We start from the raw sequence: 136,821 nt of genomic DNA on the forward strand, positions 1-136,821 counted from the left end.
GTTTAGAAATAATGGAGGGGCACCTGGTGGCTCAATCCATTAAGTGTCTGACTTCGGCTCAGGTCATCTCATGGTTTGTGAATTCCAGCCTCATGTCAGGCTCTATGTTGACAGCTCAGCACCTGGAGCCTGCTTCTGATTCTATGTCTCCCTCTCTCTGTGTCCCTCCCCTGCTCACACACTCTCTCAAAAATAAATGTTAAAACAATTTTTTTTCAAGAAATAATGGGTAGTGGGGCCAGCTGAATGTGGGGGATAAAAGCAAGCATCTGGGGTCTAGGATAAAATTTGTTGCTTGAACAAAACTTGGGTAGACAATGAGGATGTCAATTACAGGATTACAGGAAAAGGAGCAGATGTAGGGATTCAAAGTGAGGACAGGTTCACACTCATAAAGTGCCTATCGAAGCAGTGAGTTGGAAATACTAATGTCAAGTTCAGCAGCAAGATGAAAGCTTGAGATCTGGAAGTGGATGACAACAAAGAATGGAGAGGGGATAGGCAGAGAGATGTAATCCAAGAAGACAGAAGGACAATCTAGGAGACCACAGGAGGACAACAAAAGAGCATCATGGAAGCTGAACGGGAGAAAGGAAAGGCAGTTATCAGTGAGGTTAAGTTAGAGGAGGACCGAAAAGAGGCTCACAGATGTGGTTACAGTTCACAATTTTTAAATGCTGAGCCTGGCTGGCTCAGTCGGTTAAGTGTCTGACTCTTGATTTCGGTTCAGGTCATGATCTCAACACGAGATCAAGCCCCGCATCGGGCTCTGCACTAACAGCAGGGAGCCTGCTTGAGATTCTCTCTCTCTCCCCTTCTCTCTCCCCTGCTCACAAGTGTGTGCTCTCTCTCTCTCTCTCTAAGTAAATAAATAAACCTTTAAAAAAAAAAAGGTCAAGGGAGAGAAAGGCCACTAAAATCATCAATTGGGGAGCACTGCTGACCTTTTTAGGAGCACCGTTTGCCAATGCCTGATACTGCTCTAACAGGACATGAGCCTTTCATTCTGTAATAAAAGACAAATGCTTAAAAGTGAAGTGCCTTCTTAGGTTAAAACAGTAATGGACACATTTTTTTCTAAAAGGATAATGAATCACAAGAAGTGCCTGGCTGGCTCAGTTGGTGGAGCACGCAACTCTTGATCTTGGGGTCATGAGTCTGAGCCCTGCGTTGGATGAAGTTTTACGGAAGGAAGGAAGGAAGGAAGGAAGGAAGGAAGGAAGGAACGAACAGAAAGAGAAAGAAAGAAAGAAAGAAAGAAAGAAAAGAAAGAAAGAAAGAAAGAAAGAAAGAAAGAAAGAAAAAGGAAGGAAGGAAGGAAGGAAGGAAGGAAGGAAGGAAAGAAAGAAAGAAAGAAAGAAAGAAAGAAAGAAAGAAAGAAAGAAAAGAAAGGAAGGAAGGAAGGAAGGAAGATGGAGAGAGGAGGGAAGGAGGAAAAAGGAAGAAAGAATAATGAATTACAGATTTTTAGAATTGGAAAGGTGCTTACTGATCACCTATCTAATCCATCCCCCTCATTTTAGGGTTGGGGAAACTCTGGTACAGGGTGAGTTTCGGGGAGCACTAGACCAGCCCCAGAACTCCTGCACAGTCCAGGCCACAGAACACACGAACCCCCAGTGGAAGGCGCCCCTGTACTCCACGGAGCAGACAGAAGTGCATGGCAAGGACTAAACATGACATCTGAGAGCAGAGGTTTTATTTACAATGATACTCAAACAGGATTTAGCAAAAGGTACCTCTCCCTCCCCCTCTTTTCAGCACAAGCTGCACTTCATCAACAAAAAAGAAATTTCCTGGGGGCAGGAAGTGAACGCTCTGCTCAAGTAACTTTCTGCTAAAGCCCACACAAGTTCCGCGCTCCCCAGCTCTGAGTAGGGTGGTTGGTGGACACTACATTAGCAGCTGGGACCAATTCCTGCATCCCCTCGGGAACGTGTCCAGGGAAGACGTGGACAGCGGCAGGGAGAACGTCAGGCTTTCACCTCACTCATGGCTTCCATGAGGCGAGCACTGTTTGTGACTGCCGTGGTCAGAAAAATGAACCTGTACCCTATGGAGTCAAAAGCACCGGCGTCCGTGACTAAGAGCAGGTCGCGGGCCCCCAGCACCAGCCACGTCAAGCCCTCGGGTCCACGGTCCCGGCTGGATCAGACACAGACGCATCGGCGCCCCGGTCCCGCACACGACGACTTGCAGCACTCGGTGGAAAGGGCGCCCTGCTATCCGCCCACAGCCAGACCGGCGAGCGGTGCCGGGGCCAGTCGAGGAGCCTTCCTGAGCCCTGCCCCTTGTCCCCCACATCCCACCTTCTGCTCCCTCTTACCTTTCTCTCTGCCCAGGAAGCGGAGGGCTGAGATCTCAGAGAACGTGCAGCCACCCAGGAACACCACCAAGATGAGGCGCAAGGACTCGCTGGAAGCCTTGTCTTCCTTGGTCACGTCTGCGAAGATCAGAGCAGACGCTCGCGTGCGGCGCGGTGCCCGCCCCCACCCGCTGTCGGCGCCCGCCCCGCCCGCACGGTCAATGCCACGCACCTGTGAACGCCAGCTCGCTGCAGTTGAGCAGCCTCAGCACCTCGTCCAGACCCTGCCAGCTCCGCCGCTCCAGCACCTGGGGGGGAGGGGGAGGGGGCACGGGCGCCGCTTTCAAGCCCGAGACAGTGTCAGGCCTGGGAAAGGAGGGAGGCGGCAGGCGACCGTCGCCTCTCTTGTTAGTTACGGGGGCGGCTAACAGTCGGGACAGGCCAGGCGGCCAGAGAAAGCAGAGCGCGGAGTATGAACGGGAGCGGGTCGCCTGTCCTCACCTGCTCAATGACTCGGCAGCTGAGGGGCACGTAAGCGCCACTGAAGACATACGCCATGTCCCGCGGCACTTTCAGGTCATACTCGCCATCCACACGTGGGATCTAAGGGGTAAAGGGGACTATGTGAGGCGTGTGACAACTCATCCCTCCAGCCCTTTATGCAGTCAGGGAAAAGTAGCATATCCCCCAAAACAGTTCTTATTTCAACTAAAGGCAAAACTGGCAAAATCCCTATTAAAAAAAAGAAAAAAGACTCCATAACCACAGATTAAAGCTTTTGTTCAGTATCCACTGATTCCCTTGAATGAGCTCTCCACGTTCCCTGTGAAGGGCTGAAAAGAAAGATGCCCCTTTGCTGATTTCTTGGTGACATGGGACAGGTCTGTCACTGACGTGGCACTCAGCCTATCCCCTGGCATTGGCGGGTGCTTGTTACATGTTTATTAAGTAAATGAATCTTTGTGTCTTGTCTCGTTACTTTTTAATTTTTTCAATGTTTATTTTTGAGATAAAGAGAAACACACACAGAGTGGGAGCGGGCGAAGGGCAGAGAGCGAGAGAGGGAGACACAGAATCTGAAGCAGGCTTCAGGCTCTGAGCTGTCAGTACACAGCCGGACACGGGGCTCGAACTCACGAACTGTGAGATCATGACCTGAGCTGAAGTCAGACGCTTAACCGACTGAGCCACCCCAGTGCCCTGTGCCTTGCTTGTCTCATTATTAAATTAAGCTCATGCTGTAACGCTACTGAACAGAAGGATCTTTGTAAGAACAAAACAACAGAGAGGTTTGTGTGAATTCAAAGCACTCCACAAAGGACCGGACCCACGGCTGCCCCGTCTGTCCTGATCCTACGTACCAAATTCAGCTTCTTACTGATGGCACGAAAATTGCTCCTCTTGGCCAGAGAACTGAAGGCATCAGTAATCTTCCCTGGGAAGGAAATCTGTGCTGGATTTCATTTAAGGTCTACAGGGTCATGACATCGCCACAGGTGAAAGCACTCAGGAAATGGCAAACGGCGGGACCGCTCACGTCTCAAGACTCTCCTCAAAGCCATTCACCTAGAATTCCCTAGACCCGATCAAGACATCACCACCCTTCTCCCCAGCACGGTCTCCCTCCTCCTACAGGGTGCCAACTATCTACTAAGCGCAATCCACAGGGTGAACCTCGCTTACTGGCTAAGTGTGTGGGCCTTGGAGTCAAACTGACCTGGGCTCAAATCTGAGTTACTGAGGGACGTTGAACAAGTCCCATAACCTCTCTAAGCCTGTTGCCTTATCTATAAAATGGAGATTATGAACTTACTTTGTGAGGATTGACAAACTGTTACCTAAAGGTCTTAGTACTCAGTAAGTGGACAATACATGGAGCCTGCTCGCGGCGGAAGCAGCGGTAATGACCGTGAGAGTGAAGAATCCCGTTCTCCTTCCCCAGCTCATTCTCTCCCTCCCGGGGTGCTCTGCCTGTTGTGAGAAGAGGGGACTCGGGCCAAGGAAGGGGCTGCCCGTGCCCTGTGCTCACCTGCAGCCTTGTCCGTCACCAGCTTGCTCACTTTACTCTCCACGGCCGTGAGGGTGTCCCCGGGGGCCTGCTCCGTCAGGAGCCCCGCTCGCCGCAGATTGGAGAAGGTTAGCAGGTGCTCGGGGCCATAGCTCTGAAGAAAATGCAATTCAGCCACTTACTGAGCACCCGCCACACCGTATCACATTGGGTGATATGGAGGTGAGGGACAGAAGGGTCATGTATTCTGTGCCCTGAAGAAATAACCAAACAGCAAACAAAAAAGAAAAAAAAAAGCACGGAACTGAGAGAGAACAGAGAAGGCCACTGATGTAAGGGTGGTGGGAAGGGCTTCACAGATGAGGTAAGACTGGAGAAAGACCTAGAAGTGAGGGAGAGTCCCAGGGGTGAGAACTCAGCTCTATGGCCCTAGTTCTCCCAGCACTGGCCATCCACCAAGAGAACCGAGAGTGGGAGGGTCTCCACGTGCTGAAAGGTGACCGTCCTGAGACGCTCTAAGAGGGAGGCGGACGGGGAACAAAATGGGGACACAGACAGGAAAGGGGCCATTTCTTCTGTGTCTTTTAGGAACGTCCCATGACCTCCCTCCACCAAGTTCCCCCGAGTGCATTCTCCTGGCCTTACCTGCAGATACTGTGTTTTCAGAGATCGGTAATCCTTGGGAATCAACCCTGGTAAGGAAGAGGAGACAGGCTCCTGCAAACACCAGCTGAAGTGTCCTGAAATCTACAGTCAGACCACCCACCCACCCACCCAACCATCCTCTTGCTGCCAAAAAAACCCTTAATCAGGAGGAAAGGAATCGGTAAATGTTAACCTTGCATCCTATCCAGCCGATTCTAAACTGACTCTTAAATTTAAGTTTGTTCAGTGAGAGACAGAGCCTGGATCTGAGAGTTCGAAGGCAGAGTCCTGCCTGAGCCACCAGGGCGCCGAGGGAGGGACACGGGGAAGCGGGCTGCTCCCAGCGGGGGTGTCGGAGGGATGCGGCAGGAGGGGGAGGGGCTCCTGCGCGTTTCTTCCTGCCCTTGGGCCAGCGCTACTGCGAATCACTTTACCGCTACCGAGGAATAGGACAGATGTTCAGATGAAGTCCAAAAGTGCAGCCTGCCATGCTTTCCTCCAGGGAGGTAGGGAGAATGGGCTTGCGACTCTGATAGTCAAAGGAGATGTAGAATAAGCCGACCACTCCTCGGGGCGGAAAGCAGCCTTGAAGACTAGTCCCCACCTGGACGGCTTCTGCCGTACACACGAGTTGCCGTAAAGGGTGACGGGAGTGGAAGGTGCCTCCGGCCGCGGATGAGTAAGTCACGGGGAAGAATGGCACAGCACGGGGAATAGTCACTGGCACTGTAACAGCGCTGTGTGGTGACAGGCGGTAGCTGCCCTTGTGGGGAGCCCAGCGTCACGCGCACGGTGCCGCACACCTGAAACTAACGTGACATCGTGTGCCAACTATACTTCCCGCTGAAAAAAAAGCAGGCGAAGAGGCTGCATAAGCAGGTTAAAAGGTCTGCCACAAAAGGTCGCAGGATCTGAGCTTTTGGAAATGTTTGTGCAATTCCAAAAGGCTGTCCCCTTTTCCTGGACTGTATCTTCATTAGGAAACCTCGTTGAAGGCAGGAGGCCAGATGGAATAAATGCCACTCTGCGCTAAGCCTCTGCGGTCCTACGATGTGATGGGGCCTGTGCTGGGGGCTTGGCTGTGGTCCTGCTTAGGGTCGGGATGATAAATTAGGACCTGGGGTGTCTCACTCAGAACAAAAACTGCTTTATTTTACGGGGGAAAGAATCCAAATTACTGGGAAACGTTCTGTCTGCTAGGACATTCGTCTCCGTCCTTCAAAATGATTTCTGCCATCCCTAAGGTACAGTTTTGCAATCTGGCGTCTTCGGTTCCAGGGGCTCACCATTCTCAGTGATGGACAAAAGGCACATGAGGCGAAGGCTCTCTATAGGCGACACCTACACGAGAAGAAAGAGTCAAAGACAGTTCAAGTTTCAGGACATACGTTCTCTCTCTTCCGCCCGCTGGAGGCCAACCCCACCGCGAAACACCGTTCCCAGAACCCCGGCCACCTGCTCACCTGCCGGTCTATGTGTTCTTCAATGTAGCTGGTGCTCTCCCGGATGTTGAAGCCCTCCAGCAGCGCTGTGAGTAAACACAGGGGAGCCTGTTACGGGGCTGGGGTGGGGGGGAAGGTAGCGGGGGGGGGGGGTTGCCACCTGTGCTAACAGGTGTCTATCTCCCCATCTTTCTCCATCCTTGGGGTGGGTTAAGGACCCCCGGGGACTTCTAGCAGGGAGCAGCACTCCCCACAGCCAGCATCGGCCGAAAGGAGCCAGAAGGCATCTCTGCTGGGTGGGACGGGGCTGGGAGCAAGGGAAGCCTCAGCAGGGGCAGGAGCCCAGCAGGACCGCCGCCGCTACCGTGCTCGGTCTTGATGAGCTCCTGGAAGTCCTGTTTGGTCTTCTTCTTCATGATGGATTCACAGGCCCCGATATCTACAGATAGGACAAAAAGCGAGCTGACGTACTCCTGGTTCTAAAAGGATGTGCCTTGGGGCACCTGGGTGGCTCAGTCGGTTGAGCCTCCGACTTTGGCTCAGGTCATGATCTCGCGGTCGTGAGTTCGAGCCCCGTGTCGGGCTCTGTGCTGACAGCTCAGAGCCTGGAGCCTGTTTCAGATTCTGTGTCTCCCTCTCTCTCTGCCCCTCCCCCGTTCATGCTCTGTCTCTCTCTGTCTCAAAAATAAATAAACGTTAAAAAAATTTAAAAAAAATAAAATAAAATAAAAATAAAAAAAATAAAAGGATGTGCCTTTATGTCCAGAAGAATAAAAACTTCTTACTGGCCATGTTGGAGACAGTTATGTGATTACGTGAGAGAGTGCGTATAAATTAGTTAGAATGATACCTGGCGCTTCAACTATGTAATAAAATTATCTAACGTTGTAATCGTTACTGCCGTTAAACCTATAGAAGTATACAAAACAAACGAACGAACAAACAAAACTTCTTAAGGCAAAATGCAGAAGCCCCTCTTCCCACGTCAGACCAAGCAAGATCACTGTGTGCTGGGTGAACAGAGAGCTCCTCTCTTGGGAGAGATCTCTGAGGCATCCCTTTGCCCTCCCCTCATGAAACCTACGGACGCTCAGCAGGCGGTGCTCCTGTTTCAGTCCCTTGAGCTCCTGGGACACGAAGTTCTTCATCTGCTTGATGTCCATGCCTCTCCGGCGCTGGCGGAAGATCCCCTAACGTCAGCCTCTCCCGGCCCTCAGACGTGAGCAGCCACCCCCCTCCCCCGGATCCCCCCGATGCAAGAGGAAAGACAGGGGGCTGTCGTCGTATCAGAAGGGAGCCGAAGGGCAGCAGCCTTGGGAAGCCACTGGGGAAACAGAACAGAGGACCCCCGGCCTAGAGCCTCACGTCATACTGAGCCTGTAAGTTCCGGGCCTTCTGGCTCAAAAAGCCAAAGACGTTGGAGAAGTGTTCATTACGAATCTCATTAAACACCTGCAAGGGGAACAAGACGGCAACGACTTACCAGAGAGACACCTAACCAGCGCCTCCTCCCTGAGCAGTGTGATGAGCGCACGAGAGCAGCGCCCAGCTGTTCTAGCAAGATCACGGAGAAAGCTGAGCTGATCTCCTAAGTGTGCGTCAAATACCAGCTCCGTGCTCGGGGTGTGCTCGCTCCCGGTGGGGAATCCGTCTCCCACAGGCTCAGCCTCCCCTCCCAGAGCCGGGGCCCACGCCCCGGGCAAGCCCACAGCCAGCTCCCATCCCCTCACCTTGTCCTCGGCATTGAGTAGCACCTTTAAGCTCCTGTCAGAGGATGTGACTTCTGGGCCAAAATCGACACTCCCTTTGAGAGCAGAGGGAGCAGCTATGAGGACCTCCGCTGAGGCCTTCTTTCTCCTACCCTTTCCTGAACTGCCATTAAAAGTCCCTGAACTATCTGGAAGCTAGCAGTCGGCTCTGAGTCTGGGGCTCTCCCACCAGCCCCGCCCCACGCAAGAGGCCCCGGCCGCCGAGCACCACCTCCATCTTGCCGGGACGCCGCTCACCACACTTGATGCGGAACGTGTCATCCACCAGGCCCTCGTAGACCACCTGGGAGCAAAGTGCCGTCACAAAGTCCACGTCTGAAATGAGATCCCCACCCATGAGGGTCCTCCCGGACCTATACGTCTACCCAGTTCACTCCGCGTCAGCTCCCGTGCCTCCAGAGGGCCCAAGTGCCACGCTCCCCATCAACGATGGCATTCACAACCCCAACCTGAGGATCCCATCTGGGCCGCCACGTTCGCCATATCCTCACGTCTCCGAGGGTCCAAAGACAACGGGAGTGCTGAGTATAACGTACCTCTGTCCAGTAGGAAGATGTGTCCAATTTCTGGCCTTCGGCCCTTGGTTTCGCCATCCTCCTCCTCTTCCAGTGTCCTCCACAATTCATACGACATCTGCCAGGGACCAGGAAATTCCCAGTCTTGTGTCCAGGTCCCTGTGACAGCCCGCACCTACTGAAGCCCTCTTTTCCACATGACACCTCTATTTGACCCCAGGAGGGAAACTGATTGTCAACAATACGAACTCCTGCACCCGCACCTGTTCCCACCCCTTGCCCCTCCCCATGCCCATAGAGGCGTGTCCTTGGCCCCAAAGAAGACATGTAGGAGTGTTACCCCTGAGGCCCTGGCCCTGGCCTTTCTGTTAGCCACACAAGTCCTCCTCTCTGAGGATCTATTCCAGAACAAGAAAAGCAAGCTAAAGAATATACCTCTTATCACACATGCCCATGGGCAGTCCTTGGTGGGTAGAGAACGGGTGGAATGGGGGCTATCGGGACAAGATTGCTGCCAGTGCCCACCTTGGCACATCTGCCAATTCCGTAGCAGTTAGGGAAGGGTCCGTACAGAGTGCTGAGGAGGTGTAAGGCCTGCGCCACGGTGTTGATCCAACGCTGATCTCCCTCCTGCAGGGGCCATATGGGCCACAAAGATATGGGCCAAGCCAGCAGACCCATCTGGAGAGGGGCTAGGGCAGGAAGGCAGGGTGTGGGGACTGCTTGAAAGCTTTCATTCTGATTGGCCCCAGAGCAAGTCCTGCGGACATCAACCAGTAGCATTTGATCTAGAAACCAGTATCTCGAGTTGGAGGAAGGTTCCATCAGTATTTCCGGCCCACTGTAGCCCACTGGACTCCATGTTTGTCCCCACCTGTCAATGCCAAGACCCAAGGACCCTGCACTTACCAGGAAGTAGTCCCTGAAAAATTCTGGGAGCTCCATGCTCAACAGATCCACATCAAGAGGTAGCAGAGAAAAGGCCCATTCATCACAGCTCACATCTGCGGGTACAGACGGCGTGAGTCTCCCTGCCGAAGGCACGGGGCTCCGCGCTGAGAAGGTCGGTCCCCAGTCGTGCCGAAATATCGGAGCACCTGCCACATGCCCAGCATGACACGAAGCACGGGACACCCAAAGATAAGTTTAAGACAGAGTCTGTGCCCTGAAGGAGTTCACGGTCCGATAACAAAAGGAGACCCGTACGCCACGGCCACGCCACGTGGTAAGGGGTGTGTGTGCGTTAGGGCACCAACAAAAGTGCTGAGGAAACCTCACTCCCTAGTGGACAAACACTGACAGGAAGCCACGCAGGCGCAGGCACTGGGGCACTGGGGGTACTGTGGTGAACGGAACGGACAAGCTCCCCATCTTCCGCGAGAGAACCTCAATCTAGCGGAAACGCACCAGACACATCTCATCACGGCTGTGCCCCACGGAGCTAGAAGAGGAATCCAGGAGCACAAACGTTCAGGGATCGAACCTCAACTATAGGGGGCATGGAAGAGTATAGGGGTGCCGGGGCAGAGGAAAGACAAGCGACATTCAAGCTTAGAATTTGAGTAAAATTTGGGTATGGAAAAAAAAAAAAGCTGAGGGTGGAGAATATTCTAGGCAACGGGAACAGCATGTGTGAAGTGCCCAAGGCAGGAGGAAAGGAGGGAGCAGCCTGCGCGGTGAGGGGGAGGGGGGAGGGAGGGAGCAACCACAGGAGGCCGAGGAGGCCCCCGGGTCCCGGCACAGGCGGAGTTCGGAGTTCCAGCCAGGAGCACGGGGAGCACTGTGCCGGATGCAGAGGCAAGCGGAATGGAGGGCGCGCTCTCCCTGTGGGAAGGAGTCTCGGAAGGTAGGAACGGCGGCACCTGGCATCCCCTTCGGCCCTCCCTTTAGGGCCCTCTCCGGCCCCCCCTCGTCGGGAGCCTCCCCTCCTCCCAGGCCCACAGGCAGACACGGGGAGCCAGCGATCATTCCCTTCTTCGTGCTCCCCGTTTCCACTCACAGTGGCCTTCTCTCACCTCCATAGACTCCCTCTTCCTCCAGCACCATCTCACACGCGTGAAACTGAAAGACAAGAGGCAGTGGCTGGTGACCGCCGCCTTCTCTGCGCTTCCGTCTCTGGAGCTCCACCGTCGCTGCTGAGGACAATACCTACTGAACCCAGCACCCACAAGGGAACGTGGACTCGGACGGCCAGGGAGGACCACTGGGACCGTCTGGCCCAGGGCTTTGTTTCCCTCTCATCCCCTTTATTTATGTATTCAGTCCAGTGCTCCTCTCTCCCCGAGAAACTGGAAAACTGCACCAAGGAGAAGGTATTTCAGCTGTCACCGAAGGGGGAGTCCCGAAGACAGACGTGCGAGGGAGGGCGCGACCGCGCCTCGGAGGAAAGGGGTGGTGGCATGGAGAGGCTGGTCAGCGCATGTCCAGGGGACCCCTGGAGTCACTGAGAGGGGTCTGGGGATCCAGCCCGGAGTCAACGGCACAGGGTGTTTAAAGTAAGTGGTGTGTACGAGAGAAGAGAACAGGGAGGGGCACGAGAGCTACGGGGAGGATTGTAGGGAACACCGAAATTAAAAGGGCGCACCGTGCGAGACCTGGAGAGAAGACAAGGATGGCATGGAGGGGGGAGCAGGGGACGCAGCACCTCTAAAGGCAGGACGGTCAGAGTCTCAGGAAGAATGGGCAACAGTGTCAGTGCTGGAGACATTAGGACGCGCGTGAACCAGGCATCACTGGATTTGACAACAGAGCCCTGGGAGGACTCGGCTTAAAGACCGAGGTGGGCGTGAGGGTGCGGGAGCAGCGGCGGCAAGACCTCTTCACAGAAGTATGGACGCAACAGGAGGCAGAGCCCCTGACAGGGAGAAGACACGAAACAGGGAGGATCATCTAGAAGACACAGACACGGGGGCGCCTGGGGGGCTCAGTCGGTGAAGCGTCCGACTTCGGCTAAGGTCGTGATCTGGCGGTCCGTGGGTTCGAGCCCCACGTCGGGCCCTGTGCTGACAGCTCGGAGCCTGGAGCCTGCTTCGGATTCTGTGTCTCCCTCTCTCTCTGCCCCTCCCCTGCTTGCACTTTGTCTCTCTCTCAAAAATAAACGCTAAAAAAAAGTAGAGAAAAAAAAAAAAAAAGAAAAAGTGGCAGACATGGTTGAAGACAGAGAAAGGTCTACCTAACAAAGCAAGAGGGTAGAGAAGGAGCATGGATGCAGGGCTAAGAACACAGGTGAACCAGCTGATCAGGGAGGGGAAGAGGCCAGAGTCACTTCCTCCTTTGAGACCAGTGGGAAGAAGGCAAAATAATTAGAGGCAACGAGGAGAACAGTGAAGCATATCATCTGATACTGACGATGATGGTACCAATGTACATTAAGCATTTTACACGTGCTAGGCATTGTCCTTAGCGTTTTATAAGGATTACCTCTCACAATCCTAGACTGACTCTACAAGATGTGGAAGATTAATGCTACGTGTTCCTTATTTTACTTTACACAGAAAAATCCTATTCATCCCTCACTTATTTCTTTTTCTTTTTTAAAAAAATGCTTATTTATTTTGAGAGAGAGCAGGGGAAGGACAGAGAGAGAAGAGAGAGAGTCCCAAGCAGGCTGCACAACGTCAGTGCAGAGACCGACGTGGGGCTCGAACTCACTTACTGCAAGACCGTGACCTGAACCAAAACCAAGAATTGGAGGCCTAACCGACAGAGCCACCCAGGTGTCCCTTTCTTTCTTTTTTTTTTTTTAAAGTAGGCTCTGGGGCACCTGGGTGGCTCAGTTGGTTAAACGACTGTTTTCGGCTCAAGTCATGATCTTGAAGCAGTTACTGAGTTTGAGCCCCGCGTGGGGCCCTGTGCTGATAGCTCAGAGCTTGGAGCCTACTTTGGATCCTGTGTCTCCTTTTCTCTCTGCCCCTCCCCCATTCTCGCCCCCTCTCTCTCTCTCTCAAAAATAAACATTAGAAAAAAATTTTTAAGAAAAATAAAAAATAAAGGAGGCTCTACACCCAATGTGGGGCTTGAACTCACAACCCCGAGATCAAGAGTCATGTGCTCTATGGACAGAGACAGCCAGGTGCCCCATCCCTCACTCATTTCTGTCAGTAAAACTGAAACTGTAGGCCTACTTTTAGGGCTGAGAGTTCCAGAGCCCAGATCGACAACTGCCAATCTTCATAATTAAGAAGAGGAGTCTCGGGAAGAGAGAGAGATAACCTCTTTGCTATGGCTACTGAGAAAGAGGTGGTTCAGTGACAGAAAATTCGGTCAAAGAACCTGATTAGTTAGGATGTGAGATGGAGAAGATTCACTGAAATACCGATTTTGTTTTCCTGTGTAAGAGGGAGGCTTGTAGGATTATTTGAAACTATTACCAACTTTACCCATTACCCAAACTATTACCAACTATCCCATTTAAACAAATCTGTCCTTGGAAGTACACTTTGAAAAAAGGGGTTTTGTAAGACTCCAAAAACTGGAATTTACTGCCACAGCTCCTTTAGTAACATTAAAAAGTAACCTGTAACTCCGAACAGTTATCATAGTCAATAATTTCTTGCCCTGGTAATGATGTTATACTTGAAATATTTGTATTTCTAAACAGAATAAACAGCCGTTAAGACTCTTCTACAAATTTTCAAATGATCTTCAATGGAAGATCATTGACTCTTTCTTCTTCTTCCTTTCACATAAGAAAACAATATAAGCCTGTGATTTCACAACAAAAGTTGAAAGCCATTTAAATCAAGCGAGGTAACTTACTTGCCATTTGCAATGACATGGATGGATCTAAAAAGTGTTAACGCTAAGAGAAATAAGTCGGTCAAAGAAAGACAAATATCTGATTTCAATCATATGTGGAATTTTTTTAAGTTTATTTATTTATTTTGAGAGAGAGAGAGAGAGAGAGAGCGAGCACCCGGGAGGGGCAGACAGAGACAGAGAGAGAATCCCAAGTAGGCTCCACACTGTCAGTGCAGAGCCCGATGTGGGGCTCAATCTCACAACCAGGGGATCAAGACCTGAGCTGAAATCAAGAGTCGGACGCTTACCCGACTGAGCCACCCAGGCGCCCCTCACTTGTGGAATTTAACAAACGAATGAGCAAAGGGAAAACAAAAGAGAGAGAGACATGAACCGAGAAACACTCTTAACTACAGACGACACGCTGATGGTCATCAGATGGGAGATGCGTGGGGGGATGGGGGGAACGGGTGATGGGGAGTAAGGAGGGCGCTTGCGACGAGCACAGGGTGATGTATGGAACTGGTGACTCACTGCCTTACACACCTAAAACTAATTACGCTGTATGTTAACTATACTGAAATTAAAATAACAAAAAGTGAAAATGCTCAGCCCTGTTATAAAAAAGAGAGGTAAGTATTACTATCAACTCCATCTCATAGATGAGAAAACTGGGACACAGAGCACTGAGGAACCCCATCCAAGATCACACAGTTAACCAGAGCTAAGCAAGGATTCACAGCCACTCTGGCTTTATTAGTCTTAGCTACCGCTTCCATTTTCTCTAGTTTTTTGGGGAAAATTGAAAAAGAATAAACCCCTGTCCTTTCAACCTTAATTTTCATCTGCTCTACATGCGACATGCACTATTTGGTTCAGCTTTATAGGCCTAGGGCAGGCAGTGCAAAGACCTGGTACATCATTCCTTCTCATCAGTAAGACGGAGGATGTACCCATGATGCACCTTGCTGACGTGGCGGTGAGAGCGGAGTTGGACGGACTCAGGGAACGGAGGAGCCACGGCAGGTCACCAAACACTACAAGTACTGAGCTAAAAAGGATGGAAGGGACCTAGCCTGGTCGTGCTAACTCCTGTGGGACCGTGGGCCTTACTTCCCTCTGCTGCTCAAAGCTGGGGTGGAGTTCAATGGTCTCTAAGGTTCCTTTCTCGTGTAAGAAAAGGCTTTTCCAAAGTATATCGGTATAGTTCTAGTAACCCGGAGGCAGCTGGCCACATGCCTTGGATGAGCATGACGGGGGGCGCGGGGGGGGGGGGGGGAGGGTAATGATTTATTGTATTTATTATTGAAGGGATAGAAGAAGAAAGTCACTGAAACCATAATACAGTGCACCTTACTGTACAGAAATTTGTGTGAGACGGGATACACAGCAGGTTCTACTTCACAAGAAGTCTACGTAGAGGCCACCTCTCACAATTCCACAGTCCTTAACTAGGGCAGTTTGATGACAGACCCTCCACTAAACGGTAAGGACGATGTCAATGACAAGACCAGGACAGGTATTTGTTCGGTCACATAGTTTCCTTCGCAGGAGATACGGCTATTGGGCCCCGGCCCTTCCCAGCCTTCCATCTCGATCTACCTTCTCCTATTCCCACCAGCACCCAGACTGACCTTCTGAGGGCTGAAGATCACTTTGTATTTCCGAGTTCGCCCAGCCAACTTGTCAGCATTGACGAGACCTACAGACACAAGGAACGCAATCCAGAAAGCCACGGGCCATTTGTTAGACTAGAAGCAAGGAAGCGGAAAGCCTCTACAAGTGGTACGGCCAACTCGAAACATCTTTTCTTTTTAAAGTGGGGTTTTTTTTAAGCTTATTTATTTAGACAGAGACAGAGAGAGACAGGGCAAGTGGGGGAGGGGCAAAGAGAGAGAGAGGGAGAGAGAATCCCAAGCAGGCTCCGCACTGTCAGCCCAAAGCCCGACATGGGGCTCAAACCCATGGAACACATGATCACCACCTGAGCTGAAGTCAGGCTTAACCGAATGCGCCACCCAGGCGCCCCTCGAACCATCTTTTCTTTTAAAAGGTCCTCACGGCCCAAGCCCTTAATCTCGGCCACTCCTTCCCAGGTCTTAGTTACACGCAGCACCATGGCACACTCACTGGCAACGTATCGCATGTTCTTGATGCGCGGTCTGACCAAGAAGCACAACCTGCGGGAGAGAAAGGGAAAAGAACCAGAAAGCCGCAGTGAAGGAAAGTCATGGAGGCGGTGATGGCAGCTTGGGAGAAACTGAAACGTGAACTCTCACCATCTGCTCGTCTTGCCGGGCCTACCGTTCTCAGCCGAGCCAAAGCTCGGCCAGGCTCCCCTGGCCTACTCCCTTCCGTACGACAGCTACACCGGCACTCGGGGTGGGGGTGGGGGGGCGCCAGGGGCTCCTGCTCTCCCATAATTTACAATCTACTGGGCAAAATGAGATGCACGTATGTATGGAGTATATCAATAATCAAGTGTTAAAAAATAACACAAGAAAGTATAGTGTTTTTCAAATTGGGGTATTTTCCTCTAAAGGAGGATAAATGTTACTTACGGGAGAAAAACAAACAAAATAAAAACCTAGGCCAGACAACAGGCTGCATGCGACCGAGTGCCAGGTGAACAGGACAGATACTAAACACCAGGGAAATGCGGAGGAGGAGAAAAGCCCCCAGGAGTGGAAGGGCGACCCAGAGCTTCATGGAGCAGGTGGCACCGGGCTCTGAAGGCTGGGTGGTTTTCGCAGGAGCAGTGAGGGCAGGAGAGAACTGCACGCGGTGAATGGAGTGGCCCGGGGCAGGGGGCAAAGGCATAGCTGGGTGGCATGTGTGCGTGTGTGCGTGTGTCAAGTAGAGGCTTGAGGGGACAAGTGACAGACGAGGCTGGAAAGGCAGCATGAGCCGCGCTGCAGACAGCCTTGGAATCTGTGATGGTCAATCTGCACTTCACTCGGTAAGTAAGGGGAGCCTTGGAGGTTCCTGTGAGGAGCGTAGTGGAAATATTTTTGGACGATTAATCAGTCTGGCTTAGCGACGGCAGACTGGATTAGAGAGAGACGAGAACAAGGGAGGGAGAAAGTGCCGAAAGGGAGACCAGTCACGAGGCCACGGCATGACCTAGGCGTGAGTTGGTAGAAGTGAAGGGAGATGAACCAGAGCGCAAACATGGCGCCAGGCTCCAGCCAAGGCCGGACCGGGGGCAGACGTGCGGGGCCCTCCTCCAGCCTGGGGCCCGGACGGACTCTCCCAGACACTCACTGTTCACTGGAGCTGACGGCTGGCTTGTTCTCCACCTTGTACAGCTTGTCTACTTCATGTTGCTACAGAGAGAAGCCAACAAGGCCAAGGAGGTAAGTGCTTGAAACCCAAAGCATGACACAAAGGGGACTGCAGCAAGGGCTCCTGTTCGTGGTACTTTCTAGGAATCAAACTGCCTCCCTGACAACCATCCCACCGAACTTTCCTCACGCTGGCAACAGAAAAAAATAACAAAAAACCGAGATCAAACAATTCAAAAACAATCCAAACAATAGCATCGATCCCCCTTCATCCACCCGATTCAGCTACCCTGTATTCACTAGTAGGGTAGTCACTCTTTGGTAATTTGTACTGCTCATCAAAAGCAAAACTGCTCAATGAGGAAAGAGGGGCCAGAGTCCACTGGGAAGAGGGGCAGGTACCTTCAAGATGGAGACATTGGCGATACGATCCAAAGGGCTCATGAGATCTGCCTCAATGAACAAGTCTTTTTTCCCCGGGAGCTGAAGGACACAGTATCTTGGGTCACTCACAGGTCCCACACGCTCCCTCAGCTGAGAGCCTGTCCAGTCATCCACTTAATAAAAGCACAGACCGAGTTGGGAGTGTGGGGGGCATCATATCATCTACTCCAGCACCTTATTCATTGTCTATATCCACACTGGACATTTCTTTATATATTCACCCCGTCTGTCTTCTCATTTCCTGTACCAGTGGAAAATTATTTCACCTTCTTTCCAAGGTTAAGGCCTGTCACTCAACACATATATATAAATATATACATTTATTAAGCACATGCCATTGCTTGATTCTTCACTACGGACTCATTGGAGACAGTGTTGAACAAAACAGATGTCCTCAAGGACCTTCTAATCTAGTGGGGAACATGGACATTAAACAAATAAATAAGCATGTAACCCATTACCACTATAGCAACAACCTTATTTTCCAAGTAAGACAAGATAAAAATCTCAAACTCAGCTTTGCTTCTCTCTCCGCCTTCATGAACAATCAGTAGATCTTTGAGTCTTCTTCCGCCCCGACTGAAAAACCATCACTTCCCTTCATTCCCACTGTCACCAATTTTGCCTCATCAATGGTCTCCCAGCTAGCGCTTCTCTTGTTGCCCATGTTACCCCACTCCACACATGGCTATGAGCCATCTTCAGGCATTGCTTCACGCAGTTAAGGGGGGAAAGAAAATCTTCAGTGGGTCCTAAAGCCTACTGCATAATTTCTGATTGCTCTCTTCCCTGTAAATGCCTGGTCCTTCCCTGATTCCTCAACTTTGCTCCTACCAACCAGTCTATCTGCCTGGAACACGCTCCTCCATTTCCAAGGAGAATAGGCTTATTCCTCACAATGCTAGAATCCTTGAAACTCCTGACCACTCCAACTAGAAATGGCTGCTCGTTCTGAATGCTTCTGACACTCTAGCTGTCACCCGTTTACCACGTGATATCACCTATGTGGTTAATTTGCGCTTCACAGGGCTCCTACTAGAGTAAATCCCTAACGACGAAGATGTCTTAACCATCTCTCCATCCCCGGTGATGCGGGGCACGACTGGTCTCCCTTGCCTCTAGGAAAAACGAGCGACTTTCATGAACTGTCCGTCAGGTCCCAAGCAGCTCTTACTGCCCTCTGGTTTTCCTCCCTAAATGCTTCATTTCTGGACCTGCTATAGAAACTCCAAGGACAATACCAAGGGCCTGGACCCAGACCAAGGGGACTCCGCAAGAAAGAACAACGCGCCCAGCGAGCGCTAAACTGTTGATGCGGAAAAGGCCCCAGGCGTGGCGGGCACTGACCTGCTCGAGCAGATAGATGAGCTGGTCTCGGGCCAGTCTCTTGAGCATGGAGAAGTCAGGTAGCTCTGGGGCGTCCAGCCGATGGGGAAAAGCCATGGCAGCGAAAACCGGAGCCGCAGGGTGGAAGGGGGACGCCCTCCGCTCGGAGAAAGTCGGCAGCAGCCCAGGCTAAGCGCAGGGCGGCGCTCCTTCGGGCTTGGGCACCGTTCGAAAGAGCCCCCCGAAGGGGCTCTCGCTCCTGCACTGGAATGAATGGCCACCTGTCGGTCAGACAGCCGCAGCGTCGGAGGACACTCGTCCAGATCAGCAGCCCCGGGACCGACCCGCCCCTCCCCGGTCCACTCCCCCAGTCCCAGGATGCCGGTCTACACCCGCAGGTTTCTTTCGCGGCGTGCGGGAAGAACCCCGCCTCCTGCCAGAGAGCGAAGCGACTTCCTAGACCTCCCGGAAGTCCCGTGCGCTCAAGCAGCGCTTAGCGTATCGGGAAGGGGACGGCGTCCTGGAAGGGACAGTTCAAAACGCGAGAGCAACGGGCCAACGTTCCAGTCTCATATCTGGCCAGAGGGGAGGGTTCCTATCATAAAAGGATGACATCTTAAACTAATTTTTAAGGGTACACCCAATTCTCCCAGTTCGCGCAAGCGAGGGTTGGACACTTGCTAGATTTTGAGAACTTCGTAAAATGGGCGAGGCCGACTCGGAGTCCGGAGGGCACTGATCTCTGGGGATCTTGGCTGTCAGTCAAATCTATTCCACAAACTTGGCTGCCAACTGGGAGCGCTCTGGCTTCCCAGCTGCAGGAGGCAAGACGCGGAGAGATGGGATGCGGCGGAGAAAAGAAGGGGAACGCGTTAGGATTCAATGGAAGCTAAGTCCCGCCCCCTGTGACCTTTGGCTACCGGAGTATGGATAAGTATCCTTCTTGGGAAAACGGATGAATAAGCTGTGGCATATTCATACAATAAAAATAACGGAATAAATGAAAGAACCCAGATACAGGGTGGCATCTGTATGATGCCATTAATATACAGTTCTAGAACAGGATAACATAATCAGTGGTGGAAAATTTTTCAGAAGAGTGATTGGCTTTGGGGTAAGAATTGCCTGGGAAGAGAAATTAGGGAATTTTCAGGGGTGATAGTAATCATCCATATCCGCCTTGTTTTTTTGTTTTGTTTTGTTTTTAAGCCATTGTAATGGACGGATCCGCTGAGAATACCTGCACTCACTAATCAATCATAACATCACATCCTCATCTCGTGGTGAGATACATAGAAGTACAAAGCATCACTCAATACCAAAAATTGAATCTGATCAAGTCTCAAGATCCAACTACCAGTTGATAGGAACTATAGAGAGTAGTAGGGACATGATAATAGACATCATAGGAATAAAATGAACTATATCCAAAACACAGGAAATACGTAAGGTAAATAACCCATAAAACAGTGAAGGGAATAAAGTGGAAGAAACCACTTCAGAATATGATACTCCCGGGACATAACCACATCATGCAATGTTGCAAAATGTGGACCTTGTCTGGATCCTAATCCCAAGAAATCAAACGTGGAAGTCATTTATGAAACAGTAAGAGAATATTATCGGGATGTTAGCTGATATTGAATACTAAAACTTTTAAGGTATAGTAATGGCTTATGTGTCTATGTTAAAAAGGAGTCCTAATCTCTTTGAAATACATATTAAAGTACTTACAGATGAAATAATATGAAGTCTAGGATTTGCTTTAAAATAAGCCAGGGGGACCTGTGGGGCAAATAATGAAAAAAGATTGGCCAGATGTTAAATGTGAAACTGAGCAATGGGTACACAGGGGTTCACTGCATTACAATATTATCCCTACTTTCATATGCTTGAAAAATCCTCTAATACAAGATTAAACAAAAAACAAACAAGAAGCTTTTCTGCTCACACTGGGCTTCAAGAGCTCATCTAGTATTTTGTACTGAGCTTTTCCTACTCCCCCACCCCTCAGGAGATTGAATCTCAGCTGCGGAGAGGTGGAAACTGCCCTGAGCAGATTAGTGACACATATACCCTCCGGGGCGCAGGGACTTACGTCCCTTCTGTTTGTAGTTTGCTAGCCTCTTGAGCTTGGCCCCAAGGTTGCAGAGAGTTTCCATTCCACCCACAGCCGCCTCCTCTCCAACTTGGGCAGAGCCTTGTCAACTGTTGCTTCCTCCACCTGACCCTGCACCTATGCCCCCAAAGTGCAACTCCACCTCGTACGTTGTGATGTCAGTGGCTTTCATCGTGTCATGAAATGGGACTCCCTGGGGAGAGGGCACTATAGAGTCCTATGACCCCAGCCCAGTGGAACAGACTGGGTGAATCCCACCTCCCCCTTTCCAGCTTGGGTTGGGGGAAGGGTGCACAGTTTCCCAAAACACTGCAGTGCTGGTGAGTTAGGATGTGAGACATGCTGACAGAATAAAGCAGGAACCGATCAACTTGGAGAAAGCTTGGGTCTTGTTGTTGGCTGAGGTCTGGATGAGTAGGCTGGCAGAGGTAAAAGGCAGGGCTTTCTGCCATTGTGGACTGGCTGATCAGTGAGGTTCTCCAACCGTTTCTTCATTCACTCAACCCATGTTGAAATCTATGTTAGGAGCTGAAACTACAGCAATGAACACAGACCAGTCTCGTGCTCCCATGGGGTCTACATTCTAATGGAGGCAAAGTATGTGATGACAGACAATACAGTAGCAATCCATTTCAAATGGCAGGGAATATTAAACATGGTGATAGAATGTGAACGTGGTGATAGAATGTGAAGGGAGTTGCTTTAGACTGGGTAATCAGGGAAAGCCTAAGAAAGTAACATTTGAGGGGGGCCTGGATGGCTCAGTCAGCTATGCGTCCAACTTCGGCTAGGGTCATGACCTCATGCATCGGGCTCTGTGCTAACAGCTTGGACCTGGAACCTGCTTCAGATTCTGTCTCCCTCTCTTTCCCAATCTCTCTCCCCCACCCTCTCTCCCTCACACACACGCACACATTAAAATATATATATTTTTAAAAAAGTAACATTTGATCTGAGACTTGAAGGACACGGAACCGGCCATGTGAAAATCTGGAGACAAAGAACTAGTAAGGACAAAACCTTAGATTGGCATTTTTAAGAATGGAAAAAAGACTTAAGCTTGGTAAGTAATAGGATGGTAGGGAAGGAGGTAAATGAAAAACTTAATCAAAGTTTTGAACAACAGCTTCTAATTTTCCATAGCCAACTGGGGAAAGGGCATGGTCAAATGATTTACAGGAGTTAAAAATGCCCGGGGCACCTGGGTGGCTCAGTCAGTTAAGCGTCTGACTTTGGCTCAGGTCATGATCTCACGGTTTGTGAGTTCGAGCCCCATGTTGGGCTCTGTGCTGACAGCTCAGAGCCTGGAGCCTGCTTTGAATTCTGTGACTCCCTTTCTCTGCCCCTCCCCCTCCCCCTTTCTCTCTCAAAAATAAACATTAAAAAGATTTTTTTAGTGTATTAATAGGCTAGTGACAGAGCAGTGAGAATAGGACCTTATTTGCCCACTGCTGTATTACCAGAAACTGGATTCTCTTTGACTGGCAGGTGATAGGGCCTTGCTATTTATACTGAACAAATGCCCAAGTTAACAGTAATCAATGATACTGTAATGGCTATTAATGACATTTGAAATAGCAAGGAGATTCACGAACACACTCAATGACAGGTTTGGAAAATGGATTATTTTCATTAAACACCCTGCACTTAAATTCTGAATAACCAGTTTTTGCCAGGAAGTTGTTAAAATGAGGCATGGCTGAAAACTGTCATTGGGCTCTTCTGTTGCGTGCACGTGTCTCACTCAATTTTCTACTGATAATCACTCTGGTTATAATGAAAGGTCTCTAAAAGATTCGGTAAATTAACAGAAATTATGCCAGGCAGGAATGGATTCCTGGAATTTTAGAAGCCCTGAACTAAAGGTCAGACCTGGGTTCAAGTCCCTGTGCTACTGCTCAGCAGCAGCCATGTGGCCTCGAGCAGATCTGAAAATGAGACTGTCCTCTAATCTTTGAAAGGGGCCGATAATCTGCTCTTGCCCCCATCACAGCTCCATCGCAAAAATCTGATGACAACAGTGAAGATGCTATGGAAGCTTGTGAAAGTAGCTAGAGATGATGCCGGAGGCCCGAAAGCCTTCGCCTTTTTTTTTTTTTCCCATGGATCAAACCCCCCATACCCTAATCTCTTTCAGAGCCCCACCAACAGAAGGAAAGAGGAGCTCCTTTAGACCAGGTGATCCAGCGAAGGTATGATGTCCTAATTTTTAGCTGTCAACATCAATTACTAAGCAGGGTGATCTACAAAGTGTCCTTTGTTGGGAACTCCTCTGGCCCCATCTCTCTTCTAATGTTTAATGACAAAGGACCTCTGGTCTCTTCGAACCCTCACTTTTCCCACCCCAGAGAGCACCAATCAACACAAACTGCTACATTTTATTTTCTTTTGCACATAATGAAAACATTCTACTGATAAAGCAGTTCCAGAACTATTAGTGTTCATTAATCAAGAAGTAAATGAGATCAGAAGGCAAACTTTTCATTTTTTTCCAAACATATACTGCAAATTTCACAGAAAAGTTCTAACAACGCATGCAACACGGGCAAAAATGGGGAGTACTGAAGATCCACATGGGTCAGATCAGGAGCAGAGCTCCAGGACACTGGAGTCTACCCAGCCAGTCATTAACCCTGCCCTGCCATACACATTGGCCCTGTGAAGTTCACTGCCCTCTTGTCAGATTCATATCTGAGCAGCTGTTTCCTCCCATGGTCCAGGCTCATCATTTCCTCCCATCCCAAGGTGGACGATCCACACACAAAAGTCCAGGCAGCTCCAAACCTACTCTCCCAGCTGCGTTTCAGGTGGCATCTCCACAAACCAGGCTCCAGCTCAAATTCTGTACAAGAAGTTCCCGTTACTGTCAAAGAACTCTCGCCCCCTCTGGACTACTTTGCTGCTGAAGTTCTGGTCACCTGGGTCCTGCGCCTTCAACTCTTCCAGCTTCTTGGCAGTTGGCAATCCGTCACCGTCAGCTCGTCTAGAACCCGCACGATCGCTGGTGGGGCACTTCTGCAGCTCTTGCCCGTGACCTAGATCTGCAACAGGCACAGAGTGCTCCCGCTGCGGATCCTGGATTCCTTTATCCCCTCCCTTCTGTCTCCTTGGTGTACTGTGAGTGTTCGATTCTATCACTTTCAAAGCTGTGCTGTGACCCCAGCCTTTGAATGACGTTTCATCTGCTGGCATCAACGAAGAGCCTGACCCAGAGTGGCTCGTGGAGAGCGGCTTCAAGGAATCCTGAGAACCTGGGAGCTGTCTGAACGAGAAGGCGAGCCCAGGTTTCTTAAGGACTTTTTGATCCTGCTTCAGTTTCTGCTCCAATGTGGGTACGAACTTGCTCTTTAAAACCCTCCGGATCACATGAGTGCTGACACCAAAGCCTTCAGCTAATCTGGGAACTGACCAGGACTCTGCAAATTCTTTACGCAAATATCTATGGGAAAAAGAAGCAGGTTTTCAAGTTGTGAAAAAGTCTGCTATCAGAGTACCTAACTGATAATACTAGTTATATTTGTGTGAAAAGAAGAGGGCTTGGAAAAAGCACGAACACGGTCTCTATCTTGTGCCACCAAATGGCTATGTTCCGTTCCCATACACCGACAGCAACACCCAACCACTCTTAGGTCACTTTTATTTCACAAGAACTAAACTCCCAGTGTGTACCAGGCCCCAGCTAGATCCTGGGGATGCATGAATACTGTCCTTCCTTTCAGAGTACATACAATCTAGTAGTGGAGACATATTAACATACAACACTACTGTGGTAAGGCATAGCAGAGAATGCTGTGAGAGCACCCAGAGGACCCAGGAACAGGCTATCACAACATTTGCCGGGTGGCTCAGGAATTGCTTCAGAAGTCCCTCTATGAGGCCTAAAAGGATGAAGAGGAGTAATAAGCTGGCAGAAAGAAAACATCAAAGGTATTTTTTTTTTCAATTTTTTTAAACGTTTCTTTTTGAGAGAGAAAGACAGAGCACGAGCAGGGAACGAGTGGGGAAGGGGCAGAGAGAGAGACACAGAATCCAAAGCAGGCTCCATGCTCTGAGCTGTCAGCACAGAGCCTAGCACAGCGCTTGAACTCATGAACCATGAAATCATGACCTGAGCTGAAATCAGACGCTTAACCGACTGAGCCACCCAGGTGCCCCCTCAAAAGTATTTTTTTTTTTTAAGTCTTATTTATTTAAGTAACCTCTACACCCAATGTGCCGCTTGAACTCACAAACCCTGAAATCAAGAGTCGTACTCTTTTCTGACCAAGCCAGCCAGGCGCCCCTCAAAGGTATTGATGGTAGGTCTCGAGAGCAGCATGTAAAATGCAAAACAGCACATCACCATTGCTGGCAACAGCTCAACTTGTCTAACAGTGAGGCCAGAAGCAAGATGATGTCATGCTTCCGACTCTGAAGTTTATCCCCAAATCAACAGTGAATCAAGGGAGGATTTTTTTTTTAAGTGGGTATATTCAAAAATAGCAAGAAGGCGGGGGCACCCGGGTGGCTCAGTCGGTTAAGCGTCCGACTCCTGATTTCAGTTCAGGTCATGATCTTGTGGTTCATGGGTTCGAACCCCATGGCAGGCTCTGTGCTGACAGTGCGGAGCCTACTTGGAATTCTCTCTGTCCCTGTCTCTGCCCCTCCCCCGTTTACGCACATGTTCTCTCAAAAATAAATAAATGAACATTAAAAAAAAAAAGAATTAAAAAAAACAGCAAAAGAATTGCCATTCAGGACATCCAAGCTATGGCAAACCACAAGCAGATCCAGGAAGGAGTTTAAGCAGTGGAATGCCATGAGCAGCTTTTCCTTTTTCAGCTCAATCTAGGGGGTAGTTTTCAGTGGCAACACTAGAAATGGAAGGATCAGCCCAGAGGCTTTCATGGTAATCTAGGCAGTCTGAACTGAGGCAGCCGCAATGAAAGCAGAGAAGGAAGAGAGTTGAGGAATATTTTAGGAAGGCCAAACGGAAGAACTTGGTAAGGACTAAATAACTGGAGGTAGAAGTAGGCAGAGATTCCAGATTTCAGTTCGAGTGTTTGGTGGGAACATTCAGGGGTATGGGGAAAACAGGAACAAAGTGAAATTGCCAGGGAACAACAATAAATTCTCTCTTGTTGAGTTTGCGATTATGTTCAGTTTGAAGAACCTACGTGACACTCAAACAGAGATGGGCTAGCGCACAGTTGAATATATACAAGTCAAAAGATAAACACAGATGGGAGACGACAGACTTGGAAGTCACAAGCCAAGACCAATGGTGGCTGAAGCCACGTGAGTGGCTGGCTTTAGGCAGGGAAATGTGTGGAGATAAAATGACCAAGGACACAACTCTAAGGGTACCCCAGGAAGGAAACTGAGAAAAGGAGTCCTAGAAAGAGAAGTGAGTAGTACCATGGGTCAAGGGAAGAAAGAATCTCAAGAAAGCAGACTACAGGGTCACACGCTGCAAAAAACGTTAGGGAGGCTAGAGACTGGAATGGCAGGAATGCCTAGCATTGAGGAAGTCACTGATAAGATTTGTGGACAATAGTTTCATTGTTGTAACAAAACAAGAAAGGGTAGGCAGCCAAGGAACAAACGGTGAGGGAGAACCTGAAGTTGACGGTAGGTCTCTGGGGAATTAGATACATCTAAGACTTAGTGCACACAGAGGATGGGTCCTAGACAAATGAAGGGCTACCACTTCCCCTGGGATGTAAATAAGGGTATTAACATTGAGCAAAGAAAATAAGGAGGAAGACTAAGAAGCTTTAAAGGGCTCTAGGGGTGCCCGGGTGGCTCACTCGATTAGGCACCCGACTTCACCTCAGGTATGACCTGAGTTCGAGCCCCACATCGGGCTGGCTCTCTGCTGTCAGCACAGATCCTCTGTTGCCCGCCACCTCCCCCTTCAAGCTCTCTCTCTCTCAAAAATAAAGAAACATTTAAAGAGCTCTTAATTAATGGCCAATTTTTTCTCTGAAGTAAAAGGACGTTTATTAGCCACAGAAGGGGAGGTGACAGGAAGATTTGGAAGAGCAGTTGTTCCAGAAAGGAAAGGAAGTGGACACGAGAGAAGTGCTACAGGCTCACAAAATCTCCTTGCTCTATAGAATCCCCTTCATTCTAAGTGTCTGTTTCAGAGTCACTCTGATGGGAATGGGAAATGACACACAGCTTACAGAAGGCAACTTAGCAATATTCATCAAAAGGCAAATCCACGTGTCCTTCCACGCGGCAACTCTACTTCTGGGAACGTACACAACAAATACACGTGGAAGGTATGTGGAACGAGGTGTACACGAAGTTACTCATCAGAGTACTATCTGTGATAGCAAGTGAATGCAAACAACCGAAGCACACTTCATAAAAGACTGGTTAACTGAATTATGATCTGCTGGGGCGCCTGGATGCCTCAGCCAGTAGGGCATGCAACTCTTGGTCTCAGGGTCCCGAGTGTGAGCCCTACGTTGGGCACAAAGATTACTTAAAATTAAAAACAAAAATTACGATTTACTATTACTTCTTCAAAAAAGAGCTTTGTCTTCTGAAAAGGAAAGATCTATGAAATATGTGAAAAGGGGCACCTGGCTGGCTGGGCCAATGGATCATGAGACTCTTAAGCTCTGGGTTGTGAGTTAAAGTGCCGTGTTGAGTGTAAAAATTATGTGAAAATAAGATCTTAAAAAAAAAAAACAACCAAAAACTATATGAAAAAAAAAAAAAACGTGTAGAAGAGTATTTACAGTATTATACTGTTTGTGCTTAAGAAAATAAAAGTAGGGGCGCCTGGGTGGCTCAGTTGGTTAGGCGACCGACTTTGGCTCAGGTCGTGATCTCATGGTTTGTGAGTTCGAGCCCCATGTTGGGCTCTGTGCTGACAGCTCAGAGCCTGGAGCCTGCTTCGGATTCTGTGTCTCCCCCTCTCTCTGTCCCCTCCCCTGCTCACACTCTGTGCCTCTCTGTCTCTCAATAATAAATAAACGTTAAAAAAAAATTTTTTTTAAACATGCAAAAAAAAAAAAAAAAGAAAAGTTAACAATCTACATTCATAGTCGCTTGTATTTGCTTAAGGAAACCTGGAAAAAGGCACAAAAATTCATTAAAAATAGTCTCACTGAAGACTGGCAGGGATTAAAACTTCTCAATGTGTCCAAATAATGTTCTAATTTTGAACTATATGCCACGCATTGTTATTCAGAACAAACTTAAAACTTAAAAAGGGATCTAAGATTTTAATGATATGGGTTTACTCTTCCGAAAAACGTACATAACCTTGTAAGTCCCCATCCCTGACATTAGCTTAAGAACGTCATGACAACTATTTTGAAGTTAAAGGCTGTGAGGTCTACAGCTTACTATTCTAAAATTTCAGCAAAAACGAACCGTGTCCTCATGTTAAAAACTACTAAATTTAGATGACGGGCTTATGGAAATTCATCTATTCTCCTTTTCATTTAGAAAACTTAAAATGATAAAAAGTAAACTATGACAATGATTCTCACCGGATCTGCTCCATCGCTTCCCTCGTCAGGGTCCTGGGCGGGGCACCCGGCGCCTCCATTTGCCTCCGAATTTTCTGGAATCGGGCGGCTTTTTTCTGTTGTTTCAGGGTGCTGGGGGAGAGAACCAATGGCAGAAGCCAAGCGTGGGAGCAAAACGGGTAGCTGAAGAGCCTCGCGCTAAATCACAGGCCCAGCCCTCTTCTCTTTGTTTGCAAGGGAAACCAGGCCACGTCTGTAACCTCCCCAGAAATCTAATCCCTAAAACAGCCCGTAAGCATGCCGAACTTTCTAAACGGGTGATGAAACACGTCATTGGTGAAGAAACGTGCCGTCCCAAAGGAGCCGCACACCTGCCCCTGCGCCCCCTGACAACGGGTAAGAAACAAGGGCTGCGGCGGATGCGGCGCTACAACGCCCGGCTCCAAGGGGGCGCGAAGCCCTGCTTCAGGCTGAGGGCCCGGGAAGCAGCCGGTACCTCTCCACCTCCTGCAGCTCCCGCTCCTCCGGCTCCCAGTCGGAATCGGGGTCTGGCTCCCGGCCGAGCGTGCCCGGGTCTACCATCCCCCGGGTCGCGAAACCACAGCGAGCCACGGCAGCACGAGCACGCAAGCCCAGCAAGAGGTTCAGAACGACCGCCATGTCGACAAAAACTGCACGGGACAGTCCGAGAGGGGCAGAGAGACCGGAAATCTGGGGGCGGGGCCGGAAGTGGAAGGGCGCGGCGAAAGCCAGGATGGTCGTGCGTGGTTTCCGCTTCCGGCTGAGGGTGCGTTAGCTGGGATTGAACCTGCTTGCGGTTCACCCTTCCGGAGAGGAATAGTGGCGAGCGTTTACCCTGGAACGCAAGGGCCGGAATGAGCTAGAGAACGCTCCTGGAAAACGCCATAAACTTTAATAAAAAGTCGGAGTCCTCTGCCAAGAGCCACCCCTCCGCCCCCATGGCTGCCCAGGCCGGCCTGTCTCCGCCACGGCAGGGGGAAGGGCGTCTCCTTGGCGGTCGTCCGATGGCGACTGCCCCGTGCCTTGGGCACTCGGCTCCTCTGGGAAGGGGGCCCCTTGTCGCCAGGATGACCTCCAGCCCCGGGCTGCACCCAGCGTTCAGACCCATCTCCTAGCGATAAATCCAGGCTAAGGTTTGAAGGGCGGAGATGCCGGCCCTGGCTCCTCTTCATCTTTTAGTCTTTACGGATCTGGAAATAGTCTTAGGGTATTGAGGAATTCTTGATGTCTTTGTGTTTTGCCTTGTTCAAGCAGGGTTCCTGGCCAGGACTTTTCAAACTGAAGCCTGGTGGCAGTCTTTCATTTAGCGAAGATTGAAGGCCCTCTGCGCCTTCGGAAACTTGAGGGGGTTCTCCAGGAGAGGTGGAGTGCTGGGCTTCCGTCCTGCATTTACCGGTGGTGGCTGATGTCAAGGAGTGGAGTGGTATGCTGCATCAGGGGCGTAGAGGCAGGGCAGAGAGTGAGATCCTGGGCCTTGGGTGCACTGTGTTGGGTGTCTACCACCGAGGGCAAGGTGCAGTGAGTCCATGAGCTACTTGCCACTCTTTCCGGTTGCAGAAGATAGCCCTGCTTTGGGGTTAAAGAAGATGGCACTGATCCTGCCAGGGCTGTGTTTATGGCTTCTAGCCTTCTGCTGGCTTGGCCTTCTGCAGTGGAAACATGGGTCCCCCTGAGTTGGTATTCACAGGAGATTCACTCCCTCTTTACCAACTGTCACCCAATTACCAACACAGAAGAATGGCATCCCTTGCTTCCCTCCAGCATCTTTGCCACACTGTATCGTAATTGTTTACTTGTCTGTTTCCCTGTTGTGTTTGTTGAGTGCTAGGACTGTACTGCCATTTCTCCCAGGGTCCAGTATGTAGAGGAGGTAATGGGTCCACTACCCATCCCATTCCCACACTGGTGGAAGTGCCCTGTGGTGTTTTGGGACTGTCCCAGCTGTAATGTTTGCCAGTGGGAATTTGCACAAGTCAGAGTGACCAGAGCTAGTTTTGCGTACTTACGGCTACTGAGCCTGACTCTGGCACTGGGAAAACAGTGCCTTCCCGATGCTTTCATTGACAACGAAGAGGGGCCGTTGGCTGCTCGATCTCTTATCCAGCTGAAGTTCTTGGGCTGTAGATGGCACCAGGAATGATGTGGAATTGCAGCATTCATGCTTGGCTGTGGCCCTAAGATCTTGGGGATCAATTCGTGGGGCCGAACTGGATGCAGGAAGTGAGGAGGGCCCTGCTCTTTGGTGGCCCCTCTCAGGAGGACCAGTGGGACCAGACTCACAGATTGCAGTTCTTGATTGCCCAGCCCGTCCTGGTGAAATCTAGGCTAGAGGAGAAGAGCAGCCCCTTACCACACTTCTTGTGAGGCTGGATGGACTGGAGGAAGAAAATAGGTAACCGAAACGTCTCTTCTAGGCCGTGGCCGCTATTTAACCAATTACTCCTTGGGGGCTCAGCAAAAACAAGACCCAACAGGCTTGACACCTGCCCAGGGAACAGTGAATGCGGCAGCTGTTCTCTTGGCCCAAGTCTGTTTGCTTATCTCCCGTTAGAGCCACGGCACTGGCAGGGCTAGAGAGAGATTACACAGAAGCCACTGAGGGTGGTGGCCTTCTTATTCGTCAGGCAGGAGTTTGGGGTTATTGCAAGGCTGGAATAAAGAGAACACATCTCTTGCGAGTAGGTCAGGAGCTGCACTTTGCCGGATGTCATTACTAAACACCAGGGAGCGTGGCAGCAAATGCAAAAGCAACCAAGAGACCCCTTCCCAGCGCCCAGCAGGAGATGCTCTCCCAGGCTCCGTGCCTGCCAGACACCATCACGTTAGCCTTCTGGGCCGCGGCCACCCCTGTGTGCCGGCGCAGCCCTTGTTCCCTGGTTCTGCGAGATGCTGCGCAGGGACCCTCACCCGATACTCGTGAAGCCTTCTGTGGCCCCGGTGGCTGGGGTGCAGCATGTGGCTGAGTTGCTCTATGATACCGAGGCTTCGGATGAGATTCTCCCTTTGTAGCAGGGCCTTCATCCGCTCCAGCTCCTCCTCTTCCACGATTTCTTGAGGATGCATGGTATCCACGTGTACGGGGAGCAGCTGTGAGGTACATGAGGGCTGAACGCAAGATCTCCGAGAGCGAGTCCCAAACCATCGACGACGATGGCTGCGGGACTCCTGCCTGCTCTGCCTCTGTGCATTCCCTGACCCTGGTGGAAGGTCCCCTTTGCTGTCCATTCTCTTCCCCACCCCCACCCCCAGCCCCCGTTCTGCGAGGTCAGATCCAACGTATTCATTAGGAACTCCTCTCCCTCTCCCTCCCTTCTCTAGACCCAACCTATTTCCTGTTGAAAGGCAAGAGCTACCAAACCCCGGACACCTCTTTCTCCCGGTTCCGGTTCCTGTAAGCCAAGTGGGCCGGAAGTCCCCGGAGCCCGGCCCTGCATCGGCTCTTCTCTCCCGCTGATTCACCCTGGTTCTGGTCCCGGCTCTCCTTCCGCCTCTTACTTCCTGAGGTCTCCTGCTGTTCCTGCTTAAGGCGGATCTCTTCCAGTTGCTGTCTGACAAGACACAGCAGCTTCAGACACTGGAGAGATTAGGTTGGGGGGAGGCAGGGTGAGGGGAAGTGGGGATGGGGGAGTGGGAAATCAGATCTGTCTGGGAGGCAGACAAGAGAAGAATGAGGGGGGAAATGGGAAACCTCCTATATGGAGTTACTGAGTCCGAAAGAATTTATGACTCCATTCCTCTTGGCTCAAGTGTCTGGCTTCCTCTCTACCCTGCTGGTGAGCAGTTCAGCTTCAGGATATGCGCCCCTTCCCCCCCCCCCCCAAGTGGACAGAGGACAAGGCAAGGCAAAGTACCTGGCACACTCCTCTCTAGCCTTGGAAGCAGCAGTCTCCTGGAAGAGGGAGCCGTTGTGCTTGAAGAAGGGTGCGTACTTGTCCGTGTCAGGCCCGGGATAGATCCGCCGGTACCCCCCGAGGTGGGAGTCCTCATGGCGTTCCTGGTCCAGTATCGCTGCGTGCGACAGTTCAGTTTGTTCTCGCCTAGGGAAACCAAGCTCCAGAGTGAGTCGGGAGGGCTCTGAGAATGTTCAGTGGGGAAAAGAAGGCCGGCCAAGGCTTTGAGAACCTTCTGCTTGCTTCACGGCCTTTCTGGCCTCTGCCCATGTAGTGAGGGCTGCGAAGGCCCTCTGGCCAATCCCGCTTGTGTGTAGCCACGGAAATCTGGGCTTGACTTCCAGAAATCTGGTTTTCATCTTAAGTGCAAGCTAGCACTCCAAGTTCTCACGGTCTTTTAGGTTTCTGATCATAGAGTAATCTATGTTAATTACAGAAAAATGTAGAAGAGCAAAAAGAAGATAAAACCTCCCATAATCTTACTGTGCAATTAGCATATTGGTCATGAGCATGGACTCAGGGGCGGGACCCCCGAGTCTGAACCCTGGCTTTGCCACCGACTACCTTCCTTTCTTGTTTCTGACAAAAATGGGATCATACAACCTTGCTAAATGGCTTCCTAGTAGTCACGTGGTTCTGTGATTGTACTTTGATTTATTAAGTCCAGTAGTTGTGAACCCTTTTCCCCACTGAAAGACATCACTCATAATATAATAGGCATATGTGCAGCCCCACTGTGGGAAGAGCCAGCATATTTCCAGTAAGTCCTGCTTCCTCTCCATTCACACATGAGAGCGCCTACTATGTGCCAGGCCCTCAGGATATCCTAGCAAACCAAATACACACGGGCCTGCATATCGCCCAGGTGGGGAAGAGCACTGGAATAGGAATGCTTCCAATTCCACTCCATTTGTATGTGTTATTAACATTAATTTAGTATCGGCAGCAAATCACCGTGTTGGTAACCCATCTTATAATTAAAACAACAGTGGGTGAAAGATGCTGATTTAAATAACCTCTTATTGTTGCATGACTAGACTGTTTCCTGTTTCATTATTATAACCTGTCTAGAGGACCTTTGTTAAAAACAAAAACAAGGGGCCCCTGGGTGGTTCAGCTGGTCGAGCGCCCAACTTCCACGCAGGTCGTGATCTCGTGGTTCGTGGGTTAGAGCCTCACATCCTTGCTGACAGCAGCGAGCCCGCTTTGGATCCTCTGTCTCCGCCCCCCCCCCCCGCCCCGTCTGCCCCTCCCCCGCTCACACTCTGTCTCTCTCGCTCTCAGAAATAAACATTAAAAAACAAAACCAAAAACAAACAGCCAATCAAACCGCAAAGAGCTTCTTATGAGCTAATAGAAAATAGCTCTAAGCCGTGTTGCTACACGTGGTAGAGAGAGTGTGAAAGTTACACTACTGTCTAGGTAGGTAAAGGGAGAAAAACATCTGTATAAGTTATTTCTACAGGTATATATTATACGCACACCTATGTATGTATGTGTGCATTAACTGCTAAAGCATACACATGGCATAGGTTGGCTCCTCCGGGGGAAACTGAGTAGCCGGAGAACAGGAAGGGATTCTTCACAGGATCTTTTGAATTTCCAACATGCTATCTGTGATACGTAATGCATCATCTACACCAAAAAACCCACAATTGTGCTTCACAGCTAATCATTACCCCCAGACTCTCTTCGCCACCTACAGGAGCACTTTTCCCGTCAGGAAAGTAATGACAAAGAAGACAGACACGTGGCCCACCTGGCTTCTCGTGGCTGCTGGTGGCACTGGAAAAGCCGCTCCTTGACTCGCCGCTTGTCCTCCTCTATCACCTTCCTTTTGTCACAGCCCCGGAGGTTGACAAGGGTCATGGCATCACACAGAAGTGCGTCCTTCACTTCGCGATCAAGGTGGGAGTCAGTGGTGAAGCTCGGGGAGTGGTTTACCTGCCAGGAGGAGTCATCATCCCACCCTTCCTACACTGCCTGAGCACGTGTGGCCTCGGGCAGGCCGGACTGGACAGTCCAGGCAAGACATCCCCCTCCAGAGGCCTCGGCTGAGGAGGCTGGATGTTCTGACTTCCAAGGCCACGGGACCCCGCCACAGAGATCCCTCCAGTACACAGGCTGCTGAGAGCAAACCAGACAGCCTGACTCTACAGATACAGTGTCCCTAAAGACAAAAAGGTTCCATGGGGGAACACTTGGGATCCAAATCCTGGATCCCTATGGTGGAGGCCAGAGATCACTAGGCTTGGACTCAGCAGGTCAAGAGTGTAGACACCTACTGCCTTCTGCCATTCCTACCCACCCCAGGGCCGCCATGTCCCCCATTCTCTGTTCCACCACCTGACTGCACTCCTAGCCCAGGCGTCCTGCTCAGGGAGGCCTCAGGCCCCGGGTTTTGCAAAGTCCGGAAGATCATCCTCACCTCCAGCAGCCAGGGTTTCAGCTTGTGGTCCAGCAAGATGTCAAAACCAAGGATCTCAAAACAGGCACATGTACCTCCGTTCAGATAGTGGGGGAAACAGGTTCGGTAGTTGTGGCGAAGAACAGAATGGGCTGAGATGATGGTTTTGACGATGATGTCCTCGATGTGCCCCCACAGCTCTCGGGGGTCGTAGCCGTGTTCTCGCAGCCAGGCATTGAGCGTCGACAGCTTCCTGTGAGGCCCAGTGCTCAGAGGAGGACCAGTTTCTACACCACTGGGGCCAGGCCGAGGGCAAGAGGCTCCCTATGGCTAACCCTAATTCTGTGCCTAGATTTCTTACACTTCAAAGGGCTTCTGGCAGCTTGGAGCCCGGCTTGGTCCTCGGGGTGGGGGCAGGGCTGCATTTAGAGGTCAAGCACAGGACAGGGGTCTGTGAAGGTGGTTTTCCTGAGCGATCAGCCTCCCAAGAGCCACCTCAGTTTCAGGGGCTGCTGAGACTATAAGGCTAAGGCACAACCAGAGCCGGGAGTACCTTTTACTGCCCGCAGCGTCGTCTCGGACAAAGTTCTCGTTGTGTTTGTTGATGGCATAGTTGGTCAGATGCATGCAGACATCATCCTGGGAAGAGAGCGGCCCCGTGGCGCTCAGACTGCTTCCCCGAAGCACTCCTCTCCAGCCCTTCCTTGCCTTTTCTACGACCTTCCCCTCCCCGGGACAAGGGCTCCTCGGCGGGCCCTCTTCACCTAAGAACTGTCCTGTGAGCTCCTGGGGAAGGGGGTGGGCTGGCGTCCTCCAGGGAGGACCTTTCAGCGGTCACCACCCACCGAATGCTCTCCTCCCAGCCACGGGGTTAGGGTGCTCGCTGGTTCCATTGCTTGTTCATGGGTGACGACAACAAGCCTTTCTACCTGGTCCGCCACAGAACCTCAGCACTCAGGAGAAGAGGGCGCCGCCCTGTCCCCTCCCAGGGCCACCGTCTGGCCCCTTACCAGGTTGCTGTTGTTGGGCTCCGCGTAGGGCATCGTGGCAAAGCGGGCCAGGCCCTCCTCGTACATGAAAATCCGAAGAGGGTCGCAGGAGGTGATGAGGACATAGATTCGCATATCGAACTTGAAGCCGTCAATGAGGAAGGGCTGAAAGCACGCAAACCCGCCGGGGAAGAATACTTCTGAAGCGCTCATTCTATACCACACGTTGTTTGAAGTGTTTGATGCACAACCGGTTTCATTGTCGTAATAACCACATACAGCATAAAGTAGTCACTGTTATTTTTCCCACTCAACAAATGATGACATTGAGTCACGGAAAGGGTAAGAAATTGCCCAAGATTTGGGGCACCTGGGTGGCTCAGTCCTTTAAGCGACTGACTCCTGGTTTGGGCTCAGGTCATGATCTCGCGGTTTGTGAGTTCGAGCCCCAAATCGGCTCTGCACTGGGGGCAGAGAGCCTGCTTGGGACCTCTGTCTCTGTCTCTGTCTCTGCTCCTCCCCCACTCACGCTCACTCTCTCCCTCCCTCTCCCTCAAAATAAGTAAACTTAAAAAAAAAAAAAATAGAGGGGCGCCTGGATGGCTCAGTCCATTGAGCATCCAACTTCAGCTCAGGTCGTGATTTCATGGTTCATGGGTTCGAGCCCCGCATCTAGCTTTGTGCAGTTGGCTCGGAGCCTGGAGCCTGCTTCAGATTCTGTGTCTCCCTCTCTGCCCCCGCCCCTCGTGCTCTGTCTCTCTCTGTCTCTCTCTCAAAAATAAACAAACATTAAAGAAATTAAAAAAAAAAATTGTCCAAGATCACATATGTAAGAAGTGGAAAAACTCAGATTCAGACCGAGGCAGGCTGGCTCTGAACCACGGCTCTGATAAGAGGAAATAGGAGGTAGGAGCCAAAGCCTGGCTTCCCCCTCTGGCAGTGGGAGAGATGAGGCCGGGGCAGGGCCCTGGCGGTCCGGAGGCGCCCTTCACCTTGGAGATGTACTGCTGGCAGATCATGTGCTCTCCTGGCTTGATCTCCCGGGGACTTCGGGTGATGAAGATGCCGCGTCCCTGACAGCCGCTGTCCGGCTTGCAGATGTAAGTGCGGGTTTTTCGCTGACGACCGTAGGACTGGAAGTCCCCGTAGCTGTGTGCAGAGGGGGGCTGGTCAGAAGGTTTCTGCGCGTGGCAGCTGTCCCAGGGCCCCAGTGGGGTTCTGCTCTCCTGTCCGTGCTCTTCCTGGAGCGTCAATCTCCCACCTACTTTTCTGTGACCAGCTGAAACCTTCTAGGTGACAAGGCCAGAGCCTGGAGGGAAGTGAGATGGCGAAACCTCTCCTCCCCCAGCACATCAGCCCCGGGGGCCGGGCTCACTCACTCTGCAGGGAGGCACCAGGTGCGGGGGAAGATGTTGTACTCCGTGGGATAGAGTTTCTGCATGCGGTTGAGGTTCCGAGCCAGCAGATCTTTGCGGCAGATTTCCGTCATGCCAGGGAAGTGGTTGATTTTCTGTAACAGAGCCAGGTGGTGACCTACCCCCACGAGCAGAGTGAGTGGCAGCCCCTGGGGTCTGGGGCACACCAGGAGGACCGGGAAGGTCAAGGCAGAAGTCACAGAGGAGGAAAACACTATACCTAATACTCTAAGGGAGAAAAGGAAGGTTCCCTAAGGCAGGTGAGAACCTCCTCCTTGGCCTCTCCCAAAACACATGTCCACACTGAGGTCGGGAGACGAGGGGCAGTGAGAAGGACTCGCCAGGACTTCGGGTCTTCTAGCCACCTTCTAACATGCCCCAGGCCACCAGCAACTAGTCCTGTAAGGATAACTGGGGCATGGGAGCATAAGCCAACGAGAAACCATTTTCCAAGAGAGAAAAGGAAATCGAGAATGAGTCCCAGGGAGCGCTGGGTCATGGCGCCCCCAGGGTATGACGTCTCCGGGGTGACCTGCTGGAACTCCGGTGCTGGGAGGCAGAATCTCCCATAGGGTCTGGGCTCTCACTGGCTTTACCACACCCTAGCTGCATGAACTTAGTACTTCTGAGCCTTGGTGTCCTCTTAACAAGAGAGTATCTGCCACTCGGTGTTCTTTTTGAGGATTTAATTGCGGTAAGAACATAAAAGCAGATAACACAGGGTCTGACGTACAGTAAGCCCTCAATGAATGCTGTTAACTGTGCCTGTTTTACAGCCGCCACCTGCATGTCCCTTTTTTTTTTTTAATATTTATTTTTAAGAGAGAGACAGAGACGAGTGGGGTGGGGGTGCAAAGAGAGAGGGGGGAGAACATAGAATCTGAAGTAGGCTCCAGGCTCTGAGCTGTCGGCACAGAGCCCGACGCGGGGTTTGAACTCAGGGACCACGAGATCATGACCTGAGCCTAAGTCGGACGCTTCACCGACTGAGTCACCCAGGCACCCCTCTTTTTTTTAATGTTTATTTATTTATTTTGAGAGAGAAAGAGAGTGAGAATGGGGAGGGGCAGAGAGAGAGAGAGAGGAAGAGAGAAAATCCCAAGCACAGAGCCCAACATGGGGCTCAACCCCACGAACGAGGAGATCACGACCTGGGCCAAAATCAAGAGTTGGATGCTCAAGTGACTGAGCCACCCAGACGCCCCACGCCGACTCTCAATGGATGCGGATGCGGGACCAAGCTGTTTAGAAGCCGGCTCACTCAGCTGCCCCTGGGGTTAGTGCTGAAGCTGCCTTCCAGCCTTCCCCTCAGGTGGGCTCACCGGCCCTGGAGGGGGTCAGCTGGGCACAGATGCTTCCAGGCGAGCAGTGCCCAGCATATACCTCCTTCCTATGATAGAAGTTCCAGGAACCCAAGAGGAGAGTTTTTCCAGTGGAGCAGAAGCCCCTAGCCGAGGCCTTTCCTGCTCTGCCCAGAGGGACAACTACAAAGGGTGTGGGGTTGGGCTTCTGAGCAGAAGGGCGGGAGTAACCATTCAGGGCCGCAGCCCCTTGGGGCTCTTGGGTCAGGAGATCGTACCTGAAACCTCTTCATGTCCATGACTCGTTCAAGTGAGACAGAGCAGTCCGTCCAGTACACAGTCCACTCTTCATCCTCCCCCACCTCCTTTAGGCCACACATTTGAGCTGCCCGACGCACTGTGGAGAGACGGAGGTCAGCGGGGCCAGCCTGGCCACTGGCAGTGAGCCTCGGGAGGGCAGCTGGCTCGGGTAACTTGACCAGAGGGTGGACGGGAGATGAGGTGGTTCTTACCTCCGCTCCGCCGTTTAATTACCATGTGACAATTCCAAGTTCATGAAGCTGTCAAGGCCCTTCCAAAATCTGTGACGGAGAAAACTAGAGCCTGGCTCTCTACTCCCGTCAACCCTCTCTCTCAATTAGGATGGCTTCTGACCTGCAGAGCTGACCCTCTCTCCGTAGGGGTCACATCTCACACTGTGGGTGGCCCCTTGCATAGATGACGGTGGAGATAAGAGGAGATAGAGAGATGGCTGACCCAGCTGGTGATTTTTTTCTTTTAATTCCGCCCCCCCCCCCCAATCTTCCTTGGAAAAAAACTCTATTAGCCTGTTCTCTTCTCAACTCTGGTAAAATCTGGGAAGGGTGGGGGTAATGGTGACTTCCGGTCACTTTTTTTTCTTGTTAGCTAACTGTGGAGATTCCCACCCTAACCCCAAGACGAACTGGAACAGAGATGTCTCAGCTGCTAGTAGCTCAGCCCAGGCTGTAGGCCAGCCTAACGAGATCCAGGGGCTTGGGAGCCCGACTGGGGGACCGTTCCCAGAGTCGAAGCTGCAGGTGCCCTCTTATGCGCAGTGTTGTGAGTGAGTGAACCGGGTGCTTACCACTCTCGTACTTGCAGTTGGTCAGGTTGATGGCCAGGGGTCTGGAATGAAGGAACAGTAGAAATCAGGCAGAGTGGGATGAAGGACAGACCCTGGGCTGCCAGGCACCCGGAGGAAGAGACACCCAGCACATCTACAATGCAGTTCGTTTTCTCTAAAAGCCACAGAAGACCAGGATGATAGAGACATGTTAAGTCTGCAAACCCAGCCAGCTGAAATGGTTCTGGATTTTGTGTCTTTCTCGTTCCAGAAGGTTAATGATGTTCCTGTATTCCCTGTCCTCTTTCGCAGATTAAAGGGAAGACCCCGACTGCTGAAGGGAGGCTGGGGGTGACTCTCTTCTGGAGCCAGGCAGGTGGTGGGGGGTGGAGGGGGGTGTGGTCCAGGGACCCGTTACCTGTGTTTCCGCCTTCTCTTTCTCCTCCTAACTTCTAAGTCATCTGAGTCAGTTGGGGCTATGATTTTCTTTGGAATCTTCTTGGCTACAACAGATAAGGGAACTCCATCCCCAAATTCCTTATAGTCAGCCTTTGGAAGTTCCTGCTGAGAAGAGTTCGAGGGGATGGTAGCTTCCTCTTTAACACACTCCTCCCCAGAGTCCTCTTCTTCAACGAAGTCTTCCTCTGATTCACTGGTCTTACAGGTATCTGGCTCCATCCTCTTAGATTCTGAGGGGAGGGGGTGAGAGTGAAATACATGTCAGAACTTCCTTCCTCCAGGCCGTGCAGGAGTCACAAAAAGCCCCTTCGTGTTATAAGGGAACATTGCTGCCCCTTGAGAACAGGACAATCCCAGTGCAGAATGCGATGTGTTCCTAGTAGGTAATGGAGGCTTGGGGTGGGGGTGGGGATGGGGGAATGCCTGTGAGATGTTGGATTCCCCGACAAGCCCTGATCATCCAAGACCTCTACTCCATACAACACGTTGGGTTGCAAGTAGAAGCTGGACAGAGCTGGCAGGGATCATGACCATGGCTTTTTTATTTCTGGGAAGGGGGATGGCTGGGCCCTGGAGCGGACCTTCAATTTTAAAATAGAGCTAAAAACCAAAGGTCCCCTAAGCCGGCCCTTTCCATGTTCCGTGACTCGGTTTCTCCATGTGTACACACTGGGGCCAGGCCCTCGATGGCTAAGTCCCCTCCCTTGGGCTCTGACGGCGGAGCGGGAGCCCCTGGCGGACACCGCCCACCCGGGGTTTCGAGGACAGCGGTGGGGCTGCCGGGTCCACCCCTAGCTGCCCGAGGCTGGACTCAGCTGGTCGCTCATGTCAGCCCTTCGCGCGACACCTGCTCCTTCCCGGGCGTCGCTGGGCCTCCGGGACCGCCTCCTTGCTCCACGGGACTGGCAGCCTCCGCCGATCGCGAGGGGGAGCCCGCTCCCCTCCCACCCCGGGGTTCGCTCCTAGCTGGGAGATCCCGGCGGCGGCGGCGGCGGCGGCGGCGCCTCCTGGAGCTAGCCGGCGGCCGCCGCCGCCGTCGTCATGGACACGGGGGCGGTCCCCATTGGAGCGGCGTTCTGGGGGCGGGGCCTTCCCGGGAACCACACCCACTTGGACGCCCGCCGAGGCCATCTTGCTCCCGCGCGCTGAAGGCCTGTCGCCGGCCCTGGCGGGCGAGGTGCGGGCCGCCTGCGGCCTCGGGGGGGCCCGGCCTCCGCGGCCGCCGACGGGGCGCATCGGCTGGGACGTGGAGTCCTTCCGCTTTCGCGCCGATTGACGCGCGCCCCACCCCAGGCTATCTCGAGCCCGCGGGCCGAGCCCGGAGCTTGGTTTAACTCTGTGCTCGGGAAAAGTACCTGCTGGCCTTCCCTGAGCTTTAGTAAGCGTGTGTCGCGCCGTCCCCGCCCTCCGGAGGGGCGGCCGTGCTTAGTGCCCACCCTGGCGGGCTGAGCCAGCTCCGCCGAGTGACAGAACGGCCTCCTCCTCGAGGCGCTCCTTCACTGCTCTTCCTGCCGTCCTCACGCTGACTTCTGCTCGCCACCCCCACCGAACCCAGTCCAACTTGTCACTGTAAGGCTGTCCCGTGTGCCTAAATCTGGGGGACACTTCAGTCTCCTTCCCTTAGACGTGGACATTTTCTGAATGACACATTTCTTGCTGTTCCTTCAGCACAGAATATTCTATTACTCCCTTCTTGAAATGTTTTGGAGGCTCTCGGCTTCCAGGACTATCATTTTTTCTCATTCTTTCCAAATATTTAGCGTTCCAGGCACTATTCTAGGACTTGAACGTGTCTTGCCTGAATTGCCACCAGGCAGCACCTTTTCTTTTCTTTTTTTTTTTGAGAAAGCATCAGAGGAGGGACAGAGAGAGGGAGACACAAATCCCAAACGGCTTCTCACTGCCAGTGCAGAGCCCCACGCGGGGCTCAAACTCATGAACTGAGATCATGACCTGAGGGGGAGATCAAGAATCCATGCTCAACGGACTGACCAACCACGCAGCAACCTCTTAATCGGACTCCCAATTGTTCCCCGGCCACCCCACATCCATCCGTTCCAGCTTAAGTGTTCTTGCTAAAATGCAAATTTGTTACTCCCCAGTTTAAAACTCTTCAAGGTTTCCCATTAGATCAAATCCCCAACCCCTTCATTACACAGGTCATCAAAAAACAAGCAGAGGTGGAAGTCCTGGGCTGGACCATCCCTTCCTATCTATGGTGTGCACAAAGCCCAGGGCCGAGTACAAAGTGGCCCCTAAGTGTTCCACACTTAAGCTGAGAAAAAGCTTCTAAGTCCCTTCCCTGACAATTCATGAACTCCATAAAACAGCTGAGAAGTACCGCCATAGAGAAACCTGTTTGACTTTCTCCCCCCTTCTCAAGGAAAAACTTGGTTTGGCCTGAGGAGGCATTCCTCCGAACAGCAGTCCTGGGGGAAAACCCTGGTTATTTGGGCGCATCACCTGGGACACAAAATCCACTCTGCGCTAACGGTCATCTGTACGTCCTTCAGACTGGGCAAGCAAAGCAAGGTGGCGCTCTTGGAGTTTGCACAGGCAAAGTCTTGCAGAAAGAAGCAGAAGCTAAAATTACGGCAAGGTGCTAAAAGGAGGAAGCCGACCCAAATTCTATAGGAATTTAAATGTTACACATGTAATATTTAAATTTAAATGTTAAACGGTTCTTTCACAAAATTAAAAATATATATATTTATTTATTTAGAGACAGTGAGTGAGCAGGGGAGAGGCAGAGAGAGAGGGGGGACAGAGGACCCGAAAGGTGCTCTGTGCTGACAACAGACAGCCCGATGTGTGGCTCAAACTCACGAACTGTGAGATCATGACCCGAGCTGAAGTCAGATGCTTAACCAACTGGGCCACCCAGGCGCCCCTAAAAAATTTTTTTTAATGTTTATTTATTTTTGAGAGAGAGAGAATGAGCAGGGGAGGGAGAGTGGGAGACACAAAATCTGAAGCAGGGTCTAGGCTCCCAGCTGTCAGCACATAGCTCTACGCGGGGCTCGAACTCACGAACTGCAAGATCATGACTTGAGCTGAAGTCAGACGCTTAACTGAGCCCCCTAGGCGCCCCTAAACTGTTCTTCTTACGAACTTTTACTTGTACATATTCTGCCTTATCTCGATGAGACTTTATAACATCTTTTGGGATATAAAGCACCTAAAGTTCTACGTAAAAATTTCATACAGGCCTGAACAGAGGACGCCAACTATCCAGGGACGTGAACCTCAGCTCAGCGCCTGTCAACTGTTAAGGATGACACCGTTAAGGGAGCAGTTGCCTAGAGAGGCAGTCACAAGGGCACAACCTGGGCTTCTGGCACCTGACCGCCCTGTGCTACAGTCCCCACTCCAGTACTTGAGAGCTATCTGGCCTTGGGCAAGTTGCAAAACCTGTCAGCCTCCAGCTCCTCATCGGTTAAGTGTTAAATGGGGTTAAGTGTTAAATGGCCGTACTCAAGTTGTGAGGACAATTTGTGATGTAGATGAGGAATATTCAACTCAGGGCTGAGGGCTGGAGGAAAATTCAAGGGTGGCCTGGGAGGGGAAGGTGCTGTAAGCAGGGCCGAACAGACGGGAGGGATGAAGAAATGATAACCAGTGGGGGGCGGGCGACGGGAGAATAAGCAGAGAGGCGAGAGCAGAGGAAACGGGGGCACAGTGCCAGAGGCACATGAACTATCACTCTGCCAAGACGTGACCGGAAGGGAAAAGTCCAGATACAAAGTCAGGAGTACGGAACTCTTGCGCATACTCCCTTCTCAGTGACAGGTTTGACATCCCTGAGGCTTGTCCAAGACGGAAGGTGAGAAGCAGATCCATGCACGAAGGCTCATTTGTTCGATCTATTCTAACGTTTCTTCTCTTTAAAGAGGCCACTTGTCAATTCTTTACCCGTCCCCTTAGGCTGAGACAGGTAAGGAGGCAGTCACAGAAATGCCCAAACGACCCCTGTGGACCCTGTGGACGGCTTTCTGGAAAGGGACTTAGACCGGGTAGAAAATAAATACTTCCGGAAGGATTACTGCTCGTCCTGGGCTATCAAGGCCACTAGCGCTGCCTGGACCTCTTCTGCCTGGGCGGGGGGCAGCAGACAGTCTTGAATGAGGGCCAGAGCAGCCGCCTCTGTCAGACTGCTGAAATCCTGGGACGTCTTGACAGGGAGGTGCCCGGCCAGCTCACAGAGGGCAACATTGAACGCCTCGCCTTCCTTTACCCCAAAACTGGACTTCCGGGCCCACAGAATCACTCGGACCCCCGTGAGAGCCGAGGAGGGTGATGTCTTTCCGGGTGGGGCCCCCCGGGTCACAAACAAATTATGGGCGATCTCGCGGTCAGTCAGATAGTCGGTGGCCCGACATACCCTGCCTATCAAGGCTTCCAAGTCAGGCCCCGGCCCGCTAGTGTAAAAGAGGAAGCCGGGCGCTGGGACGGCCTGGAGGAGGTGCAGATGCCCCCCGCGGTCCAGGGGCTCGCTCGGTGCTCCCTCCACAGGCAGTCTGTGGGCCAGGTAATACCCGTGCAGGTGGAGGTGGTTCACCGAGGCCAGGCCACCCAGGCTGTTGAAGCCGACGCGGAAGCCTGGGTGGGAGCTCAGCAGCACGGCCTCGACCCCGGCCCGCAGCGCACCGGGCAGCAGGCGCTGGGGGAGCCCACGGGTGGGCTCGGGCACCAGCAGCACGTGGCCCCACTCCAAGGGGCTGACGTTGATCATTACGAGGACGTCCTCTTGCTGGAGAGCGCCTGGCAGATCGGGCTCCCGGAGCAGACGGAAGAGGACTTCTCCCGGCCGGATCTTGGTGAAGTTAAACAGTGCAGGGTCAAACGCCTGCTTCACACTACTGATGCTCTGGGGGCGCCTCCTCTGCGCACCTCGCTCCACGTTCAGCTGAGCCACAAAACCCACGGCACCGGGGAGGGTTTGGGTCTGCAGCTCCCCCAGGCGGTAGCGGAACAGCCCCAGCTCCACCCGCTGCCTCCAGGCGGAGCAGAGCACAGAATCGAAGCGAGAAGGTGGTACGGAGTCCTCCGGGAGGCCGGGCGCGACCCTCGGCCACTGAATCCCTTCCAGCACCAGCTCCTCCTGCCCGTAGACAAAGTCAGGAATGCCACGCCCTTCCCAGTCCTTACTGTTCGGAGGCAGCAAATAGGAAGTCTCGTGTGAATCGTGTGGAACAGCCATGGGGCTGACCTGTGACGGTCATAAGAGGTGAAAGATACATGATGCTAACCCATCTCCAGAGATTGTATTTTTATTTTCAAAGAAATTTCACTTTTTGTTCTGAATACAAAACTAATAGATGCCTTTGGGAAAAGATGTTGAAAACACGAAATCACTCATGATTCCATCGCCTACACGTTAGCATTCATTTTTGCTGCATTAAAATATACATGTTCTTTCTAAAAGTTACGTATATTGAATAAACTTTCTCCCCCCCCCCTTTTTTAATGTTTCTTTTGTTTTTTATTTTTGAGAGAGAGAGACAGAGTGTGAGCAAGGGAGGGGCCAAGAGAGAGAGGGAGACACAGAACCTGAAGCAGGCTCCAGGCTCTGAGCACAGAGCCTGACGTGGGGCTCTAACTCACAAACTGCGAGATCATGACCTGACCCCATGTAAGAGGCTTAACCAACCGAGCCACCCAGGTGCCCCTCTCTTTCTCTCTTTCAAGTCCCAATGTGGGGGTTGGACTCACGACCCTGAGATCAAGAGTCAGATGTTAACTGACTCAGCCACCCAAGCGTCTTGTCAACTTCCTTGAGTAGAGAAGCAAACAGAGCTAAAATACAACACTTGATTCCAACACCTGGGGGGAAAAATCACCATTTACATTCAGCCTTATTTTCATATATAGATGAACTTCGATTTTTAACCAATCTTAATTATACATATAGGTTGTTGCTAATTTCATACCTGTTGCAATGAACATCCTGTGTATCTGTTTCCAGACATGTTTTTATTTTCCTTTAAGATAAAATCACAATAAACTACTGGGTCAGAGTAGGCCCGTGCATGGCTCAGGCTTTTGACACATACTCTATCAAAGGGCCCAACAGAAAACTGAAACAGCGTTCTTTTGTATAAGAATGGCCAAGGTTTCAAAGCTGACCACTCCTTTGACGAGAACAGCCTTTCCACCGTTCAGTAGTGATTCCAAATGGCCACGCAGAGAGCCATTGGGTGTGGACGTGCGTAAGCACCAGGGTCGATCCTTCAAGGGGGGAATGCATGGTTGTCTCCTATCTCCCACGCGGCCCTTGGAGCCCTGTGGACCCAGGTGTCCAGGAGAAGGGCCTGCTGTTGGCTCAGACAGGACCTCACAAGGAGGCTTACCTCAGTAGAGTTGCTTCAGCTCAAGTTTGGGCTTCCTCAGCCCTTCCGGTCCAGAAACTTCATATTAATGAAACAGAAAGGAAACATTAAAAAACATACAAAATCACATACCAAAGGTCTAGTTCAGGGGCGCCAGGGTGGCTCAGTCAGGTGTCTGACTCCTGATTGCGGCTCAGGTCATGATCTCACAGTTCAAGGGCTCTGAGCTGATCCAGAGAACCTGCTTGGGATTCTCTCTCTGCCCTTCTCCCGCTCACAGATGCACACGTGCACTCTCTCTCTCTCTCTCTCAAAATAAATAAATAAACTTAAAAAAAAAGTCAAGCTTAATAGGTCTAGAATTTCAATTTTGTAGATGAGAAAGTTGAAATCTACCCCAGAAACCAAGAGCACACTTCACACACTGTATGTTAGGCAATTTGACAATTAAAAAAAAGAAATGGCTAAGATGGTAAATCTTATGCTGTTACCACAATAACAAGTCTTTTTTTTTAAAGTTGATTTCTTTACTTTGAGAGAGAGAAACATAGCAGAGCCTGAAATGAGGCTAGAACCCATGAACTGTGAGATCATGACCTGAGGTGAAATTAAGAGGCAGAAGGTTAACCAACTGAGCCCCCCAGGCCTCCCACCACAATAACAAATCTTTTTTTTTTAATTTTAAAAAGTAATTTCCATTAAAACTTTTTTCTTTAATGTTTATTTATTTGAGAGAAGGAGAGAGAGAGAGAGAGGGAGAGCAAGAGAGAGAGAGAGAGAGAGCGCATGAGCAGGGGAGGGGCAGAGAGAGAGAGGGAGACACAATTTGAAGCAGGCTCCAGGCTCTGACCTGTCAGTGCAGAGCCCGATGAGGGGTTCAAACTCATGGACCACAAGATCACGACCTGAGCCGAAGTCGGACACTCAACCGCCTGAGCCACCCAGGCGCCCCCGTTTTAATTTATTTTTGAAAGAGAGAATGAGCGGGGGAGGGGCAGAGAGAGAGAGGGGGACAAAGGACCCTAAGTGGGCCTCCAATTCACGAACCATGAGATCACGACCTGAGCCCAAGTCAAACGCCACCCAGGTGCCCCTGGAGCATGTGATTCTTGATCCTGGGGTTGTAAGTTTGAGCCCCACGTGGAGTGTAGAGATTACAACTCAAGGTAGAGGCTCAAACAGGTATTTGTACACCTGTGTTCACAGCAGCATTTTTCACAGCAGCCAAAGGCAGAAACCACCCAAGGGTCCGCTGACAGATGAAAGGCTAAACAAAACGTGGTACATTCACACAGTGGAGGATTATTGAGTCTTACAAAGGAAGGAGATGCTGGCACACGTCACAACATGGATGAACCTGGAGGACGTCACGGTCAGTGAAATAAGCCAGGAATAAAAGGATGAACACTATCATATGATCCCATGTATATTAAGTACTGAGAGCAGTCAAATTCATAGAGACAGAAAGTAGAATGGTGGCTGTCAGGGGCCGGGAGAGGGAAGAGGGAGGTTTTTTGTTGTTTAATGGTACAGAGTTTCACTGTTGCAAGATGAAAAGAGTCAATAATGCGGTATATTTAACACTACCGTACGATACACTTAGAAACAGTTAAGACATCGGGGCACCTGTGGGGCTCAGTCGGTTGAGTGTCTGACTTTGGCTCAGGTCATGATCTCAGGGTTCATGGGTTAGAGCCCCGCATCAGGCTCTGTGCTGACAGCTCGGAGCCTGGAGCCTGCTTCGGATCCTGTCTCCCTCTCTCTCTGCCCCTCCCTTGCTTGCCCTCTGTCTCTCTCTCTCAAAAATAGAAATAAAAAAAAACCAAACATTAAAAAAATAGTCAAGATGTGAAATTTTATGCCTATTTTGCCACAATTAAAAATAATCTTCAGTGAGTCTCAGAAGAGATTTAAGAAGTCCAATACTTTGCTATTTGTTTGAGCTATACTTAAGACTATTCGCTTACTTTCTCCTTCAGTCATTTATTCAGGGTCAACGGCCACCTCACACCCACTCCCGATATTCTGGGGGCACCTCTTCCACGCCCCTGCTCCATTTCAGCTGAGCCACAAAATCCAACTATTTAAAGTAACCACTACAGGGGCACCTGAGCGGCTCAGCTGGTTAAGTGTCCAACTCTTGATCTCAGCCCGGGTCTTGATCTCAGGGTCCTGAGTTCAAGCCCAGTGTTGGGCTGCACGCTGGGCACGAAGCCTACCTAAAAAAAAAAAAAAAAAAAGTAACTGCTACATATGAGGCAATGAGGACATAGGAGCAAATAAGGTACAAAGGGTCCCTCTTGTCATAGAATTTATATCCTGTGGTAGAGTCAGACAACAAGCACAATGAACACGGTGATAGTATTCTGTGGGAAATAAACACGATACAAGAGACAGTAACCAAAAGGTGGGATCAGGGCATCGGGCTTCAATAATAGGGCAGGGCTCGGCTCTTGGAGGTGACAGCAGAGTGAAGACACGCAGAATGAGAAAAACCCTGCGATGAAGAGTCGAGGAAAGTGTATTCTAGGAAAGGAAATAGCAAGTCCAAGGTCCTGAGTCAGGCAGGTGCTTGGTCTATTCAAGAGCAGAAAGGAAGCCCCTATTAACTAGAACATGGCTAACAGGTTAACTAGAACATGGCCGACAGGAGGAAAGTGTATTCTAGGAAAGGACAATAGCAAGTCCAAGGTCCTGAGTCAGGCAGGTGCTTGGTCTATTCAAGAGCAGAAAGGAAGCCACTATTAACTAGAACATGGCCAACAGGTGGTGGTGGTGGCGGTGGTGGTGGTGGAATGAGGCTGGAGAGGAAGGCAGGGGCCAGATTAGCTGTAGGGCCTTATGCATCATGGTCAGGAGCTTGGGTTTTATTCTAAATGGAAAAAGAAATCCCTGGGAGGTTCTAGGCAGAAGGACCATCTGATACTTTATAAACCTTTTCCCCAAATGCTGTGGGGGAAGCGGATGCAGGGGAGCAAAGCGGAAGGGGACCATTCGGGAGGCGACTCTGACGGCCAGGTGGGCGAAGAGGCAGACTGGCTGGCACAGGTGGCAACAGATGGAGAGGAGCAGGGGATGTGGGCCCTGCCTGCAGGGCCCAACCAACAGGGCCCGCGGACAGGCTGGCTAGGGGCACTGAGGCACGGGGAAGACGTAGGAGGGACCTAGAAGGACAAGGTACACTGCAGTGGCATTTACAGAGCTGGTGGAGCTGATGGTGGGGTGGGGGGTGGGCACAGGCTGATTAGAAAGCGGGAGGACTGAAGAGGAGGAGCCCAGGAGGAACCTGGGCATCCGAGACACGGTGTAGACAGCTGACAGTCAAACCTGGAGGTCAAGGGTAAGGTGTGGACGAGATACAAATTTGGAATAACATGTAAAGCCAGGGGCTAGGACAAAGGACCCAGGGCTAAGATGACACCAGAGGGCTAAAAATACAAGTAAAGATATACTGATCAGTTGAATCAATAGAAAATGCGTTTGGTCATATTTATACTAAAGTGAACCAGTAGGCAAAAAGCATTATGGACGAATAAAGAAGAATAATATAGAGTGATCAATCAGTAGTGAGCGTGTGACAGGATCAAACCTTTATAGGAAAACCAGGAGAAAGGGGACACCGGGTGCACGTCTATCTTGCGCCAGGCACGTTCTAAGTTTTCTCTAGTGACCTGGACGAGTCTGTGAGGTGGGTATCATCCTGGGACAAAGGTGAGAGATTAGGTTTTACAGGCTGACGAGGTGCTTGAATTCCAGCCCTAGCATTCACTAGGAATGTGACCTTGAGCCCCGAGGACGAAGTCCATTTCCTCACCGCGGGCTCTGGGCTCTCAAGCCTTAGCTGTGCCTCTCTCGCTCACACCTCTCTCTGCTCCTCACTCTTACTGGACTTGTTCCTGCTCAGGGCCTTGGTGTCTTCTGTGCTTCCTGCCTACAACACCCTTTTCCCAGATTTTCTTCACATGGCTGGCTTTTTCAGGTCTCAGATCAAATGTCACTGCCTCAGAGAAAGCTTGTGTGGCCATCCTATCTAATGTCCCAAGGGAAATAGGAAGAAAGAAATAGTATTATAAGCAGGGAAACAAATGTCCTGGAAAACAACCACAACAACAACAACAACAAAATGGAATTCAAATCCATGAGTTAGTAGTTATGAACATAACTTTAAAAAATTTTTTTAATTTTTTTAAAATTTAGAGACAGAGCATGAGCAGGGTAGGGACAGAGACAGAGGGAGACACAGAATCTGAAGCAGGCTCCAGGCTCCGAGCTGTCAGCACGGAGCCCGATGTGGGGCCGGAACGCACGGACTGTGAGATCATGACCTGAGCTGAAGTCGGATGCCCAACCGACTGAGCCACCCAGGCGCTCCTGAACATAACTTAAAAAAAAAAAAAAAAAAGATTCAACTAAGGGGAGCCTGGTGGTTCAGCTCAGGTCATGATCCCAAGGTCATGAGATCCAGCCCTGCATCGGGCTCTGTGCTGGGTGCGGAGCTTAAGATTGTCTCTTTCTTGGGGCGCCTGGGTGGCTCAGTCAGTTAAGCATCTGACTTGGGCTCAGGTCACGATCTCACGGTTTGTGAGTTCGAGCCCCATGTCGGGCTCTGTGCTGACAGCTCAGAGCCTGGAGCCTGCTTCGGATTCTGTGTCTCCCTCTCCCTCTGCCCCTCCCCCACTTGTGCTCTGTCTCTCTTTCTCTCAAAAATAAATAAAGCATACAAAAAAATTGTTTAAAAAAAGATTCTTTCTCTCTCATAAGTAAATAAATAAAATAATTTCACAGGAAACACTAGAAGCTACTTTTTTAAAAATTTATATTTTGAGAGAGACAGAGAGACAGAGAGACAGAGAGAGAGAGAGAGAGAGAGAGAGCACGTATGCGCGTGCAAGCAGGGGAAGGGCAGAGAGACGGGGGGACGAGGATCCAAACTGGGTTCCTCACTGACAGGCTGATGGTAGCAAGCCCAATGTGGGGCTTGAACTCACGAACCACGAGATCATGAGCTGAGCCAAGAAGTCGGACTTTCAACCGAGCCACCCAGGCGCCCCTAGAAACTATTGTTAAAAGCATATCAGCAACTCAGGTTTTACACTGTTTCAAGAGTTGATCAGGCAAGGCAGGACGGTATGCTAACCAGGCTCAGAATGCCTATTTAATAACTTACAATGAGAAACGTGCCAAACGGCACAAAATGTTCATATTGGCTAATCAGTATAGTCCCTCCTCTATATAAAAATGTACCAGGAAGCAATATTATAATCAGAAGGCTGTTCAAAGAAGGGCTTAGCACCAAGTGAGGTGGCTGGGAGATCTATGTCACTGATGGTCACCACGGCACAGGGCCTATTTCCACATCTTCACTGTGAAGAGACAGTCTCACCATGAAGTCCAGGGACTGGCCTTGGCTGGCCAGTGCTCCCTCCCCTCAGTCTAGTACAGGAGACAGTATGACAGCTTCCTGTTTCCTGTCTATCCTTTTACTACCCAAAGATGAATCCTTTTTTTTTTTTTTAAATTTTTTTCAACGTTTATTCATTTTTGAGATACAGAGAGAGAGAGAGAGAAAGAGAGAGAGACAGAGCATGAGTGGGAGAGGGGCAGAGATGGAGGGAGACACAGAATCCGAAGAGCACTCCAGGTTCTGAGCTGTCAGCACAGAGCCCAATGCAGGGCTCGAACTCACAGACTGCGAGACCATGACCTGAATTGAAGTCGGGACGCTTAATGGACTGAGCCACCTAGGTGCCCGAAAAATCCTTTCTTGCACAGGAAGAGCCAGCCTACTGTCAGGATGATCAGGTTGGGACTGGGCTACACTCCACTCACCTAGACTGGCTTTGGTGTTCTCACTGCTCTGCAGCCCCCCGCTTCTTGGAAGAAAACATTTCCACAACGGTGGGACTCACATGCTGATATAGTGAGTCTTACTAAAGTCACTCTCAGATAGATGAAGGCCTTATTCAGTGCTGGGGAAGTCATCACTCAGCAACATTTACTCAACGACTGCCACCTCTCAGATCCTGCAGATCGCAATTCTCCTAGCTCTTCACGGGGCTTACAGACAAGTAAGCCAAGTCAACGTAAACTGCACTGGGGATTCTGTAAGTATAAGGTTCCTAACCTAGTCTAGGGAAGCAGGAAAGGCTTCCCTGAGGCTAAGAGGAACTGAGAGCCCAGAGAAAGGGACAGAGGCTGAAGTCAGATTTCAGAGGGTCCTAGACTGGTTTTTAATCATTAGTTTTAAGCTGAAATCAACAGGATCAGGCTTAGACTTCACAAAGATCAGCAAGCAGAATAAATCAGGAGAGGCAAGAACGAATTCCAACAAGTGTGTCAATTATACCTCAATAAAGCTGAAAACTCCCACCTCCTCCTCTCAGGAACCTGTAATCCTCACCTTCTGGACTAGTGTAGGTTCGTTCATGCATGCATGCATCCAATTCGTTGAAGCCTTCTACGTGCCAAGCGTTTTCCTAGAGATTGAGAGGGGACAAGAGCAAACAGGTCACCCTCGGTCCTTACCGCCTCTGGAAGCGACGTGGGTCAGAAGAGAGCACGTCGGCTGGAGTAAGCAGTATGGCCATGGAGAGCCGTGAAAAGAGACTTAGACTGGGGTGACCTCTTTCAAAATGGAGCTTAGACAAGTCACGGACCACCCCCCCTCCCCCGCACCGGACCTGTTCTCCCCATTTGTAAAATGGGAACCTACCCTGCAGGGCCCTTGTGAAAATCGAAGATCACTAAGCACGGCTCCCGGCACTCTGCGTACAGCCTCAGTGGGCCGCAAGGTTCTGTGATTTCTGGAGGTGGCATGCGGGCTGCAACACGTGCGGCGAGGGCACAGTGGTACGAGCTGAATGAAAAAGCCCTCGCCGAGCGGATGCTTGGCCGGCAGCCTTCGGCCACGTAGCGATTCTCGAGGCTTCCCGGATATCCAGGCACCAGGTACTTCCCTGATGCCCCTACCGGACCGCGCCCAAAGCCTCCGCCATCACCGACTGCAGTCGAACCGGACGCAACGCGACACTCGCCGCAAACTCCTATCCTAGCCATGGCGAAGCCGTGGCGTGCCGAACGCATGCGCAGTCCGCACGCCCGCGCGCGGCGGGCCCCGCCCCGTCCGCTTCAGAGGCGGGGCCGTGCGGGCTGGGTTCCGCCCCCGGAGCGTCCGGCCCCGCTCCGGGCCCCGCCTCCACCTAGCCGCGGACCTCCCGAACCGGGCCCGCTGAGCCCGGCCGGGAGCGCCTGGGCGCTTTAAGGAGGGGGCGGACCCGGGGGCGGTGGCCCCAGGAGCGGTTGCCGCGGGAACGGGGCGGTGACGCGGCCCGAGGGCGGAAGTGAAAAAGTTGCCGGCGCCCCGAGACGAGTTGGCGGAGTTCTGCGTGCGGCGCGGCGATGGGGGGCTCGGGCAGTCGCCTGTCCAAGGAGCTGCTGGCTGAGTACCAGGTGCGCGGGACGCCGGTCCCCGGGGAGTTTGCGCGCGGGCCTGCGCTGCGGAGCGGGGTCCCGGGGCGGGCGGTAGGGCGGGCGCGGCCTCCGGGAGGCCCGCTGAACCCCTCTCGTTTTGCTTTCCAGGACTTGACGTTCCTGACCAAGCAGGAGATCCTCCTGTAAGTGCCGTCTCGAACCTCAGCTCCCGGATCTTCTAGAGCTCTGTCCACGGACGAGTTTAACCAAGGGTCCCCCAGGGGGAGGGACGGGGCCCGCGGCCGAGCAGGTGCCCGCGCCCCGGCCGCGAGCCGTCCCCGCCGGCTCGGGGGCCCCCGATGCGCACCGCAGAGCCACCTCGAAGCCTCCGCCCGGGCTGGGCGCTCCGGGGCCTGCGCTCCGCTGGCTCCTGTGTTATCGAACTTCCCGCCCCAGCCCGGCGGGGGCTCGGCGGACTTCGCCTACCGGGAGCCCGGCCCCTCGTAACTCGACCTGAATATACACAGTAACCGTTAACGCTTACTGAGCACTCGTCGTGCGCCAGCAACTGTGCGAAGTGCTTGCCTGTATTACCTAATTCAGTCCTTCGGAGGGAGGTGCGGGGACAATGAATCGGGTTTCCGAAAAGTTTGTTTACTTGCCTAAGAGTACGCTCCAAGTGAGAGGATTTGAATTCGGGCTGGAAACCCCTTCCTAGCCGTGTGCCAGCTTTTTGTGGTGAAGGCGCTTGAGTGAGGCGATTCCTTGGCTTCTCTTGGCAAAAATAATCCCAGTGGGAAGGAGCTGGGGGCGGAGGAAGAGATCGTGTAGGTAGCTGCTGAAATGGAAGGCTTTGAGGAGCTGGAGATCCCTGGAGTGAAATGAAAGTGAGGTTTCGACTTTACTCTTTTCTCACTGTTTTTCAGGGCCAACTGCTGGCTCCTTCTGCACCCTCTCCATCCCTCTGGGAGCTCTAGAGCCAGTCCCAGCACAGTGCCTGGCACACAGTAGGCCCTCAGTAAAGACCCATTGCATGAATGGACTCCCAGCCTGTAGTCTTGTGACATATCTCCCTTTGGCTTATGCCTGATGGCTGAGAAGCTCTGTGTATGGGGCTTAGCTTGTCACCTGGTTTACAATGGGTAGCAAGGCAAGGAGTGGGGATGTGATACACAGGCAGGTTTGCCAACAGGTTCCTCTCCTTCTGCCAGAGCCCACAGGCGGTTTTGTGAGCTGCTTCCCCCGGAGCACCGGAGCACAGAGGAGTCACTGCAGACACGAGTGTCCTTGGAGCAGATCCTCAGCCTTCCAGAGCTCAAGGTGCCAGTCCCCCACCCTGCCTCTGCTATTCATCTTGAGATCATGTGGTCACTAGTCCCCATTCTGGTCTTTCCTCCATTTAGTCCCAATTTCCTGGGGACAAGGGCTTTATCAAAATCACCCAGTGGAATTCACTAGAATGGTGTTTTTCAAACTGGGATTCTTGGACATATTATTGGAGAGTCAAGTAAGTTTTGTCCTTTATTATATTTTTTAATTTTATTATTTGTTAATGTTTATTCATTTTTGAGAGAGAGACAGATAGAGTATGAGCGGGGCAGGGGGGCGGGGGGGCAGAGGGAGAGCAAGTCACAGAATCCAAAGCAGGCTCCAGGCTCTGAGCTGTCAGCACAGAACCTGATGCGGGGCTCGAACCCATGGACTGTGAGATCATGACCTGGGCCGAAGTTGGCCGCTTAGCCAACTCAGCCACCCAGGCACCCCTGAGTTTTGTCCTTTAAAAGGAGTTGAGAGGCGCCTGGGTGGCTCGGTTGGTTTAGTGTCCGCTCTTGATTTTGGCTCAGGTCATCTCACAATTTGTGAGTTCAAGCCCTGCATCGGGCTCTGTCCTGACAGTGCAGAGCCTGCTTGGGATTCTCTCTCTCTCCCTCTCTCTCTCTGTCCCTCCCCCGTTCTAGCTTTGTCTGTCTGTCTCTCTCTCTCAAAATAAATAAGCCTAAAAATAATAATAAATAAATAAAAGGAGTTAAGTTACTGTATTAAAGTTTGAGAAGCTCTATTCCAGAGGCCAAATGCCTCTCCACAGGGTTGCTGTGAAAATTTTTAGGCAAAGGGCCTGGCCTGGTGCCTGTAACACAGTGAGTGTTCAAGTAAACGTGTTTTATAGTAACCAGCCCATCTTGTTCTCTGCTTAGGATGCTTTCATCTTCCTTCTCTGCCCCTAGGCCTGCTGTTGGGTCAAACTGACTCGGTTACAGAGCCGTCCCTGTCCCTTCCTCAGTCACTTGGCTCTCCCACCCTCCATGCTGGCCCCAAAACACTGAGCATGCTCTCCCGTGAGCCCAAGCTCATGGTACCGTGACCTGCTCCCTCCAGTTCCTGGCAGGGTTTGAGGAGTGTGTGACCTGGGCTACATCCCATGGCGTTCACAGAAGGCTCTCTCGCCTAGGCCAACCCCTTCAAGGAGCGAATCTGCAGAGTCTTCTCCACATCGCCAGCGAGGGACAGCCTGAGCTTCGAGGACTTCCTGGACCTCCTCAGTGTGTTCAGTGACACAGCGACTCCAGACCTCAAGTCCCACTATGCCTTCCGCATCTTCGGTGAGGGCCAGGAGCAGCCTGGCGGGACACGGCCTGCTCCCACATGGTCCTGGTGGTGGTGTTCCTGCTCGGGAGCCGGGGGTCTCTGTGGAGCCTTGGAGCTCACGCTGACCACATTCTTTCTGGCTTCCCGCGTCCGTCCATAGACTTCGATGATGATGGAACCCTGAACCGAGAAGACCTGAGCCAGCTCGTGAACTGCCTCACGGGCCCGGGCGACGACACGCGGCTTAGTGCTTCAGAGATGAAACAACTCATTGACAACGTGAGTAGCCAGGCCGGGCCAGGGAGCGGGAGGGGAGGGCTAGGACTTGGCCTGAAGCTGTCCTTTCCCAGATCCTGGAAGAGTCCGACATCGATCGGGATGGCACCATCAACCTCTCAGAGTTCCAGCACGTCATCTCCCGCTCACCAGACTTCGCCAGGTATGAGGGTCACGGTCCCCCTGCGTTCTAGTTACCCCTGGGTCCCCGCCTGCTGCAGCTGGGCCTGGGATGTTGGGATGGGAGGTGGCAGCCAGGCTGAGAAGGCCCCAGTTCCTCTCAGCGTCTCAGGGCAGCTCTTCCAAAGGGGACGGACAGACGTGGGTCAGCCCGTTCCAAAGGGTCTTAGGGAAGATGTGGGTAAGTTTGGGGTTAGTGTCTCCCCTCCTCTTCCAGCAGAAAACCTGAGCCACTCTTTTCTTGTTCAGCTCCTTTAAGATTGTCCTGTGACAGGAACCACAGCCATGTGTCCCAGCAAGCACCCTGCCCAAGAGCCTTTCCACTGCTGAGCTGTGGCCGAGGTCATGCCTGTGTTGCCAGGGCCGGCCGAGCTGGCCTAGCCCAGAGCTGGCACTGTGCAGTCCTGCTCCAGGCAGGGGAAGGCCCTCCATGGCGGGGCCTCTCCTGTCACTGTCATCGCTCTATTTGTGTTCTACTAATCTATAATAAAGGTGTAGATGTTTTGACCCTTTGTGTGATACTAGAAACACAGGTATGGGACAGAACTGGACTTCCAGGAACCTTTGGTCATACTGGGAACAACAGGATTTAAAGGGCCAGTGGGGGGGGGGGGGGGCGGGGCTGGGTGGCTCAGTCGGTTGAGCTTTCGACTTCGGCTCAGGTCATGATCTCGCATTTCATGGGTTCAAGCCCCACATCGGGCTCTGTGCAGAGCCTGGAGCCTGCTTCAGATTTTGTCTCCCTCTCTCTCTGCCCCTCCTCTGCTCTCTCTCTCAAAAATAAACAGACATGAAAAAAAAGTTTTTTAAAGGGGCAGGAGGAAGTGAGACTGTAGCTCGCCTGGCCCACCCCCCACTGAGGGTGTGAGTATAAAGGGTAGCAGGACAGATGGAACCCCTCTATGTCCTCATGGTGGTGGTGGTTACATGAATTTCTACACGTGTGAGAATTTACACAACTGTGTGCCAAAAGAAAAAAAAAACATCAGTTCTACTGTATGATCGTTCAAAAAATAAAATTTTGGGGCGCCTGGGTGGCTCCATCGGTTAAGCGTCCGACTTCGGCTCAGGTCATGATCTCACGGTTCATGAGTTCCAGCCCCGCATCGGGCTCTGTGCTGGCAGCTCGGAGCCTGGAGCCTGCTTCGAATTCTGCGATTCTCTCTCTCTCTGCCCTTCCCCCACTCGCACTCTTTCTCTCTCAAAAATAAAATGTTAAAAAAAATTTTTTTACACACACACAAAAAAAAAATCATAAAAAAATTTTGAAAACTAAGAAAATGGGGCGCCTGGGTGGCGCAGTCGGTTAAGCGTCCGACTTCAGCCAGGTCACGATCTCGCGGTCCGTGAGTTCGAGCCCCGCGTCAGGCTCTGGGCTGATGGCTCGGAGCCTGGAGCCTGTTTCCGATTCTGTGTCTCCCTCTCTCTCTGACCCTCCCCCGTTCATGCTCTGTCTCTCTCTGTCCCAAAAATAAATAAAAAACGTTGAAAAAAAAAAAAATTAAAAAAAAAAAAAAGAAAACTAAGAAAATGACAAAACCCCTGATCCCCTGTGCTGTCACCCTGAATGGACTGGGGAAGGTGCAGAGTAAAGGGGCTGAGGGAAAGCAAATGAGTTCCTTGCCCCCAACCCATCAGGGCATTACACTTCCCACCTTAAGGACCACACTCCACTGAGAGATGGAGTTAGCCAGGCCAGGCTGGTTCTGGCCCACTAGCCCCTGGAACGAGGAGGTTCAGAACCTCTCAGAACTCAGAGAACTAGACCAACCTCAAAAAATAACAGTCCTTTGGGGTGCCTGGGTGGAGTGTCCCGACTCTCCATTTTGGCTCCGGTTATGATCTTGCAGTTCGTGAGTTCGAGCCCTGCATCAGGCTCTGCACTGACAGGGCAGAACCTGCTTAGGATTCTCTCTCTGTCCCTCTCCTTCTTGTGTGCATGTGTGCATGCTCTCTCTCTCCCTCTCTCTCAAAATAAACAAACATTTAAAAAAAAAAAAAAAAAAAGTAGGATCCCCTGGGTGGCTCAGGTCATGAGCCAGGTCATGATCTCACCGTTCATGAGTCTGAGCCCGAGTCGTGCTCTGTGCTGACAGCTCAGAGCCTGGAGCCTGTTTTGGATTCTGTGTCTCCCTCTCTCTCTGCCCCTCCCCCCTCACACTCTTGTCTCTCTCAAAAAATAAATAATAAACATTAAAAAAAAATGTTTTTTAAGTCACAGTCCTTTAAGAGGAAAGGCCATGATTGTTTCTATTCTTTAGATTTTATTTAAAAAAAGAAAAAAAAAAGTAAAGTGCATCTCATTAAAAAAAAATATAAAACCCACATAAACTCAGGGCCCCTGTGTTGGGCAGTGTCCATATACCTTAGAATGGGGGCAGGCAAGTACAGGGGATGGACTCTGGGGAGGACTAGGTTTAGGGGGGAGTCTGGGGTGGATGTGGGGAAAAGGGACACAGGTTTGCAGGCTGGGGTGGAGGAAGGCAGGCTTCCGAGAGAAAGGCGTCCATCGTCACAAACTCTCTCCCGGACTCGCGCTGCCCCCCCTCACACGTGGCCACAGCCTGATACAGGCTGGAAAGGTCCAGCAGGTGAGCCGGAGCCCAGGGCCTTGGGAGGGCTGCGGGGGCGGTGTGGCACCCCCCCTTCCCCCCGGTCCCTGAGGTGATGGGATGATGGCTGTAATGGGCCGGCCAGCCGTCGAGGCGGGACGCACGGAGCCCGAGCCGGCCCTTGCCTCGGCAGAGACCAGGGGCAGCCGGTGGCGGCAGGCTAAGGCAGAAGGTGGAAGAGGCAGCCGGTGGGGGTGCCCAGCTCTGGCTCAGACAACCACTTTGGGCGAATTCCCACGCCTCCGAGGCTGAGGCTGCGCGGAGGGGCTGCGTGCGCGCCTGGGGCTCCGGGCTGTCTCCTCCTCACTCCTGTTTCACATTTTCCGTTGTTTAAACAAAGGGCTCAGTTTACACAGGGAGCGCTCTTCTGTCCATCGAGGCAGGCCCCCATCTTCAGCTGGGACCTCCAGGGCCGCGGCTGTGGGTCGGAGGGGGCCTCGCTACGTGGCCCGCTCCATCGCTCCCGAGGCTCGGGCGCCACAGTTGTGTTCCGCGAGAAGCGGAGGCCCGGCTGACCCCCTCCGAGCACTCACGGCCTCTGAAGCCAAGGTGGACTCCTCTAGAAGTCAGCTCTCACACCACGGAGTCCCGGATCTCAGAGCCCAGGCGGACCCGGGGCCGGGGGCACACCGGGGACACCTCCACAAAGCTGTCCTGGATGCTGAGCGGCCTCTTCTCGGACTCCGTGAAGACGCGGGGCCCCGGGGGGCTGTCTGACAGGGCCTGGTAGCCTCGGTGGTCGAGAGGGGTGCTAGGGGGGCCTACGCCGTTAAGCGGCCGGGTCTCAGGTGGCAGCGCCGTAGGGCGGGTCTTGGGGTGCACACTGGCACACTCCCCCTGCTTCAGGAAGACTTTCATGCCACCCCGGTGCCGGTAGAGGAAGAATAAAATCAGGAGCACCACAGCGAACACGAAGAGCGCGCACATCACCAGGAACTCGGTCCAGTAGGACTTGTCCGCACCCCAGCTGGCCTTGCCACCTGCCGGCGCGCTCACCCGCGACGTGCTGATGACGACGGGCACGCCGCCGCTCCGGTCTGCTCGGTCCGCGATCAGGTCCTCTACTACCTTTGGGCAGTAATTGGCCACCAGCTGCCAGAAGCCCTCCTCCAGCGACCAGCACTGGAACACCCCCAGTTCCTGCTGGCTGCCCACCAGCAGCAGGTCCCCAGTAGGCAACACGCGGCAGGAGGCCGAGGCATTGACAGGGGCCCCGTCGTGGAGCCAGAGCCGGGTGGCCAGGTTGGAGAGGAGGGGGCAGGCCAACGTGTTCACCGTGTTGGGCTGAAACTGGACCCGCTCACACGGCTTCTCACCTACAGACAGAAGACGCACGGCGTGAGGGGGGGCCCGGCATCCACGGTGGCCCCGAGCTCACCCGCCTCTCCCTGGACTGTGATCCTTGTACCATGATGGAAAACTCGGGGGGCTCTGAGTCTGGGACGTGGACAGAAGGAAGGGCATTTATACCCACCGTTGCCTGCAAAAGGCTTCTCAGCGGACTTGGCCCCCACCTCTCCAGCTCAGACAGGGCAGTTTACCTGTTAGTACAGGAGCCGGAAACCGGGCTGAGGATGTGTTGCAGAGGCCCCTGGCGTTCGCCCCCTCAATGTCCTGGATCCACGGCCTGGGGACCAAGAGACAGTCTGGGATAAGCCAGGAAACCACTGTGAGCCTGCATCGCCTCCCCCCTCCCCCCTCAGTGCAGCCAGGCCGTCACGTGGCCCTGCAGACCCAGGCCTGGCCAAGGGCCTAGGGGGGCTCAGGGACCACCAGGACCAAAGCAGGAGTAAAAAGGCAGCTTCCCCATGCTGATTCCCCACCTACAGTTTCTGAGCCAGCACCTCCTCTGTTTATACATTATTTATTCTAAATACAAGTTACTGTCACACTCCCCTGAATTACAAAAGCAATGTGAGCTTTTAGAAAACATCTGGAAGGACAGCCGGATCTATATGCATGGATCTGTCTTCATGCACATGCACTGACTTGTTTAATAAAACATAATAAAAAATAAAAGTCCTTTTTTCTAACCTGTTACAAAAATTTTTAATGGTTTTATTTATTTTTGAGAGACAGAGACAGAGCATGAGTGGGGGAGGGGCAGAGGGAGAGGGAGACACAGAATCTGAAACAGGCTCCAGGCTCCGAGCCGTCAGCACAGAGCCCGACACGGGGCTCGAACTCGCAAACCTTGAAATCATGACCTGAGCCGAAGTTGGACGCTTAACCGACTGAGCCACCCAGAAGCCCCTTAAAAGTCATTCTTGATACACTCAGAAAACCTAAAACTCAACCAAGTACAAAGGCTGAAAACACTACGGAAGTCACACACAATCCACCATCTGGTAACCGTGATGGGGAGTATTTGTGGTGCATCCCTCCAGGTGGACGTATGTGTACTTGTACGTGATTCTCTGAAATATAAAACCGGCACCGGGTCTCCATGTGTGTGAAGCAAGGTCACTACAAGGGGGACAGATTCCATCTTTATTTAAAATACATGTAGGGGCACCTGGGTGGCTCAGTCGGTTAAGAGCCAGACTTTGGCTCAGGTCATGATCTCGGGTTCGTGGGTTCGAGTCCCATGTGGGGGTCTGTGCTGACAGCTCGGAGTCTGGAGCCTGCTTCGGATTCTGTGTCTCCCTCTCTCTCTGCCCCTCCCTCACTCATGCTCTGTCTGTCTCTCTCAAAGATAAACATTAAAACATTAAAAAAATAATAAAAAATAAAATAAAATAAAATAATAAAATAAAATAAAAAAATAAAAATAAAAATAAAAATAAATAAATAAAAAATAAAATAAGTAAAATAAAATAAAATATAAAATAAAATAAAATTAAAATAAAATAAAATAAAATAAAATAAAATAAAATAAAATACATGTATTTTGGAGCGCCTGGGTGACTCGGTTGGTTGGGTGTCTGACTGCGGCTCAGATCATGATCTCACAGTTTGTTGAGGTTGAGGCCCACGTTGGGGGCTCTGTGCTGACAGCTCGGAGTCTGGGGCCTGCTTCGGATTCTATCTTCCTCTCTCTCTCTGCCCCTCCCCCACTAGTGCTCTCTCTCGCCCTCGCTCTCTCTCTCTCTCCCCCTTGCTCTTAAAAAAACATTAAAAAAATTAAAATAAATAAAACACGTGTATTTGTATTTTACATATATATAGAAAAGTCTGGGAGGCTATATTTCCATCAAAATCTCACTGGGATTCTCTCTAGGTGGTGGGATTAGCGACAGTTTTTATTTTGTTTACGCTTCTCTCCACTTTTAGGTTTTCTGTATGAACATTTTACAACCTGACTTAGTTCTCTTGAAAGCCATTTTTAATGGGTTTTGTTAACGGATCGTCGCGTAGCCCTTATTTTTTGTTAAAGAAAAATTCGCACGCTAATTTTTCATTGCTGCGACGCTTCACACTACCGAATGGGTAAGGCAAACATAATTTCTTGCCTAAGCCAGAACCCTTTTGAGAGTCAGAAGGGAAATGTTTAAAAAAAAAGAAAAAAAAAGAAGGGCCTGTGGAAGGTGCTCTGAGGCCAAGGGCACAGGACGGGCAAGTGGGACAATGGGAAGGGCCTGCAGACGCTCTCACCTGGAGGCCGCCTCAGGGTGGTAGAGGCTGACGTGTCTGCAGCTGGAACCGCTCCAAGCACAGTAGGGGTCCCGGGCGAGGACACAGTCCCCACAGCTCTGGTACAGGCTGCAGTTGGCCACAGGCACCTGGACAACGCCTGAGTGGGAGGCAGCGTAGAGCAGTCCCTGCACAGACACGGGGCGGGGGGTGAGAGGCGGGCACGGGCGGCCGGGGCCACCTCGCACGGCTGCACCTGGCTCGCGTGCCCACCAGAGCCACTCCCCAGGGGGCCTCCTCTTACGCCCCCCGGGCACCCCACTTTCCGTTGGCTCATGCCACGAGACTGGAACTTTCCATCCTGCGGGCGCCAGGGAGAAGCTGGCTGGGGCCCGCTTATCGGTAACGAGGGGCACCCGGGCGTGCTCCCCGGGCTCCTCCTCCAGCTCACCCTGCTGGCGTCCAGCAGCAGGTTCTGCACGGGCTGTCCTGGCGAGAAGATCTGGAGCTCCTCGACGATGTGCACCCTGGGGCCCACGCCCACTGCTTTGTGCAGCCGGCCATCGCCTGGAACACGGACAGCGCTCAGGCCCACAGCCCCACAGCCGCGTCCCCCGAGCCCGAGCCCGCCCCGCCGCGGGCACTTACCGGTGCCCAGGAAGAGCACGTCGTAGGTGTGGTGCAGGCCGGACACGCGGTGCACGGCCACGCGCTGGTAGCGGGCGCGGGGCTGCAGCAGCAGCAGGCGGCTGCGGACCTGCCCGTCCATCAGGAAGTGGTCCTTGAGGAAGTTCAGCACACGGTCTGGGAGTTGCAGGGACGAGCTGATCTTCCTCTCCCGGGCACTGTCGGTGATGCACTGAAGGAGAAGGCGGCGGCGTGAGGCCGGTGCCGCTTACAGCGGCCAGCAGGGCGGGAACCGCGTGGCCGCCGCCAGGATTGCCGGGCCCTGCCCCCGCGGTGGACGGCAGGGCCACCCGCCCGCCCCGCAGACGCCACTGCACGTCACCCGCGGTGCCGCAGGGAGCCAGCACACCGATCGGGAGGCCCCGGGGCGAAGCCTGGGTGCGGGGCACCCAGGGGCCCTGGCCGGCAGGGTTCCCCTCCCTGCCCAGGCCCCTCGCCCTCCCCCAGGCCTCAGGAAGCATGCCACGCTTCTGCTGCTTCAGCAACATTTCACCGATGCCGGAAGGAAGCCTAGGCTAACCAGCGTCTCCTAGTGCGGGGGGCATGAAGGTGCCCTCCCAGGGCCCCAGGTGCCCACGACGGTGACAGCTCGGGGACGCCCTCCCTTGGCTCTGCTTCCTCCTCTAGCTTTCCTATTCCCTCACGGTGCTTCCTGAATCACCTCCCTTATGAACCCCCGGCACTCAAATCCCTGTTTCAAGGTCCAATGGCAATAGGCTGCCATTATGGGCAGCCTATTAAGCTGGATGCAAAGAAGGACGATATCCCCACGGCCGGGCCGCTCGTCACTCAACAGCCAGAGGAGGAGCTCACAGCTGGGCAGGGGAGAGACGCGGGTGCAGGGACAATGGCAGAAGCGTGCACTAAGTGTCCCGATGGGCACACACCTGCTCACCCTAGATAGGGCTACGGCATTCCAGCATTCGTAGCCACGTGTAACCCAGTAAGACAAGCAGGCCTGGCTTTTGTCCCCACGTTCAAGAAGAGAAAACAGGCTCAGAGAAGCCCAAGGAGCCCAGCACGGTGTGGGGACCTTTGTCATCCGCACCCCACCCGGGTGCAGAGAGCAGCACTTACCGCTCCGGGCCGGGGTGTGGGCACTGGGTGGGTCACAGTGTACCACTGCTGTGTCTCCCGGTTCACCTCCTTGTACAGGCCGTTGAAGGCCTTCTGCACGTCTTTCATGGTGAAGACACAGATGGCGGAGCCCTCCGTGGTCCCCCTGTGCCTACCGTGGAAATGGCTGGATTCACCCAGGAGCCCCGGGGCTCCGCATGAGGCCGGCTTAGCCCCAAGGCCGGCTTGGGGCCCCAGTCCCGTCACCCCCCAGCCGTCCCATCTCTGGTTAGGTCCCCGGGGGCCGCACCACTGGGATGTGAAGACCCCATAGAAGAGGGTGTCCCGCCAGTCCTGGGGGCTGGGGCTCAGCGTGAAGACGTCCTGCAGCACGTTGAACGGGAAGCCGTCGTCGGGCCGCGAGCAGAGGAGCTGGGCCTTGAGGAAGGACGTCCAGCGTTGCTGCAGGACCCGCTCGCCGCCCTCGTCACCCTGGGGGAGGGGGAGAGACACTGGGCTCAGCCTGGGCGGGGGCTGGGAGGCAGGGGGAGGCTGGTGCCCCTTGCGGCCCCTCCCCGGTGGTGGTGGTAGCTGACCCAGACCCTGGGAAGGGCAAGCGACGGCTGGGGCCGAGTTCCATTTAAAAGCAAGAAGCGGGGCGCCCGGGGGACTCGGTTGAGCGTCCGACTTCGGCTCAGGGCGTGATCCTGAGGTTCGTGAGTTCGAGCAACGCACAGGGGCTCTGAGCTGACAAGTGCGGAGCCTGCTTGGGATTCTCCCTCTCTCCCTCCCCCATTCGTGCTGTCTCTCTGTCTCAAAATAAGTAAAGAAACTTTAAATATACAAAATAAATAAATCAAATCAAGAGGACTTGACGGCAATGTCCAGGAGGCCGGCCGAGTAAAGGACAGTTCCCTCACTGTGGAACAGCCAGAAACAGAGAGGGGTCTCCTACACGCAGGGAAAGAGGTCACGATTCCCAGCAAACACCTAAATACCCGCATTACAGTAGAACTCTTGCTTTGTAAGCGGTGTTTTAATAACGCAAATACGTATATATTTACACATATACAAAAAAAGATTCCCAAGGGGCATTCTAAAACGTTAACAGCGTGGTCACTTGTGGTGAGGCAGCAGGGTTCTAACACTAACCCAGTCCACATCTAGTTGTTGCGTACCACGCTCCTGAGAGCTTTCTGTGGATGGATTTTACCCACGCAACATCACTGAACAGACGAGGACGCTGACTGAGAGGGCACGGGACTTGCCCAAGGTCACAGGACCCAGTGGGGTTTGAACCGAGGCAGCCTGGTTTGAGACTATGCTCTGGATCGCGATGGTCCACTGCCTCTTCACCTTGTAAGTGACTGTTGTGCACACTTTTCTGTATTTCCACGTTTTCTTAAATAGGAAAAAAAACATTAAGAGCTATTCTCATTTAAAAGGACAGAGAGGAAAGCAGTTAGCCAAGCTGTTCCTCCTGGAGGACAGGAGATGCCATCTCCTGGCGTTTCCTGATCCTGTACCCGAGGAGCCTTTGGGGTCTCCGGGGCGGCCCGTCCCTCACCTTGCAGATGCGGGCGATGCGGGACACGATGGTGTTCTCAAAAAACTCAAACTCCTGGCCAGTCTCGCTGAAGAAGAAGTAGATCTTGTCATCGTCCCCTTGCAAACTGCCCAGGCTCTCGGGAACGTAGGCTGAGGCCACAAACGCTGGGTCTGGGGGCCAACGGGGAGCACGGAGTCAGCCCGGGCATCCCGGACAGGCGGGAGAGTGTTCTCGGCCCTGCAGGGAGAGCGCGCCCCTCCCTGGGCTCCGGGGACTGCCCACCGGGTGCACGGGGAGGACTTCACCTTGGAGCCAGTTGAGGGAGCTCTCGGTCTTGGTCGGGCGGAGGCTCTGGCTCCGGGAGATGGCGGGGTCATTGCCTTGGAAGCTGCTGACTGTTCCGGTGTACAGCTCACCGTCTGCCAAGAGAACGTTCCCATGGGAATGGCCCCTCGGCACGGCCCCTTCTGCCCGCTCAGGGCCCGGAGTGACCCCAGCACTGCCCACCACGCCTGAGGTGGACAGGGAAGAGAGCGGCAACCGGGAACAGCCAAAGCAAGGGCAGCCAAGGGTCGCCCCGTGCCCCCTGGGAATCAGCATGGCGTGAACCCGCCAGCTCAGGCCTGGGGTCCCGCCCCCGCCCACCCCCCCCACCCCCCCACCTCCCCGCCCCGCCCCGCACATGGAGCCTCAGTGAGCCCATCCTGCCACTCTGCTCCCAACACTCACCAACCACCAGGGCCGTAGACTTGAAATTGGGGTCAAAGGGACATCGGCCCTTGCCATCTTCCAGGAGGATGTTCCCCGCCTCGTCCTGTGCCAGAGTGAAGTTCTCCACACTCTGCGGGGAAGCAGACAGGAGAGCTCAGGGGCTCACCAAGGAGCCCGCGGGCCTGGAGGGAAAGGAGGGAGGTGTGCCCCACAAGGCAGCTCTGTGGGGGGAGAGGCGGGAGGCAGATCATTCTCATCTCTGCACCGGGGGCACAGTGCTGGCACCGCCTGGCAGTGGCCCTGTGTGGTGGGCCCTACCAGCCCCAGGGGCCACAGAGGAGACTAGACGGGACTCGAAGGGGCAGCAATGCGATTCACACCCAGGCGTGTCTGACTCCCGTGCTGCAACCCGCTGCCTCAAAGTGCCGCCCTCTGCCACAGGAGGGTGAAAAGCAGAAACGCAAGAGTGTGTGCGAGGAGGGGTGCGCAAGGTGGGCTCCGGAGCTGAGTGAGGACGGGGGACAGCTAGAGGAAGCAAGGGGTGGTGTCCTGGGTCGGCCAGGGTGTTCACAGGCACCCCTCCTTCCCCCTGCAGGCCAACCCGGCCACCAGATGGGGGCGGGGCCTCAGGGCTCTCAGAGCCCACTGTTCCCTAGAAGCTCGGCCCTGGGTCCTGCCCTTGACGACGGATCGGTGCTGGAGAACGGCTCCTGGCGCGGAGGGGGACACTCACGATGTAGGTGCACACGGGGCTGAAGGCTGCTGTGCCGCAGGTGAACAGGTGGCTGCTGTTGAGCGGAAGGAGGATCTTGACGTAGTTTTGACAGTCGCGCTGGGGGAGGAGGGAGGAGGCTGTCAGGCCCAAGCATGCCACCAGGGGGCACCGCCAGGCCCTCACCACCAGTTGGTGGGGGCGGGGGCGTGGTGGGTAAAGCCTCTGCTCTCTGGTGCGCCTCAAATCCCAGAGCAAAAGAGAACCCAGCAGCCTCCCAGGGCAGGGTATAGACTGAGGACCACGGACAGTGTGCACTGGAGGGGAACCCAGGGGCTCCACTAGATCTGTGTTCCGGAAACTTCTCTCCAGCCTGAGAGTGAAGGCACAGGATCCCTCCCTCTTGCGCTGTCTTGTTCCCTGAGGGTCTTCTTTGGAACCTCGGGGAAAACCTCTGGTCCTCCCCACCACCTCGTGAGGAAGCCACAGCCCAGAGCAGGACCCTGGACCCCAGACTCATGGATTGCCTCTGTAAGGGTGTCTGACGGGTGTCTCCGACCAAGCATCCTGTCGTTCCCCCAAAACTTCCTCCTCTCAGACCTCTCCCCCTCAGCTGTTCAGGCTCCAAAGCTCACGGCCGTCAGCCCCAACTCATCCCTCACACCTCCCATTTCCCCACCAGGAAATCCTGGTGGGTCCATCTTCAAAATACATCCAAAATTTGACCATTTTTCACTCCCTTTACTGGTACCACCCCGGTCTGGTCTCCCTCCCTCTGCCGCTGCCCCAAGGAGACCACTCTCCACCATGGCAGCCAGAGGGACTCTTCCTTTTTTTTTTTAAGTTTATTTACTTTGAGAGAGAGGGAGAGAGAGCAGGGGAGGGGCACAGGAAGGGAGAGAGAGTCCCAAGCAGGCTCTGCACTGACCATGCGGAGCGTGACACGGGGTTCGGTCCCATGAACCGTGAGATCACGACCTGAGCCGAAACCAAGAGTCGGATGCTTAACCAACTGAGCCGCTCAGGTGCCCCCAGAGCAACCCTTTCAAAACAGATGCCACCATGTCACTCCCCTGCCCAGCCCTTTGGTGGTTCCCCAAACACCTCGCTCAGAGTAAGTCCAGTCCTGCCCCTTCTCCAGGAATCCCACAGCTAACTCCCTCAGCACTGTCCAGTCCTGATGCAAATGTCCCTTTCTTAATGAGCTGTGGCCTGACTACCTGTTCAAGCGGCTCAGTTTTGCCTGTTGTTCTTTCTTCTTTTTCACTGTTACACTGCCAGTGTCTAAAAGTACTTGGGCACAGGGGCGCCTGGGTGGTTCAGTCTGTTAAACGTCCGACTCTTGATTTCGGCTCAGGTTGTGATCAGTTCGCGAGTTCGAGTCCCACATCGGGCTCTGTGCTGACAGCACGGGACCTGATTCTGATTCTCTCTCTCTCCCTCTCTCTCTCTGCCACTCCCCGGCTCATGCTCACTCTTTCTCGAAATAAATAAATAAATTTAAACAAGAAAAAAAGGGGGGGGGGGCCACCGGTGTGGCTCAGTCGGCTGAACATCCGACTTGGGCCCAGGTCATGATCTTGCCATTCTCCAGTTTGAGCCCCGTGTGGGGCTCTGTGCTGACAGCTCAGAGCCTGGAGCCTGCTTCGGATTCTGTGTCTCCCTCTCTCTCTCTCTCCCTCAAAAATAAAAATAAACATTAAAAAAACTTTTTTTTGAACAAAAAAAAGTACTCGGGCATGGACCAAGTGCTTAATAAGTAAACGTTTGTCAAATAAAAGAAGTCACGGGCAGTCAGGACTTGAACTTGTGTCTGAACTCCACTCTGGTGCTCTCTCCCCTTCACCTTAGCCACCCTCTGCTGCACGCAGGGTAGGGAGGTCTCTGGGAATAGTGGGGAACCCTCCAGGAGAACTCCCAGGCTGGACCACACCCCATACGCAGTGGTCCGGCCAAAACCCCACCAGGATCTGTCAGCTCTGCTCCATCACACCACCTGTGGGGGGACAGGACTCCCACCCCACCCAATCGTTGCTCTTGCTGGAAGCTGACATTTATTTGGCACCGATTAGGTGCCAGGTGCCTCGTATGTATCACCTCGCTGAATCCTCACAGCAAGACCTGAGATAGGTAGGCATCACTAGCCCCACTTTACAGGTGGAGACACTAAGGCTCAGAGAGGCAAATCTCCTCATTCAAGGTCACAGAGATAACAAGGACAGGGCCAAACCCAGGTGCGGCCACCTCGGAAGCCTACGCTCTTTCTATCGCAGCGGCTCCCACATCCTCCCTCCGTGCCGGGTCCAGGGCACCTCTCCAGCCTTCCTTCAGCCCAGGTGGCCTCCAGGTACAAGCTCACCTGTGGGTCCTTGCCCTTGAAGCTGCACTGCTGTTTCCTGTCTGCATCTGCGCTCCACAGCAGCTGCAGGAAGAAAGAAGGGGAGTGTGGGAGGGGGAGTGGAGGATGTACGTGCCCAGCACCACCACCACCCCCCCACCCGTCTGCATCGTCTTCACACCCAGAGGGTCAGTTTTTCTGTTTTCCCCTCTGCCATTCTCTGCCCAGCCTGGCCAGCCCCCGGCATCATCTCACCTCCTGGTACTCCCCGCCTGGCAGGAAGCTGGAACTACTGTTGAGAGCAAAGAGAGCCTCTCGGGCACCCACGTACAGAGTCCTGCCATCCCTGCTCAGCAGAAGGGCTGTGTAGTTGGAAATGTTTTCAGCTTCAAATCTGAGGAATGGCCGCTTTTCAGAGCCTGGGAGAGGAAGACAGACATAAACCTGGGGGCCACACCTCCCACGAGAAACCTCTTCTGCCAACCTCTAGGACGGGCCGATCTGACGGTGAGTGAGCAAGGCAGTGCACGGCAAGGGGCTGGGGACAGGGGGTCAGGCTTAAGGGGGAACAGCATTCCTGGACTCTCCAACATCATGTAAGAAACAAAGGCACGGAGATGAATGTAAAAGAACATTTATCATGGCACCGTCCCTATGAATGAAAAATTGGAAACAACCTAAGTGTCCAACCACAGGGGACTAGATGAAAACACATCACTATTAATACTCCACTCAATGGAGTATTATGCAGCTGGGAAAAAAATGATGTCGTGTTAGAAACACCAGGAAAACAAGCAAACAGAAGCATACAAGAAAGTCATGGTCAGATATGAAGCAAACGAAGATAGAGCACGTAACAGAACAAAAGAGAGGGAAGGAGGTTGAACACCCGCCTTTGAGTGGCATCAGACCCAAGGAGAAGGATCTACAGGGCACAGCCCACCCCTACCCCTGCAGCGAACCTGCCCCCTGCCCCTGCAGCGAGCCTCATTTAAAACGGCAGAGGGAGGCAAACACGGGGCACCGGTCTTGACCTCTTTGCTCCCACTCAGTCACTCGTGGAAGATTCGGGATTTTAAATAGAATGTAAATTGTCACTGACCCTGACCTCGGGAACTTGAGTGAACAACAGACACACGGTGATGCTGGCTGCCAGGGGAGTTAAGGGAAAAGTGGAGTCTCTATCTTCTGAGAGCGAAGAGGGCCGCAAGATAATGCCAGTGGTTAATGCAACAAGAAACTGAGGCTCAAGTATACAATTTTTCGGGGCGCCTGGGTGGCTTAGTCGGTTGAGTGTCTGACTTTGGCTCAGGTCATGATCTCGTGGCTCATGAGTTCAAGCCTCCACGTGGGGGCTCTGTGCAGACAGCTCCAGAGCCTGGAGCCTGCTTCGGATTCTGTCTCTGTCTCTCTCTGCCCCTCCCCCACTCATGCACTGTCTGTCCGTCTCTCAAATATAAAAAACATTAAACAATTTTTTAATATAAAATTTTTCTTTAAGTTTATTTTATTACTTTTTTAGTAACCTCTACCCCCAATGTGGGGCTCGAACTCACGGCCCTGAGATCAAGAGCCGACTGAGCCAGCCGGACACCCCGAGGTATGATATTTTAAATTACAGAAGTAACCCGATACGGGGGTAAAAACACAGAGGAGGTGGAGAAGGGTAATGGGATAGAAAAGGCCTTATTTTTCTCAGCAGCCAATCAGTAAATTAGACAAGCCAAGAAATAGTGGTGTAAGGCACTTCACCACGTGGAGGAAACCACTGTATTAACAAAAGGTCTAAATGACGAAAAGGTGTCCCTTTCTCCAGGCCTGGGGCTGGGGAGGACAGAGGCATCTGCTGCTTTTCACGGTAAGTTCTTCCCATACTTAAAAACAAATTATGTGCACATGTCCTGGATATAAACTTTAACTCTTTTTCATTGTTATAAAGTATGCAACACAAGGAAAGATTCTAATGATCTCCCACCAAGTGAAGATGAAGGTTATAGAACAGTATGCCTAGTTAGATCCTATTTTTTTTTGTGGGAAAAATATAAACCGAAAAAAAAAAAAAAATCCAGAAGGATGAACCACACAGGGTGCTGAAAACTGGTATCCCTGGTGGGAGTATAGGTAATTTTCTTCTCCTTTTTCCTTCTCATTTTTTTGGATTCTACAACAAGCTGGTTCCTCTTGTGTAATGGGAAAGAAATAGAAGAAGAAGAAGAAAGAAACACACATACCTATCCAACCAGGGTACCGTTTGTGCTTTGAGTGATTCATGGATTTGAAGAGAAATTATTCTAAAAATTCTAAGCAGCTGATAAGAAAAGAAAAACAGGCAGAACTCAGCCACCCTGCCCAAGCTCAGGTATCTCCTAACTGACCAGTCGGCTATGACCACGCACGCAAATATCGTCTCGTGAAGCTGAGGAAGCAAAAAATGCAACATGCCAACAAAGCAGTTGTGAAGATGGCTTCACGTGCTTTCACGTGATGAGTGTTTTTACATACCCCCGGCCTGGCTCCACAAAGGGCAAGAAAATAAAGAAAAGGACACAGTGAAAGAGAAACACTGAAATCAGGAGTAGGGAGAACACACACATCTGAAGAAAACATCTAAGCCAGAAAGTAAGGGCACAGTCACATAAGCAGGTCCTGAGAGATCTTCACAACAGCTACTAGGGATGGGGTGCCCATTTAAGGCTGAGCCTCCTGGTGGCCAGGAAGAAAAGGGAAATGAAGTTACCTTGTTCTCACTATCCAAGAGGAGGTACACATAGCAGCCTTTCTGGAGAAACTAAGCTTTTTGCCTCACCACGAACGCTAAAGGAAACCCTCAGGTGGGACGTTCCAGCAAAGCTCATGGGACATGGGATGGACAGCAGCCCGCCAGCAAACAGGATGACGGAGTTCCCAAGGCTGCTCCTCACAATGGCTCCTGGTGAGGGAAGGTGATGACACAAGGTGGCCAGTGCAGGAACGTGTGTGGCTCTGCAGCTAGGAGTCTTGTCATACAGCAGAGTCTAAACTGGGGCGGCACTGGGAATTCATGGGGTAAGTCCTGCCTCACGTCTGGTGTCCAAACTGGCACTGAGACCGGAGGACAGCTATGGTCCGGAGAGGTCAGGGCCTCTCTTTGAACTCTTAAGTCCAGAATCTCCTGAGACTCTAGGTTTTTTGCCTCAAACGCCCAGCTCCTCATCACTTACCAGCACTCTACACACTGGGAGACCCAAAGAAAGTTTCTAGTCCTAATCCGCCAGTTGTCCCAACCATGAAATTTCCAAACGCAACAGGGTCCAATCATGTGGCTTGTATTGTGCGGTGATGAGCCTTTAGGAGCCTGACATTTCCACGCTCTGCTCCTAGGAAGTCATGCCGGTAAAGGGACCCTCCCACTGGCCAGCAGAGGCCTGCTCCCACTCCCGGGAGGGTACAAAGTCGCCCAGGTCTGACCTCCAGGTCCAGGCCTGCCCCAGAGGTGCTGCCGCCGCTGACCTGGGATGGCCTGAGAACGTGCATTTACGAATTGACTCCCAAAGACCACGAACGATTCCACATAAGTCCCCTGTCAGGAGGCACAGGCGGCCTGACCTTTAGTGGTCCCCTACATTTCATGGGGATAACAAAGAAAATACAGCCCCCAGCGGTCTCACGAGGAGTCAGAGAGTCGAGGGCAAACATCTTCCACATCCCCTTCATGGTTTTCTGAAAGCAAGGGCTGGCTCAAATTTGCCAACACTTATCTGCCCTCCCAGGAGGCCGTTTCCCGCGGGCGGGGCCTGGAAGCCTAGGCAGGAGGCTGTGCTCGGAATCCGTCCAGAAACAGAAACACCAAAGGTCAGAGATAAGGTTGCCGTCCAGGTGGCAGCTCGGCCCCGCTCCGGCCTGGAAGGGAGAGGAAATCTGCCAAGGGTCACGTAGACAGAGCGCAGCCAGGTTGGAAGGACAGCCAGGGCGCCAGCTGCTCAAGGACCCGCCGGGCTGGGCTGCACCTCCAGTCATGTGGGGAACACGGTCATGGAAATGGCAGACAGAAAATGCCTTGACGTGTGGGTGAGGGGCCCCCTATACTATCCATTCCCCTTCTGGGCATTCTCCTCCTTCGTCCCCCACCCTGAGCCTCTCACACTCAAAGCCATGGCGTCCTGAAGGCCTTGCTTTCTGACGACCTCCCACTTGCCCTGTGGACTTCGCCAGGGCTAGTCAATGGGGCTGCCTCCCCAACTGGGAGCCTCGACGAGACAGAGATGAAGAGGACAGACTCAGGGGCGCCTGGGTGTCTCAGTCAGTTAAGTGCCCAACTTCGGCTCAGGTCATGATCTCACGGTTTGTGGTTTTAAGCCCCACGTCAGGCCCTGTACTTACAGCTCGGAGCCTGGAGTCTGCTTCCGATTCTGGGTCTCCCTCTCTCTGCCCCTCCCCTGCTTGTGCTCTTTCTCTCTCTCTTGAAAATAAATAAAACGCTGGGGGGCCGGTTATATTATTAAGGCCAGATTCTCACCACAAATAGTGTAGTTTTAGCTACAGACTAAAGTCTGCTCTAGTATTAGTAAGGGATATTATTTTAATTTAGGAAAAAAAATTAAAAAGAGAAAAATAAATAAAACATTTCTGGGGCGCCTGGGCGGCTCAGTCAGTTGAGCGTCCGACTTCGGCTCAGGTCACGATCTCACGGTTCGTGGGTTTGAGTCCCACGTCGGGCTCTGTGCTGACAGCTCAGAGCCTGGAGCCTCCTTCGGATTCTGTGTCTCCCTCTCTCTCTGCCCCTCCCCCGCTCACACTCTGTCGCTCTCAAAAATAAAGAAAAAAAATTTTTTTTAATTGAAAAAAGAAAAAAAAAAGAGTACAGACTCAGGACTCAGAGACCTGGGTGCCAATACTGCCCCTGTCACATAGGAGCCACCTGCCACCAGGACAAGCCACTTAACATCTTGGAGCCTCACTTTCCTTATCTGGAAAATGGGGATAATAACCCCTCTCCTCATAGGGTTGTTACAAAAAGAAATGAGACCGTGTGTGTAAATAACAGACATAATAACCCACATCTACCGAGAGCTTTACTCAGAACAGCCCTGCACACGTTAGCTGAGTGCTGGCACGGCGTCTGGCACGCGATCAACACCTGAGTGGGTCAAAACCAGAATCCAAAAGCCCTGCAGGAAAATCCAGCCCAGCAAGAGCTGCCAGAGGAGCAGGGCTGTTTGGAAGAGTTGGGCCTCCCTCGTCCTCGAGGGTAAAAACAACTCACACGGGGTGGTTTCTAACCTAGGTCTGTCGAGGTCACTTGGGGGTCTCACCAGGGACCAAGGGCTCTGTAACCGGACCGGTGTACGTGTTGCATGCATGAGCTGGTTCCCGCCCAGGTGCCTGGGGTCACCTCCAGAGTCACCGCACAGACGTCTGTCTGTGTGGGCCCTGCCTGGGCTTGCCTGTGTGCATGTGTGTGTGCGTGTGTCTGCGCACCCGACCACAAGGCTTGTCCGTGCTTGTGTGTTCGCTCCGGGCTGCTTTTGGTGTAGAGGTGACTGGCAGGGTGTTTGTGTTCTCCTTTTCCTGGAAGCCTTAACCATACCTCAGGGTCAGCCTTAGCTTCCAGGCTGTTCTCTGTGTGGCAAAGAGAGCGTCCCGTGTGCTCTCTTCGGCCGCCTGTGCTGCTCAGACATCCTCTGCGTCCTCTACCCAGCGGGTTAGCACAGGACAGAGAAAGCTGGGCTGCCTGAGGCTGCGGCCGGTCTCCCTGGACGGGGTGAAACCTCTCCATCCACCCCGGGCAGGCCCGAGCTGGTGGCTTCTCCAGGACTCCGGGAAGGTAGGATGCTGGAGAGGGCACGCTGGACGGGGCCTGAGGGAACTACCTGCAGGGCCCCGCTCCCCTACCCCTGGGGCCCTCAGCAGGAAGTGATGCTGGAACGACTCAGCCCCCAGCCTCAGCTAGAGTTTCTTCCCTTCCCTGTGACTCAGCCGGAAGCCTGGAGCTCTCTGAGGTGAGACGGGAACAGGGTTCGGCCCCGTCCCCACCTCCCCACCCAGTCCAGCCAGCGAGCTGCAGCAAGGCCATGACTCAGAGCACCACCCTGTCTTTCTCTCCACGGTGGCTCCTGGCACCACAGCTGACGCTGACCTGGCCCTAACATCCTGCCCTCCACAGGCCCCGGCAGGATCAGGCCAGGGGACACCAGCTTCTCTGCGGAGTCAAGAGCCGGGAAGGCGCCCCCCCCCCCTCCCCCCAGTGCAGGGAGGTGGCTGGCTGCCCCTCAGCTCGAGTCACAAAGTCCCCAGAAAGGGGTCCGGGCCCCGGGCAAGTCTCCGAGAGCCTCCTAAGAGGCTCTGCTGGAGCATCTCCTCCCCAAGACGTCACACTGGACCCTTGGACCCGGTTCCAGTTGTACCCGCGGGGGCACCACCCCTAGGGCGGGAGCGCTGACTCTGCAGCAAACTGGGGCACGTCCAACGCCCTGGATGCACATCCTCCCTCCCTCCCTCCACACCGCCCGGTGCTGTGCCAGGGCTGCCTGATGGACTGGAAATGGAGGGCCCAACCACTGTCACCAGGCCAGTGCCAGGGCAGAGTCCCCAACCAGGGAAGGATTCCTCTCAGCAGGGGAAGAGGCGTTGTGTGCCAAAAGTTCTCCCCATGCTGAGGAACTAAGAAAGAGGTAAGAAGTCAAGGGAACCCAGCCTAGAAGCATCCCATGTCCCTGGGGCAGGCACTTAGGGAAGCCCACTTCCCAGATGGCCACTGCTGTGGCTTCAAGCGAGTAAGCCAAGAGCTCCTGCCAGAATCACCAGGTGGCCCCTAGCCCCTCACAGTCGACCCCCCCCCCCCCGCCCTGCACCCGCCTTGGACCCATCTAGCCACCAGAGCCCTCACCCAGGACCTGTCTGAGCTGCCATCACCTGGGGAGCCTGACCTCCGCCAGGACCAAGGTCAGCTCCTCCAGGCCTGGGCTCAGGGACTGGCTCTTCTGGAACACCCCTCTCTCCTGACTGCTCCAGGGTCTGCCTTCCTCCTTCTGAAGAAGCTGGGACCACCAGGTATAGACAGCCTCAATCTCCCACTGCCGCCCCATCTCCTCAGAGGCCAAGTCCTGTGTCATCAACCTCTCTGCCTCTCAGAAAGCAGATTTTTTTCCTTCAATATCCCTTCTAAAAATCTTTGTGCCTCCCTCCTCCCTGTCGCGGCCAAACTCCTGAAGGGAAGAGCCACCCAGTGCTCACCTCCCACTCACCCCTTGACTGGGAGCCAGGCCTCAACCAGCTCCACGCTCGCCAGGGCCCGGTCATCACCTCACTGCCAAACCTCAGACACTGAGGGGGCACGGCCTCCGCAGCCCCCCGGCCTCACGGAGGTCCCCTGTTCCCCTGGTGTCAGCCACACCGGCCTCAAGGGTCACTTCCTGTCTCCCTCACACTCCTTCTGGGCGTCCAAGAGCTAATTTCCTGGAGCACCTACTAAGCATTTCAGATGGATCAGTGCATGAGATCCTGGCAAGGCTGTTGTGACGTCGGTCTCACCACCTGTGGCTTTCAGATGAGGGTTACAAGTGAGGTGACTGGCCCGCGGTCAGCCGGTCACAAAGAGTGTGGAGCTGGGATTTGAACCTGGGCTAGCAGCTCTAGCGTTTGTGTTCTTAACCTCCCTCAGCCCCTCCAGGGTTTCCTCTTGAATGTTCCTGTTCCCTGGGGTCTGCCCTTGGCCTCTAGGTCACACACCCACACCCATCGCTTCAACAACCCGGACGCTGGCAACCCCCAAATCTCTCCACCCAGGGCAGATCTTCCTCCAACACGCCGGAGCCCGCTGTGCGGGAGCCCCGCCGTGGGCACCGTCCACCACTGCCCCCTTCCAGACGCACACTTGGGCCTGGCGTCTTGTATCTCTGTGGGCATCACTCACCCAGGGGAAACCCGGGCAGGTTCCTTCCTCCCTCTCCCATGGACATCTGATCCATAATGAAATCCTGCCCATTTTGACTCCTCAATATTTTCCAGATCTATCCCCCTTATGATCCTTGCTCCCATGGTCCTGGACCAGGCCACCACCCTTTCCCACCCAGGACACAGCAGCCCAGCCTCCACGCTGCAGCCAGAGGTCTCTCTGGGAACTGTCACTGTCCCGTATAAAACCCTCAGCTGTGCCCCACTGTCCAAGCCCCTAATCACCAGCCCTCACCACGTCTCCTTCCCCTGCTGCAACTCAAGGTCCTGTGTCTCCTCTCTCAGCCAGCCCCACCGCCTGGAATGCCCTTCCTTCTCACCAACTCCTTCTCTTCCTGTGAGACTCAGCCGGGTTTCACCTCCTCCGGGAGGCCTTCCCGAATCCCCCGCTGGGCGAGAGCCCCTTCTCTGTGCCCATCACTTCCTCTTCCCACCTCTCAAGGCTCCACCGGTCACATCGTTTGCTGATGGGCTTTCTGTGCCGGTCTCCTCCACCAAGTTGAGAGCTTCCCGAGGCTCAGGACGGTCTTAGTCATATTTGTATCATCTGTCCAGGCAGGTAAGGCCCAAGCTGCTCAATGAACATGCGACTGAACGAATGACTGACAGAATGCTAAGATCCGATTCAGGGTACTCTGGTCCAGGGAAAGGCCCTAGATTCAAAGAGGGCAGCCTAGAGGTCCTGAAGCCTCTCGCTCACAGGAGTGCTGCCTGCGAAGCACTTGCCCCTGCTCTGCCCCCTCCCCAAAGCACTGACCACTCAGTCCTGCAAGCTCAGGGCCCGGACAGAAGTGTGGCGGCTGAAAAGTGCCACAGGGAGACAAGAGAGAGGTCACAAGGGCTGCATAGAGAGCCTCGATGCCCACGTGGGAGCTCTGACTTTCATCACTGACCAGCTGTGCCATCTGAACAGGGACCCGCCATCTCTGACAGGGAGCCCTCACCGCGGCTGCTGCAAAGACCACATAAATGCAGCACGAAGAAGTGCCAAGCCCTGCTCCCAGGTTAGGGGGTCACAGTCGGGACTGACCCTACCTGTGCCCCCAGCTCTTCCTACTATCTTCCCTCCTCCCCACCCCTGCTCTGACTAAACACCCAGCACTCTGGCCACCTCAGACGCCCACTGATGCAGGAAAGAGGGGACGAGGGCAGGTGGGGCTGCAGCCACCTGGAGGCAGGAGTCCCTCTGACCAGGTGGCTCCAGCTCAGCCCCGGGTGCATTTCACTAACTGGAATGCGGGCCCAGCCTTGCCAGATCTTCAGAAGAGCTGGAAAATTGGATTTTTACTTAAAATGTCCTGAGCTTTAAAGATCAGCAACTAATTAAAATTTCCTACAACACTTGGAGGCCAAAGAAAATCTATCTCCAGGCTGGCTCTGGCCTGCTGCCCCCCGCCCCCCACCAGTTTGCAAACCTGTGTCTCAGATGTTTGCCCCCCCGTCGCCTGCACACAACATTCCTGGCCAGGTGTGCTACGCAGGCTGTACTTGCAACTGTGGCCACGCCGTCAGGGGCTCAGCCCGGCCCCTTGCTCCCATCCAGGGAGTGACCTCAATATATCTCTTTACCAGATGGAAACACATAACCTATCAATTATTCCAGGGCTGAGCCTGGGCCATTTTGCTGCTTTTGTACACTTCACAACTGAAGTACGAGGCGCTGTTCTAATGGAGAGAATGTGGTTCTCGAGTCAGAGAGCTGTGGCCCAAGGCTTGACCCCAAACCTTTCTAGATGCGTGACCCTGACGACATGAGTTGGCTTCTCCAGGCCTCAATCCCCTCATACGTGCGAGATGGAACATTACCACCTCCAGAGCCCGGCACACAGCGGGTGCTCTGTCCTGGGAGCGTTCATCAGAGGATGAACAAGGCAGGCCAAGAAAGAGGGGGGCTCATTTGGCCCCTGTTCAAGAGTTATGATAACATGAGGGGTTTCTGTCTACCACCCCCACTGAAAAGCCCTCACCACGGGCCGCCAACCTCTCCGGACCCTACTAAATGTCAAAATGGTCTTTTCAGAGGACCCATGAGTCAGACCAGAGAGATCCCATGGGGAACAGGTCAGATTCCAGGGGGGCAGAGCCACATGCCTTGGACAAAATACTTCACCTCTCGGAACCTCAGCTGTCTTATGTTATAAATAGGGATAACATCACCTATTGTGTAGGTGACACAAGAAAACTAAAAGCCCGGTGCCCACAGTAGCTCTATACTTATTACCTTACCTTCCACCTTCTTCTAGGCACTAAACTCTGCAGCATACACACGAGGACGCCAGCTGTGCCACCTGAGGGTGGGGGGTGGTCCTGCCCCATCCTGTGGAGATGGTCACATAGGAGTGGCAGCTAGAAAATGACCAGGGAGACTGCACAGGGCTAGGCAGAGAAAAACGCTTGCCTGTGGCTTTGAGAATGGCTGGAGATGGAGCGGAGCCTTTATGGGACCTCGGGCGTCTGTCCCAAGACAGCTACCACAGTGTAAGCCACGCTCCACCCTGGACAGAGGGGGGCCCAGCCGGGAGGACAGAATGCAAGGAGGAGGGGTGGGGAGGGCTGGGGAGGGTCCGGAAGAAGCTCCTCTACCCACCAACCCCAGGGAGGGCCCCATCAGAGGCCTCTCGGCCAATCCTGAGATCCTGGGCACCCATGGCGGTGTGGGGGTCGGGCCACGGCCTCTAAGAAGGGGACAAAGGAAAAGAGTGATGGACTACCTAACCCAAGTCCAGCCTTTTCTCCAGGCTCCGCGTCATCCTGCCTCCCTTGTGTGGAGGATGAACGTGCAGGTGTCTCCAGATGTGCCCCCAAAGTTGTGCAAGCTTAGAGTTTTGCTGGGCTGGCATACAGGCATTGCAACACTCTGCTGAATGTGGGTTATGCACAGGGCAGCGTGGAAGCGGTGACGGGCAGGGGGCAGGGAAAGGTGCGGTCCGGCCCCAGGCAGGGGAGGTGCTTGGGGCAAAGAAGAATTTCAAAGAGCTGAACCAAGACACTTGAAAAGTGCACCCAATTCAGCAGGAACCCCCCCGGCCCCACACCGGAGGGTAGGATCTGCACTATCCCATCCCCTGGCGAGGATCTGCGTGTAGGCCGAGCTCGGGGTCAACCAAATTGATGCAAATAACCTCACCAAGCAAGGCAGGCAGGGAATTTCCACCAGAGAAGAGAGGCCGCTACCTTCTTACCGGGGACACAGCACGTGCCAGGCACGGCGCCAAGCGCTTTCCACACGTTATTTCACGGAATCCTCCCAGAGCCCCGTGAGGAGGGTCCTGCCGTTACTCCCAGCCTGCCCCAGGTGGTGCAGCGAGGAGGCAGGCCAGGCTTCAAGGCCGGGCCATAAGCGCCCATAGTTGCAGCTCTTTCCACTTGGCTCTGAAGGGCTATGAACAGGCCAGGCCACAGGCCACAGCTGAGGACAAACGCTCATGTGGAGCTAAGGCCACATCAAGGAGGGAGGCCGGTAACCGGCTGGCAGGACTCTGATAGCAGCCCGCACCGGGGGCTTCTCGGGGCGGCCATGCCCCTGGGGGTCCGCTCCAGGGTCAGAGGGCAAACGACTGATCTGTGCCAATGCCCAGTTCCTCAGCTCAATGGCGTTTTGTTGAGCGCCGTCTGCAGGCCTGTGGCTTTATTTATTTCCAATCTGGTTTGGAAACACTGCGTCCAGAGCTTTCCAGACAGGCACTTCTGGGGCAGGAGGAAATTAATAACTCCCTTTAATTGCCCAAAGAAGGGAACTCAATAAGACTCGTGTGAGCCAAAGGAGAAGGTTTGCTTTGTTCCTTTCCACGTGGCCAGGCTGCACTGGCCTTGCAGCTCACACACCGGGGCCATCATTTCCACTCAGCATCTCTCCTCTTCCGAGCCTTCGGTCTTGGAACTCCAAACCGCAGTTTCCAGCGCAAGAGAACCAAAATTCCACACCCTCCTCTGAAGCATTCCTTCCACAGAGACAAGTAACTTCCTCTTAAGGCCTCTCTGCTCGTCCAGCTGGCCCTGGAGCCCCCGGTCCTCCTCCCCCTCCGACCACTGGATGAGACCACAAATGGGGGATCCCCTCCTTGACAGTCCCAGGAATCCGCTGTAGATCAACAGTAACGAGGGTTCCGTCATCAACTGGATGCTCCACTTCTAGAGATTTTGTTCCGAACCACAGACATAGCCCACTGTCTCTAGGCATCTGGGCCCTCGGGAGCTTGGGTGGGAATTCAGCAGGAGAGGGCAGGTAGCAGGGGAGGGGGGTGCGGTCTCTACTTCCATGCCTGTCTCCCGGTTCCGTGAAGGAGTCCCCATGGTCACCATGGGCCTACCCAGGATAGGCACATCCCCAGGAATATCTAACAAGCCCCCGGGGATGAGGCAGGAAACTGCCTACGGCCATGCTCAGAGGGGGAGTCCGTTCAGTCACGGGGGCATTCCTCTCTGGGGCTTCCATCCCGGGTGGGGTATCAGGGGCCAGGAGGACGTCTAGGGAGGCCAGCGCTCCGAGCTGTGGTGCACATCGTGAAGTGTGGATGTGTGCTCACAAATTCAGGTGTAGAGGCGCTGCTAACCTATTCCAGGGCTTTGGAGGGGGGCTAGAAAAAGAGGTCCCCTCGGGCAGACCCAGCCTCAAGAACACAGCAGGACGTCTTTTTCTCTAGGATCCGCAGCTTGGAGAGCAGAGTATCGACTGCATATCTAGGCCCTCGGAACTTCTCACGGGGGCACCTTTGTGCGGTGCATCTGTGCCAGTCCTAACAGGTGAACCTGCGTCTCAGTCCCCTGGGAGTTCGGACTTTAACATACGGGTGTGTGTGTGTGTGGGGGGGTGACACAGACACTCCAGACCGGAGCACCGAGTGACCTGTGGAGGGGGTGCTGGTGTGGGACAGGAGCCTGGCAACAGTCAGATTTGTGGAAGTGGCTCAGGGCTGGGAGCTACGTGGGTAATAACCACCAAGTGTTCTAGCTGCTCTTAAGACGCAGATTCTCTCGGTTCCCACTCAGAGCTCACCGATTCTGCCTCTCAGTTATCCTCTGAGCGGTCCCCGTCCAGTTCCAGAGCTGGACACCAGACCTGCTGCAGTTGATATGACTCTGTGAGCCAGCTCAGGGCCATAAGCGGAGTCCATCAGAGTATTTGTTCTAAGGGCAAAGGCAATTGTGGCCATAACCCAAAGTGGCAAGGCCGTAGGCCGGGGTCCGGATACACCTGTTTATCCTCACTTAACGAGACAGAGCACCCAAGGGACTGTGGTCAAACTAACAAACCAGCGCCGCCCCCACCGCAGGCAGTCACCTGCCTCTGTGCAGCGTGTACAAGAATGAAACCTGTGCTTAACACTTGACAATAACAACGACTAACACTTACTGAGCGGTTTCTATGTACCAAGCCCTGTCCTGAGGACTTTTCAAACATAAACGTATTTAAACCTCACGACTGTGAGGTACGTGCTTTATTATTATCCCATTTTAAAGATGAGGAAATCAAGGCCCAGAAAGGTTCAGTAGCTTGCTCAAGGTCATATGGTTACTAAATGGCCGAGAAGAATTTGAACCCAAGCTATCTCCTGGATACCGTCTTGCAATGTTTCAGACAGGGTTACTGAAGGCCAGGAGACCCTGACTTAACCTAAGTGCTGACTCTGCTACTCTTCCCTTTTGTACACAGAATGTTTTCAGGGGTGGGGATGCCATAAAGAGAAGAAAGTCTGGTACGCTTCCAATCTGTAACCTCTAATTTATATGCCTTTTATTCAAATTCTTCCAATGTGACAAGTTAAAGGGCTTAGAGAAACAACATTTACTGAGCCCCTATAAACCTTGTGCCCACAGAACTCACCTAGTATTATGAAATCTCCAAGATAACCTTGCAAGGTACCTACGACTGTGCCCATTTTGCAGATGACATAACCCGAGCACAGGAATAAGGGAATTATTTGGCCAAGAGTAGAAATGAACTTAGAATCCAGGTCCCTCTGATTTCAAAGAGGAGTTGGAGAAGCAGATCCAAGGGGGTAAGAAGAGGGAACAGCCATGGCTGGAAAGGGAGGGGGCCACTGAAGCAGGCGTGAGCACCAGGTGTGGGACCCCACCAATGAGGATGGTACTCCCAGAGCACTCCAAAGAGGAGTCTCTCCCTGGGTTTGGGTATCTCAGAGCTGACCCCATCCCTGGGGTCGCTCCCAGGCCCCCGGAAGGGTTCCCACCCTGTTGGGCCCGGCACTGCGCGGGTAGGCCAGGGTGAAAGGCTGGGAGTGGGGACGGGACTCCCGTCCCGCCGCAGCTCAGGAGTCCTGCTGCGACTTGCTGGGAATACCAGAACCCCAGTGTTTATGGGGCGGCAAGTACGGCCCCCTCCACCCCGCGACACCCTCGGGGGCGGCCCAGCGGCTGGCTCTGGTCAGCATCAAAGACAAGCAGATGGGCAGGCGGACCAGCGGGTAGCCAGCACCGGGCGAGGGGGGGCGGGGAGCGAAAGGGTTGGCGGGGGGTGGGGGGTGGGGGGCGCCACCGCCGAAAAGGGCGCCCTACCAAGGGGCGAGCTGGGACAACAGAGCTGGAGAAAGACCCCCTCCCCGCCCACCAAAAGGGAAGAAAGGGGCCCGCGGCCCCACAGCTGCCCTCTCTGCTCTCTCCCTCCCCGCAGCGCTCCGAAAGGAGGAGGGGTCGTAATGGACCCCAAGCCTCCGACAGGCCCCCTCCTCCCTCCCTCCTTTGTCACGGCAGCCTCCGCACGGGCACCTCCCGGCCGCCTCCCCTCCCTCCGACCCCAGCCCGCGCCCCCGTGGGGTCGCCCCAGCGCTCACCCAGCGGCAGGCTGATCCGAGGGGCGAGCGCCCGAGTCGGCGGCGGCGGCGGCAGCAGCAGCAGCAGCAGCAGAAGCAGCAGCGGCGGCCAGGGCGGCAGCGCTCTCCGCTGGGCGGGCGGTCGGCTCCCCCGGCCCATCGCGGCGCTCCGGACAGCGGGGAGCAACGGCGTCCTCGGGGCTCCGGCTCAGGTGGCTCGGCTTGACTCGCGGGTGGCGGCCCCGCCCCGCCGTAGACTGCCCTGGTCTCTCGACCTGTGCGGGGAGCTGCGGTCACGTGGGCCGCCAGCCCCCTCCCCCCCCCCGCCGGCCCCTCCCGGTCGGAGCCGGCCCACGAGCGGAGGGAGGGGCCGAAGGAGGAAGTCGGGCGCCCAGCCCGGCCTCTCCCGCTCCGCTCCCGGCCCAACCCGCCCCGCCTCCCTCCTCCCACCTCTCACCTCCCCGTTCCCTCCTCCCTCCCGGCGCGGGAGGCCCGAGCGGCGGCCGCGTGCTGCGCCCTGCTCTGTGCGCCCCGGGAGCAGAGCGGACCCCGCGGTCCCACCCGGACCCCGCCCCGCGGGCCCTGCCGCCGCCGCCCCACCCCCTTCCGGCTTTTCCACCACCCCCTGAGCGCGTGGGGTTGGGAAAACGCGTGGGTCTCTCCCTGGGCGCCTCCCGAGGGTCGAGCCTTGGTCTCTCCTCACCCCCCCACCCCCGCGCTAGTGCTCCTAGCACCCACTTGCCCGTGACCAAAGGAATCGGCCGAGCTCGTGCTGACGACCGGGCCGGTTGCTTCCGAGTCTAATTTCTGCACCGGTCAACCCACCTGGGGTCTTGGCAGGGCGGTCACTACAGGCTCAGCGCCCGCTCTAGGCACCCTGCGCGGCCATCCACGCCTAGGATTCTGCCCACACGAAGCCGCATCTCGGATGGGGGGGGGGGCGAGGCAAGATTAGCCTAAGTGGGGTAACGGGGTATAAGGTAGTGCCAGGGGCGTCTGAGCTCCTCCACAGCCTGCACGTTGCCTGGGAGGGGAAAAGACTCCCTCAGACTGGAGTGGAATCCTACAGGCACCCACTTGGAAGAGGCAAGGTCCACCCACCCGCAATCCTCCTGGCTCCTAACATCCTCAGGGATGGAGCTTAGTTCTGCCGGGACCAGGGCTGTCAAGCTGCAGACTGGACCTCCCAGTGGGTCCTGGAATCAATTTAAGGGGTCCCTATTAGCATTAAAAAAGAAGCGGATGGGGCACCTAGGTGGCTCAGCTTTAACTTCTGACTCTTGATCTCAGCTCAGGTTTTGATCTCAGGGTCCTGAGTTCCAGCCCTCTTTTGGGCTGGGGGGGGGGGGGGGGAGGGGAGAGAAGAAAAGCAAATATGGAAGTGCAATGATGACGGAAGGGATAAGAAGGTGTGGGGAAACGTGTTTCACCTTTTCCTAAATGTGCACAGGATCACAGTAAAATGGAATTCTTCCTGTACTTCAGGTCAAAGGGAGTTTGGAAACCTCCACTAGGCTGGTCATTTCCAGGGCAGTGGTGCAGGTTTCTCCAGGAATTAGCTGGAAAGTTCCTCTTCACCCCCTGCCAAAACTAGCTTCCTCAGAGCCACCAGCTTTTGCTCTCAGCCCACCCCCAGGGCTCACCGCACCCTCTCCCACAGGGTGGCTGTCAGGAGATGGGCACGGTGCTCACACAGCACCAGGTCTCCTCTCAAAGGCAGCCTTCCTCACGCTCCGTGATTTCGGTACCTCCCATCATCCCGACACCCTTCTGTGGACATGGTCCAGGCTAACAGCACCCCTTTGCGAAGGGGCTTCCAGCACTGGACACAGAATTCCACACGGGGCGTGGACAGCACCCACCACTCGGGGCTCTAGCATTGCCCAAGCCTTGGACACTTCACCTCTATTAATGGTGTCAGTCTGTCTGCAGCCAGTTATGTTATGTCCAAGCTTCTATCTGCAGCCACGACCTCTGTCCCGAACTCCAGATGGCCTCAACATTTCTACGGGGCTGTCTTGTCTGACAGGCATCTCATATCCAGCATGTCCTACCCTAAGCTCCCGACCTCTCCCCTCCCCCTTCCCAAACGGGCCCCTCCTGTATGAGCTTTCTCCATCTCATTTAAAATTTTTTTATATTTATTTATTTTTGAGAGACAGAGACAGAGCACAAGTGGGGAAGGGGTGGAGAGAGAGGGAGACATAGAATCCCAAGCAGGCTCCAGGCTCTGAGCCATCAGCAAAGAGCCCAACGCAGGGCTCGAACTCACGAACCATAAAATCATGACCTGAGCTGAAGTCGGACGCTCAGCCGACTGAGCCACCCAGGCACCCCTCTCCATCTCATTTAAAGGAACTCCATCTTCAAGCTGCTCAGGTTAAAAACCTTAAACTACTTTCTTTCCTCTGGCTCCCCCTAGCACTTGACCCCCTAGCAAGTCCATAATCTGACCATTTACCACCTCCCCAGGGGGTGGGGAGGTTGCAGTCAGCACCCTCTTTCTCTTGGTTACTCTGAGGTCCTCCTAATGGCTGCCTCTGCTTCCACCCTGGTTCCCCTGCAACCTGTTCTCAACTCAGCAATGAGAGTGAGTCTTTTGAAACCACAGTCAGGTCATGGCACTCCTCTGCTCAACACCCTCCAGTGAGTCCCCGTCTCGCTCAGACTAAAAGCCCAAGACTTAACAGTGGTCTCCAAGGCCGTGTGTCACCCTCACCCCCACCTCTCCACCATCTACGCCAGGCCCGCCCCCAGGCCAAGCACTCGGGGTAGGACCTTGGCCCTGGCTACTCCCTCTGCCAGGAACACTCTTCCCCCAGATAGCCAGTGACTGAGTCCCTTGCTTCCTTCACATCTTTGTTCAAAGATCACCTTCTTGGAAGAATGTGAACTTCTCCCCAAATTCCCCTGACCCTGAGATTTTTTTTTCCAAAGCGCTCATCACTCTTGTTTAGTGTTTCCTCATTGTCTGGAATCCTCAGCTGCCCCCACTCTCCAGCACCAAGAATATTGCCTGAGGGACATTGAGGAACAATGTTGCTTATTGAGCTAGTTATTGACTAACACTGCCCAGGCAGTGGGGGCATATGGGAGACCCTCAGTAAGTCGTGGCTACATGAATGAATGAATGAATATGACCTAAGAGTCACAGAATACTGCTGGCTCATGTCAACGAACCGCCAGAGCTACTTTTTTGATATCAACTTTGCTCTAGTAAAGAGTTCCCCCAAAACCTCAAATTACGCAATTTAACATTTTCAACCTAAGCACAGGACTTCATATGGATCTCCTTTAATTGTTTAAAAAAATTTTTTTAAGGTTTATTTATTTTTGAGAGAGAGAGAGAGAGAGAGAGAGAGAGAGAGAGAGAGACAAGAGTGTGAACAGGGCAGGGGCAGAGAGAAAGGGGGAGACACAGAATCTGAAGTGGGCTCCAGGCTCCGAGCTGTCAGCACAGAGCCCGACGTGGGGCTCAAACTCATGAACCGGGAGATCATGACCTGAGCTGAAGTTGGATGCTTAACCGACTGAGTCACCCAGGCGCCCCCCTTTAATTTTTTTTTAAAGTTTGTTTATTTATTTATTTAGAGAGAGAGCACGAGCAGGGGAGGGACCGAGAGAGAAGGAGAGAGAAAGAGAATCCCAAGCAGTCTCTACACTGTTAGGGCAGAGCCTGATGGAGGGCTCGAACTCAGGAAGTGCAAGATCACGACCTGAGCCAGATGCTGAGCCAGACGACCGAGCCACCCAGGCGACCCACATTGATCTCTTTGAATCTACTGGTTCTGGTCCAGATTTCATCCTATTGAGGTCATCTTGAGCATTAATTCTGTTATCACACATTTGGCTTCTCTTCTCAGTTCGGAATCATCTGTAAATTTGATAATAACTTCTTAGCCTTTATTCAAGTCATTGATAAAAAATATTGGGTGTCGTGATGCCTGGCTGGCTCATTTGGTGGAACATGAGGTTCTTGATCTTGGGGTTGTAAGTTCAACCCCCATGCTGGGTGTAGACATTACTTAAAAATAAAATCTTAAAAAAATCTATTGGGTGAGCAATCCTAGCACCCAGCTCCTGGTTCCTAAATAACACTCATTTATAAAAGGTACCGGGACTCCTTGGGGAAATGAATGGGAAAGTACAAGGCGAGCCTGGGACATTTCGTTGGGCTAGAAAGCAAGGAAGTTATTAAAGATTAATGGGATGGCATCAAAAAAACTTTGACCCCGCTTAATGACTAAACTTGAGATAATTTGAAAATCAAAAAGCATACTGAAGTAATGGGTTCTAATGCATCAAAAAAAACCCAATCCATTAGTCCACAGTGAAACTGAGGAAAACACACAGAGAGAAAAAGAAAGGAAGCTTTTCTTTACAAAGGAATGTTAGCTGATGAAGAAGAATAGACTTCAGAAAAATCTTGATTCAAGCAAAGGTAATCAGTGGATGCTAAGCCATCGGGTGGAAGACTGTTAGGAAACCGTGGGTTAACAAGGTCTCAAAGTCTGTCGTAACAGCGACTTTACTAATTACGGAAGGGAAATCGGAACTCTGAGGGACAGCACTGGCTGCCACCATCCTAACCAAGAGGTCTAAAGTAGCATCACCAGTAAGGCGACTAGCTGACACAGTTTCCCCCCCAGCATGATGCGGTAAGACATGCAAAACATTAGCAGTCCTCGGAGCACATCTGTCAATGCTGATACATTGATGATACATCCAGCATCTACATTCTAGGTTGGACTCTTCCAAAAGGTCAGTCTGGGGACACCTGGGGGCTCAGTTGGTTGAGCTTCCGACTTTGGCTCAGGTCATGATCCCATGGTTCATGAGTTCCAGCCCTGCGGCTGTCAGTTAGTTCAGGGCCTGCTTCAGATCCCCTGTCCCCTTCTCTCTCTGCCCCTCCCCCGCTCATGCTGGCTCACACACACGCACACTCTCTCTCTCAAAAATAAACCTTAAAAAAATTTTTAGGGGCACCTAGGTGGCTCAGTCGGTTAAGCGTCCAACTTCGGCTCAGGTCATGATCTCATGGTTCGTGGGTTCGAGCCCCGCGTCGGACTCTGTGCTGACAGCTCAGAGCCTGAAGCCTGCTTCAGATCCTCTTTCCCCCCTCTCTCTGCCCCTCCCTTGCTTGTGCTCTGTCTCTCTCAAAATAAACTTAAAAAGTTTTTAAAAATAACGTCAATCTGGTGAAAGACAAAAAAGACAAGGGGACTATTTTAGATTAAGAAACTAACAAGACATGGGAATGCAAACTGGTGCAGCCCCTCTGGAAAACAGTATGGAGGTTCCTCAAAACATTAAAAATAGAACTACTCTATGACCCAGCAATTGCACTACTAGGAATTTATCCAAAGGATAAAAAAATGCCGATTCAAAGGGGCACATGCACCCCAATGTTTATAGCAGTGCTATCAACAATAGCCAAAGTATGGAAAGAGCCCAAATGTCCAACAACTGATGGACGGATAAAGACGTGGTATATATACAACGGAACACTACTCGGCGATGAAAAAGAATGAGATCCTGCCATCTGCGACAACATGGATGGAACTGGAGGCTATAATGCTAAGTGAAATTAGTCAGTCAGAGAAAGACAAAAATCACTCATATGAGGACTTTAAGAGACAAAACAGATGAACATAAGGGAAGGGCAGCAAAAATAATATACAAACAGGGAGGGGGACAAAACAGAAGAGACTCATCAATACGAAGAACAAACTGAGGGTTACTGGAGGGGTCCTGGGAGGGGGGGATGGGCTAAATGAGGAAGGGGCACTAAGGAATCTACTCCTGGAATCACTGTTGTACTATAGGCTCACTAATTTGGATGTACATTAAGACAAATAAAAAATGAAATAATAAAAAAAGAAACTAACAAGGCATGATAATCACATGAAATATGTGAAACTGATGGGATCTTGAAAGAGAAAAACAGAACGCCAAACAGAATTGGGAAAATGTTACGAAGCACCGTGTGTCAGATATTATGGCACTAGTGGTCACTTTCTTAGGGATTGATAAAGGCATTGTGGTTTCAGGAGAATATTATCATCCTCCAGAAATGCCTGCTGAGGTTTTGTAGAGGTAAAGTGTCATGATGTCTGCAACCTACTTTCACATGATTCAGCAAAAATAAGTGTGCTGTGTGTGTATGGGTGGGTGTTAGAAACGGTGTGAATGCAACTGTCACAAAGTTTTAACCATTAATTAACATAGAAAAGTCACAGGTGTGGGGCGCCTGGGCGGCTCAGTCAGTCAAGCATCTGACTCTTGATTTCAGCTCAGGTCATGATCTCACAGTTCGGGAGGTCGAGCCCCATGTCAGACTCTGTGCTGACAGTCCGGAGCTTGTTTGGGATTCTCTCTCTCCGTCTCTCTCTGTCCTTCCCCCCGGAGTGCTCCCACCCATGCTCGCTCTCTCACTCTCTCTCTCAAAATAAATAAATTTAAAAAAAAAGAAAAGAAAAGAAAGGTTACAGGTGTTTTTGTATTAGTGTTTTGGAAGTTTGGGGCGGGGGAGGGGACTGGTAAGATGGGGCCAAAAGCAGAGCCCGGCGCCACTAGAGACCTCTATCAGGGTGAAACTGATCAACATCCTTTGAGGGCTGAACAAAGAGCTGTGTCCTAAGTGCCCTCCTTAGCCCACACTTCTCCGTAGTATCCACAAGAGTATTATGAAAAAAAATTGCAAGAAATCTTGACATCAAGGTACCAACTACCTCGGTGCAGCATTTCCTTCTACCGTCTGCCTACCATTCTAACCCAGAACAGGGCCTGGGCAGCGGCACGCGCTCAGTTGGTATTTGTTGAGTGCCCAAATCCCCGTGTCACCTAGCTCCCCAAATGGCAGCAAGGCTGGTTTGCCCTAGTGTCTTGGCAACACAAGGGTTGTCTGCCTGTTCTGCTCATCCCCGAGGAGAGGAGGCAGGGGCTAACGAGGCCTCGCCGGGTGGTTAATTATGCCCTGCTCACGGCTGCCGAAATGCTTCAAGTACGTCTTATGCCAACTGGGTGGCAAGCCTCTTGGGGAGAGTGACCAGTCTTGTCTTTGGAAGCCCCACCGCCTAGCACGGCGCTCTGGTAGGGCTGACAAAATGAGGGGCCCAACTTTGGCCCAGAGAAGTGCCCTCCAATCCACACCCCACCCTCGGCCCTCGTGGGCTTCCCTGTCTTCCGTCAGCGTGCTAATTTGTTCTCCCCAGGCTGGAAAAAACAGGAGGACGATGGACTGAGAAAAACCTCATTTGAGCTGACTTCCTGTGGGCTCAAGAGTGGTTCCCAAGCCAACGCTGTGTCTCCTGCTCCCCTATGCCACTCTTGGACGTAGGCAAGTCTTTCTCGGCCAGTACATCGGTGTTTATAAAGAGCTCAGGGGCGGCTTGGAAAGACAGCATAAAAAGAGAGAAGAGAAAAGCAATGCTTCTGTGTAGGCCCCCCCCCACCCCCGCCCACTGCCAGCAAGATGAAGTCGTCAAGCCTGGACCTCTCTTTCCCCATCCGCATTCACACAGCCCTGGCCCTTCCTCTTCCCATCCTGACCCTGGTCCCTTCTCTCTGCTTCTGTGTTTCTCCCTCCCTCTCAATCTCTCCCTTTCTGGCCCACTCTCTAGCACACAGACACACACACACATACACAAGGACAAAAACGCACAAATGAAAGGTAAACTGTGCGTGGGAATACACACAAAGGGGCCAAACAAAACTCCTCTATGGTGAGAGATGTTCGAACAAGGGGGCACGTGCCTAGTATAGGCAGACGAGGAAACTTTAGGGATGACCCAAATATTCTGTGTCTCAAGCTGGGTGCCGGTATCCCAAGTGTATACAAATGTTAAAATGTTTTGAGTTGTACACTTAAGATGTGTGTTTTCGGGGCGCCTGGGTGGCTCAGTCGGTTAAGCGTCCGACTTCAGCTCAGGTCATGATCTCGCAGTCTGTGGGTTCGTGCCCCGCATCGGGCTCTGTGCTGACAGCTCAGAGCCTGGAGCCTGCTTCCGATTCTGTGTCTCCCTCTCTCTCTGCCCCTCCCCTGCTCATGCTCTGTCTCTCTCTGTCGCAAAAAAAAAAAATAAATAAAAACATTAAAAAAAAAAAAAGATGTGTGTTTTCCTGTAGGTTAGTTCATATCTTACACCTGTTCTCATGGGGGAAAAAAATCACAAAGAGGCCAAAAGGTTAAACAAAACAACTTGGGGGGGGGGCACCTGGGTGGCTCAGTCGGGTTAAGCGTCCAACTCTTGATTCTGGCTTAGGTCATCATCTCACAGTCATGAGATCAAGCCCCGAGCTGGGCTCCACACTGGGCATAGAGCCTGCTTAAGAGCCTCACTCTCCCTCTCTCTCTCTCTCTCTCTCTCTCCCTCTCTCTCAGAAAAACCCCAAGTCACCTGTAGGATCAAGTGGGGGAAGAACAAAGTGAGAAGAGTGACAGAAGAGGGAGAAAATGAAGAGAAATAAGAAAGGCTACAAGAGAAGGAGGAAATAAAGGGAAGCCCGGGTAAAAACACAAAGCGAATGAACCCACGTGCCCACCGCCTCTCTAACCCGCTCAGCACAGAGGGAAACGGCAGGGGACGCAGGCACAGGGCAAGCGCTGGCAGTGGGGTGGTCAGCCCAGGGCACAGCCGGCTTCCCCAGCAATCACTGCTCATTAATCATCTATCGGTACGGCCCCTGCGCGGGTGCAGGCGGTCCACGACCTCGGGCACCCACGGCTCCCGCCGGGGCCCCCCACCCCCGCCCCCACCGCGGCCAGGCCCTCCTGCTCTCATTCCCACCCAGGGCAACCTTGCTTTCCAGCTCCCACAATTCTACCCCGGGAGTCACTGCTTTGTTTGCTGGCCACGGGGAGGGGCCTCCCGCCAAGCCCAGTGGAGCCTGAACCCAGAGGTCCCATCCGCCCCTCCCGGAGCGGCACCGCGCTCCGCCCCGTCCTGGGTTCCGCTGGCAGGCTGCCCGGCCAGGCCTCATAGACACGCACTGGCTGCGGCCCAGCTCCCCGGGGCCTTGGCCCCCCGCCACCAGCCCCTCGTAGCCCTGGGCCCTCCTCTCGTGCCAACCTGCAGCTGCAGCTTCCCCACCCCCCACCCCTGCCGGGGCTGGGCACCTCCCTGGGGGCTGGGCAGCGGTTCAGCTGCGGCATCAATACCTTTGGATGAGGAAGCGACACCAGCCGGCACACCCTGCGTGTGCTTTCAAATCTGCCAACGACTCCAGCTCCTGGGGGCTGGGAGCATCCTCCGGGGGGCCGCAGCCTCTGCGGCTGAGGCCACTCACAGGGTGGGCGCCAACACGGCCTTCGGATCCCCTAGGCAGCCTTTAACCAGAGTCTGGCAAAAAATGCCGGTGGGCCCGTGGCCGTTCCCTGCTCTAGTCGGACCCCTCCACCGGTGCCTGGGTCTCTCTGGCTCCGGTGAAGTGCTAGAACCCAGTGGCCAAGCACGCCAGCTCTTCTGTCCCAAGGAGAATCTCGGCCCCACCCGTTACCCTGTGGGCTGTGGGCACGGCCACACCCCACGCCGACGTCTATGCACCTCGGCTTCCTCCGCTGTGAGACGGGAGCACTAGCAGAACCTCACGGGGCTCGGCGGGAGAGCGAGCACACGAAGTGACCGGCAGCGCCGCACTCGGTGAATAATCTGTGAACACAGCCAGGCCTCTTATGGGGGCAGCTCGCCTCGGTCTACCTGAAAGTTGGCACGACCTCGGTCACTTTTAACCACCTTATGTGCGCAGGCCCGAGGACCCCCTTTCTGGCCTCTCCCATGGGGCTCAGCTGCCTCCTGCAAGCCCAGAGCCGAGGCTGCACCTCTCGGAGGGGGAAGGAGCTGGCCCGCCCAGCCCAGGCCCCGGCCGCGCCGGCTGTGGCAAAAAGCCTGCCACCTGCTCCGGTGCCAGCCCCGCTGGGGCCTGTTGGGGCCTGAGTCGGCCACTCCCTGGGAGGGGATCCCCTGCCCCACGGGGCTGTGGTGCAACCAGCAGGGCTCAACCTGTCCCAGTCCTGACACGGTAGAACATGAAGTTGCCACTGTCGCCGCCCTGCCCCCGACAAGTTCAGGAGGGGCTGTGTGCCTGTGCCTGCGGGCCTGCTCACACAGGGGGCCCGGAGGGCCTGGGGGACGCTTGGTACCTGCCACCCGGAAGGGGCACAGGGACCCTCCTTCTCTGAAACCACTGTGGCCACTCATAGGTGGGAGGTAGATGTTCTAAAGATCTAGGGAAGTCTGGTTTCCAGTTTGACTTGTCAGGCCTGGGGCCCCTCCCTTCCCCAGATCCCAAGAAGTCAGGAATCCATTTCCCCATTTGCAACCAAGTTCTTCCTCCTTGAATCCCACTCTGGGCTCCAGACTCCTGGCCACCGGCCCACGAAGGGAGAGAAGGCCCGGGCCGGCGCCCTTCCTCCACCCCAGGGAACTAACCTCCTTTCCAGAAGCCTAAGGCTCTCCCTTCCCAAAGATGAGGGGCTCTTTGACCCCTGTGGTCTCCCGGTCGCCTCAGGTCACCCAGTTATCCCCCAGAGAGACGACCTTGTTCTTGGTTCCCGTGCTTCCTGCAGGGTGGACCGAGGCAGGCAAGCCCACCAGGGTGATGCGGGAGGGACCGGTGGCTTCCACTGATTACCTGCAGTTCCAAAGGCCGCACCATTGCCCTGCTTTGCCCGGGGGGAGGGAGGTGGACCCACCCACCACACCCTAAAGCAGTGGTGTCAGGAGACAACATCACAGAAAGCAAAGATCCGTGCTTGGACAGTTATCTTGCATACCAGTCACCCAGCCCATGACCCCGGCAAAACCACTGATGCATTGTGAGTAAGCCCTGGGCTAGAGTACGCTATGAGGCTCCCAGGGGGCCCAGCTTGTCCCAAGCAGAGGAGGGCTTCTGAGGGCCCCGGGCCTGGGGCCTGGACCACCCAGCTGCGTAGGCATTGCCCCAGCTCCCCCAGCTGTGCTTTCCACAGGGACCCCATAAACCCCCTGAATGAGAGCAGACTCACCTTGATCTTCCCAGGAGCTTGTTCTATAAGTGTTGCCTTAGTTCTTTCATTACAGCCTATGAGCAGCAAAGCAGAGCGGGGGGCCCCTTAACCCCAAGGGTGGGCTTCAGGGAGCTGAGAACCCCAACAATGAAACGTCGTTTCTGGTGAGAGGGATCAGAGCTTTCCTCTGATTTTAAAAAGATCGCTATTCCCTTGGGGCACCTGTGTGGCTCAGCTGGTTGAGCCTCTGACTCTTGATTTTGACTCAGGTCATGATCCCAGGGTCGTGGGATCGAGCTCGGTGCTGGGCTCTGCCCAGAGCATGGAGCCTGCTTGAGGTTCTCTCTCTCTCTCTCTCTCTCTCTCTCTCTCTCTCTGTCCCTATCCCCTGCTTATATTCTCTCTAAAATAAAACAAAATATAATAATAAAAAATCCCCCTCCCCGCACACAAAAAAGAACCATTTCCACGAGATGTGCTAATCTGCAGACACAGGGACCTTCTAAAATCAGCCTTGGGGCGCCTGGGTGGCGCAGTCGGTTAAGCGTCCGACTTCAGCCAGGTCACGATCTCGCGGTCTGTGAGTTCGAGCCCCGCGTCAGGCTCTGGGCTGATGGCTCGGAGCCTGGAGCCTGTTTCCGATTCTGTGTCTCCCTCTCTCTCTGCCTCTCCCCCGTTCATGCTCTGTCTCTCTCTGTCCCAAAAATAAATTAAAAACGTTGAAAAAAAAAATATTTAAAATCAGCCTTTATCAGGTAAGAAGAAATTATATCCCATTTTGAAGTAGTTTTATAACCTTGACACGAACTGTTTGGCAAACTATTCCCACGTGAAGCCAAGTGCTACCTATAGTTAGAATTGCAACCAGGGTTTTGTCTCAAGGTACAGCCATCCTCCTCTTGATAATATAAGCCACTGTCCCTTCCCTTCCTCCTCTCTCCCCTTTTCCTTCCCTCTTCCCTTCCCTCCTTCTTTCATTCACTCAACAAAGTATTTCTTGCGCACGTGCTACTTGTCAGCGCTGATGACACTGAAGGAAACTGACATGGTTGCTGCCTTCTTATTGCTTACAGTTTACCAGGATCCCTTAAACTGTTCTTTCCAGGGAATGCCCATCCTGGTCCACATTTGTCCAGACACTTTCACTCACTCCTTCCTTTGTCTCCCAACAAAGGTATCAGCCAGGGCCCCCTTGGCAGAACCCCAGAAGTGCTCCCGGGAGGCGCAGGCTAGACTCCTGGATATTTTCAGCCGATTTCCGGAGCTGCCCCTCTGGGCTCCTGCTGCACTGTGCTCACTTTTCCAAAAAGGCACTCGCTGTGCTGTAGTGAAACGCTCACCGACACATTGCATCCCTCTCTCGCCATCTCTTCTACAAGCTTTTTGAATGTAGGGGCCAGGCCTGCCTAACTCAGGTTTTTAATCTCGAGCCCCGGCGCAGAGCTGAGAAGCAGCGGGTACCCAGTAAATGTTTAATAAATGAACAAATGAGTTTTCTGCTCTAGCTGACTGCCTCGAATCACTTCCAAATGATTCATTCAAGTGTTCCTTCCTGGATCTCTTTTCCCACCCTCCTCTCAGGCTTTTCAAAGGAAAAAGCACTTCACTGATGTGGGAAGTCTTACTTCCCTGCTTTAGGGCAGCCAAAGGGTTTCTTTCTCATCTGTCTGAACAGATTTGTTGGCTTCAAAAGACATGGTATTTTGGAGAGCTGCTGAATGCTTGGCTCCTGGAGGTTTATTTCAGGCAATCATGTCAGATATCGCATTAAAACAAGAGCCCAAGGCACAGGACCTACATGCACGAGGTAGAGAGCAGCTCTTTCCACTCTCCCCAAGGCTCCAGCCTCCGTGGTCCGTCTTTGGACCACCTGTCAACAAAAGCTTGAGCCCTGGCTTGCAAAGACACATATCCCAGATTTCCCCGAGCTTCAGTAAAATAACCACCAAAGGCGACAACCACGGGCCTGCAAGTCAGGATACAGGGTTCAAACGGTGACCTTCCCAACCCACTGTCATCCTGGGAAGTAGTTTAACTTCTCTGGGCCCAGTTTCTTTTATGAAGATGAGAAGATGGAATCAGATAGATTCCTAAACCTCTTCCAGTTCTAAAGCATCAACGGGGAGGGGGGGCGCCTGGCTGGCTCAGTCGGTGGAGCATGTGACTCCTGATCTCAGGGTCATGAGTTGGAGCCCCATGTTGGGTATAGACATTACTTAAATAAATAAAACGTAAAAACATAAAAATAAAGCATCAATCGGAAACAACTTTTTTTGAATCACGAGCTTCGCCGCTTTTGTGGCATTGGACGCTTACAAGAATCCTGTGACTCATAAATCAAATTACCTACTCACATTCGTGTTAGGAAACGTGAGCAGTGGGCTCACGACCTTCCCCAGGTGATCCAGAGCTCCCGGGTCTTTTTGCCAGACCAGAATGACGGCACAGTGGCCACCAGAGCCGCCTCATTTCCAGGATCCCAACCAACCGTCTTTCCTTCTTAACCCCCACATCCACGTGTCACTCAGAAACAGCCATGACAAACACCCTAACTCAAAGGCCCCACGACTTCCATTCTGAGGAGGGACCCGGGCTTTTTCCAAATCCCAAACGACTTCCCTCCCGCCAGCGCTCCTGCCTCTCTTTCCACTCCAGATTTGGGAGCAGGGAGCAGGGGAGCAGGAGTAGGACACCGATTAAAAGGCCTCCGCGCAAAGGCCCCGGGTGGCCATGGGAACGAGGGCCCAGCCTCCGGCGCTGCCATGGCAACGCGCTCCCCCAGTGGCCGGCGCCAGTGCCCATCAGAGCGTGCAGGTGGCGCCCTCTCGGGAGAGGGGCCCGGCGGGAAGCGGGGGCGGCGGCGGCCTCTCGGTCTCGCCCGGGCCCGCCCCCTCCCGGGCCCGCGGCTCCCCGCCGCCCCGCCCCCTGCGCCTACCTGCGAGGGTCACGGCCCCCGCGCGACCACCGCCCACGGCAGGGCCACCTCTGGGCCGCGGCTCCTCTTCCCCAGTCGCCCTCAGGCTCGCCCCGGCTGCCCGGCCGGGCCGACGCACTGCCCGCGGACGCGGAGTGACCCCCCGAACACCTCCTTCCCGCGCGGCGTCCCCGGAAATGCGGGGCCGCGGCCAAGCCCCGCCCCGCCCCGCCCCTGTTTATGGGAACTGTCCGGAGGCGCCCTCGGGGATCGCCCGCTGCCCAGCGGGGCCCTGCCACTGCCACGCGCCCCCGGGCGGGGACGGTCACTCTAGACTCGCCGCTGTACCCGTCTCCCCCGGTCGGGATGCCTCCACTTACAGCTCGTCAGCCCAAGGAGGCCGCGGGGGCTTCGGGGGCCGCGGAATTGCGCCCTCCCTGACCTTGGGAAGCCAGGCCCCGCTTGTCCTGGGCCCCGCCGGGGACGGGCTCACTAGCTAAACCGACAGGCGGGAGTTGGGGTCCTAGATCTACTACCAGCTAACTGGCTGTGTTACCTAGGACGGGATCCTCAACCTCTCTGAGTGGGCATCAGTACCGTAGAGACCTCACAGGGTTGTGGTGAGAAGTGCATTTATGTAGGCACACACCTGGCGCATGGTCAGCTCTCAATAATGGCAGTATTGTTTCCAACGAGAGGCAAGTGAGAGCCCAGCGCAGAGCCACCCTCCACGAAACCACCCACGTCTCTGCCCGCGGTAAATACTGCTCGCAGCGTCCCTTGACCTGCCTTGGGCCACGCTGTGAAAGGGAAACGAAAAGAAACGAGATCTGCAGGAGGGGTGAGAGACACGGTTATAAATACCCAGCATTTATCAAGTGACCTTGGCTCGGCCCTCTCCAGCCCTTGCATCCTGGCTGTCCTGTCTTCCAGGAAAGCAACAGCAGTTCTCAGGGCGGTTCCTGAAATAACCAGTTCTGGGAGTGTAAGTGGCTGAGCCGGCCAGAGCTGGCTGGTCAAGGGGATGGGGAAACAGGAAGACAAGTGCCAGCCTTTCCCCCTTCAGGTGAGGCCAGGCCAGGCCAGGCCTAAGTGCCTGCGCACTGCTCCTCTGACCTCCTCCCTTGTCTTCCCTCAAAAGGACGGCCGGACTCCCGCCGACAGTGCCCCCCCATAAAAAGATAGAGTGGTTATTTTGTTGTCTGTCTACAAAAGTGAACACATATTTACTGCAAAAATGATGGAAAACAGAAACACAATGAAAAATACCCATAATTTCACCTGCCCGGAGACCACCAGGGTTAATATTTTCTAAAGTTTTTTTTTTTTTTAAGTTTTAGAGTGAGAGTGTAAGTGGGGGAGAGGGGCAGAGGGAGACAGAGAGGGAATACCAAGCAGGCTTGCCGCTCAGCCCTGTGGGAGCCAGACCTGGGGTTCAATCCCATAACCTTGGGATCATGACCTGAACCGGAATCAAGAGTTGGTCGCTCAATCGACTGAGCCACCCAGGCTCAGATTTAATTTCTATGTAATAAAGATTTAATTTGTATGTAATAAAGTGCACAAATCTTAAGTCTACTGGTGTTCATATTTTGGTGACTGTCCTAGCTCTTTTCTATGCATAGTTTACATTTAAAACTTTTAGTAAAAGGATTATTCCGTGCATACTCTTCTGTGATTTCTCCTAGGATGACAGTATATCACAGACACTTTTCTCTAACATTAAAAAAAAAAAAAATCCTTGCATATTTTTATTTATTTTTTAAATGTTTATCTATTTTTGAAGGAGAGAGAGACAGAGTGTGAGTGGGGGAGGGGCAGAGAGAGAGGGAGACACAGAATCTGAAGCAGTCTCCAGGCTCCGAGCTGTCTGAGCACAGAGCCCGATGCGGGACTCGAACCCTCGAACCCTCGAACCGTGAAATCATGACCTGAGCCGAAGTGGGACGCTTAACCGACTGAGCCACCCAGGCGCCCCGACATAGCTTTATTTTTAATGTATTCTATCATGTGAATGTAGCATGCAATTTTTAACCAGGTCTACTACTGGGTATCTATCTCCTTTCCAATTTGTTCATTTTGGTAAGTAATGTGCTATGAGCATCCTTATCAATAAACCTCTATATACTTCCTCAATAATTTCCTTTTGTCTTGTATTCTTCCTTCCTCCTCATAGTCTCCACTTAGTAGTAAAACGTGCTGCATTGACAGCGAAGGTAGCGCAGTTCATTTGTGCAAGACCTTAAACCGTGTTCATTAGTCTTAGGAGCGCTGCCTTCCCAACAAGGTGGGGGGCGGGGCAGGAGGAGGTGCTAAAATCCCACCACCGGCACCAAGAGCACTTGGCATCCTGCTGAGCCAGGGCCGCGCGGAGGAGTTCCTGGAGTCTAGGCCTCCCCCATGGGGCCTCAGAGCTCCAGAGGGCTTAGGCAACGGTGACCCATTTGGTCCCCAGACCAGCCCTGAGCCCTCAGGAAAGGGATGCTCCCCACCACCTCCCCTCCCTTCCTTTTCTGTCTCTACCATCCCTTCTAACTTCCTCTCCCTCCTCCTTTTTCTGCCCCTTCTCCCCATCCCCCTTCCCCGCCTCCTCATCTCCAACCTTCTTCCAGCCTTCTAATGAAAAAAAGGGAAACATCTTTAATGCATTGAGAAAAGACCTTACCTTTAATGTTAGTGATCCGCCTGCCCCGCTCCCACTCCCTTTCCTGGCCGTGGGACCTCAGGTGCAGAAAGCCCTGAGTTAATCACCTCGGTTCCCAGCACAAGGTCCCCATTGGTCAGCACATGGTCCCTTGATTAATGTAGCTGTTCATTTCCTTTTATCCGCTGCACTCCTCCTCCCCCTCCCTCCCCTCCCCACCCCGCAGGCTACTAAGGTGTTTAATATACATGCCTTTGTTCCTATGCATTCTTGCAAAATGTATTGTAGAATGGTATGCATATGCTTTTTAAGAAACTTTTCGTATTTTGAAATAATCATAGACTCACAGAAAGTGACAAAAATAGTACACAGTGTCCTGTGAACACTTCCCCCAACTTCCCCCGACGGTGGTGTTACACAGCTGTAGTACGACATCCAAACCAAAGAAACTGACATCCCTATAATACTGTTAAATAGAGGACAGACCTTACCATTCAGTTCTCACCAATTATTATAATGATCTTATTTGTGTGTGTGTGCGTACGTGTGCATAGTTTTACACTATTCGACCCCATGAATGCCTTTGTGTAGTCACCGCCACAGTCAAGATACAGAACTGTTCCAGCACCACAGAGGATCTCCTTTCGTAGCACCCTTCACGGTCACGTGCCCTCCCCCACTTGGTCCCTGAGCCCTGGCAACCACTAATCTCTTCACCACCTGTATAGTTTTGTCATTTCAAGAATGTTATATGAATGAAACCTTTTAAGAATGGCTTTTCTTACCAACCATAATGCCCTCACAATACATTCAGGTTGTTTTATATATTGATAGTTCTTTCCTTTTTCTTGCTGGGTAGTGGTCCATGGCATGGGTATACCAGGGTGCAACTATCCACCCCCCCGAAGGCTAGTTGGGTTGCTTCCAGTTTGGGGCTATTACAAATAAGGCTGATTTGAACGTTCACGTACAGGTTTTGTATGAACGCTTCATTTCTTTGGGCTATATGCTCCAAGGCTGCCACTGTCTTGTGGTAAGTGCATGTTTAGTTTTATAAAAAATTACCACGTTATTTTCCAGAGTGGCTGTACCATGTTACATTCCCATCAGGAATGTATAGAGGTTCCAGTTTTTCTACATCCTTGCCAGCATTTGGTGTTATCACTGTTTTATTTTTCAGCCATTTTAATGGGTGTATGGTGACAGCTTGTTGTGGTTTTAATTTACATTTCCCCGATGGCTGATGATGTTGAATGTCTTTTCATTACTAATTTGCTATCCATATCTCTTCTTTGGTGAAATGTCTATTCATGTCTTTGGCGAAATGTCTATTCATGTCTTTGGCTCCTTTCCACTTGGATTGTTTTGCATTTTTAATTTACATAAATGACATTTTGTTATATGCCTCATTCAGTTTCTTAGTTTTTTTATTTCTCAGACCCATCCATGCTGCTGTGGGTACATCTAATCGACTGCTCCTGGCTGCTGCAGGGTACCCCAAAGTATCCATCCACCTTTTATCTGTATAGGTCCCCAGGAACGGACACCCAAATTGTCTACAACTCCCCAACCCTGAAAATAACTCTACGGTGAATGTCTTCTTGCTTCTCTACCTGACAAGAATCTCTTTGACATCATTCATAGGGTATGACTTGCTCTGGGGTCACAGGCCACCCTCTCCACAAGCTCACCAGCTGAGGACCCCTGAGACCATACAGTATGTCCTCATTTGTGTGGGACTGCTTCTACTCAGCATAATATTTTCGAGAGGTCCAGGGTTGTATCAGTAATTCATTCTTTTATATCATTAAGTAGTATTTATTGTATGAATACTAATTTGTTTCATCTATTGATGAGTATTTGGGTTGTTTCTTAGTTTAGGAGGTATGGGCTCCTATGACTAACATTGCTAACAACTGTTTTAATTTGTATTTCTTGGATTTCTTTTTTTTAAATGTGTATTTACTCGCTTGTTTATTTTTAACATTTATTTGTTTTTTGAGAGAGAGATAGAGAGCACAAGCAAGGGAGGACAGAGAGAGGGGGACAGAGGATCTGAAGCAGGCTCTGTACTGACAGCAGGAAAGCCTAACACAGGAGTTGAACTCACAAACCTTTAGATCACAGCCTGAGCCAAAGTCAGACGCTTAACCGACTGAGCCACCCAGGCGGCCCTGTGTTTCTTGGATTTCTAATACATCTTAACATCTCCTATGTGTATTGCCTTTTATATTTCTCCTTGTGTAAATCACCTATTTACATCTTTGTTTTCCCCCATTTGAGTCCCATCTTTTTCTTATTGACTTGCAGAAGTTTGTGGCATATTCTGAATCTAGACATTAGTCCCTTGTCAGCTTTACAGATTTTATTTTTAAGTAATCTCTAACCCCCACATGGGGCTCGAACCCACAACCCCAAGTTCAAGAGTTGCACCTCTACTGACTGAGACAGCCAGGCGCCCCCTCTGGTCAGCTTTAGATGTCACAAATATATTCTCCCAAACTTGCCACCTGTTAACCTTGTCAGTGTATCCATCATTGGGCAGAAATCTTTAATTGGGATTAATCGAACTGATCCGTCTTTTCTCTTTGCAGTTGATGCTTTTGAAATTTCAAGCAGTTCATTCCTGCCCCAAGGTCACAAACATATTCTTCAACATTTTGCATTGTTAACTTCAGAATTTCCTGGACACATTTAGGTTTTTAATCCAGATGAGGTCCGCTTTTTTCATGCGATGCTAGGTTTGGAATTCAGTTTTGTTTTTTTCTGCCAAGGGAACCACTTTTCCCAAAGCTAGAGTCCCGTGGGCCTCAAACTTGAGCCTCTATCAAAATCAGGAGAAAGCTTGTTGAAGCACAGATTGCTGGGCCCCACCCAGCTGATTCAGTAGACCTGGGGTGGGACCTGAAAATCTGCATATCTAATAAGTTCCCAGGTAATGAGGTGACGCCACCGGTGGAGGCAGAGGAAACACACTTGGAGAACAACTGCCCTCGACAAAAAACCTTGAACCTCATGGGTTTTGTTCTCCAGCTCACTGGCATCCCCATAGTGGCCTGCTTCTTGACTATGTTCCGTCCTGCACTCCTCCCCTACCTTCCCCAGGTCTCCCCGGACGTGGGACTCCATCCACACATGTTACGACCGCATCCCCGTGCTCCTCCTGAACCACACTCTTCCAGCCTCTGGCAAAAGCCTTAAGGTTGTCCGCCTCCTTAAGGTTGGCCGCTCCCTTGTAGTCGCTGGACACTTCGGCACATGGCTCCCCATCCTTGCTTCCAACTAAAGCCCTGTCTCTGTCTTGGGTGACTTCGGCTTCCACACGGAAGATACGTCCTACGTCTGGTTTCTCAGGTCTCCAGGGACCTCCCCCACCTCACCCCAACACCACCTCCCTTTTACCATCAATAACAGCTCCATCACCAAGATCCCAAAGTCAGGCATCTCTCTCCCTGGCCACAATCTCTGTTCCTTCCAACTTTCTGCTTCAACACGCTCCCTCTCACCTTTTTGGGACCTCACCAGCATCTCTGCCTTCTCCCGACCCATTAGCCTTTCCCTTTTTCCATTCCCTCCCTACCCAACTCAGATTCACCATTGTAACGACCTTCCCCGAGCTCCCTTGCTGCCGTATTTTCACTGCTGGGCCAAAGCCCTGCATCGGCTGTGGACCCTACCTTCCTGCTACCTCTTCCTGAGCGGTAGCCAGGAGCTTCATTCACAGGGGAGGCTCCGCTGCCAGTCCAGGGGCAAGTGCACGCTGCCCACTGTCCTACTGGGTTCTCTGCTCACTTCTCTGTTCCGCCGTCTACAACGACACCTCTCCCTCCTCCCCCTGCTTCCAACGTGCAAAACAGAAGTCAGCAGAGGGGGTCTCCCTTATCTCTTTCCTATTTGCAGAGAGCGAGACCCAGGCCACTTTCACGAAGAGGGTGATGGTCTTGGGACAGAGAGCATGCCAAAACCAGGTTACGAAAACTGCAGCTATTTTAAATGTTCAGGCACAACAGTCAGTGCTTTTCAACACGACCACGCAAATCCAATGGCTATAGGTACAGATACACTCGACCGTAATATCCAAAGTCTAAAGCTGAGGCCCTTCCTGAATGGGAGAACCAGCTGAAGGGCCCTCCTGGACGCTGGGTAGGCTCCCTCTTCCTCCAACCTTCTTCAGGACTTTCTCTCCTGGCCTTTACCCCACCACTGCGGAGGAGCTCTACCTTGGCTGCACTTTGCCATCATTGGAAAGCTGGCTACACCTGCAGTCTGCCTATCTATCTGCTATCTATCTATCTATCTATCTATCTATCTATCTATCACCTTTCTTTCTTTTCTTTTCTTTCTTTCTTTCTTTCTTTCTTTCTTTCTTTCTTTCTTTCTTTCTTTCTTTCATCTATCCTCCTATCTATCTATCTGTGTGTTTGTCTATCATCTATCTATATTTCTATTATCTATCTATCTATCTATCTATCTATCTATCCGAAGTAAGCTTTACGGCCAACATAAGAGCTTAAACTCAAGAACCCAAGATCAAGAGTCATATGCTTTACCCACTGAGCCAGCCAGGCACCCCACCTGCAGACCATTTAAATATGACTCCTTGGGGGCAGGCCCACATCAGTCTTGTCTCAAGCTCCTGGGTGACCCCAGCTGACAGCTGAGATTGACAAGCTGCCCTATAGGAAATGCTCCTCCTCCCGGCATCCCCTCCCCTGTTCTTTGTGTCCCACGCCCACTCTCTCCACTGGTTTGTTCCTAAAAGCTTTTCAATACGCTCAAATCTCTCCCATTAAAAAAAATAAATTACACACACACACATACACACACACACACACACAAAAATACTCCTTGACTTCCACATTGCACTGTGAGCCCCTTCCCACCCCAGGGCTCTTACCTAGAAGGTTCTCTTCTGGTCTCCAGCTGGACCTAGACTGGTAACTCCTCGTTCAACCCTTAGCACTGCTTTAGTGTGTGCACAGATCATGTGGGAGAATTCGTGTTAAAACGCGGGTTTAGGTACTGCAGGTCTGGGGTGGGAAGGCTCTTCATTGTGCTCAACTTCAAGTGGCAAAGCTTCGACCCCTGCTCACATCCTCTCCTCCGGAAAAGCTCCCCAGACCTCCCTAAATTAAATCTGCCCATCAGATGGGATTAAATCCGCTCCCCCCCGCCCCCCTCCCCCGTCCCGCTCTGCTGATCTGTTTCTCCCAGCACTTACCTACTGCGTTTGGTAATTGTGCTTGGCATTGTTTGTTCACAGTCTACTCCCCCATGAAACGAGCATGGGACATACCGATCTGGGTATGCTGGTGTCACCAGAGCCTCATACAGTGCCTGGCACATGGCGGGCCCCCTACAAACCTCTGTAGGATGAGTGAAGGAATACATTAACCAGTCAGTCAAAGGGGGGACAGAACTGGGGTGCCTGGGTGTCTCAGTTGGTTAAGCATCCGACTTTGGCTCAGGTCATGATCTCACGGTTCGTGCATTCAAGCCCCACGTCGGGCTCTGTGCAAACGGCTCAGCCCTCTCTCTCTGCCCTTCCTCCCCCCCCCCCCAAATAAATAAACGTTAAAAAAATTTTTTTTTAATTAAAAAAAAAAAGTGCAGAACTGCTCCTGTTCTCACGTGGGGTGTGGGAGCCTCCAGGGGGCCTTTTGCCCTGAGCTTGTGGGGCTGCCTGTTCCCCCTTTCAACACCTCTCCTCCCTCTGGGCCTCTTGTCCCCGAGCTCAGAGAAAATGGGCTACATGTCTACGTCTCCAGGGGTGATCTGCCCATTACTGACCCCCCAAAAGGAAAACAGGTGCAACAAACCCTTCTAGTTCCTCTGTTTCTCTGTTGTTGTTCAGTGCCGTGTTCAAAGGGTTAAAGCATTTACAGAAAGGGAGGGACCTCCCTCTGGCCCTCCCTGACAACTCTTGAGATGCTCTGCAAAAGGTCAGATGTTTCCAGCATCTCAACAGACAGCCTGTGTCTGTTTAAAGGGAAGACAACGAGTTCCCGGCCCTCCGCCAGCCTTCGCGGGCAGTTCTTGCCCGGTTCTGCAAGGCAGCCAGCCAGAAAGCCCTTCCTCCCCCTCGAGATGGCCATGGGCAGACCAGAGTTCTCCAAACCCCGGCCTGGAGTCCTGCCAGCCTGCCGAAGGCTGGCATCCGACCAACAGGGCACACACACCAACTGCTTGGGCCTGTGATGCATCGGGCATGATGGGGGCAGGGAGGCAATTTCCTGTGGACATTGAATATTTTCGGTGGGAAGGACTGTATTCTGACCCTGTCATTTAGCGACGAGGCTCGGGCAGTGGTGGCTGTCACGTAGTATAGAAGATCCTGGACCGGGAATCAGAAAACCTGTGTTCAGGGGAGCCTGGCGGGCTCAGTCCGTGGAGCATGCGACTCTTGATCTCGGGGTCAGGAGTTCAAGCCCCCACAATGGGTGTAGAGATTGCTTAAAAATACTTTATGGGCGCCTGGATGGCTCAGTTGGTTAAGCATCCAACTCAGTTTTGGCTCAGGTCATAATCTCACGGTTTGTGGGTTCAAGCCCTGTATTTGTCTCCAAGTAGGGCATGAAGCCTACTTAAAAAGAAAGAGAGAGGGGAAGGGGAGGGATGAAGGAAGGAAGGAAGGAAGGAAGGAAGGAAGGAAGGAAGGAAGGAAGAGGGAGGGAGGGAGGGAGGAGGGAAAGAAGGAAGGAATGAAATCTGTGTTCAAAATCCCAATCCAGTTCTGGGACCATGAGCTTGGGCTCTTGGACACAGAGTGGGTCCTTTCTATGTGTCTGTGTCCATTAGTAAAAAGTGGGTACAAATACCCTCTCACTCCTGATAGCTTGCTAAAGGTCACACACAATACAACAAAGGTTTCCTGACCCCTGGCCACCGGTCCCAGGTCCCTCTAGAGTTGAGCAGATTACTTTGAGCATTGATAGAACATAAAAAGTAGCTAAAGACACATCTAAATAACCTTTGGCTTTTGTTACTTAATCATATTCTTTTGTAGAAAAATTAGGATACAAAAAATTCATATCTCCATTCCCTAGAGTTAATGACTACTACTCATATTCTGGCATTTGTTTGTTCATATTTTCAATGTATAGAGTATATACTTTCAGGCTTTTTCCAACAACAAGATCATAGAATATATAGATTTTTATATACGCATCGCTCTTTTCTATACATTTCATTGGACAATTTATGCCATTTTTTGTCTAGACATAGTGAGATAAACAAAGCATTCTATGATTTGTTTAATCCCCTCTAGCTAGACATGTAGGCTGTTTTTAATTTTTCGTCATGAGCAACAAAATTCTACCTTTATTCACTTGTTTTATTTTCTCAAGATAAATTCGTCTCAGTGGACAGTGGAATCAAAAGGTCTATTTTTTTTTTTTTTCTTTAAGTCATCTCCACCCCTGGGACGCCTGGGTGGCTCAGTTGGTTAAGTGTCTGACTCTTGATTTGGGCTCAGGTCATGATCTCACGGTTTGTGGATTTGAGCCCTGAGTCAGGCTCTGCTGACAGTGCAAAGCCTGCTGGAAATTCTCTCTCCCTCCCTCTCTCTCTCTCTGCCCCTCCCCCCAATAAATAAATAAACTTAAAAAAAAAGTAATCTCTACCCCCAGCGTGGGGCTTGAACTCAAGACCCCAACATCATGAGCCCCATGCACCTCCAACTGAGCTGGCCAGGTGCCCCTGAAAGATCTATATATTTTTATTTTTTTAATGTTTATTTATTTTTGAAAGAGAGACAGAGCATGAGCAGGGGAGGAGCAGAGATAGAGGGAGGCACAGAATCCAAAGCAGGCTCCAGGCTCCGAGCTGTCAGCACAGAGCCTGACGCGGGGCTCAGACTCACAGACCACGAGATTGTGATCTGAGCCAAAGTCGGACGCTTAACCCAGTGAGCCACCAGGCGCCCCTATTTTTAAGGCTTCTGATGCATGCTGCCAGATTGTCCTCTAGAAATGTCACGATTGTTCTATCTTAAAACAACATATTTATATATGAAGACTGCTCTTTTCACTAGAAAACTGTTCTCTTTAGGGGGCCTGGGCGGCTCAGTCAGTTAAGCATTCGACTTCAGCTCAGGTCGTGATCTCACGGTTCATGGGTTCGAGCCCCACGTCAGGCTCTGTGCTGACAGCTCAGAGCCTGGAGCCTGCTTCGGATTCTGTGTCTCCTTTTCTCTCTGCACCTCCCTCGCTCACGCTCTGTCTCTCTCTCTCTCTCTCAAAAATAAATAAACATAAATTTAAAAAATTTAAAAAAAGAAAAGAAAAGAAAACCGTTCTCTTTAACAGGACACTCAGCTCGGAAAGACAGAGTAGAAAGGAGCAGAGCCCAGATCAGTTGACGCAGGGCGGCTGTTTTGCACCTGACCCACGGCTCTCTCACTGGCAGCCTCTGCCCGTCTATAAAGATGCCCCCCCCCCCTCAGTCTGTATTCCCTAGAGTTAATAACTACTACTCATATCCACAGCTGGGGTTGTGGATACAAGAGAACCTCCAGATACCGCCCTAGAAAACTCTGATGGAGGGATAAGGGCTTTTTTTTTTTTTCCATATTGATTTGTGCATATTGATATCTCCAGTCTTCTAAACAACCACCCTGCAGCACTCCTTAGTGCTTCGTTAGACATGACTACTTTTGTAAGCCACCGCTGATTAAGGGTTTGATTCACACTAGGGCATTTCATTGCTACATTCATCCAGGAAGCAGGTGCCAATGAGAAACCTGAGTTTTGGGTGGATCAAGCATCTTATCTCAGGGAACACAGCAGGTAGATAGCTTACTTAGGATTCAAACCTAGGTCTGTCTGACTACAGAATCTGGGTTATATTTTGAAATTACTGCAAAACTACTCTGTGTATCAGTGTGAACAAGGCCTGGAAGGGTGCAGTTGGTTTGGCATGGGTGGTAGACGTCACCAGGGCTCACGGACGCCTCCAGCTCTCTTCCCTTCTGAGTATACTTCCGAGGATCATACTTCCTCCGGAAGTTAGGTGGCCATGTGACTTGCTTGGGCCAATGAAATGTGAGGAAGGGTGACATGTGCCCCTTCTGGGGGAGGCATTGGACAACCCGTGTGTGGTTCTTAGGCTTTCTTCCCCTGCAGTGGTGAACCCTGAAGTCTCACATGGGGACAGTGACATCATACAATGACAGTGGGGCTCTGATGACTACAAAGAGACGAGCCTTTGAGAGCCTTGCTGGGAATGAAGCGTGGGCAAGAAATAAATCTTTGTTATTTTAAGTCACTGAGATGTTCAGAGGTATTTGTTACTAGAGCATAACCTGGCCTGTCCTGATGGATGCGGGTCCTGATGGGGGCTTTTCAGGTCTTTGTCTAAATTTCAGGTCTTTGTCTAAATTTTTCTGGAGGTTTTATCTTTTTACAATGGGAAGATATCCACTTTTTATTTTTTTATTTTATTTATTTTATTTTATTTATTTTTGAGACAGAGAGAGACACAGCATGAACGGGGGAGGGTCAGAGAGAGAGGGAGACACAGAATCGGAAGCAGGCTCCAGGCTCTGAGCCATCAGCCCAGAGCCCGATGCGGGGCTCGAACTCGTGGACCGCGAGATCGTGACCTGAGCTGAAGTCTGACGCCCAACTGACTGAGCCACCCAGGCGCCCCAGATATCCACTTTTTAAAATGAGTCATAATACGGGGCGCCTGGGTGGCTCAGTCGGTGAAGCGTCTGACTTCAGCTCAGGTCATGATCTCATGGTCTGTGAGTTCGAGCCCCGAGTCAGGCTCTGCACTGACAGTTCGGAGCCTGGAGCCTGCTTTGGATTCCGTGCCTCCCTCTCTCTCTGCCCCTCCCCCGTTCATGCTCTTTCTCTCTCTGTCTCAAAAATAAATAAAAACATTTAAAAATTTTTTTTTAAAAAGTCATAATACAGATTCACGTGAACAAGAACATCATGTACACATGATGTTCTTAAAACTGACCATTAAACTGACCATTTTCTTTTTCTTAAATTATTTTTTAAAGAATGTTTAATTTTATTTTTTTATTTGAAGGGATAATATGAATGTTTTGATAATATTTTTATATCTATGCAGAACCATAAACAATTTTTCTGGTTTATAATATTTAATTTTGTCCTACCATATATGACATTTCATTTTTGTGAAATGACTATGTATTTCTTTAAAAACACTTGTGAGGGGTGCCTGGGTGGCTCAGTCGGTTGAGCATCCGACTTTGGCTCAGGTTCTGATCTCACCGTTCATGAGTTCGAGCCCATCGGACTTGCTGCTGTCGGTGTGGAGCCTGCTTTGGATCCTCTGTCCTCTCTCTGCCCCTCTTCTGCTTGGGCTCTCTCAAAGATAAATAAAAACATTAAAAAAAAAAAAAAAAGAATGTCTAATTTTACTTTTAAGTAATCTCTAATCTCTCCACCCAACATGAGGCTCAAACTCACAACCCCGAGATCAAGAGTCACATGCTCTCCTGACTGAGCCAGCCAGACACCCCCAAAATGACAATTTTCTATGTCACTTTACATAATCTACTTCACTCTTTTTAGTACCTCCATAGTATTCTGTTCTCTGGATACAGACCACTAACGCCAGACATGTGGGTTAATTCTGATTATTCACAAAATACCTGCCATAAGGGGCACTTGGGTGGCTCAGTCAGTTGAGTGTCCAACTCTTGCTTCGGGCCCAGGTCACGATCCCAGGGTGGTGGGATAGGAGCCCCCCCTCGGGCTCCACACTGAGCATGGAGCCTGCTTAGGATTCTTCCTCTCTCCTGCTCTGCCCCTCCCACCCCCCAAATAAATAAACGGACTTAAAAAAATATACGCTCTAAGCTACAGCTAGACTGTTGCAACATTTATGGGAAAGGAAGTACTGATATTTATTTTTCTTTTTTCGGTTCGTCTCTGGCCGTGCGGAGCCTGAGCTCAGCACCCAAGGGGCCCGTGCACACCCCCCGGGGGTGAGTGAATAAGCCGGGCGCGCCTGCACCCGCACCCTCGCCGGGACACGCGGCCGGGGACGAGGGGCCGGCCGGGGCCGGTGTGTGTGCACGCGTGAAGGCTGGGATGGGGCCCCCGGAAGAGCAGGGCAGGGAAGCATGTAGGCACCACACACCACGGGGGCGAGATGACCCTGACTCATAGGCCCAGGCGTGGAAGGTAACGGCCGGGAAACTCCGGGGCTTTGAATGAGTTCTGACTCACTGACGTCTCACTTCTCGGTTCTCCTCCAGCGTCTCGCTGCACCGTCTCCGGGAAGGGCTTGTGACGTTAATCACCGGGATCCTGAGAAAGAGGAGCGCTGCCCAGAGAGAGGGGGCCGAGGGGATGATAATGATGGGCCTCATTCATAGAAGAAGTCCAATCAGCCCTTGTTACGTTAATATTTTGAACGCACCCCCCCGCCCCCGCCCCCGCCCAGAGCGGCTGACTCCGATTGTACCTGCGGGACGTCCCCCTGAGTGATCCGACTGAAAACACCCATCACGCACTTCATAAGCACTCTTCCCCTTCCTTTATTTCTATTCAGGGGCTGTCTTCAATTCCTTTTCAAGATGAAAATGACTCTATTTATTTCTTTTTCTGATTATAAAGGAAATGCTTGCTCATTATAAAAAAAAGAAAAAAATCAGACAGTTCCAAAAAACATAAAGAAGAGACTGAAAGATCACTCAGAAGGCCATCCCCAGGGACGCCACTATTGGCATGCTTCTTCTTTTTTTTTTTAAGTTTATTTATTTATTTTGAGAGAGACAGAGACAATGTGAGTGGGGGAGGGGCAGAGAGAGAAGGAGGCAGAGACTCCCGGGCAGGCTCTGCACCCTCAGCGCGGAGGAACCCGATGTGGGGCTCGAACCCACGAAGCCGTGAGATCATGACCCGAGCCGAAACCAAGGGTCAGATGCTTAACCTCCTGAGCCACCCAGGCGCCCCATGGCCCTGCTGGCATTCTGAAGCACATCCTTCCAGACGGTGCCTATGTGTCCCTGCACACCCACGCGGGCTTATCTTTGCCGAGTTCCCAGTCAGTATGGATCTCTGCTGTCCTTTGAGGAGTTTCCATGCACGCCATCACATGGGCACAGCTGGGAGCCTCGCCTCCCTCTCCGGCTGCAGGATCCAGCGGAAAGCCAGGGCAAGACCTCATAAGCCCTTAATGAGCTTAATAAAGGCACCTAAAGATGCCATTACGATTTTAACAATTTAGACCATGAAGAGCTCCACCCCCCAGGCAGCTGGAAGTGAATCCGCATACAGATGCGCGTGGTGAGCCGGGCCCTCGGCTTGGAGTCCGACCGGAGGGTTCTGCAGCGGAGTTCTAGACCCGCCTTCGCCACTCTCCTGGAGGCTGGGTCCCTTCGCCTCCAAGCCTCACTTGCCGCCGAATATCCGTGAACCTGAGAGGGCAGAATGCTAAGTACTAAGTACTCTGTGCACCTGAGAGGGCAGAATGCTAAGTACTAAGTACTCTGTGCTATTTAGAGGTCCTGCTCTAATTCCAAGGCCCGAGAGCAGAAGAGAAAGTGGGATGTCCCAGCCATGGAAGAGAGCAGGCGTTTTAGAGTTTCCCTGGCTGAGACCTAAAGGTAACACCTGCATCAACAGAGTCCTAGAACAACCCAGAGCCTACGAGAATCTGGGAGATTAGAGTGCTACCGCCCCACACCCCAATGCAGTGAGCCTGAATATACGCACATCTGTAACATGACCCAGTGGAACAATGGGTTTGAGTTGTGAGATGAGGTACCAACGAGGCAGTGCATTTATTTGAAAGTGTTTTGGGAATCTGAAGTGCGTTCATACCCGCAAAGCTGCCTCCACAGAAGTGCTGACGGGAACAGACACCAAGACCTTCATCCCGAGGCGGGCCTCACGGTTGGTGACAGCTACAGGGAGTACCTGACTGTCCAGTGCTAGGCCCAGCTCTGGGGCTGGGGAGACGGTGGAAGGAAAGACAGAGAGGCCCTCCCCTCAGGGGGCGTAGATTCCAGCGGAGAGGCAGACGAGAAAAAGGGAGATTGGGGTGCCCGGGTGGCTCAGTCAGGGTTAAGCACCCAGCTTGGGCTCAGGTCATGATCTCGCGGTCCATGAGTTCGAGCCCTGCGTTGGGCTCCTCTGCTGTCAGCACGGAGCCTGCTTCGGATCCTGTCTCCCTTTCTCTGCCCCTCCCCTGCTTGTGCACACACGTTCTCTCTCTCAAAAATAAAACAAACATTAAAAAATTAAAAAAAAAAAGAGGCCATTTGCAACTACGTGGATGGAACTGGAGGGTATTATGCTAAGTGACATTAGTCAGAGAAAGACAAGTGTCATATGACTTCACTCATATGAGGACTTTAAGAGACAAAACAGATGAACATAAGGGAAGGGAAGCAAAAATTATATAAAAACAGGGAGTGGGACAAAACATAAGAGATTTTTAAATACAGAGAACAAACAGAGGGTTACTGGAGGGGTTGTGGGAGGGGGGATGGGCTAAATGGGTAAAGGGGCACCAAGGAATCTACTCCTGAAATCATCGTTGCACTATATGCTAACTAACTTGGATGTAAATTAAAAAAATAAGTTAAAGAAAATACAAAAAAAAAAAAAAGGGAGATAAATCAGAACAAGAAACTTTGAGAAGGGCGCTTGGGTGGCTCAGTCAGTTGAGCGTCTCACTTTGGCTCAGGTCATGATCTCACGGTTCATGGGCTCGAGCCTCGCGTCGGGCTCTGAGCTGACAGCTCAGAGCCTGGAGCCTGCTTCAGATTCTGTGTCTCCCTCTCTCTCTGCCCCTCTCTCATCGTGTGCTCTCTCTCTCTCAAATAAATAAACATTAAAAAAAGAAAAAAGAAACTCTGAGGGACGGAGGTGAGTCCTCTGAGGGTTAGAAAACAGGATGAGGTTGAAAGTGAGGGACAAGGCAGGGGCTAGTTCAGAGGGTGACAAAGAAGGCCTCTCTAAGGAGGTAACATCTAAGGGCTCAAACCTGAGCGACAAGGACAGCCACATGGACGCCTGGAGCACACTGTGTTCCAGGGCAACAGGACAGCAAGTGCAAAAGCCCTGAGGCAGGAATAAACTCCCGGTCAAGGACCTTTCTTTAAGGTCCTGACCGAGAACTGCCGCGCAGGGAGGGGGGTGGGCAGCCCGGGGTTGCTGTAGGGGTGAAGCAGAGGGAGACAGGCCCCAGTTTGTGTTATACTAGGATCACCCTCCGCCGGGTCTGAAGCTCCGTCTCCTACAGGCAGTGTTGGGGGCCCCAGGGAATCATTAGGGCTTGCAAGGGCTTTCTCCATGAACCAGCACAACCTTCTGAACATCCTTGCCAGGAAAACGGAGAGGCAGAGAGAAAGACAGTTTGCCTCGGGTTGCGGCTCCATTCTTGGGCTGGCATTCAAGCCCCGGGCTCTACCCCCCAAGGCCACCCCACCTAAGGAGGATGGGAGGGGGGCTCACTGAAACCACAGAGCTGGAGGGAGGGCCTGGTGTCTCAAGGCTTCCTGCTTCAGCCAGCCAAACTCCAAGGCTGGGCTCTAAAAAGGAAGTGCTTTGCCCAGCTGGGCCCCGTCCCGCATCACCAGGCCCGGCCCTCAGCCCTCGGCTGGCAGGGGCAGCGGCAGGGGCAGGGGGGAGGGGTCAGCTCCCGGAGCCCAGCCAGCCAAGAGCAACCTGATCGAGCAGGAAACAGGCCTTGAGCCAGACAAAGCTTCAGCCGAGCACCTGGAGCCTTTGTTCCCTTTATTCCTGTCGCAGACTTTCCCAGGCACCTGCGGCTGGGCCTCAGGAGCACCTGGGCCCGGAGGGGGCTCCCACGGGATCTGGTTCTCCCGCCACAGGGAGTGGTCCGACTCGTGATCCTGAGGGAGGTCTTGCAGTGCGATAACAAAAACAGTGACAATAGCGTCCACTTACAGAGCTCTTACTGCAGGCCGGGTGTCATTTTACTTACCCACCCCCCCCAACACCATGAGGTACGGACTGTCATCACCCCCATTTTACAGATTCGCCAATGGAGGCACGACAGAGACCAAAGCCACAAGTGTAAGGAAGTGAAAATAGTAGAGGGACGCTGGGGTGGCTCAGTCAGTTGAGCGTCCGGCTTCAGCTCAGGTCACGATCTCACGGCTTGTGAGTTCGAGCCCCGAGTCGGGCTCTGCGCTGACAGCTCGGAGCCTGGAGCCCGTTTCGGATTCCGTGTCTCTGTCTCTCTCTGCCCCTTCCCCGCTCACACTCTGTCTCCCTCTCTCTCTCAAATATAAATAAACACTAAAAAAAAAAAAAAAATAGTAGGGACTTGGAATCAACAAATCCCAGGGCTCACTGGCCTCTATGACCTTGGGCAAGGCATTTACACTTCAGCAAGCCTGTCACCTGCTGTGTAGATGAAATGATCGGAGGCAGGCAAAGCCGCTGGTGCACGCTTCCTAATCCAGACGCGTCTTTCTGTCCTCCCTACTTCCTATAGCTCCGTGACCTGGGCGTGTACTGCTGAGCCTCAGTTTCCTCATCAGAGAAACTAGGTGAATAGTGTTACCTAAGAGGGCTGTTGAAAGCCTGAAGCGCCTCTGGCAGGAACGCCTGATTTTTCAAAACAGCCACACTCCTGGGACCGTCCGAGGAAGACGCCATCGTCCAAAACTTCCCTCTTGCTCTCTACCGAAATAAACAACAACAACACAAATAGAAAAACCAGCCTTAGAGCCATTCCCCCTGTGAAACAAAAAGCCAGTATTACGCTGCTGGGCTCAGAAGATTTTCTCAGGAGGAAATCCAGAAGCGACAGCTTAAGCCATAATTCTCTCTAGATCCACACCCTGAACAGACGGCCTCACCCACAGCAGCCGGGACAAGAAGGACAGTTGCAGGTTCATGCAAAGTGCAGGGGAGATCCACCCGAGATTCCACCACCCAGACACACACACACACACACACACACACACACACACACACACACACACCTTCCTCTCCTATAAATCAGCCTGTATTCATCAAGTTCTTGCCTTCAGCAAGGGCACCATGGGCAGGTACCGTCCTTGTCCTCAATAACAGGGAATAATCACCAAACGTATGTGCAGCCACTGTCATAAACACACATCAGGGTGGTGGCCCCAGCTCTTCTGAGTGGCCACGTCTGTTTCTCTCATCCACATTTTGGGGCTCAACTGCTCCTTCTCTCGTCCAACTCTGCCATTCAGGTACGAGCTGCCGATTATTCTCCGTGTCTGCCTCGGGCCACGGTGGTTGGTGCAAGAAAAAGGCATGAGATCCAGAAAAACCAAGCCCTATTGAAGTTTTTGTCAGGATTTTAAAATCGGAGCTGGAGGGGTGCCTGGGTGGCTCAGTGAGTTGAGTGTCCGACTTCGGCTCTGGTCATGATCTCACGGTTCGTGAGTTCAAGCCCCGGGTCAGGCTCTGCGCTGACAGCACGGAGCCCGGAGCCTGCTTCGGATTCTGTGTCTCCCTCTCTCTGCCCCTCCCCCGCTCACACTCTGTCTCAAAAATGAACAAACATTAACAAAAGAAATAAAATAAAATAAAATAAAATAGGAGCCAGGGAGGAAAACCCTATTCCTCTTGGACTGGCGAGTGCAAAGGATGTGAATCTGGGCTAGCTGACAGTCATTTTTTGGGTGGAGAAAGCCAGTTTGCAGAAGCAGGGATAAAGACATCAAAGAGAGAAGCCATGATGAGCGGCAGGGCGTCCTGACATAATCCCAGGTTCCTGTTGTCCCTGAAGCAGGCTCAACCCTTCCTGCCTATCCCCTGATGGTGTGGTTCAATGAGCCAATAAATTCCTTTCTGGCCCTTCCAGCTCGAGAGCCCTGCCTAATCCAACCAGCAAGCATCCAGTGGTAATAAACACAACAGTTCAGTAGGACAGATGTCACAGGCGGGACTTGACAATTTGCCAAGTGAAAGTTTTGGGCAATCGTAGCTGTCAAATCAGGGGTGCCTGGCTAGCTCAGTTGGTGGAGTGTGGGACTCTTGATTTTGGCTCAGGTCACAGTTTTGCAGTTTGTGGGACGGAGCCCTGAGTCTTCTCGTCGTGGAGCCTGCTTGGGATCTTCTCTCTCCCTCTCTCTCTGCCCCTCCCCTGCTTGTGCTCTCTTTGTCTCTCTCTCTCAAAATAAATAAACGTAAAAAAACAATAAAATGGGGCGCCTGGGTGGCTCAGTCGGTTAAGTGTCTGACTTTGGCTCAGGTCATGATCTCGTGGTTCATGGATTGGAGCCCCTCATCAGGCTCTGTGCTGACGGCTCAGAGCCTGGAGCCTGTTTCGGTTTCTGTGTCCTCCTCTCTCTCTGCCCCTCCCCTGCTCGTGCACATGCATTCTCTCTCTCTCTCTCTCTCTCTCAAAATAAATAAATAAACTTAAAAAAATAAAATCTTTAAAAAAAACTGTGAAGTCACACAAGATCGCCTCATTCCTTCAAGCGAGTACATACTTACCGAGCCCCCACTTGTGCCAGGCATAGTTTTAGGCGCTGGGGATATAACCGTATATGGGGCCGACTAGACCCTTTTCCTCACTCTGGAGTAATCAGAGGGGGCTTCCTGGAGCTGGTGAGGCTCCAGGGCCTCACTGAGGCATGGTGAAACCTGGACGGGCTGAGAAGGGCGGGGAGAAAAGCACGAGTAAAGCCACGGAGGCGCAAGACTAGCGGCTACAGCGGGCGCTCACCAGTGTTGGGTGCGTGGATGGGAGAGGGAAGGAAGTCCCCCGGGGGAGGAGCGGGTCACCGGGCGGGAGAAGAGCTCCTCCCAGAGAAGGTAATGCTGAGGAAGGGAGACCAGACCAGACCAGGGCGGACCTCGCCGCAAAGCATGGACTTCGCCCGGGTCGCACCACACGATGCCCCCCACCCCCACCCCCGCGTCTCTGTTGTGGTTGCCACACCCACGCTCTCCGTGGCCTCGCCGGTGGGACTCTGCCCAGCGGCCCATCCAGCACCACAGCCACCCGAGGTCATGCCCCAGACACCACCGCCTTCCTGGCTCCTGGGCGAAGCCGCCAGCACAGCACTCCCGCCCAGCCTGTAATTTAACCTGACCTCCTCCCGGCCTGGCCGCTCCCGGCCTTCTGCACCCCAGACATACCCGCTGCAGGAAATGCCCAAGTGGGAGAAGAGGCCTGGTGCCCACCTGGATCCCCGGGCCCGGGCTTCGCGGAGGGGGCTGCGGGCCGTGTGACAGTGCGGGGCGGGCTGCGGTCGCCACGGTTGGCTTTGCAGCCGAGGACCGGGGAGACCACGCCCCCTGGTGGCCAGGAGCCACCCCGCACCTTGGTCTTCCCGCGACCTCTACAATGTGCGCCCTCCCTTCGAAGTCGGTGTTTTTCGTTGTTTTGTTTCAAGAAATACCTTTCTGAAAAGCTGACAACACGAATAAATCCTTTAAGTTGGACGGGTCGCCATGTCAAGGAATCTCATAGTAAAAGACTTCTGGAAAAAACCTTAGATTTCGCCAAGCCACAGCAAAATGTTCGGATTCTAATTTCTTGTGCACTGATCTGCTATGGCAGGGTGATGTGATGGCTGGCAATTGTCGTTCCCGCTATCTGCCAGGTCTGTGAAGAATCTTCCCAGGTGCATGTGTCCCATGAGGCTATGGGACACGCCTCCCAATTTTTTTTGGTAATTCTGACAGCCCTCTCTGGCAAATAGATGCCTGGTCTGTTCTTAACAAAGAGCCCCTCTCTACGTGTTCCTCGGCTCTGAACCTCAGCTTTTCCCTCCACAGTGTTGGTTCACAGTGGGGGTGAACCTCGGACTGTCAGTAATGGTAACTTATTTACAAGCATTTTTGTCTGTGTTATGCAATGCCCCGTAGTAGGTGCTAGTTCTTCCTGGTGGGGGGGGGTGGTGTGGTTTGTGGAGGAGGGGGATGGTGATTCACAAAAACTAGAAGACAGACCTTGGTCTCAGGGGCCTGTATCCAGCGTAGACATAACATACACACATGACACAACCTGCAAACAATCACAAATGAACAGCAGGGGACAAACTAAATATACATGTGCCCAGAGCAGTGATCAGAGTGCGTATGACGTTGGTGGCGGGACGGTTGCCGGAAATACGGCTGGAGGGGAGTCTGGACGATTGCCATGCCCACAGACTGAGCCCTTCTGGGGGCTAGAAGGATGCCAAGGAAGAGGCCAGCATCTACCCACTTTGGAGATACAGCCATCACGCCCCCAAGGTACGGTGGCGCTCTTGGCACCTGCTTTCTGTTCTGTCCTTGCGGAAGACCCTGCATTCCCACCCACCTCCCTGCTCCTGTTGGGCTGCCACGTGATCACACAGGAACCCCACCAGGGATCACACTGGCCCACTTACACACCTCTTACTGCCCCTAGCTGTGGGCATCAGAATGTCCGTTGGCAGTATGACCTCAATGAGGTTTTCTTGCTTATGCCTTTGTTCTGGCCTCGACTCCGCCTTAGAAGGGAACAAACCAAGTCCTTTGGATCCCCAGGGCCATGAAGGCTCCCATCCTCAGAAACCAGGTATCCTGGCTCTCGCCTGCCTGACACCTGGGCAGAATTGGTGCAGGCCTACACATGGATAGGGTTTCACGAGTGGCTACCAGCTACTCTGAATATCCTGGAAGTTTGTCCCAGTCATTGGTGTTCAGTACAGAGGGCATGGATTTTGAAATGCAGCATATGAAGCGGTGTAGCCCGAGGGCACGAGCCATCCATCTTTAACCGCATCTCAGACTAGGAAGGTCATTAGTGAGGAATGTTGGATGGGAGGATGAAGGGATTCCACTGGGCCTGTCCATTCTTCACGAGCAATTTTTCAAAAGACAAACAGAAGCCTAATTTCTTCACTTGCCACACAATTTGGGAATACTCAGGAACCAGGAGGTTGCCCCGTGAATAAGAAATGCAAATAAAGGCAATCCAAGAAACCAAATAGCAAGCTAGGACATCGGGTCAAGCAAGACCAAGGCAGCCCTCTCACCACCTCAAGGTCTAACTCCTTAGGGCGGTCCCTACAATTTGGATTCCAACAGGACTTTCAACCACTCAAGACGCAGCCCCCTCTCATGACCACACGGGTTAGATATCACCTTAGGCAGTTACCCACCCACTGATTTGGGAATAGGCTCACGGCCCATTCTCTGGGAGGAATTCTTCTGTCAGCAATGAGCTCAGCTTTTGGATCCGTACCTGCTTGGGTTTGGCTAGTCACCGGGTGACCCAATGAGATTCCATGATCTGGCTTCTGGCCAGAATACCTTTGCTCCTGGGCTTCAGGTGGGAGGCAGGGGCATCATTTGGGATATCGTGGGTTCTGGGTAACAAAAACTCTCCTCAAACGGGCTTAATCAGTGAGGACACTGATTGTGTCACTTACCAGGAAGTCCCACAGGAGGCTGGGCCCCAGATCAGTTGATGTGGCATCTTGGTGAGGACATCAAGACCCTAGTTCATGCGTTCCTTTATCCACTCTTTTGCCACCACAGGAGATCGTGCTATTTTGCCCTTCATGCAGGAGAACGCCTGTTTCCCCACAACCTTATGAACAGAATGTGTTGTCAAACATTTGGATTTTTGCCAATCTGATAGGTAAAAAGGTAGTATCGTGGTGTTATTTCGATTTTAATTGCTCTTATGAGTGAAGTTGGGCATTTTTTCACATGCTTGAGGGTTACTTTTTCCTTTCTCCGTGAATGGTATCTTCATCTACTTTTCTCACTTTTCATCTAGGCTGTAGGTAGGTTCCTTCTATCTCTCTGCTCCGGCCAGAACCAAGATGGCAGCAGTGGTCCCAGACACCGGAGGCTTGCTTCCTGGGTGTAGCTAACCTAGTCCCACTTCCCAACCCAACGTCTTCTTCATTTCCCGTTTCTTCTATAGACAAGAAGAGCCAAAAACTCACCTTCCCAGTCTGCCTTGCAGCTAGAAGTGGCCAGGTGACAGTCCTGTCCAATGAGATGAAAGTGAAAGAAAGCCAGGGCATTTCTGGGAAATCGTTGATTAGAAAAGGGACAGGTTTCAGTCCCTGACAAAGTTCCTTTCTTCCCAGGCCTCAACGTGGACATAACGGCCGGAGTGGCAGCCTTTTAAACACCATTAATGAAAGAAAAAGAGAATCACAGAGATGTTGATCCTAATATTATTTGAGACACCAATGCCAGGAACCACCTACCTCCAGACTTTTATACTGAGCTCGTTAAATATCTTCACTCTTAAACCGTTATTTGTCAGTGTGTGTGTGTGTGTGTGTGTGTGTGTGTGTGTGTGCATGTGCGTGCGTGTGTGTATGGGGGTGGTTCCGTTACTTGCTGATAAAAACATTTCTAACTGATATACTATGGCTTTCTCTCAGGAGGGAGAAAACTCCCCAGTCCTCCCTGGACTTCTCAGGGTATTTGTCAGACTGGGTCATATGCCTTTGCCTGAACCAACTGCCCTCAAGGGGAACAGAATTCCCCTCAGGCCAATGGGGTGACTCTTGAGGTATGGGGGTCAACTTTCCCTGAGACAAATGGATGCAAGGAAGAAAAGTGCTCGGTGTAGGGGGGAGACGTGGTACTTGCAGAAAGGAAGAGGTGAGGGGCGCCTGAGTGGCTCCGTTGGTTGAGCATCTGACTCTCGAATTAGGCTCAGGTCATGATCCCAGGGATTGAGCCCCACATCGGGCTCCACACTGTGCATGAAACCTGCTTAAGAGCCCCTCTCCCCCACTTGCACTCTCTCTATATATAACATTTTAAAAGGCGGGGGGCGCCTGGGTGGCTCAGTCGGTTGAGCGTCCAACTCTGGGTTTGGCTCAGGTCAGGATCTCACAAATCGTGAGTCCCAGCCCTGCGTAGGGCTCCGTGCTAACAGTGCGGATCCTGCTTGGGAGTCTCTGTCTCCCTCTGTCTCTTCCTCTCCCCTGCTCACACTCTATCTCTCTGTCTCAAAAACGAATAAATAAACATTAAAAAACTAATGAAATGATAAAATAAACTAATAACAAAATAAAATAAAGAAAGGACGAGGTGAGAAATGGCTGCTGGGGAGACAGCCAGCAGGGAGCCCCGCAGTGACCGAGTGCCCACCCTGTGGGCCAACAAGGTCATCAAAACCACTAATGGACGGTGACAAGAGCTACTCCTCTCTCGATCAGGTCCAGGGGATAGGTTTTTTTCCCTTTAAGATAGAAATAAACTTGCTTTAATGAGTGAATAGATGACACTAGAGTATCAGCTCCATGAGGGCAGGCGTATATTTTTCTTGCTTTCCACTTCATCCCTAATCCTTAGCGATTGATAAGGAACCTTGAGCAGGACAGAAACTTTCCACGCAGACCTACGGACCTGCCTCCCGTTTGACACTGATCCCCTGGCTGTGTGGTCACGATAACTCAGTCTGCTACCATCTGACCTAATTGTGCTAACGGCGGCTCCATATTTCCCCATCTCGACTCCAGGGTCACAGCCGACCCTCATCTGGAGCCGGTGAACCCATTCTGATTCCCAGGAGTCATCACTTTCTTTCCAGGGCGTCCCCAGTCCTCCCCGCCACCACCACCCGCCCCCGTGCCTTCATCCTTGTTCAGCTCTCTGGCCCAATGTCTGAAGTCTCCACGTCCTTCCCCTTCAAAAACACGAGAATGGCCTTTTGACCCTCGTCCACCTTCCAGCTTGTTTCCACCGCAAGTTTCCAAAGACCACGGGCAGTGACTCAGCATCTACTTCTCAGCAGCTGGGATATAATTAGTCCAGACCAAAGGACTTTATTTTCAGTAGCCAGGAGCTCATTTGCACACTCGCAAGCCACCTTGCACGGGCTCAGAGCTGGCTTCTCCCTGTCACGCGTGCACTCTTCTCTGCCACGTCCGAGAGGCACAGGGCCAGAGACCCGGAGCGCTTCTGTCTTCCCCTGTGGCCCCCGCCAGCGTCCCTCCCTCAGCTCCTGTGGCAGCTGGCTCCCTCTTTCTTTCCTCCTTTGGGTCTGAAAGGAGCTCAAGGTTCCTTTTGATCGTCCCCTTTGGCAGTGTTCTATTACAGTTCTTTATTTCCCCCGTTCTAAAAAGTAATATAAGCTCATTAGAGAAAATGTAGAAAATCCAACTAAGTAAGAAGATGAAGTGAGAAAAATAACTTTCTGCCCCATTGCCTACGCTCAAGCCTGGTTAACGTGTCAGAAGCCACAATGATGGGTCTCGTTTACTTAAAAGCGCCTCCTTTTTAGAATTTCCTAACACAACTAAGGGTGCGAGAAGAGAGCAAAAGAAGAGAAAAACGGAGAACTGCAAAACACCCATAAAACAAGTAACAAAATGGCATTAAATACATCACTATAGAATTTCCTCTTATTTAAAAAAATTTTTCTAATGTCTATTTTTGAGAGAGAGACAGAGTGCAAGTCGGGGAGGGGCAGAGAGAGGGGGAGACACAGAATCGGAAGTCAGCACAGAGCTGTCAGCACAGAGCCCGACGCGGGGCTTGAACTCACGGACCGCGAGATCATGACCTGAGCCGAAGTCGGACGCTTAACCGACTAAGCCTACCAGGCGTCCCTAGAATTTCCTCTTAAATCTGAGCTCTAATTGTTCACATTTTGTGGAGCCTTCAAGAAAACAATTGAGTCAGTGCGAAGGTGCACAAGGACTTAATTCACAGCACAAGAGGTGTGCTCCCTAGGAAGCCAGCATGAACAGGTAGAGGGGTGTGGGGACAAGGACGTTCCCGGAAGCAGCTTGTGCAAGCACAGAAAAGGTTTGAATGGACATGACCCTATTATTATGAAACATCATTACAGGTGTTCTTTGGGGAGGAGGCAATGGAAGTGCAGAAAGAGAGGAAAGTTTTCACTTTTTTTTTTACTGTACACACTTAGAGAAAGAGAATGATTTTTACAGAGATTCTTTCATTAATTTCTCCATTTCTGAAGTTTCTACATTTTCTACAGGAAATGTGTTATTAAAATTTTTTTAACGTTTATTTATTTTTGAGAGAAAGAGAGAGACAGAGCATGAACAGCAGAGGGGCAGAGAGAGAGGGAGACACAGAATCCGAGGCAGACTCCAGGCTCTGAGCCATCAGCACAGAGCCCGACGCGGGGCTTGAACCCACAAACCGCGAGATCGTGACCCGAGCTCAAGTCGGCCGCTCAACAGCCTGAGCCACCCAGGTGCCCCTCGTGTGTTACTTTTATAATCACAAAAATGTTAACATATGTGTTATGGGATAAACTGTGTGCCCCCAAAATTCATATGTTGAAATTCTAACCTCCAATACCTCAATGTGACTGTATTTGGAGATGGGGTTTTTAAAGAGGTGATTCGATTACCCTGAGGACATTAGGGTCTGTGCTAATCCAGTATGTCTGATGTCCTTATAAGAGGAGATTAGGACACACAGACACCCAGAAAGAAGACAACCATGTGCAAGCTAAGAAGGACCCTGTGGACACCTTGATCTTGGACTTCCGGAGCCCAGAACTGTAAGGAGATAAATGCCTGCTGTTTAAACCACCCAATCTACGGTTCTTTGTTAGGCAGCCTGGCAAACTAAAACACCATGTAATTAAAAAGACACAAGGCAAGCAGATACAAGCTCTTGGTATTTCAAGTTTTCACACTGAAACTTTTTGCTGGCCACGAGAAACCCAGGGGTTCGGGAAGGAATTTGTAACCCCCCTCCCCTGCTCTTTGCAGCTAGAACTTGAGCGCCAGCCTGTGGGGCAGGGGGTGAGCAGAGGATACGAGCCAAGGCCAGGCCTCTCTGCCCTAGGCTGCCACCAGCCACCGCTTACACGAGGGAAGAACGAGGGGAGGAGTCAGAAGGGGTGGTTCTTGGCCAGAAACGTCTGCAAGGGAGCAGACAGTGCAGTGTCCAATCGGGTGGCCATGCGGGCCCAGCACGTGCTCTAGGTGGGACACTGGCCCTTTTGCAAACGGAATGAAAATAAGCAACCTCTCCCTGCAAAGATGCACACGCATAGGTTTCGCACGCTCCTTCGGGGCTTTGTGTCCTCGCCACTCCCAACATTTGTGGACCCTAAATTAAAAACCTCTGCTCCAGTTGAAAACGTAAAAAATTAATTTACGGGACTGTGTCGGTAGGACTCTTGCAGGGCAAACACGGCACCCCCAGTAAGAGAGAAGACCGAACGGAAGGTAAAGGACAGTCAGATATAACCTGGGAAGAAGCCAGGAACCTGCACAAACATTTCCACGAAGCAGAAGGGTGAAGGCTCCACGGGGCAATAAACGGGACTTTGCTGAGAGCAGAGGCCAGACGGAGGAGCTGAAGCATCTCGTTGGGGCGACTGGGTGGCTCAGTCGGTTGGGCACCTGACTCTTGGTTTAGGCTCGGGTCATGACCTCAGGGTTTGAGTTCAAGCCCCTCATCGGGCTCTGTGCTGACAGTGCTGAGGCTGCTTGGGATTCTCTCTCTCTCTCCCTCTATCCCTCCTGTGCTCTCTTGTCTCTCTCCAAATAGATAAATAAACTTAAAAAAAAAATCTTGTTGCATAATCGTGCCCAGGAGGGTCAGCCCCAACCAATTGGTGTGGCCCCAGAAGTGTTTCTTCCTGAGCAGAGGCTCATCAGAGGGCAGAAAGATAGGTGGAACCGAGTGTTGGGTGCCGATGAACTTGGCCCGTATGACAAGAAAGTGAACATATGAACCTAAAGCACCAGGGTTTAGGGGGACCCGTTTAGGGACCCTTCTCTGCAGTTGTAATAGCAACATGTCAAGCTTGGGGTATTTGCCCGCTCTCTCCTACACTCTGTTTTTTTTTTTTTTTTATGTTTATTTATTTATTGAGAGAGAGAGAGAAGGAGCAGGGAAGGGGCAGAGAGAGAGGGAGACACAGAATCCGAAGCAGCCTCCAGGCTCCGAGCTGTCAGCACACAGCCGACATGGGGCTGGAACTCACAAACTGTGAGATCATGACCTGAGCCGAAGTCGGACGCTCAACCGACTGAGCCACCCAGGCGCCCCTCTCCTACACTCTTTGAACACCAGACAATAAAGTGGCAGAGAATGAAAACTTCTTGGCTGTACATTGAATTACTGGAAACAATAATTTGCAAGAATGGTCACTGCAGGGCTATTTATAATAGCGAAACATTGTCCCTGCATTGGGACTGCTGAAATGAATTACGATGTGTTGTTTCAGAGACTATAGAGGCTCCGGGCTGGCTCAGCCGGTAAAGCACACAACTCTTGATCTCAGGGTTGTGAGTTCAAGCCTCACGTTGGGCATAGAGTCTACTTAAAAAAAAAAAAAAAAATAATAATAATAAAATAAGATGCTGGTTGTAGAAGATGGTGCAAACACCTCTTTCCCCTCCCAGTTCGAGCTTTGGGGTCATTGTTCCTTTGAACTCTTCAAAGGGGACCTAACCTTGAGTGTGGGATGCAGGTAGCCGTGCCCAGCCCTTCCTGGCACTCACTGAAGTATGAGATGGCCACCCAGTTTTCACTCCACGTGGGTTCAAATCCCAGCGGGACCATCTACCCGGCAAGTTCTTTTTAGCTTCTCTTACCTTGAGTTTCTCTTGTGTCAAACAGAGGTTAGCTATAGCAGGTGGAATTTTTCAAGGGAGCGGAGCCCTATAGTGGTGGCAGCATGGAGTGGTGGTTAGGAGACCAGATTCCGGACCCACGCTTGGCTGCGCTCGGTGGTTCAGACCCCAGCTCAGACATTTTCTTTCCGTGTTTAATTTTTCTCATCTGTAAAATGAGGATAACAAAAGCATGGTTATGGGGCGCCCGGGGGGGCGGGGCTCAGTCGGTTAGGCGTCTGACTCTTGATTTCAGCTCGGGTCACGATCTTACAGTTTGTGGGTTTGAGTCCCGTGTTGTGCTGACCCTGCTTGGGATTCTCTCTCTCTCTCTCTCTCTCTCTCTCTCTCTGTCCCTCCCCTGCTGAAGCATGGGCAAACAAGCTCTCTCTCTCTCTCTCTCAAAATAAACATTAAAAAAAAACCCAAAGCATATTGAATTAATATATCTAAAGTGCTTATATTTACCTTATTTTTTAAATTTTTATTCAAATTCTAGTTAACATACAGTGCAACATTGTTTTCAGTCCTTTTTCTTCAATGTTTATATTTGAGGGAGAGAGAGAGAACAAGTGGAGGAGGGGCAGAGAGAGGGGGACAGAAGATTGAAAGCGGGTTCTGTGCTGACGGCAGAGAGCCCGATGCGGGGCTGGAACTCACAGACCGTGAGATCATGACCTGAGCTGAAGTCAGATGCTCAACTGACTGAACCACCCAGGCTCCCCTAAAGTGCTTACATTTAGAATTAATGTGTCTGAACTACTCTAATAGAATTGCCATCAGGCACATGTACCTAGTGTGCATCTGAAATGTGGCTCATCCAAACTGAGGTGTGCATTAAGTGTAAATTCACGGCAGATTGTGAAGTCTTAATATGGAAGGAGAATGTAAAGTATCTCACCAATAATTATATGGGTTACATGTTGAAATAAAAATTTGCATCTGTTAGGTTAAATAGAATATATTTTATAATTAATTTCACTACATATGTATATTTTTTACTTTACTTAATAGGTTTTTATTTTATTTATTTATTTCGCGACAGAAAATCCCAAGCAGGCTCTGCACTGTCAGCACAGAGCCCGACGCGGGGCTTGAACTCACGAACCCCGAGGTCATGACCTGAACCGAAGTCAAGAGTCAGACGCTCAACCGACTGAGCCACCCAGGTGGCCCTATTTTTTTTACTTTTTAAAATGCAGGAGTTACTCATTTCTCCCTGGACTATCTCCCATGTTACATTAGGTATACATGTAATGTACTTGTGTTTGTTGGTATCTTATTTCCTTCTTCTTCTTTCTCTTCTCCTCCTCCTCCTCCCCCTCCATCGTTAATTTGGGAGAGAGCATACACGAGTGTGTGTGGTGTGGGGTTGGGGGCAGAGAGAGAGAGAGAGAGAGAGAGAGAGAGAGAGAGACAGGATCTCAAGCAGGTTCCATGCTCAGTGCTTAGCACGGAGCCCGAGGTGGGGCTGAATCCCACCACTCTGGGATCATGACCTGAGCCGAAATCAAGAGTCGGACAGTCGACCAACTGAGCACCCAGGCACCATTCTGTTTGTTAATATCTGTATTTTAATAAATATTCTGTATTTTAATAAGCAAATAAAATACAGCGCAGTTCCTAGAATATTCACAATTATATATGTGGCTGGCACTGTGTGTTTACTAGAGGGTGCTGGCATGTAGGAAGAGTAACTAACTACTATCAGCATCGAGTGCCTGGCACACGGGAAGTGCTTATCTGGTGGCAGTTTTTGTCCCGAAGGCTCCTGGCTGTGCCCTCTCTGGGCTCTGCACGCAGATCTATGCCTAGAAAGCACCGTCTGTTTCCCCGCCTGCCTTGTCATTCTTATTCACCCACAGTAAGAGCTCCTGGCCTTGCCTTTCATCTTCCCCAGCTCTGAGACCTCTCTAGAGGCATCACACGCATGTACACCTACGCGTACACGCACGCGTGCACACACACACACGCAGGGTTTCTGTGCAGAGGCAAAGTTTCTCAACATCCAGTCCTCCATCCCCTCCTGTCTCCCGGTGGCTCTGGACCCCAAGCACCCCCGTTCCACCGAGGTCACCATACCTCGGCTTGGCGAGCGGTCCTTGCTGTCATCCTCCGTTTTCTCCTCGGGCCCGCACATCTGAGGCTTGATCTACGTGGTGCTCAGGCAGACGGAGTGGCGCGGGAAGGGGCTGTCGGCAGGCTGCCAAGAGGCTGCCCAAAGCGGCCTTTACTCTGACAAATTCACTCCTGGGACCCCGGGGTCTAGCCTCAGCCTGGCAGCTGGTGGAGAGGAGCTCTGAGTCTCAGCTGCGGGCTTGGACTCTTCAATTTCTCAGGGGACCAGCGTATACAGCAGATGGCATGTTTTCAATGCATTTAGCAGGGTGAGAACAGTTTTGTTTAGGAAAACATCCTGATGAGCCACTTTGGTCGAGGAAGGGGAGGGCGGTGCCCGGGACATGGTTGAAGGGACGTGGTTAAATAAATACATGAGGGACTCAACGGCTTTACCAGCGTCATAATGGGAGCTTAGGGAAAAGGGACCCCAAGAAGAGAGAAGACAGGGAAGGTCAGAGAAATGAAATGAAGTGGGTGGGGGCACAAAACAAGATGGCAGGAGCCACAGCCTGGCATGAATTCCAGTGAGAAATTTCCAGTGGCAGGGACACCAAAGGACAGATGGACTTCCTTATTTGTTTATTTTTCAGCAGGTTCCACACCCAATGTGGAGACCGAGCTCAGGACGCTGAGCTCAAGAGTCACATGCTTATCGACCGAGCCAGCTGGGAATCCCCAAAGGATTTTTTTTTTTTTAATTGTGGTAGGGGTACCTGGGTGGCTCAATCGGTTAAGCATCCGGCTCTTAGTTTCCACTCAGGTCGTGATCTCATGGTTCATAGGTTCGAGCCCCAAGTTGGCTGGGGATGCTCTCTCTCTCTCTCTCTCTCTCTCTCTATCCCTCCCCTGCTCAGGCTCTCTCTCTCTCCCTCTCCTAAATAAACTTCAAAAAATTGTGGTAAAATACACATAACAAAATTTACCATCTTAAAAATTTCTAGGTGTGTACTTCAGGGACATTAGATACATTCTCCTTATTGTGCATCCATTACCACCATCCTTCTCTAGAACTTTCTTCATCTCCCAAATTGAAACTCTGTATGCATTAAACACTAACTCCTCATTCCCCCCCCCCTCCCCCCCCCGCCCCACCCCAGCTGCTGACAACTACTTTCTGTCTACTTTCTGTCTCTATGAATTTGACAACTCTGGGCACGTCACGTAAGTGGAATCATATGGTATTTGTCCCTTGGTATCTGGTTCATTTCACTTAGCATAACGTCCTGAAGGTTCATCTATATCGTAGCAGATGCCCACGTTGCCTTCCTTTTTAAGGCTGAATAATATTCCATTGTATGTTTATACCACCTTCTGTTTATCCGTTCATCCGTTGGTAGACACTGGATGCTTCCACCTTTCGGCTATTGGGAACAATGCTACCGTGAACAGTGTCCGAACATCTCTTTGAAACCCTGCTTCAACTCTTTTAGGTATTCAGCCAAAAGTGCAACTGCTCAATCATTTGATAATTCACCGTTTTACATTCCCACCAACAGGACACGAAGACTCTAGTTTCTGTACATCCTTGCCAACATTTGTTATTTTCTGTTTTTTGTCTTCCTTTTTTTTTTTTTTTTTGGTAATTTTCTTTTTTTTTTTAAAGTTTACTTATTTTGAGAGAGAGAGAGAGAGAGAGAGAGAGAGAGAGAGAGAAAGAGCAAGTGTGAGCAGGGGCAGGGGAGGGGCAGAGAGAGAGAGAATGAGAGGGAATCCCAAGAAGGCACCATCAGTGCAGAGCCCGACGTGGCACTTGAACTCATGAACCTTGAGATCATGACCTGAGCTGAAATCAAGAGCTGGACGATTAACCGACTGAGCCCCCCCAGGGGCCCCTGTCTTCTTCTTCTAATTGTAGCCACTCTAATGACTGTGAAGTGCTATCTCACGGTGGCATTTCCCCAGGGACTACTTACGTTGATCAACTTTTTCTTTGCTTATTAGCCACTTATAGATCATCTTTAAAGGGTGAAGGGGAGCGGGAGGTACAGGCTTCCACTTACAGGATGAGCTGGTCACGGGAGGGAAGATACAGCACAGGGAATACTGTCAGTGGTATTGTAGCAGTGCTGTGTGGGGACGGGTGACAGCTACACTTGTGGTGAGCACGACATCACGTACGGAGCCACTGAATCACTATGTCGTACACCTGAAACTAATGTAATATTGTTACGTTGTGTGTCTATACTTCAATTTCAACAAAGAACAAAAATCGTCTTTGGAGAACTGTCTATTCAAGTCCTTTGCCCATTTTTTAACCGGTTGTTTGTTGTCCCACTGTTGAATTGTAGAAGTTATTTCTGTTCCCTGGTTATTAACCCCATATCAGATCTCTGATCTCTAAATATTTTATTCCATTCTGTGAGGTGCCTTTTCATTCTGTTAATTGTTTCCTTTAGTGCACAGATTTTAATTGTGATGTAATCTGATTTATCTATTTCTCCTTTTGTGTCCTGTCATGTCCAAGAAATCACTACCAAATCCAATGTCATGAACCTTCTCTGCTATGTTTGTTTTACGAGTTTTATAGTAGTTTTGGGTGCCTGGGCGGCTCAGTTGGTTAAGTGTCTAACTTCGGCTCTGGTCATGATCTCAGGGTTTGTGGGTTCGAGCCCCCCATCGGGCTCTGTGCTGACAGCTCAGAGCCTGGAGCCTGCTTTGGATTCTGTGTCTCCCTCTCTCTGCCCCACTCTTGCTTGTACTCTGTCTCTCTCTCTCTCAAAAAGTAAATACACATTAAAATAAAAAAAAAGAGTTTTTTAGTTTTACTTCTCATGTTTAGGTCTTTGATCCATTTTGAGTTAATTTATGTATATGGTGTGAGGTAAGGGTCCAACTTCATTCTTTTGCATGTGGATATCCAGTTTTCCTGACACCATTTGTTGAAAATCCAGTCCTTTCCCCATTGTATGGTCTTGGCACCCCTGCTGAAGATCATGTGACCACACACACAAGGGGTTATTTGTAGGCTTTCTATTCTAAACCATCGGCCTACATGTCTGTCTTTATGCCAGTAACACGTTGTTTTGATTACTATAGCTTTGTAGTAACTTTGAAATCAGGAAGTGTGAGACTCCAACTTTGTTCTTTGTCAAGATTATTTTGGTTATTCAGTGTCCTTTGAGACTTCATATGAATTTTAGGATGGATTTTTCTTTACTTTTTTAAAAGTGTTTTTATTTATTTTGAGAGAGAGAGCATGAGTAGGAAAGGGACAGAAAGAGGGAGAGAAAGAACCATTCTCACGAACGCTGAGCCAAAATCAAGAGTCAGATGCTTACCAACATCAGCTCAGGTCATGATCTCCTGATTCATGAGTTGATGGAGCCCACTTTGGATCCTCCGTCCCCCTCTCTCTCTGCCCCTCCCCTGCTCTTGAGCATGCACATGTGTGTGCTCTCTCTCTCTCAAAAATAAACATTTATTTATTTATTTATTTATTATTTTTTTTTAATGTTCACTTATTTTTGAGAGAGAGGGAGACAGAGCGTGAGCAGGGGAGGGGCAGAGAGAGAGGTTGGCACAGAATCCGAAGGAGGCTCCAGGCTCCGAGCTGTCAGCACAGAACAGCTGTCAGCTGTTCGACGTGGGGCTCGAACCCATGAACTGTGAGACCATGACCGAAGTTGTACACTTAACCAACTGAGCCACCCAGGTGCCCCCAAAATAAATAAACATTAAAAAAAAAAAAGTCAGACACTTAACCAACTTAACCACCCAGGCGGCCCTTTTATTTACTTTTTTTAAAATATTTTTTTTTTTAAGTAAACTTTATACCCATTGTAGGGCTCAAACTTACAACCCTGAGATCAAGAGTCACATGCTCTACTAACTGAGCCAGCCAGGTGCCCCCCAGGATGAGCTTTTTTTTCTTTCTTTTTTTAATGTTTATTTATTTTGAGAGAGAGAGAGAGAGAGAGAGAGCAAGAGTGAGCTCATGTGTCAGCGGGGGAAAGGGAGAGAGAGAGAGAGAGAGAGAGAGAGAGAGAGAGAGAGAGAGAGAGAGAATTCCAAGCAGGTTCCATGCTGTCAGCACAGAGACCAATGTGGGCCTCAGGCTCAAGCTCATGAACCGTGAGATCATGACCTGACCCAAAATCAAGAGTTGGATGCTTAACCAACTGAGGGGCCCAGGCACCCGCACTCCAGGACTTTTAGGCCAGGGTCTGTAAGGTTCCACTTCGAACGGGTTGTACTGGTACCACTAGGTGTACTCCTTTATTGCCCCAAGCTGTATCTTGCGTGAGGAGGGATCTCAAACTTGAGACTCACGCCGAATCTAGGATGGTGCACAGCGAAAGGAGGAGAAGGGACCTGGATGCGAGAGGCAGGGTCTTAGGGGGTCAGGGGCGCATGGCTCTGGCCAGAGGTACTGGAAAACAAGGCCTCTTGAACCCTGGGAACAGCAAGGAGGAAGCTGGGAGTCCCACTGCCGGTGGGACAGGAGTGGGAGGAGATTCTATTTAGATCTCAAAAGGCCAGGGCCACCCCAGCTGGCCTTACCACATGGGCCCGGGCCCAGGGAGGAAGGCAGGGCAGCGTGGATCTTGGCAAGAGGCCACATGAGGCTGCGTACCCGGGTGAGTCTGGCTGCAGTTGGGTGAGGTACACCCGCCCCCATGCCCCTCCCTGAGCAGACACTGCCACCTTCTGGCTCTTTGTTGACCCACTGCCCCACCCCATCCCAAGAAGAGCTTTCTCCTGAACAAGAAACAAAAGATGGACCGAGGTTGCCTTCACCTGCTAACAATCCTTTTCTCCTGGGGCCGCACCCAGGTCACCTGCGTTAGAGTCTGGCTGGTCTCAAGCGTCATCCCTTGGTCTCTTCCCATCGGTGGGTTAACACAATCCTCACTACCTCTCCACAGATGGTTTATCTGCCTTAATTTTCAGTTGATCAGGGGCAGGGCCTCACTGTGGGGGGGCTGGGACCGCTGGGCTGGGAGGCATCCGGGTCACAACACTGCTGAGGCCCTTCTCCATTGTTTCTCTGTTGGATGGTGGGTTGTTTTTGCTAGAAATCCCCAGCACCTCCCAACTATTGTTCCTTCCTAGGCAGGCTTGCTGGGATCCCTGTGACCAGTTAACCAGGCTCTGGAGTTTGTCAAGGTGTTTTTCTCCCTCCCCTTCTACAGTTCGTTACCTCCCTCTCTCTCTCTCTTACCTCAACTGTGGGCTCTTTCCTCCTGCCCCTCCCCCTCCCTGAGAATTTCTATGACTTGGCCCAAAGCCCTTTGTTTTGAGGTCTCAAATTCAGTGCTAAAGCTCAAACTCTCCACCAGGAGGCACTGTCGGGAGACCCAGCTCTGGATCTGCCGGCTTCCCATTCCCTGGTCCCAGACAGGGAAGTGAACGTGGGTCACCGTATTGATTGGTTTCTTGCCTTAGACAGGATCCCAGGGGGCTACAGAGTTATTGTCCTGGCCTTGTCCCGGGGAAGGCCCTTAGTTCCCTCAGATTCAGCAAGAGATGGGGGGATAGGGAGTGGGGAGTGGTGGAGGGGCTCATCCCTCACAGGCCCCCACCTCCTCCCCTTTCCCTGGGCTTGAAGACCCTCTTAACCATTCCATACCTCCCTCCGCCCTGCCCCCCTTCCTCACAGGGCGGACCTATTCACTGGGCACCTCCAAGGTTCCCACGGAGATCAGCCTTCCGGATGCCCAGGACTTAACAGCCTGAGGAGGAAGGACACCACAGAGAGGCGCAGAGAGGACTCACCTTTCTTTCCACTCCAGGTGTGGCTGTCAGCTATTCTGGAAACAAGAGTGCTCATTCCTGAGGTCCCTATGGGTTGCTAGGGCATCTTGAGTTTGTCTCTATTCCATGGGTTTTGATGTGGTTTGAAGTGTTGGGGTTCGGAGCCAGTGGCCAAGAAAGAATTCTTGAGGGGCCCCGGGGTGGCTCAGCAGGTGTGAAGTTTTGGGGTGATGGTGGGGTTCGAAGCTGTGCTGTGCCATTGGCGGCCACGCTGTGTCACACTGTGGCTTGCCTTGCGGAGAAGGCCACGAAAAATCCATTGTTTTTAATCCATGGAAAACACTGGAGACGTTTTACAAAATTACCCAATTCTGCAGTTGAGGACAAGGACAGAAAACAGTAAAGCTAGAAATCCATCATGATCTAAGCAACATTCCAACACATGTAGTCCTTACAGCTGCCTTCCTAGGAAATGGTCCCCAGTTGAGTTTTAATTCAATCTGGTACTGGTCTTGGGCGGCTCTGAGCGGCCACAAGTGGCTAGACCAGAGATGTGGAGGGGATCGCGGCAGACGAATCAGGAAGAAACCTCACAAGTCTTTCTTTCTTTCTTTCTTTCTTTCTTTCTTTCTTTCTTTCTTTCTTTCTTTCTTTCTTTCTTCCTTCCTTCCTTCCTTCCTTCCTTCCTTCCTTCTTTCTTTCTTTCTTTCTTTCTTTCTTTCTTTCTTTCTTTCTTTCTTTCTTTCTTTCTTTCTTTCTCTTCCTTCCTTCCTTCCTTCCTTCCTTCCTTCCTTCCTTCCTTCCTTCTTTCTTTCAAATGTTTATTTATTTTTGAGAGAGAGACAGAGCACAAGCAGGGGAGGGACAGAGAGAGAGGGAGACACAGAACCCCAAGCAGGCGCCACATGGGGCTTGAACCCATGAACCGCGAGGCCATGACCTGAGCCCAAGTGTGACCCCTAACCGAGCGAGCCACCCGGGCGCCCCTCACACGGGAGTCAGATTTGGCAGCCGTGCCGCTACCAGGCCCAAGACAGACAGCTTGGTGTAAGGACAGAACAAAGAGAGGGCATCAAGTTTCTGGGTCCTATTACCGGTCTGGCCAGGGTCCTACCTTCCAGCCAAAAGGCGGGCTTTCTCCTCCCCAGAAGAGAAGGCACGGGCTAGAGGATTGCAGCCTGAGCGATAGACACGAAAGTGTTCCTGTAAGACCATACTTCTCAGAAGGCCCCTGAAATGAGAGTTAAGCAAGAAAAGAGAAAGTACTCACCAAGTTTGCACCGAAGCTCAGAGTCCAGATGAAAAGACTCATCGCCTCACGCTGGGGTGCCAAAAATGATGAGTTTTTTGGGGGGGGTGATGGGGGTTTGGAGCTGACGGCCACGAAAGAATTCTTGGTGCAGGAAAGTGAGTTTATGAAAGCACGGGGACAGGACCCGTGGGCAGAAAGAGCTGTGCTGGGGCTGTGAGGAGTGACTGGTTATACACTTGGGAGGTGGGGGAAGTAAAGGCAAGAAGTTTCCAAAGAGATTTTCATACACTGAAGAGGACTCCCAGGATCCTGGAGGCCCAGCTATTGTCAAGCTAAGGTTGTTTTTCCCTCTA

At 52.1% G+C, this 136,821-nt stretch overlaps 6 protein-coding genes and 1 long non-coding RNA gene across 23 annotated transcripts; 1 reads left to right on the plus strand and 6 right to left on the minus strand.

Moving 5' to 3' along the window:
• Window positions 1-1,677: 1,677 nt before the first annotated feature.
• Window positions 1,678-19,383, minus strand: VPS33B (VPS33B late endosome and lysosome associated). Of its 3 annotated transcripts, XM_042988026.1 has the most exons (24): window positions 18,871-19,383; window positions 18,500-18,742; window positions 17,111-17,191; window positions 16,689-16,750; window positions 15,555-15,604; window positions 15,059-15,126; window positions 10,700-10,745; window positions 9,594-9,688; window positions 9,210-9,314; window positions 8,706-8,802; window positions 8,407-8,484; window positions 8,131-8,204; window positions 7,766-7,852; window positions 7,485-7,575; window positions 6,765-6,839; window positions 6,422-6,486; window positions 6,245-6,299; window positions 4,959-5,005; window positions 4,335-4,467; window positions 3,667-3,740; window positions 2,807-2,908; window positions 2,538-2,613; window positions 2,327-2,443; window positions 1,678-2,053 (listed from the first exon to the last, which is right to left on the minus strand). In XM_042988026.1, the coding sequence occupies exons 2-24, from the start codon at window positions 18,593-18,595 to the stop codon at window positions 1,974-1,976; spliced, it is 1,854 nt and encodes a 617-aa protein (XP_042843960.1). In that variant the 5' UTR covers window positions 18,596-18,742; window positions 18,871-19,383; the 3' UTR covers window positions 1,678-1,973. The 3 variants fall into 3 exon arrangements, with proteins under 3 accessions (XP_042843960.1, XP_042843959.1, XP_042843961.1); XM_042988025.1 differs by lacking the exon at window positions 18,871-19,383 and having other exon boundaries at window positions 18,500-18,853; XM_042988027.1 differs by lacking the exons at window positions 17,111-17,191; window positions 18,871-19,383 and having other exon boundaries at window positions 18,500-18,853.
• A 3,578-nt stretch (window positions 19,384-22,961) lies between these two features.
• On the minus strand, window positions 22,962-28,799 carry NGRN (neugrin, neurite outgrowth associated). The gene is made up of 3 exons (XM_007099112.3): window positions 28,563-28,799; window positions 28,088-28,198; window positions 22,962-24,036 (listed from the first exon to the last, which is right to left on the minus strand). The coding sequence occupies exons 1-3, from the start codon at window positions 28,724-28,726 to the stop codon at window positions 23,433-23,435; spliced, it is 879 nt and encodes a 292-aa protein (XP_007099174.2). The 5' UTR covers window positions 28,727-28,799; the 3' UTR covers window positions 22,962-23,432.
• Window positions 28,800-28,960: 161 nt separating this feature from the next.
• LOC102960136 (tubulin polyglutamylase TTLL13) lies at window positions 28,961-40,655 on the minus strand. Of its 9 annotated transcripts, none has more exons than XM_042988035.1 (16): window positions 40,480-40,655; window positions 39,836-39,862; window positions 39,592-39,734; window positions 39,195-39,235; window positions 38,368-38,486; window positions 36,753-36,883; window positions 36,366-36,522; window positions 35,395-35,538; window positions 34,938-35,023; window positions 34,406-34,637; window positions 33,737-33,921; window positions 31,939-32,124; window positions 31,455-31,635; window positions 30,995-31,174; window positions 30,094-30,412; window positions 28,961-29,733 (listed from the first exon to the last, which is right to left on the minus strand). In XM_042988035.1, exons 5-16 carry the CDS (start codon window positions 38,467-38,469, stop codon window positions 29,477-29,479), a joined length of 2,160 nt encoding a protein of 719 aa, XP_042843969.1. In that variant the 5' UTR covers window positions 38,470-38,486; window positions 39,195-39,235; window positions 39,592-39,734; window positions 39,836-39,862; window positions 40,480-40,655; the 3' UTR covers window positions 28,961-29,476. The 9 variants fall into 9 exon arrangements, with proteins under 9 accessions (XP_042843969.1, XP_042843964.1, XP_042843963.1 ...); XM_042988030.1 differs by having other exon boundaries at window positions 30,094-30,205; window positions 30,368-30,412; window positions 39,592-39,862; window positions 40,480-40,563; XM_042988033.1 differs by having other exon boundaries at window positions 29,641-29,733; window positions 30,094-30,205; window positions 30,368-30,407; window positions 39,592-39,862; window positions 40,480-40,563.
• A 2,011-nt stretch (window positions 40,656-42,666) lies between these two features.
• GDPGP1 (GDP-D-glucose phosphorylase 1) lies at window positions 42,667-53,097 on the minus strand. Of its 7 annotated transcripts, XM_042988037.1 has the most exons (4): window positions 52,674-53,095; window positions 52,362-52,437; window positions 45,983-46,039; window positions 42,667-44,841 (listed from the first exon to the last, which is right to left on the minus strand). In XM_042988037.1, exon 4 carries the CDS (start codon window positions 44,830-44,832, stop codon window positions 43,672-43,674), a length of 1,161 nt encoding a protein of 386 aa, XP_042843971.1. In that variant the 5' UTR covers window positions 44,833-44,841; window positions 45,983-46,039; window positions 52,362-52,437; window positions 52,674-53,095; the 3' UTR covers window positions 42,667-43,671. The 7 variants fall into 7 exon arrangements, 6 of the variants coding, with proteins under 6 accessions (XP_042843971.1, XP_042843972.1, XP_042843970.1 ...); XM_042988038.1 differs by lacking the exon at window positions 45,983-46,039 and having other exon boundaries at window positions 52,308-52,437; window positions 52,674-53,097; XM_042988036.1 differs by lacking the exon at window positions 45,983-46,039 and having other exon boundaries at window positions 52,674-53,096.
• Window positions 53,098-53,117: 20 nt separating this feature from the next.
• Window positions 53,118-56,920, plus strand: CIB1 (calcium and integrin binding 1). The gene is made up of 7 exons (XM_042988042.1): window positions 53,118-53,410; window positions 53,540-53,574; window positions 54,583-54,691; window positions 55,821-55,971; window positions 56,118-56,236; window positions 56,308-56,396; window positions 56,663-56,920. The coding sequence occupies exons 1-7, from the start codon at window positions 53,360-53,362 to the stop codon at window positions 56,682-56,684; spliced, it is 576 nt and encodes a 191-aa protein (XP_042843976.1). The 5' UTR covers window positions 53,118-53,359; the 3' UTR covers window positions 56,685-56,920.
• A 1,747-nt stretch (window positions 56,921-58,667) lies between these two features.
• Window positions 58,668-98,410, minus strand: SEMA4B (semaphorin 4B). Its single transcript, XM_042988043.1, has 15 exons — window positions 98,276-98,410; window positions 84,375-84,628; window positions 69,907-70,070; window positions 69,673-69,735; window positions 67,335-67,433; window positions 66,620-66,731; window positions 66,196-66,309; window positions 65,909-66,060; window positions 64,652-64,833; window positions 64,363-64,513; window positions 63,247-63,457; window positions 63,050-63,165; window positions 62,620-62,786; window positions 60,567-60,652; window positions 58,668-60,341 (listed from the first exon to the last, which is right to left on the minus strand). Exons 2-15 carry the CDS (start codon window positions 84,511-84,513, stop codon window positions 59,599-59,601), a joined length of 2,499 nt encoding a protein of 832 aa, XP_042843977.1. The 5' UTR covers window positions 84,514-84,628; window positions 98,276-98,410; the 3' UTR covers window positions 58,668-59,598.
• Window positions 98,411-111,997: 13,587 nt separating this feature from the next.
• LOC102961569 lies at window positions 111,998-119,072 on the minus strand. The gene is made up of 5 exons (XR_001509844.2): window positions 118,985-119,072; window positions 118,337-118,495; window positions 116,421-116,539; window positions 112,344-112,446; window positions 111,998-112,202 (listed from the first exon to the last, which is right to left on the minus strand). It is a non-coding gene; the product is annotated as an uncharacterized LOC102961569 (long non-coding RNA).
• Window positions 119,073-136,821: the final 17,749 nt, after the last annotated feature.

The sequence above is a fragment of the Panthera tigris genome, chromosome B3 (assembly GCF_018350195.1).
Source record: "Panthera tigris isolate Pti1 chromosome B3, P.tigris_Pti1_mat1.1, whole genome shotgun sequence".
Lineage (NCBI taxonomy): Eukaryota > Metazoa > Chordata > Mammalia > Carnivora > Felidae > Panthera > Panthera tigris.

What these genes read in the sequence shown, in the direction of transcription:
- LOC102960136 (XM_042988029.1), bottom strand. Translation starts at nt 39,851, where the DNA reads ATGGAGCCAGATACCTGTAAGACCAGTGAATCAGAGGAAGACTTCGTT. An exon ending in AAGAGAAGGCGGAAACACAG is followed by an intron (nt 39,236 to 39,591) that starts GTAACGGGTCCC and finishes CCTTCATTCCAG; the next exon opens with ACCCCTGGCCATCAACCTGA. An exon ending in CAGCAGCCACGAGAAGCCAG is followed by an intron (nt 32,125 to 33,736) that starts GTGGGCCACGTG and finishes TGGTTTCCCTAG; the next exon opens with GCGAGAACAAACTGAACTGT.
- VPS33B (XM_042988026.1), bottom strand. Translation starts at nt 18,595, where the DNA reads ATGGCTTTTCCCCATCGGCTGGACGCCCCAGAGCTACCTGACTTCTCC. An exon ending in GCCGTCAGCTCCAGTGAACA is followed by an intron (nt 15,605 to 16,688) that starts GTGAGTGTCTGG and finishes TCTCTCCCGCAG; the next exon opens with GTTGTGCTTCTTGGTCAGAC. An exon ending in CATCTTCCTACTGGACAGAG is followed by an intron (nt 8,485 to 8,705) that starts GTACGTTATACT and finishes ATCTCATTTCAG; the next exon opens with ACGTGGACTTTGTGACGGCA.
- NGRN (XM_007099112.3), bottom strand. Translation starts at nt 28,726, where the DNA reads ATGGCGGTCGTTCTGAACCTCTTGCTGGGCTTGCGTGCTCGTGCTGCC. An exon ending in GAGCTGCAGGAGGTGGAGAG is followed by an intron (nt 28,199 to 28,562) that starts GTACCGGCTGCT and finishes TCTCTCCCCCAG; the next exon opens with CACCCTGAAACAACAGAAAA. An exon ending in GAAGCGATGGAGCAGATCCG is followed by an intron (nt 24,037 to 28,087) that starts GTGAGAATCATT and finishes TTTTTCCCATAG; the next exon opens with ATATTTGCGTAAAGAATTTG.
- SEMA4B (XM_042988043.1), bottom strand. Translation starts at nt 84,513, where the DNA reads ATGGGCCGGGGGAGCCGACCGCCCGCCCAGCGGAGAGCGCTGCCGCCC. An exon ending in GTCTACGGCCCTGGTGGTTG is followed by an intron (nt 66,310 to 66,619) that starts GTGAGTGTTGGG and finishes TTCTCTTGGCAG; the next exon opens with ACGGTGAGCTGTACACCGGA. An exon ending in GGGGTCTTCACATCCCAGTG is followed by an intron (nt 64,514 to 64,651) that starts GTGCGGCCCCCG and finishes TTTCCACGGTAG; the next exon opens with GCACAGGGGGACCACGGAGG.
- CIB1 (XM_042988042.1), top strand. Translation starts at nt 53,360, where the DNA reads ATGGGGGGCTCGGGCAGTCGCCTGTCCAAGGAGCTGCTGGCTGAGTAC. An exon ending in AGCTGCTGGCTGAGTACCAG is followed by an intron (nt 53,411 to 53,539) that starts GTGCGCGGGACG and finishes TTTGCTTTCCAG; the next exon opens with GACTTGACGTTCCTGACCAA. An exon ending in CGCTCACCAGACTTCGCCAG is followed by an intron (nt 56,397 to 56,662) that starts GTATGAGGGTCA and finishes TTTCTTGTTCAG; the next exon opens with CTCCTTTAAGATTGTCCTGT.
- GDPGP1 (XM_042988036.1), bottom strand. Translation starts at nt 52,400, where the DNA reads ATGCATGCATGCATGAACGAACCTACACTAGTCCAGAAG. An exon ending in AACCTACACTAGTCCAGAAG is followed by an intron (nt 44,842 to 52,361) that starts GTGAGGATTACA and finishes TGACCGTCACAG; the next exon opens with GTCAGCCCCATGGCTGTTCC.